The following is a 126,782-nucleotide window of genomic DNA, read 5'->3' on the forward strand; positions in this document are numbered from 1 at the left end:
AGTATGCAATATACGTAAAACACTCCATAAACAGTAAATTTGTACATAATGTGGAACAATGAACCAGGAAAGAGCAAGGTGTAGAGCACGTTTTACTAACAGATGATCCCAATACTGAGGGAGAAACCATAAATATGATATCCCTCCCTGTGCCAAACTCACTGTAAGCCCTCCCCACCTACAACGTCAGTCATTGACCCCAGGACGCAAAGGGGCATTGGAAGGGGTAGACATTAGAAAGTTTACATCACTGACCTGCATATTATTTGACTAAATATCTGGACAAGAAATCTTTGATTAGATTGCTAAAACTTTGGGTGTGAGTTCTTTTTGCTGGTCCAAGAGTCTAACAAATAGGTGGGAAATGAAACAACCTACTCTGACTTGGATGCAACTGATTGGCAAGAGCACATGGCAGGGATACAGATGACATCCTAATTTTGCTGCCATCCTACCACTTCCCCAGTCAGCCATAGTATTTCCCCAACTGGTGGGTTCTGGTTCTCCAGTAGCATCAGGGAAAGCAGAGGCAGAGAGATGTAGGGGAAAGAAAGCCCGTGCAAATTCAAGACCACTGATCACCCACACCACCTCAATAAAACCTTCAAGCTTGGCTCAGAAACAGCATCTACAAAGAGAGACAGAGCAGCTGTGCTGTCACATACAATGCCTGGCATCACATGGCATCTTTTAAGGAAGCCACTATATTGGCATTCAGAGTTGGAAGGTCTGTAGCTCTTCGAATCAAAGCTGCTCTGCAAGGTCTCAAGGCTTCCCCACTCCAGCCTGGGTCAAACGCTCCCATACAGGCCAGGACAAATTCAAAACACGTTTTGTGCGCTAACGCTACAAACGCAAGCTGTTTGCTAAGTTGGGATGCACCAAAAGCACACGAGTCAGAAAGGTGGGCACGTTTGGCACTTCACTGGCCAGCATGTGGTCAGAAGGAATTTTATTTATACTCCCTCTCGAGAAGCCCCTCAAGGTTGAAAGTAAAACTAGGCTTTGCTTGGGTGGGGGGAAGGAAGAGGAAAGCTTGCTGTGGTTGGCACCAAGAATGCAAATCTAAACCATCCCAGACACCTACCCTGGTGTTCAGTGTGTGTGGGGGGTTTGTTTTCTGCGCTCCTTTAGAGCAGGTCAACAGCAGTCCCTCCCAAAGCACAGGGCTGCTTTCCTTGAGCCCCTCAGGAACTTTCCACCATCTTGCTACCGAAAATATATATATATATTTTTAATACAAGATTCATTGTCCTACTCGTATTTATACCCCAATATCAAGCATTTCACTCCTGCTTTCTAACAGCCTCCAACGTCTGTACACATTGCAATACACCATTACTTTTGTTTGGCAGTTGGCTGAGGCTCCCATCCATTCAGGTTCCCTCCTCCATCATCTTCCACCAGCAGCTTCCTGGGGGCAGTTCACTCACTTTGTTGTGTTTTTTTTTTTTGTCAGAGACTTACGGATATGCTGATGCTTGCAACACACTGGTGTTATGCAGATGTTGTGCTCTGGTCACATCTGGGTCCTCCAGGTGTTTAATGCCCTGCTTCCGAGTTATCCCCTAGGCAGCCAGCACTGTGTACACATGCAGAGATTAAGGCTGCATTTTGGGAAGCCCTCAATGGACCAGCCACATCATGGTGCCCAGCCAGCACACAACATGCTCTTATGCGATACAATTAACTCCGTGTGCACACAGCCACGGGCAGCACACAACTGGGCTTACTACACATGTACTGCACAGTGGAAGCATTCCCAGAAATCCCCCAAACATACAATATACAGTAACCAACTGCATATACCCTACGTCTGGCAGGATCACCAGATGCAACACGGGGCTGACGGGGGTGCTCAGGCGCCATCTCGGTGCAGTGTCTGCGGGACGTCCACACGAGCTTACCTCATGCTCGCACTTCAGTGCCAAAAGGTGTACAATATATTCCAAGTGAAATAGGATCTTTTAATATCACATATCCAAACAATAGTTCTCATTTCAAAATGCAAAATAGGTCCTTTGAAGATCAGCTGCTCCCAGGCTGTGTGAGCAGGGTAGGGTACAGCCAACTGGCACAACTGCCGAGGTCAGACCTCGTTTCTTTGGTAAGATACATGCCGGGAACAAACGCGAACGCAGAGTTGTACCAAAAGTGTCCATTGAGAAGACTAACTATTAATCCACGTCCCTTATTAGAGATTTGCATTTTAAAACAGTCATATACATTAAATAACTCTCCGATGTCTTAATAGTGAACATCTGAAGGGAGTGGCGCATATTCTGCTACCCCCACCGCTTTAAAAACAGGCAACAAGTGGGAGAGAAGGGAAACATTAAAAACAGGCTGTCTGTCTCACACAGTTTATTTAACAATAGGTAATAAGAAATCAATTTTTAACAGTCTATACAGTGATCGAAAGTTCATATTTATAAGTAATCAACTTTAATTGCATGATTTACAACATTTGAGGGTTTTTTGCTTTCTATTTTCAAGTTTTACAGAAAGTGGAAGAGGGTGGGAAAGGGGCATGGGAGAGAGAAAGCAAGCATAAAGAAGAAACCCCAGGGACTTTTTCTCAGGTTAAAATCATCCCACTGGATTGTTTCTTACCCTCTGTTTTATTTTTTTTTCCTTTGTTAGATGTAAAAATAACAAAAAAAAATTCTTTCAAGAAAACAGAAACCACAATATATATACTACATCCATTTGGCAGCTGCCCCTGTGTATTTGCAAAAAATGTTGTCTTCTCTCTACATGTACAAATTATTTTAATACTTGAAGTTTTTTTTAAGCTCAGACTCTTGTATAGAAAATTCTTGGAGGACAAAAGTAGACTTCAGGAGGGGACTGAGTTATTTAATATTTTTACATTTTTCAAAGAATTGACATATTTCCAAAGAGGAAAAGATTGGTATTTATTTTTTATATATATATATTTATATATGTAATGTATTTTTAAAGCAACATTAACCCCTTTTGTCCTCCGGTTTTAGGAAAAGTGTGGTTTTTTGTTTTTGTTGTGGTTTTTTTTTTTTTTGCAGTGACATGAAGAAAAACCAGAATAGGGAAAATGTTTACCATCTGCCTCAGTAAATAATAACTATCAATATTACATATTTTCATTAATTTAAAAAAAAAATAAAACCTATTGAAGGCAGGAGTAGAGCATCCTTTGGTGAACCCCCAAAAGATCACCCTCTTCTCCCAACCTCCCCAACACACACAAGGAAAAAAAAAAACAAACAAGAAAAAGGACTGGTTATGATTCCAGCCATAACAAAAATATATTCTTTGTACTCTACTGTCCCTCAGGTTCATTGTTGGTTTGTTTTTAAAACCACAAACTACTGCTGCAGAGTTCAGATGTGTTCCAGGGAAAAATGTTGTTTTAGCTAAGAAAGATTCAAAAAAATTTGTCTTCAGTACAAAAAGTCTTGAGAAAATAAGTTTTTTTTCTTTTCTTTTTTTATTTTTTTTTTTTTTTTGCTCCCAAAATGCTACAATGTGTCTAGTGTATGTCTAGTGTACTCTGTGAAAGGTTTGAATTCAAGTCCGAGTTCTCAGAGCTGAGCCCCAGTTCCGTGGCGCTTGTACCATGGAGGCCTGCCATGCCGGGATTGCTAGCAAGCTGGGAAAGCATTGCACTCTGGTCCGGGCTGGCAAAGTGCCCTTGATCCATGGGGTTAGCCTGGGCAGCTACCAGTCCTGGATGTGGGGAGCTGGTCTGCGGGGAGACGTGGTGTGGAGAAGGCTGAGGTTGCATCCGAGGGGATGGGCTGGAATGGGGGGGCTGGGACTGGGGCCGCGGTGAGGGTACAGGCTGTGGAGAACGCACTTGATTGGTGAGCGATGAAGGGAGCTGCTGGCCCTGTAGGTGCGGGGACTGGGCCTGATTGGGGAGCATGTGCTGTTGGGGGCTCATAGGATTGGGCTGGGCTGGGGACCCCATCTGCTGCTGAAGTAGCCTCTGCTGGAAAGCCTGCTGCAAACTGGCTCCTGTCTCTGCACTCATCGCCTGTGGAAGCTGGCTTATTTGTCCCATGTTTCCTTGCTGCATCTGCTGCATGTGATGCTGCATTCGCTGCTGCTGTTGCTGCTGCTGCTGCTGTTGGGGATACCCAACGCCCTGGGGCTGCTGAAACTGGTTGTGGTTGGCCATCCCTGGCCCCAGTGCTGGTCCTGCTCCCTGCTGCTGCTGTTGCTGCTGGTGGCGTTGCTGCTCAATCATCTGGTGCCGTCTCATCAGGAGATCTCGGAACTGGGGAGCCATCCCCGAGTGATTCATACTCATCTGCTGCGCCTGAGGATTCATCCCAGCCATGGCCTGCTGCGGCTGCTGCTGCGGCTGCTGCTGGGGCATGCTGGGCCTCTGCACTCCTGCTTGCATGGGGTTCATGTTCTGCATGGCTGGGTTGGGGTGCACCCCTCCTTGCTGCCCTTGCATGGCTTGCTGCGGCTGGAGCCCTGGCTGACCCTGGGGGATGCCAGGCTGACCTGTCATCCCCTGGGGGTTCTGGGATCCTGCATATTTGGCAGCCCGCTGCTTGATGAAAGCAGCCAGCAGCTGAGGATTGGAGTGAAGGATGTTAAGCACCTGCTGCTGCTGCATGGGTGAGCTGGGAGACCTGAGAGTCCGCAGTAGGTTTTGTAAGGCCGCCTGGGGCAGAGGTGGTTGCTTGGGCTGAGCAGCACCAGGTACCTGACCCATCCCTGGCTGAGGTGCCATATTCATTGGCTGACCTGGCTGGGCTACTGACATCATGGATGGCCTCTGCATTCCTGGCTGCAGCTGAGCTTGGGGTAAGCCCCCCTGCACCCACGGTGGCTGCTGCTGGATTCCCGCTGGCCCCATTCCTTGATCTATATGACCACCGGGACCTCTGCCTATCTGTGGAGGGTTCATTCCCATAGGTGGCATCTGGGGCATCTGGTGCTGAATTGGCCTTTGGAAGATCTGAACCTGTGCCATCTGACGCTGAGTCTCCGCTGCCCGCTGGATCTGCATGGCCATTTCCACTGCTGCTGGAGGAGGACCCTGAACTGGTGGTTGAGGTGGCTGGGGTGGAGTTGGAGGAGTCACCTGGCCACCTGCCTTGCCCTGGGACACAGCGCTGGGAGGCTGAGTTCTTGGCATGGTGTAGGGTGGCATACTGTTGGGAGGTGCAGGTTGAGGCTGTGAGGCAGGCTGGGGCGGAGGCTGGGGTTGTGGGGTTTGCGGTGTTGGGGGCTGCTGGCCTGTTGGAGTTGTTGGGGTGGCTGGCGTCGGCGAGGGCAATCCTTGCTGCTGGCCTACCACACCAGTGCGCTGCATACTCGCCATCCTCCTTCGGAGCATCTGCGCCTGTTGCAGGCGGTGCTGAAGTTGCTGTTGACGGAGCTTGTGTTTAATGTTGAGACAGAAGGGCACCGGGCACTTGTTCTCCTGGCAGTGCTTTGCATGGTAGCAGCAGAGAGCAATGAGTTGCTTGCAGATGGGACACCCTCCGTTGGTTTTGCGTTTGCAGCCTTTGGTGTGTTGGACAACCCGTTTCATCTTCTGACAGGATGGCAGTGAGCAGTTGGCATTACGACACTGGCAGGCATGGACCAGGGACTGGATACAGCGCTGAATGCTCAGGCGGCGGGAATCACCTGGGCTCTGGGTGGTTGCAGTCTGCTGGTTGTTGCTCTCATCATCTAGACCAAGGCCTAATTTTTCCATCTTGTGGTCATGGTTTTTAGTGTTATAGCAGGTGATGCACAGGTCATAATCCTGGAAAGACAAGAGAGCAAAAGCTATCAGTGTTCCTGAAACTCCACACAATAAATAAATGATGCCATGCCACCTCAACAAATTACTCCCAGTCTGTTCCAGGCAAATTGTTGCTCTAGGGAAAAATTAAATCTTTCACTAGTTGAGGTACTAGAGAAGGAATAAATCCAAATTATCGCCAGGGAAAGTGTGTGGGAGCAAGGGTGCCTAGAATCTACAAAAATACATATAGCTTGAAAAACAAGCTTGCTCTGAGCTAATAAGTCACACGTTGCTCAGCTGGGCCAGAAAAATCCCTTTCTTTTCTGATAGGAAAGGAGAAGGAAAAGGCAAGGAACAAATAGCTGTCCATCTCCTGCTGCCTCAAAAGAAGAGGGCAAGAGCAGCAGGAGAGGTACCAATTTTTCAAAAAAAGGAAAGAGAATGAAAGCTGCATTTTCAGGTTTCAAGTAAGTTAAACACAGCAGACTGTACTGGACAGAAGAACAGAACAGTGTTTACATTCTGTGAAAGCAACAGCACAAGAGCTGGGCTCAATAACTGATCCAAGTCCTCAGGATTTGTCAATCCGTAGGAAATTTAGAATTTATTTTCTGGTACATATGAGGAAATGAGAGCATCAAATTTTAATCAGAGCTTTTCAGAACTGAATCCGAGACAGTCATTTACTTCCAGCAGGCTAAAAAATTAAGTCACCAGCCAGATTCAAGGCTAGTCCAGCTTCTAGAGGGCTCAGCATTGACCCAGACTGCTGAGCTTGACCTTCAAATACACTGGTATTGCAAACAGTTTTGAAGATAAAAACGCTGTTTGCAACTGTCTCTGTTTAGCACGTATCTGGGGCTAAACAATAGCCAGCTGTTCTATTACCCAAAGATCCCTCCCCACTCAAGGATGGGAACTGGGAAACAGAAGGAAGACCCATGGGTTGAGATAAGAACTGGTTAATAATTAAAATAGATAAAATAAAATGGAAGGAAAAATAATAATGACAGCAACATATGCAGACAAATGATGTACGGTGCAACTGCTCACCACCCCTTGACCAATGTCCAGCCCATTCCTGGCTAGCAATCTCAGGGCAGTAAAGTCCCGAAACTGTAATCCCAGAAGACAGAGAGCAGGCCCTGGGAGCAGAATGATGGGTAAGACCCTCCAGGGACAGTGACAATTGAGAAAGAGAGACCATCCCCAACAAACTTTTCCAATCCCAGTGACATCAGGACAGAAGCACGCTACAGACAGCAGGGTAGTAGAAGAGTCACCCAAGTACAGGTGGAATAGTATAGAGGAATCTGACTTCTAGCACAGCAAAACCTCTATGCCAGTAAAGCAATGGAGAGCCCTGTTTACAGAAATACTGCAGCACACCACTTCTGATGCTGGAAGAATGAAGGATGCATCACCCTTCAGAAGAAGCATCTGATCCTACCATTACAGCTGAAGCAATCGCTACACTTCCCAACTGCTTAAGCAGCAGCACCTTAAATGAACTACAGGAAGTACAATTCTGCTTCAGTTCTCCACAGCCTGAAAGACGACGACAAAAATCACACCAAGCAGAGGATTAGTAGAATCACTTATTATGGAAAATATTTCCTCTCCTTTCTTTTCTGAACTGCCAGAGTTTGAGCTGTATAGATCTTTTCCATCAGTTAAAACTGAAAAATTAGTTCAGGTAAAGAACACTCTGGGCACAGAGATACGGGGACACAGGTAGAGGAAACTTCACCAAGCATACCTCACAAACAGTGCAGTGCCATCTGGTCTCCACGTGATGCTTGCACTCGTTACAGGTATAAACAAAGCGGTCTTGGCTCTGGGTATGCAGTTCCACCAGCATGCACATGGTTGACCACTGAGCCCTTCGTAGTGAGGAGAACTCCAAGTGCTTGTCTCTAGCAAGGGTTAGGAAAGCATCACGCCCATCCATCAGGTCGCATGGAATGAGCGGGTCAGGCTCAACAATGGGGGGCAGGGAGTTGGCTGCAGGCCCAGCAATGAGACGGATGACAAAGAAGACCTGAAAAGTAAAAAGACTTAATGCCAGCACTTATCGAGATGTTTTGGTCACCAAACTTCATTACATGGAGCATACAATTCCAGGACCAACTAACACTTGAATGATGTGCTGCCAGGGTGTTGTGCTTCTAAGGACTGGAAAATTTCAAGCCCCTGGGTGCCCTGCAGGTTCGACTTCTTCAGAAGCATTAGGTAAGGAACAATGGACTGAACAGTAACAGTAGAATTGTTGTGACAATCTAAACTGTTAGGGAGTTCTGTATGAGCACAGTTGTACTTATCCCCACTGCCCTCGCAGCAAAGAGCGTCCAGACGTACTGGTATTTGTGCAGTGTGCCACTCAATTCTCCAGCCAAACCTATATAATTTACAGGGCACAACTCTGAGGTATCAGAGGTATAGAAAGATACACCTCTTAAATAAAATACATATTTCTCATTCCATCAGCTCTTACCTCCTTGTGCTTCTCCATAGTGGCATACAGCTTTTGGGAGAGGTCATTGGACACATTGGGCATGCCAGGCTTTTTCTTATTGCCACGACTCAAGCTGCTCTTGTTCTTACTTGTCTTCTTATTGTTCTTCTTTTTGGCATTTTTGCTGTCTCCCTTGCTCACCTATTAATTTTAAAGGTGTTTTATGTCAGGTATCTAAGTTACACCATCAGCATTTTATTACTTTCACATCTTCTGTAACTGCAGGACAAAACACACTTCACAATAATTTACTCTGAGGACACTTACCAGCGTCCTCTGAAACATTAAATTAATTCCATTAGAATCACTCCAGAAGATATCAAGATCAGCAATACATAGTTCTAAAAATATTAAAAGCATAAATGCTCAGGAGGTATAAGGGAAATGTTATTTACTGAATGCTGTTTGTCTGCTATAGTTGAATACTGAAGAACCTCTTGCATAATCACAAAGGGGTTCAGCAGATGGCTTCTCCATGCAATTCAAAACTAAAAATAACAGAAAAGTACAACTGATACTGCACTGACCAGAGATAAGAAAGACTTAATTCACCTAGATTTAGTTTGTTACAGCTCTCTGACAGATTTTTTTTTTTTTTTAACAGACTGCATTAAACTGATTTCGATAGGAAGCTGTTCTGGGTCCAAAAGGTGTTAGTAGTGCAATTTCTAGCACACACCTTCCTCCTGCCATATACTGCAACAGTTGAACAAAGTGAGTCAGCTTAATTCCAATTATAATCAATTAGAAATGAACAGTTTATTTCACTCTGTCCTTCTCAGAGGGCTCTTTGAAACACTACAGCATATGATGATAAAGGATCAAAGCACTTCTTATCCAAATGAGCATTTTTCAGAAGCTTATAACAACTTTGTCAGGATGGAAATTTCCAGTGAACATGAAGGACTATCACCTTATTTGACAGTACAGTTTATTATGGCCTCATTTTCAAGAAGTGAAACATGGGGTCAATAAAGCGTTGAAATTATTTTTCATAATAAAGGTTAAATAGTAATAAGTTGCAAGCTTCCCCCACTGCAAGATTTTGGGGCCAAACTCCTGTGGAAGATCAACAACTAAGCACTGACCAACCTCACACATAGAGGTAGGTCGAATTCTTCACAGCTGGTTTCTGGCATATTAGAGAGATGAACTTGCAGCTACACCAAGTGGAAAACAAACCTTTAAGTAATACCTAAGTAAGATGTTAGTTAATGCAAATTTCATATCAAGTTGCCTAATTCCCAAGTTACTCTTGCACTTATTTTATTCGAAGCCTTTGAAACGAGGTATCGCAGAGAGCAGCACAGAACCACAAATTCTAGTTGTAAGGTTAAACCTAACTTTTTCAATCCAAAGGTCTTTTAGGAAAAAAATTAATTCTAAACCCCAACAAAAGTCTAATATCTAATAAGGTGACAAAGCAGCAGTGTTTAAACAGAGTTAACTAACAAGTATGACCGTGTGAACAAAACTACTAACTTTATCCTGGATTCATCACCTCTTCCATAAAAGCTCAGAAGATCCAAGGATGGGCAGATGCCTAAATTCCACATCTGTTCATTTTCAATTTTATTGTTGAATTAAGAGACATACCCTTTTTTGTTCTTTGTGGAATGTGAAAGCACAGTTGTTGCATGTTCTCAAAAAAATTGCACAAGATAAACTAGAAAAATTTCTTGCTGGTTAAGTAGCCCAACAACAGTTCAGCAGTATTTTGTGCTTAAGATCCTCAATGCCTTAAAGCTTTCTACTAAAACCACCTATACCAAGTAAACTACTAAATCACAGCACTGTTACTTTCTCAGAATGTGCTGCTGAGATTGGTATCGTAACATCTAAGTTCAAAAGAAAAGAGCTAGTCACTGTCCAAAAGCTAAAGCTTAAGGAACAAGCTTCCAGTCAGGCTGATGCTGCAGCATGAACACTGATAATAACTGGATTTCAGTAGCAAAATAGTCAACTAGCAGCTGTTTAAATCTAACTGACTTTGGTAATTATTTTTATAGCCATATGAACAGCTACTGCTCATACAATGTAGGTTAGTAGTATTTTAACAGCTCTAATTTATAAAATGTAAAATTGAAATTTATATTAGAGTGAAGCTAGAAAGGTGAAAAAGCCAGCTAACCAAAGCTCCTAGGCTCTTTTTTTTTTTTTTTAAATTAGCCACAGGTAATCACAACTTTTACATTAGATCATGAAATAGCAAAAGCATTCTTACATCCGTGCTTTCATTACTAGTGTTTTCTTCTCTCTTCCGTTCTTCTTCCTCTTGCTCTAGTTCCTTAATGCTCTCCTCCAGAACATTAGGCCAGAAATCCCCTTCAAAATAAGGTAGCTCTTTTGCACTTGTTAGACGATCTTCTGTTGCCTGCTTAAATATATCCTGAAAGAGGGCAAAACACTTGCTCACCACTATTACAAGTCACAGATTGAAAAGGTGGCCTATACTTAAGTGATAAAAAAGGCACCAGCAGATCAAAGGGGAGCTTAATATTTCAATTAATTTTATGAGGGCACATTCTAAGTGCAGATTTAACGCTGCATCAGTTACAGACAGTTTGTGAAGTACATTTCAAACATTCCCACTCTGAAGAAATAAATCGTTGCCACGTGCTAGACTTCAATATGCATAATTACCAAGTGAGACAATATAATCACTATATTGTCGACACTAGCTGAAGTCCTGATAACTCCAAAGATTTTATATGCTTTCAACTGCATCAGCAGCCTAACCCTGCAATTTTATTTAACACAGGAAGACTAACGTTTCCATATATTTCCTTTGTATTAATGAAATGAGATTTGCTCTCTTCACAGCATTCCTCAAGAATTTAGTTTGTTCTAAGGAATCATTTCAAATCTCTTGCTAGAATGATTTCAGAAGCTACATGCTTTGAAGATGATACGTTTTAACCCCAAACTTTTGGTACTCAATTCACTTAGAACTAATACAATAACCTCCAAGAATCAGGTACGATGCATAAGGCAAGTAAGAAACTAAGTCAAGACTGGTCAACACACCCTCCCCAGTACAAACATACGCTTAACGAACCTTGTAATCGTGGACAATGCGCTCCGACACAGATTTGTCCAGCATCTTTTTGTACCACTCTTGCAGTCGTTTGGGTTTCGGTATCTTTTGGTCAGGAGGATGGCAATGGAAGATGTAGTCATCTCCTTCACTAGGTGGGCATGCCCAGATATGTCCAGTAGTATACCTAGCATCATTATACAAACAAAAAGTGCATGTGGGCTCTGACGGCTAGTACTAGAGCTTGCTTCTCTACGCTGCCACGAGATGGAGCTACCACAAAGTCAGGTGGTGTTACCAGATGGACAATAATTATAGCTCTCCAAGACTTGAACTGTAGTGTTCATTCTGGCTTCATTCATCTGATAGCATTACCATCTTTTCACTAGGTTTTGTTTGTTTGTTTTTTTCTTAATTCAGCACTATACATGGAGTAGTTTATATAAAGTGTGCACCTTTTCCAGTCTAGATTAAAATCAAAGCCTAATATAGACCTGCAATTGCCACCATCCAATTAATTAATAAGAGAAAGATGGAGACTAGGTATTTCAGTATTAAAAGCCAGAATTCTTCACCCTTGAGACACTGCAGTCATTCATTACCTAGGAACATTTTTAAAACCAGATTTAAACACACAACTTGCTTTTCTGTTGTAAAGACTCTGTTTTTTTTTGTTTGGTTCAGGTTTTTTTTTAGCTTTGAGGATCCTTTTAAAAGGTTTCACAATCATATCTGGAACAGTCACTGTCAACCCTTATGCTATTGGGTGTATAATCTAAGTACTATAAAGACAGATGACATCCAAATACTAGCAGATGCAGACGAGAATACCACAAAGATCACTTCTTCATCCTCAGTTCTTTCTTATTAGTTTTCAAAAAGAACTCCAGTAGGAGGAACAATCAGATCTCAAGTTAGAGAAAAATAACCATCCTTGCTGTGTTGAGAAACAGCTCTGAGAACCCTACCCAAAACCTGGGAACTGCAGCCAGTTATCATTCCTTCTGCCTGAGAAGGGAGAGATGATACTGCGTGACCAATATTGTTTTCCCAAAATGAGAACCTGATGTTACACATGAGCACAGAAAACAGCATTAAGTAAAACTGAGGCCTGAGCTCTGTGCAGCAATTTTGTAGACTCACAGGTTAGAAAATACACAATAAAAAAAAGCAGAAGTCTAATGTATGTCTTCAAAGTACTACAGAATATATTGAGGTACTGAAGACAGTACCAGCCACCTCCATTCTGACTCCCCTAATTTTTCTCATGCAACTACTCTAAACAATCACTAAAAATTTTTTCATTAATAACTCTGCCAAGCTACACCAGATACCTTTGACAATAGATCGATGTTTACTTCACTGCCTTTTCTACTTCAGTAATCACGGTAATTTAATTTCCACTTTTCTCATTTCTTCAGTTGTTTTGTGCTGTCCCAAGTATACTCTCCTCTTGCTTTTCTAACTTGTCAGTTTCTCGCAAGTTCAACTACTCCTTTATAAGAGATTTCTTAGTGGCCTTACACAGCTGTTACAGAGTTAATCAGTACAGATAGAATACACTTACCTTTCTCCTTATAAACATGGGTAAGAATGTACTTGACACCTCAAAGGAATGACGCGATTAAAGCAGAGGCGTTACACAAAGACTGCACTATTGACAAGTCCAGAAAAATTTTATGCTCCAGATAAAAAGGCTCACTTTTTCTACTTAGACTTAAGTTTGAAAGCCTAAAAATATCAGAAGCATCATTAGCCTCTACTGAAAAGCCTCCAATCCCTTTTTGTCTTCTCTCCTTTTCAACTATATACAGTTGTTGCCAAGTTATTCTATCACCAGTTGATATTTAGGCACCATATTCTGCACGATCAGATGCAGCAATTTCATTTGCAGTAAGAACTACCTAGCACAAATGCTGCACATTAAAAAACCATAAGACTTACCCTAGTTTCTTGACATATTCTAGATATCCAATTAGTATTTCATGATAGACAGCAGTCCTCAAGCATTTAGGGCGGAAGAAATGAACACTGTCAAGGTAAGATATATACACTCGCCTAAAAAAAACAAAGGCAGCATGATGAGAAACAGGTATTTCAAACTAGTTGTACAAGTTTATTCATGTTATTTTATACATTTGAAGCATCCAATACAACGGCAGTCTTCAAAGCTTCTGATCCTAATTTACCTCTAGAAATTCAGCCTTCTTTTGATATCCTAGTCTCATCTCTCTAAAACTATTCAATCCCTTCCTCGAGAATACTGACAACTGATCCTTAAGGCAACACTGTCTGCCAGCCGGCATTCCCAGTAAGAAGCAATTCTGACATATTCCCTGCAGAAGCTACTTTGCTTCTAGAAGCTAACAGCACCAAGTCTTCACATACGCAACACCAAAGCTCTATATGGAACTTCAGAAGGTGCACCCAACCGAGACAGTACCAAAATAAAATAACTTATCAGGCAGCTCCTCACCTTTGATTGGGTGGAGGACAGTCTGAGCCATACTCCTGTACATGCATCCCAAAGAAGCACAAGTCTACACCATCAATCTCCTCAAAGGCAAAAAGCGCTTTTGTTCGATAAGGGAAAGACTCAGCCATCTCTCCGCTGTCTACAAACCTGCGGATTACAGAGAGTAAAGAGGAATCCCAAATATATTCACGTATCACAGAATACATGTCACTAGGTAAAGGTGACAACGATGAGGGCTACTGTAAGTGTAACTTTAGCGTAATTTTAAAGTTATACGCTTAGACTACTCAAAATAAGAGGCATCCACTTTTTACTACGAAGATGACACTCATCACAACCAATTAATATGCTGCTGTAACATCTGTTTGTCAAGAACTGGTCAGTGATGAGGCTTTGAATACAACAGTATTTTTTCCAAAATAGTTGCATGTAAGTAAATTCAAATAGCTTCCACCTCCCCCAAAAGAAAGCAAAATTAGAAATGGAAAGAACATACCTTGCTTTCATTCCTGGTTTTACTTCAACAGTTTTGTCAGATGCATGTACCACCCTAACTGTAACCTCTCCTGCCTCAGGATGATTCTGTCGTCTTAGGAAATCATTGACTCTGTTCTCTAAGAAGGTACCAAGTCTTGTAGCTGGTAATCCTGCAGGAAAAAAATACAGCTCTAAATACACACAAAACTGAACTGTTCAAATGTGATTTCTCTATTCAGATGCTAAATGAAAAGTGACTTTTAATGCATGCAGTATGTTATCATAAATAAAAGTTTTATCTTTAAACACTAACACTTACTAGATGGAATGAGCTACTCTTCACCTGAAGGCAAGTCGATGGTTTATACATTATTTAAATGAAGAAAGAATCTGTGCTTCGACCTAATTTCTATCTGTCTTAAAAGTCAATCACAATTAAGGCTCCTGCTGAATACAAGCTTTTAATTACTTACACTGGATTACAAAACACTGCTCTCGGCTACAAGAGCAGACGTTGCATTTCGAAGTATATTCTGTCTATAAAGCCACACTAGTCAAGTTATTCTGTCCACTTACTAAAATAACATACTTCAGTAACAGAAAGAACAAGTAAATACAACTGTATCTCCAAGTAACACAGGTAGTTTAGCAGTTTCTCATTTTCAAACAATCATCATACAAAAGAAGTGCAAGCATAATGTTAGCTGACACAAAACCTAAAGTTGAAAGGGTGTTGAAGACTTCTGGTGACAGGATCTGTTTCATTGCTGTCCATTACTTCTGGTACGGTTACATATCTGTCAATCAGCTTTTCATTTTTCCAATTTGACACCTTTCAGTAAAACATCACTACACTACGTTAAGTATGCAATACATATAGGTTGCTAGAAACAAAAGCTGATAAAAAGTGTAAAAGGATCCTTGTATTCTTCCTGTAATCTTGGTGAATCTCGAAAGTTTTGATTTTGGAAAACGACTCAGGTGTTGAAACCATTCATTGAGTGGTTTGCTTTCCATTTCATAAGAACAGTTGAAGATAACACTTTGTGACTGAATTGTAAGCCATCCCCCAAATTTCAAGACAATTTACAGTCTTTGATATCCTCCTTCCTCTTTTTCCAAAGAAGGACCTTAAAAAGTAACTGCTTAACACTAGAGTTAATACTTGTTAGAATCTTGAGGCTATTGGTTGGCTGGGGATTTTATTTATTTACTTTAGCAGAAATGTAAATACTCACTATTTGTAAGTAGTACACCAACCTAAGAAGCTTCTGAAAGACTTATTTTGTCTTTAAAACAGATGGACAATGACTGCACAAATTTCTTCCTACATTGCCTTCAAATCAGCTGCCTTGATCAAGAGGAAATGTCTATAGAGAGTTTTGTCACCAGCTGATGCAACCTTTATCTCCATCAAAGCTTTTAAAAGCAGCAGTTGTCACTGTGACTTGAACATGTTATCATAAATGCAAAGTTAGACTGCAGTCACACAGTAACTATTTCTCAATGCTATTAATACTGCAATTGAGATAAAAGGATGTGTATCTTGCATTGGCAGTGCTCTAAAACAGTATGTTAACCCCCTACAACACACTATTAACCAACAACACCACCTGTGAGTGCAAACATTCTGAACATCACAGAATTAATGTGCAGAACTGACTGAAAGTATCCTCCTTCAACTCAAAAAGTTCAAATACATGCAAAATGAGCATAAAAGCCACCTCTTCCCCATTCTTAAATTATTTCAGATTTGTTGGTGCAAGTGTCAGAATCTTACTTTTAGCAGAGAATTTGTTCTCTTTCCTGGTTCGTCCTGTTTTCTTTAGGCAGCCATCACAGACAAAGCTGAAGCAAAGATAGAAGAAAGTGAAAAAACCATCCCAGGTCAAACCATAAAGTTCCTTAGCACCTTATCATTTGAAGCAAAATCTTTCACCAGATCTTATCTGGTCTGGAAAATACCTTAACTGAAGTTTGAAATAAAAGAAAGCATAAAGAACAGTGCCAGCAGAAACGACCCAACTGTTTCAGAGCGGCAGAGGAGGATCTAAGCTCCAGGGGGTGCATCTCCTGTCAGTCACCCATGTCACCACCTGCAAGCCCACGGACGCAGGGTCTCCACTGGCAGGTCTAACAATATTGGCTTAAAATGTTCTTGGAACAAATGGTCTCAAACTGCTGTCTCTGATGGAAGATGAAATATTGCAAAACATAAAGCTGAAGGCTGATTTTTTTCTAAACTTTCAACTACACTGTAGCATGAAACAATGGGTAGACTCTTCCTCAGTCACAGGATGTCTACCCTCTTCTGCAGCAATGTGGATGGAACAACAGAATGGTAAAAGTCACAGCTTTCTTGTCAAGAAAGGGAACACAAACTCTTACAGAGGTTCATCTATGTATCATTTATGAGCTTTTTAAAAAAGCTTTTAAAGTAAACAGGAAAAACTTAGTATTTTGATCAATAAAGAACTATGCATTATCTAAAGACAACTAGACTTTTTTTTAGATTTAATTTGATCACTGAGGTCAAAGTGAATTCACTTGTTAAATTCTTCAGTGGTTACAAATGTTTTTTGAAGACAACGAAGCATCTTTGTACAGAAATTAGTACAGACTTGTACAAAAAACAGACCAATATGAAATTGTTACCAGAACTAAAAACATCTGTTCATGAAGGACTAGTATCTTTAAACACAAAAGGCTGAAACATAAGGCTGAAAGGCAGGCCCTCTTCCACACACAGGAATGTTAGAAACATTTAAGATTAGAAACAACTTCACACAAAACACAAAGATGTGATGTCTAAATTTGCTGTTACCCTATATATTTAGTAAAACTTTCAGGTGGGAATGCAACTTCTTCCATGAAACACTCTTTAAAATATAACCAATATAAGGAAGTTTATGCACTAACTCTAGTAAATCTGTCATATACTCTCTACTTAAGAAGGAGAAATTCCTCACCCAGAAGGCCAGATTATCTCATTATGAAGAACACAGATCTGGTGCATTTTTCTTCCACACTCTATACATTCAACAAATCTGTAGAAGGAAAAAAGGGGGAAGAGAAGCAAGGTTACTAGTATCATTACTTGCTTATATATTTTGTAACATTTTATTAGAGGAGTTCTAACATTTAGGCTCTTGAGCCTATTTAACGCAGAGGGCACATCTATGCTGAGAACAGCCTCCAGAACAAATTAAGAACCTGTCAGCTCAAATCAGGTAGACTGTGCAGGGACACATTATTATTACCATTTGCTTGCCTTACTACCATCCACTTCACTCTTTTTTTTTTTTTTGAAGTGAAGCCCTTCTAAGGACAAAATCTGTAAACTGCTTGTTGCTATAATGAAGAGAGGAAAATGGATTCACAGGTCTCAGAAGCAAAGAAATCACAAGAAATAGTTGGCTCTTAGTTGCCCCACTATGCTTGAAGTCTGGGGTACATTGCAAATATACTGCAGAAAGCTAGGAAGGAAGAAAATGGAAGCAATGTCAAAGTCACTTTCAGAAGACCAGCAAGAGATTTAAGGACATCTGAGGTAAGTGATATGGTCTACTTCACAGATGTTGGTGAACATGTTTCTCCAAAATACCTAAGGTTGCTTCATGTATCAGAACAATCTGACTCCTTTTGAACATGTCTATTTATAAGAGTCTGAGACTTTGATGAATAGCTGTCACTCATGCAGGGCATATGGTATCGTGCTGTAAGTTAGGCTTGTATTCTAGCGTTAGGCTGCATCTTCACTATAACAAAGGGAAAGAAAAGTTATGAATTGAGTTACTATTCTCTCCTTCCCACAGCCCTTGTGAAACAGAAGAACTGGCTGACCCTTATGCCCTTAGAAGGATGGTGTGGGAAAAATACATATCCTCTTTGCTCATTCATTTGAGAACGAAGGTAATGTTTGCAGAGTAGCAGCACAGGTGTATAATGCAGGAATGTGTGAAGTGGCTTCAAAAAACCCATCAGGAATATAAAGAGCAGCTGAGTCACCATCATCTTAACTTTACTGAATGTCTACAGTTCTGCTACCACAGCAGTGTAGAACCACCAGCTGGTTCGAATCCAACAACTTTTCCTTCTATTACAGCTGCCCGTAAAATATGACAACTAGAAAAGCCAACAGCACCAAAACAGCTACTGCCAAATGACCAAAATCAGTTCTGAGACTTGAGCATTTGTCACAACAGGGTTTCAAAGCAGAGTTATCTGCATTCATCCTTCTGGTGAATCCACATTCTAGACAACAAAAAACAGTAATTTTGGCCCATGCATACAGTGTTACATATTTTTCAAGTACAGCTGTGGTGGTCTGGGTTCTCAGGACAGAACGCCCGATATGCTACTTACTGAGTAGCCCCTGCCAGCTAACAGAGCTACATGAAATTTGGAAAATAAATTTGAAAAACAAAGCTGATGGTGAACAAGTAACACGTATTTTACAAAAGTTATAATGAAATGAGGATAATTCAAAAGCGTGACAGGATTACTTACAGTTCAGGGTCCAGTGTATCATTTTTCCTTTTTGAAAACTGTTCTTTGTTTATCGTGCTACGGAGAAACAGGTGAAACTCAGTTTTAACACAAGAACACATACGTTCATGCAGTACCACACACATCCACACACCAAGACAAAACTCGCAAGCACGTTTTTTTAAACGCTTGTTGGCACTACACAGAAAGGAGTTGTATTTCACAAAGTGACAGACAACTAAAGTATATGCCACCCTTGACTCTGCCTGTGGAAAGCATTCTTTTCTACAGAACAATAGCTTGTCGAGAACCACATTGCTCCCTTATTCAGTTTTACTGAAGGATAAATGGTAGAAATTGCTGGCATTCAACTTTTGGACCAGTCTGATCAGTATTTCATAGTGAAAGTACTATTTGATATGCCTCTCTGATATTCTGAAGGCAGATAATTCCAGTTATCTTTAACTACTGAGAAAGGTACGTTATCGTATTTCAGATTCCTCTAGCCCTCCTCCTAAATTAACTACAATGGATAAATTTCAGCTTCCAAGTGTTGCAACCCCAGCCCAGACATTACTCTACGCTATCTTTACCTTTCCTACAGCATTTGCAAGGCTAGAAATTCCATCTTTTTGACAGTGAGATCCCAGGTATCTTTTACACCAATCTGGTTTAAAATAGTCAAGAACAATTACACAAGAACACCCAAATTTCTGAGAATTTACCCTGAAGAGGGTGCTGTAAAATGTGAGATGATCAGTATGTGCCTTTCTGAGAAGCAATGACAGGAACTCAATCCAACTTGCATGAAGTGCATTAACCTTCCTATCCTTTTATTTCAGTGTTTTTTTTCTGAATAGTGCCACCTGCAGAACACTTAAAGCTCCTTATCAGATTAATGAGGAAGGTTCAATCTCCCAATTACCTGAAACTATTATTATAATATGGTGAGCAGAACTGTAAACAGAACCTAATATATCCATCACTAATCTTTTTTGCTTTTGTTCATTTTAACTATAGGTTGTGGGAAGAGAGGAAGGGATGAGGATCACTACGCCCCAGTAAAATGAGTTCCTAAGAGAAAGCCTGCAGGCAGGTGAGAGAACATTCAAAAGCGTACTCGCTCCTCACGTGTAGTGAAAATGGAGACTATAGGCTGCACAACAACCAAGCACTTAAATCAGCTACAAAAAATAATACCAGGATCTGGAAGCACATTCTTACCATTGCTTGTGTTCAAAGAGCTTTTGATTGTTTTCATTAGTGAAAAAATATTTGTATCCAGCATCTATGTTTTCAAATCTAGTGTAAAAATCGAAAGCACTCTATGCTGCCTTCTCCCCTGACTCAAAGGTTTGTAGCAAACCATTCCAACTTATGTGTATGAGAAAGATCAAACTCTCTCAGCAGCTAAACAAAAATTTATATATAGACATTAATACATTTGATGTTTGCTTGTATGTAGATTTATGTGTATATATATATGCCAAGAAGCAAGTATCTAAGTACTTCATATCCCACACCTCATATTAACGAAACTGGACAATATTGATTAAACTTTGGGTCTTTGCTTCTATCAGAGCAGCAATCCATACTATTTACATGGACATGGTCCCCTGTACTGATGAGCATACAAACATTTTTTCTTTCTTTTTCCTTCCAGAAAGACTGATGTACTCTTACATCTTCCCAAGCCCCAGTGGATTCTTTCACTACTGTTCTAGATGCATCTACCAGTGTGACCAGAATTTGGTAACATGCTAAAGACAACTTCTACTTTCAGTGGAAGTTAACTTAGTTTGTCCAGTTACCAACCTCGACAACTCTCCCCCGGCTTCAGACTTTCCCAAGTTCCCCACTTGCTTTTATCCGCAGTGTTCTTGCAAGTCTCGTTCCCCAAAGAGCTTTCTTCAACTGTTCAGAGAGTAACTACTTGACACTCATCTGTCCCTCAGGGATTTCCTTAGTCTCCTAAAACTCTGTTTGAAAATTTTTTTGGGGGAGGTGTGAGGAAGGTACAGCAGAATGAAAGACTGTCCCGACAGTTTGCCACCAGGACGGAAAAGGCAGCTAAATCCACACATTGCCTTTTACCGTGATGTCCCCAACAACTGCGAGGTATTTCTCATAAGCAGATGGCACTCCAAAGTAAAATATTTGTATGGCAAAAGATTGCCTGCTTCTGATTTGGATGAAAAACAACTTGTAGCTGAATATAGGTTTAATAGCATAGCCAGTCTATAAGCAGACTGGCACGTTGACTATTTCAAACTACGCCTGTCACTTACCTGCCTGCAGGCATGGTTATTTTTCTGCAGTAGAATACTTGCACATTTTTCAGAAAAAGCCATTCTCTTCTTTCTCCTCTATTGGTACAGTTGCAATTTTAAGCATAAGTGCTTACTTCTCACTACAGTTCAGTCAGTCCAGGTTTTAAAGAAATAGTAAAAAAAAAAACTACAGTGCAAATCTAGGATTTTGCAAAGAATTTCTGGTCCACCCTCTACCAGCCTACAAACAGCAAGGGTTACCTAAAACTAAACTTCTTCCCTTTGAGAAAGCACTATAGACCGTGATACAGCTTATGAACGCGCAGCCCTAGCAAACACAAGTAACTCACGTTTGGGGTTGTGATGGGTCATCTCCCAGAGAAACGCTCTCCCCTTGGATTTCGTTGAAGCACTTCTCACAGAAATGATACCTGTCAGCAAGAAGGCCATATTTGGGTGAACTGCTCCGTCCACACAACACAGCCCAAGCCAAGCAACGGAGCCACCAATCACAGCAGGCCAAGGAAGGGACAGGAGCAGAGAGCAGGTCATCAACGGCGACAAGGATATTCAATGATGCAGATTTATGGGCCCCACATTGTGTTTGGTTGGTTTGGTTTTTTGGTTTGTGTTTGGTTTTGGGTTTTTTTGCGCAATCAAAGCCAAGTGCAGACAATGACAAGCATGAAGGAGAAATAAAAAAAAATAACACACACACACGAACAAACAAAGAAATGAGGGATTGCAGGACAAAAACAAAAACATAGAAGCAGGACAAGACAACACAAAGCAGAAAGCCAAGGCAAAGCACAGATTAGCATTAAATCTCTCAAATGGGTTCACAAGCAGCAAATGATTAAAGCAAATTAAACAAGAGTATTCCATTTTAGCATATCCATACCCTCTTCATTTTAATAATCCATGCCATGTACAGCAAAGAATTAAAATGAGAAAGGGGAAAGAGTAGAAGGAAGGAAGAACTGCTACTCTGACTCGTATATCAGCACAGCAGTTCTGTTGGCAGAAGGATCTGCAGGAGAACAATGGAAGAGAGACAGTCTTCCATCTTAAATGTATAAAAGCTGAAAGGCCATAGGATTCTCTCCCAGTTGAAAGGGAAAGCTAAAGATCAGAAGCTTAAAGAACAATAAATTCTGTCCTCAAAGTCTTACAGACATTCATTACAGAACTGTCAAACTGTATGTTAACTAAATACCTGACATTAACTACACACACAATGCTCTACATTGATATGATTCTGCCACAGCCCAGTTTGAGTGTAGAACAGACCAGGTATCAATACAACAAGCATTACAGAGAAAGATTTAATTTACGCTTGAATAGAACAGTAATTAATTCCAGATTCTATCCCGGCCCTCAAAAGTGTTCTAAAACTGTGGCCTCTCCATTAATAAGGCATGTTAATTGAGTGCACAAGACATCTGAAAATAAAAGAAAACCCAAACAAGTTTATAATAAAGCCACACAAACCAACACTGCAGCAGTCATTAAGGCAAAAACCAGGTGTCTCAACCCTCTCTCCCAATTTTCATCTGAGATAATGCAGAGAATAGTTACTTCTGGAATTGTACATTTCAGTCTATAGATACATACGCATATGCGTATATAATGTAATTTACAAGTCACATGTGCATGTGTTATAGTGCAAACATTCCTTTCTAATGTTTGAAAACATGTACAGCATGTCGGATTTTTGACTAACAGTCTTTTGGTCCATCTAGGGCTTGCCCACAGATAAACGTAAGCAGAAGATACTGACTTATGATATGAAAAGCTCTACACTATATAAGTCTAACACTACAATAGTTATTACAGGATACTATAAGCTTATTTTCTATTTCTTCACTCCTAAAAACTTCCATTCACTCCTATGAACCTTTATGAAGCTGAAGAAGGTTAAGATATAACTCCTGTAGCTCTTTGGTTGCTTTCAGCTGACCAGGTGCTTAGGAAAGCTAGAATTCTTGCAAAATCTTGGATTTCAAGTAAAAAGCCTCAGTGTTCTTGTTGTTTTGGGGTTGGTTTGTTTGTTTAAGGTGTTAGAAAGAATGGCAAGCAAGGACTAAACTGATGCAGGTGACATAGTTTGGAGGTAATCAGCCCTCTGCTCTAACAGATACATCCTGGTGACAGGCCAGGGGATACAGGAGTGTTGCAGCATGTATTTCCCTGCTTCTTGCTGCCTCGCTTGCTCTATTGGCAGAGACATGCCTAGCAAGAAACCTTCTTTCAGAAGTCAAATAGGTTTAAATCCTGTAATAAACCCCAAGACAAAAAAAAAATATTCAAAAGAGCTGTAGAAGTGACAGCACTTTACACAGCTGCTGACAGCTACTGCAAGACAATTCCCTTAAGGAAACTTGGGGAGGAAAAGCAAGCATCAATCTACTGAAGATCTGAATACACAAATCTACCGTTGAAGACTTGCACCACAAAAATAAATTTGCTCTTCACATCATGAGAAAAAACAAAGACTTGCCAAGTATAATACGTATTACGAGCTTTAATATACTTGCTGCATAGCTTACTCAGTGTTCTGTGTGAAAAACATTGCTACATAGTAGGAAGCAAAAGACAACAGACTTGCATATATGATTTGTAGATAAGTGAAGATTTAACTAATTGCAGGATAAAAATTTAGTAAAACATCATGTTTCTGCAAATAAAAGAGGAAGAGCAAAGAGTGCATTGAACTTCTGCAGAAAGAAATCACTAACACACAAGGTAAACTATTCGAGGGCAATTCCAGCAAATTTTTATCTTTAAACACAAAAAGTGTACACACATGAAGAGGGTGTATATGTAAATACATGCATGCCTTTTAACAGATTGATTGCAGCATGCACAAAATCGCACCAAATAAGTTTTCCTTACCTGTTCTGGTAACTGTAGTAAGTGGCATCTCGAGGGATTGTGCATAGCTGTTTGCCATAGCAACACAAAGTCTGTGGTGAGAACTCCAACTGCAAAAAGGAATAGGTTGTCTTAGTACTCATACGTGTTTTCACTTGCTCTTCATGGGAAGCAAGTGTGACATAGACAACGATCATTTCCACCTTATTCTGTGTACAGGTCTCACAGTACAGGAAGTGTATGAAGTGCCAGAGTCATAAAAAATGTTCAGCGGTCTGTTATTCTCAAGTTAGTTCTTTCCCAAAGATGGGCAGCATATCAAAACAAGACAATGGAAATACACAGTCTCAATACACACTGTAATAGAGAGCGCTTCTTCTGCGGTAACAAAACCACATCTGTTTAATTTACAATAGCAAATGAGTTCGCCCTGATCAAAATAAGCCTTCTGTTACTGACTTTTTTCCCCTTAAGGGCTTATACACAAATAGATGATTTAAGCACTAGATAGAATTAGAAGATCCATAAAACCCTCAAAATCAGATTACTCAGGACTGCTAAATCCTGGTAAACTTTCAAAATTTTTGACACACCATAACTGCTAACAACTGCAACTGCTGTATTTTCCCCCACTTTGATACCAGGAAGCAAGCAACAGACCAAAAATACTTATTTTCTTACCTTTCTTCCACAGCAATAACCAAGGCTCTGCATAACTGGGTCAATTTCTTGCTCAAACACCTCTGCCAGTTTGGAACAGTACTTATATACCCGTGATGTCTTGCGGTTATACAGCCAGGCATTATTGAACATGAGCCAGATGTCATCTACATATTGCCACGGTTCCTGATACTGTCCTGTGTCTAGCTTTCTCTTGATAGTAGAAAGGTCCATGGGGTTCTTCACTATGTCAAAATAATCCTGCAAGAATACACAGCATATCAAAACAATACCACAGAACTACGTTGTGACATGACAGCATGTGCATTCTCGGCATATAAATTCTTCTGCAGTACATCAAGAAAAACAGGTTCCTCCCTGACTTGATTGTCAAACTTGTGACATACAATGAAATCTCTAGGCAACACCGTATCACTCTCCAGCGCTTCCTTTTCATTATTCTATATTTCTCAGGCTCTATTGCTCTTTCACTCCTGATGAAATAAAGCCACTCTAATTTTAGTCAGCAAAACAAATACTATAAAAAGTAGGAAATCGCAATGTTTTCGCAGTCACTGTGATCTGAGAACATACACAAGAGCATTAATAGAAAGCAACTGTTATAAGTAGACCAGGCAACCTAATAAATAAAAAGGAATAACTTTATTAGATAAAAGATACCATGTTTCCTCTAAAGAATGCCTTCTTCCAGTCCCCCCCAGCAGCTACAGAATCACTTCTCTTACAAAAGTCCTCAGAATATGACAGCCAATTGAGAGCTTGTTAAAAGAATATTAGCAACATTTATACCTGCTTATAATACAGCAGGCTTTGAATTTTTGCAGCATCTATCCTAAAAAACCCACACCAAAACCAAACAAAAATCTTCCATGCAAAACATGTTGCCCAAAGCACCTAAGTAGGACTTCTGTGTATACGTATTTGTGTATAAATAATAAACCTGTGTGGTCAATCCAGAAAGATTAAGACAGATCCTTGAAGAATAGTAATGTCTTCTGAAGTCAATTCTAAAACAAGCAGAAAATTTGACCTAAACAAAACCTAGAAGTTGGATAGTCGTCGTCTTGCTTTTAACAGATTAATAATCACTGATAGATTTGGTTGTTTTTTTAAAAGTGTCTTGATCTCCTTAGCTTCCCATGTATTCAATCAAGTTTTATATATGACGAGAAACACCTATGGAATTCAGCAATGGAAGCATCACAACATGAAGCAACATCCATAAAAAGCCCCCACAGCAATGGGGATCTACTGGTAATCACTTCAATGTATGATACACCTGCTTATTTATCAAAAAGAACATAGAACTGAACCAGCTTTTGAAAAGACAAACCTTCCTATGTCAGACATTGCATGTTCCACTGCCTAAGCTAAACCTCTTCAAATGCATCAATATAAAAACGTTAACAAGACAGACTTGGGCCTTTCTCAAATAGGTGTGTCCTAATATAGTAGTTTTGAATTAAAGCCAGGAAAATGTCTTGCTAAGACACTCACAGGAATTCCAAGTAGTTGGGGATCCACAGGCTGTCGAAATGGAAGAGACTCTGGATCCTGACGGTAAAGTGCCTCCAGTGTTGGCATAAGCGCCTGCCGCAGCTCTTCTGGCTTGAAAACTTTTGAAAAACAATCAACATTAGAAAGATAGCAGAAACAGCTGTAAGGAAGAAACCTGCTGGAAAATGTGAGGTCTATGGAAAAAGGCTACAGACAATGGGTTTAGAGTTACTTAGCATGGCTTGTTTATCCTCTGCAACACTGAGTTCTGAAGAGGATATTAAAATCATCACCTGGGCACAAGAAAATGACCAAAATACTAAAGAGAATCTTGTTTTTATCATAGGAAGACATTGCTAAGTTTAAGCCCCCCTCTCTGAGGTGCCAAGAAAAAACTTGTCCAGAAAATCTGTAACTGAGGAGTCTTTCAAATCTCTATTGTACTGACAATTTTACTAAGGCTTAACGCCTAATACTAAAGCCTTAAGGAACTTGCCTAAAGCCAGTTACAAGCATATGTATTAAGACATTTTTGTCCAAAAGCCACAAAGAACAATCCATATAAGCCTACAGAGTACCAATGAAGAAAGCTCAGTTTTTTCCCCTAAGGAGATGCAGAGAATTTCATTCCAAACAGTGTTTTTGCTTACTTTTTTTCTTAGACTGCCCAGCTGCTGGAGAAGACTGAGTAGCTGGAGTAGTAGGTCGGTCTTCTCCCTCTGGTATTTCAGTCTTCACTTCAGGTTTCTTCTCTTCTTGTTCCATTGGCTCTGGTTTACATTCCTCCACAGCTGGTTCTACTTTAACCTGGAAAGTAGTTTGGGGTCTATCAGTCTCCTGTGAAGTCATTGATCCATGTTTCTGTCCTTTAAACCTATCTGCCATCCTGTCCCACCACTCTTCCCTGGGACTACGGGTATCTACCTTGCATTCAAAACTTGCCTAAAACTTGAGCAGATATGCTGGAATGTATCCTTAAACAGCTAACCAGTTCGGAGCTGCAAAGAGACACACAGGTACTCACACCCAATTCTTCAGGCAGGTCTGACAGTCTCTCCTGCACCAGGGCTGCCAGGGTGGCACTGCTGGCAGCCACACTCCCAGCTGTCCTCGGTGACACGTTGTCAGAGCCCAGTAAAGCACCCCATCATGTACCTATCTGCTATTCTAACATTTCACAGCTGCCAATAACATCGAGCACCCTCTTACACTGGCATTTAGCAAAGCACCTCACAGCTGCAACCACGTTATCATGGTCCTTCCTGTGGCCAGTGGCTTCTACCACCATTTCACCACAAAACAGAGACCCTTATTTAGGAAGAAGTAGAGGAAGACAACAATCAAAATAGCAGCAGGTAGCACCTATCAGCTCTCACTGAACTCTGAAAGGAATGGCTTGCATGCAGACAGAAAGCATATAGCAACACTAGAGAAAGATATTCTACCCAACAGCTGGCTGACAATCTCACCTCCGGTTTCTCCTCCATTTGCAGCTCTGTTTGTTCTGGTTCCCCTTCATCTGTTTTAATATCCATTTTCACTTCCTGCAAAGGTGGCTGCTGCTGCTCTGGAACAGTCTGCTGAGAGTTCACCTCTGTGCTGCTGGTGGATGGGGGGTTGGATACCTGTCCATCAATGCTTACAGCTGGCTGCGAAAGCTGAGGGAGCAAAACACACATTACGAACAGGCTTCCAATTAACTTTTTCTTTCTCTACTCTACCTTTTAGCTATACTATGTTTCCACAAAGTTTAAATGCACTCTAGTCCTTTTACTTGTTTCACCTGAAGAACATACTGCCACGCAACTCCAATTACAGAAAAAACATGCAACAGAAACATGCACTGGAAGGCCTAGTATACAGAAAATTACGTACTGTTTCCCTGTTGTACACTACCACTATTCATATGTAGACATGACTAAAAGACCTCATCCATGCTTCACAGTGAATTTCAAAACATGCACTAGAATTCTGAAAAATATTCCCTTCTCTGGAAACACCGCATGATCTATAGGCTTGTCTTGATGCAAAAAAGTTACTTCTCAAACACAATAAAACCTATTTTCATATTTAATATGCCAGGAGCTACCTCCATCATCACAGACTTGTATAAAAATAAAGATCAACTGAAAATTAAACTTAAGTAATTGCAGGGAAAGCACAACTAAAGTATTTCCTTACAGGTGTTGTGGGATGCTGAGGCTGCAGTGGGGCTGTTGGTGTGGGAACAGATGCAGTCGTGCTCTGCTGTGACAAGGGTTGCTGCTGTTGCTCTGCAGAAGGGGTAACTGGAACTGGAGGCTGGACTTGTGGAGGCAGCTGTGCCTGAGGAGGCGTTGGAGTCTGCCTTTGAGGGGGGTGCATAGTTTGAGACTGTGGTCCAGGTGGCATTGCCTGAGGAGTAGGTGTGGGGGCAGTGGTGGCAGCTGCTGCTGCTGCCTGCTGTTGCTGTGAACCCAAGCCTGGAGGCGTGTGGTGAGGCGTTGGGGTTCGACTAGGTACCGGAGAAGGAGAATTTCGGTGCATGGGAGGCTGTGGAAGAGGTGGGCAGTGAATATGGCTCCCTTGAGAACCTGGAGCCATTGCAGGAGAATTCACAGGACAGGAAGCGCTAGTCATTTGTGCCTATGGGAAAACAAGTACACGTTTGCAATGACTTGAAATAAAAAAGGAGAGAGAGATTACTGTCAAATGGCTGCTTTCCCACAGTTACTGGCATACTTTTCAAAACATGACAAATTATCTATTGGTTTTGTGCGTTTTTTAAAAAAATTAAAATATTAAAAGGAGAAACTGTCTATTCAATTTATTTTGCTCCACAGGAACATAAAGCTGTTTTAAAGTTTATTCAGCTCTAAAAGAGATGTTTCAATAGAATAACTCATACTTGATATGTTTAAAGAATGGCACATCTACACTCCCAGCTTGCAAAACATTTCTTTCTAAAACTGCAGATTTGTACATCTTGAATATGGCACAATGCACCACAGTGGAAAATTGCATTCAAATACACTTAGTGTGCCCATTCCCCCACCCCCAAGACTAGAAACTGAATTTATTATCAGAAGTAAGTACAGTTGTAACTGTACCATCACAAGATTACAAAAAAATTGTATTGAGTCAAGGAAAAAAAGCTGTCACTCCACAATAATCTTGCCTGCAAACTAGGAAGAAGCATCAACGAGAAGCAAACTGACGTTCCCTACTTCTTCCTGGCCTGAAAGGTTCTTGCTGAAAAGGGAGAGGGAAAGGACAGAAAGGAAACTGCTAGGCTAAGTTCAGATCTTTAGTAATGACAACCCTCCTATCCCCCAAAGCCAGCAACACATATTGGTCCTGGATAGACATGCCTTTTTATGACTTATTCTTCCATGATCTCTTAATTTCTGAGGCTCTGCTGCCTCATTGTTAAGCAAGAAATTCTCAACTACTGCACACTGAGTAACAATTTCTTCTTTGCACCATAAAACCAAGCTTAAAAAAATTTCTGTCACACTTAAACTTCAGCCTGAGAATAAGCTAACAAATGTTTCATCCTTGCCATTCCCAGTGCTACATGTGGAAAACGCAGAGTCTCAATAAAAGAATTCAGCTAACTAATTTCAAAAGCATCTTGAGAAAACAAGTTCTTCTCCATTACTACTAAATGAACAACAAAACCAATATATGACAGAGACCACTGACACCACTTCCAGAAATCAGAAACTTACTTGAGAAACTGGTGTCTGATTGCCAGGCTGAGTCATAGGCATGTTTGCTGTGTTCATTCCCGGGGAAGAAGCAGGGAACTGAGTCTGTTGTAGAAACTGATTCTGACCAGAAGGCTGGCCAACTCCCGGCTGCTGCATACGTGAAGGAAATCCCATCTGTTGGAAAAGGAAAGAACTCATTTCACACAATGCATGTACACTTCCATAACATCGTACAAAAAACATTTATCTTGTTGCAGAAATTGATGCTTGCCACCTATCTGTAGGATACGACACGGAAAGTCTGCTATAGCTCCTCTCAAAAAAAAAAAAAACAACCCACACTAGAAATCACAATGATAAGCTAAAGAAAAGGATATTGATTTCAGATTTGGACTCTTGACTCAACATTTTTGGGACTCTGATTCAACATTTACCTTTTTTCCTTCTTTTAAGGACACAACAGCACAAAAAGCCACTTAAACTTAATTTTTAGGCAATTTTTACCACCAAGACCTAAAGGCTTACCATAGACCAGACAAATCTTTCAGTGGGGATGCAAAAGAGGAACCAAAGGGTCAACAGATTGAAGAAATAATGCTTGATTTCTTTAATTTCTTTCTTCTATTTATTTTAAGGAAGTCACAGCCAACAGAAGCAAACCAGCAAGCTCAACATCTGGACAAAGCTCACACTGACCTGGTTCATGGCCCCGGCCTGGCTTAGCTGTCCAGGGTGCTGAAGAGGAGGAGTTTGCCGGGGTCCCATCGGTGACAGCTGCATGTTCATCTGGCCAAACTGATTCATTCCTGTGCGTTTGTGCCAAAAAACACTTTATAAGCAAAGGTCTGAATTCTCCTTTGGGCACCATTCAACATTTGGAGAAGAAACGCTGTCAGTTTCTTCCTAATTTAATTTTCTAGCAACCAGTTTTCAAGCATGCAATACTAGAAAGCAAGTATTTCTTTCTATCAGCCAGGTACATGGAACAATTTTAAATATAAAGTGTCCAAGCTACCATACTCCTTTGGAATGCAGACTAGTATTTCTACCCCAAAAGACTTGTTTCTACTAACTGTCATCAAAGCTCTGAAGTTTGAGAACTACTGGAGTACATGATAAATAACCAGAAGTGTCACATCTACTGCTGAAGATCAACTTTAAGATAATGCAACTTTCTGTTGCATATTGGAAATTCACTTATTGAATCCCTAACTGTATCTTCGCTTCCTTAAGTACTTTGCAGGTTGGCTACAATACTTCTTGAATGTGTAACAAAGGTTTTGCCCCTTCCTTCTGAGCAATACTTCTCACCATCTTCCCTCTGCCACCAACATGTCCTCATCTAAACTGGCTAGGTCCACCATGTTTGATTGACCCCACCACCCTATGTTCACACGATCATAAATTCCAAAAGCACCAAGTTCTTTATTTAACAAAGCAAGTAGCTAACATGCAGCCCTCAAATTCAAAACATCACAAAATGCTATTAGAGATATACATGTTTATATAAATACATAACTATATTGTATATAGTTGTGTAAGCATTATACAACATAGATAGCTATTTTCTTAAGCAATGGGAAAACTGCAGGTGAAACAAGAGCTATGACACTTCAGCAAGAGCAGCCCAATTCCAAGACTCCTTCAAAATCACAGTAGCGAATTCTCTTCAAATATTTACCTGTCTGTGCCTGCATGCGATTCATCATCTGGTTTGGCACATTAGCACGTATCAGGGTTGGGTCAGGAAGAGGACCATCTGGAAAAAAGATATTGGAATAAGATGACGGCATTTAGAAGACCACCAAGTTTTAGCCATCAAGCATTTCAGTGAGAATTATGCACTAAAACTCATGTGTAAAAGGAAAACAAACATGTACGGACACAGTCTAATAACTCTATAAACATTCTTGAAGAGTCCTGAAAGCGTGAGGGAAAATCAGAAACTTCCTTCAAAATATGAGTATGTCCCATTGACAGAATATCCTCAGACTTAAGAGTCAGCTTTCAGAAATTGAGGACAAATTTGAAGTACATTATTGATGCACGACAAGCTCAGTAGCTCACGAACATTTCAGACCACAAGAACTTCTACAGACTGCTCTACAGTGTTACTGCATCTCTAGATTTAAAACGCTATGAAAACTATATGGTTCAACAGGTATTTATCAAAGCTCTGAAGTGTGAGAATTACTGGAGTACACGATAAACAACCGAAACTGTCACATCTACTGCTGAAGATCAACTATACAAAAGTTATAGCAAATGAAGTCATAGCATCAACTTTTAAGAATCTTTCTTGGATCCTGCTAATGCATCTCAGTAAATCCTGTTCTGATTTCAAGCATATAAAGACCTAGAACTGGATTTACCAAGATACATTCAAATTTAAGCAGGAGAAAAAGAACAAAAGAACTCTGATTAAGATTCTTGTAGTATATGCCTGGAGCTACTGGATCTTTCTGCAGTGCTAGGAAAAAAAAACAACAAAGTTTTTCATCTCCTCAGTTGACTAACTCAAATTTTGACCCTATCTTCTTACACAATTTATTGGAGCACCATTGACAGCTATACATCTGTTCCCATGAAGTGCCTTTAAGAACTCAATTCTTAACTGTGAAGCATCTAAGAACATGCAGGACTGAACAAACGAAGGGGAAAATCCTTCTCTTCTGAGAGGGAAGCTCTAAGGAGAGAGACACAGGTGGTGTGGTGATTGCTCTAGAAAGTACACTTGCAGAGCTATTGCACTTCGTTTTAAGAAAAACTCCAGAGCTGTCAGTCCAGAATCACAGACCAAAAAAATCTTAAAGCAGATTTTGGCTCAAACAGTTAAAAAAATATTAGTTCTTTTTTACACTTAAATCAATAAGGGATGCAATTCTATTTAGAAAAGTCCAGTTTAAAATACTGTATTTCAATTATTTACAGGACTTGCCAAGAAATACAAGATTACAATGTCAGCAGAAGCCTTTCTCCACTTTCTAACTAAAAATATCATCCACAATAACTAGCATTACCTGTTTGTACCTGTTACCCAAATAAAAATACACTAGATACCTGACAGTCTACAGCATCTCATCCCTTCCTAATGTTGTAAAGAGACATTACACACTTCAGCAGTATGATAGTTTTGATAACTAACTTCTCTCCAATTTTATTCCAATATACAAATGCATGGTTAGCCAGGAATCTAATAGTAATACTAATCTGTTTAGCAAGACAGCTGCATGGGGAAAACATGAAATCTGGTTTTCATCGCACGCTGGAAAGGCCATTTGTCTGAAAAAACCCCATGTGGCATAGAACAAGCACTATCTAAACTTTCAAAGGCATAAACACCTAAGCACTCCAATCATCATACTCTCTGTTTAGCAACAATAGTAATACTGATGATCATTTTGAACACAACTAAATACTACGAAAATACTTCTCTTATAGTAACTGAAGTTACCTTTAAATAAATTCTACAAGTGATTCTAATGAGACTGAAGTTCTACAACGTTAAGAATGCAACTTAATCTTCACTCTATCCACCTTCAAAGTAAGCGTAAAGGTTTACAATATTGCAGTTTGTTCAGAAGACTAAATGCTTTTAGATAATCTACCATCATTAATTAACACATAAGGTAAGGCAAAGATTTTGCAAGTACTTCTGAACAAAAAGGAGAAAGTTGCTTAACTTTAAGCCAGCAAGGTACCTGTGAAACGAGAAGGGCAAAATGGTCACAAGCCTACCAAAATGACAGTACGAGATTCCCCTGCACTCAGTAGTCAGTAACCCAACTGTTCTTACTTGCAGACATCCCTGGCTGGGGCTGTCCCATGTTGGGGCCTTGATTCATGGGAGCCTGTGGCATGCCTGGAGCACTTGGGATCATGTTTTGCTTCTGTAGCCGGGTTCTTCGTTTCTCCTCCAACTCTTTCTGAATCTTATAGATCTTCTCCGCTAGCAGGTGATAGTACTCTGCCTGTTGGGGAGCAATACAAGTCAGGAAAGATCATGACACACACATGAAGGAAAGGCAACAGGTCCTAGTGATCCAAGCTTGGAAAACACATTCCACACACACATTTCTGCTTGGGTGGGGGTGGCTCTCCCTTTGCAGAGGCTGCCAGGCAGATAGGAGGGTAAAAAGGGGCACTGCTCAGGGCACTGCTGGCAATCCTTAGGCTAACACTGTAAGTTTTTCATCTCGTGTCCAACACTTCCTTTGGGAGAAACACACTGAAGAGCTCCATGCTGCCTTCAGGGAACCCCAAGAAGTCTTAGGCATAGCACACCCTGGCAGGCACCACCCTAACTGCCAGCACACCCAGGCACAACCCTGCAGCTGGCTGGTTCCTAGGCCTCATCCAGCAGCCCCTGAACATCTACTTCCTCAGCCTGGTACTCTCATCTGCGCTTTCACTCCTCTTCCTCCTTTATCACTACATGATCAAGGCAGACACACACACAACTGGACAACAGAGGATGGCATCTCACCCTGCTGTTTGCCGATTCATACATATCCCCTTCCACTTTCCGAGCATACGCCACCAGATTCTCCATTCGCCGATCCTTCAGTGCTGCTGGGTCAGGAGTAGGAAATATGGCTTGGACTCTGCAGGGAGCGAGGAAAAAAAAACCAAACATGTGAGTGATTAGAATAACCCCAGACGAGGACATCAGCACTAACCCCAGTGATCTAGACACAAAGCAGCATGCAAATCTTCCAACAGACTAAGGCACTGCTACTGCTCCTCAGAGATACTGTCCCTGTGTTGATGGCTTGAGTACAGAGTGGGACACTTTCAATACAACAGCTCCAAACTAGCAGATGCAGCTCCATCTTTCAGGCTTCTGCTTTCCCTTCTCACAGACCCTGACAAAACTCACTCCCTGTCTCCCTTGTTTTGGAAGCTGGGCTTCCTCCTGCCCTACACATACACCTCAGAGGCAACAACTCACCCAATAGTAGATTGTTTTGATATTAGCTACTCACAATTTATGAACAAGATGGTTTCGGAGGTCCTGAGTAATGTCTTCATGCCACTGCTTTCGAATTCCAGTATTGGATGGTTGAGCTGTTGGCATGGCTCCCAAACTGGCAACGCTGGCACTTTCACTCATCATGGGGCTTCAAAAACAGAGCAAGAATTGAGGGCATAAGTCTAGCCCAAGCTTAGTCATCTTACAGTCACGGCCTCTTTTAGAATAATGTTAGGACAAAGTGCTAGTTCAGCCATTCCCTAATCAATGGACAAACTCTGCAGGAATAGCTGCACAGACACCAAAACAACGCCATGAAAGAGTACATGCTGTTCTACCCAAGGATTTGGAAAACTGCAACAAAAGCTACAAAATCCAAAGGGAGAGAGAGGCATCAATGGCATTTACACCACTGTTTATGCAAGAAGTGCCATGAGATCAAAACAAAATCACTGGGGTGCAAAGAATAATTCAACTTACTTTTGAGAATTCATGGTTGAATGTAACATTGAGTCAGGCAGCAGATTAGGGGTTTGAACCCCTACTCCTCCATTCACTCCCATTGGATTTGCACCTAGAAAACAGATGAGTAAATATTCTTAAACAAACAGCCCATTTACTGTGCAAAATCAGTAACTGCTCGCAATAACAAGGGTCTAGACTTTCAAGTACTTTGACTTTTGTGAAGAGAGTTTAATTACTTATTGCTCTTTACCCTCTTCGTTTTACAAACTCAGAAAAAGTCTCAGGCACAATACTGGTGACCTCCAATCACACCTCATTACTCCTCTGCATATCTTTCTGAACGTCTCAACAAGCCATTTCAATTTGCTACAAACATTATGTACCAGAGTCCTTTTCTGTGACTCCCTATCTAAAGATTCAGCATTACCAATAATTTCTGGGTTTTTTTTGTTGTTCATAAGTGGTCAGGTTTTTTTTGTCATTCAAGGACTTAGGATTATATTCACAAAGGCTTCAAAAACTTAAAACATCAGCTACCACCTACATCTGACAAAGTCCCCTCTCACCCACTCCATACTTAACGATCTTACAACTAACTCCAATGTTTGTACTACAAAGGAAAATCTGACAATCCTTTGCAGGAAAAACCTCTAGTAATTTGTCACGTACCAAAATCTGCTTTTCTGAATCACAGCAGATCTCAAATCACCATTAAAAAAATGCCTATTTTCTTCACACATTACAGTTAAGACTCAAGTAGCAAAAAAGAGCGCAGCATTTTTCTGTCTGGAGTTTCTGAACAGATCACTTTGTGAAGTTGAGAGCAGCATGAAAACCATTACCAAGCTTCACATATATTTAGGACATCTGAATCCTACAGAATCTTTATTTTGAGCAAAATAGACACTGTGTACAAGAGAAATCCACTGAAATTAAGTATATCAAGCCTAATACATACCTCTAACATCACAATCAAGTGTTTAACAGTCTTTTCATAAAGCTGCCTCCAGCTTCCCCTCCCTTAGTGACTTTCTTCTCCTTCCCAAATTCACTTTGCCATCTGAGAGCAAGCTGGTATAGAAGACAACTGTCAAACTTTGCCTTAACTCCCTGTTTCCAACTGCCGAAACCAACCATTTGTTTGATCTACTCAGGACTGCATCTCTTCACATCACAGTCCTCTCCAAATCCTGATGTTTCTTCTAAACTAGACCTGCTGTCACATAGGCCATGACCTATTAATTCCTATCTCACCTGTTCTAACTCCTTCCTTAGTCACCCATCTGTTTCTAATAATGAAACAAGAGTCAAAACTCTACAATCTCTGTGCTTGTCCTTTTTACATTAAGCTTCAGTTCTTCACTCTCCAAATGCTTGTCAATCCCATCTCATTGGATTTTATTATCAGTGCTACAGGAAGTGTCCAATAAGAATGCACAGGCCAAACTCTGAGTCTATAAATAAATAAAAAAAAACCCACAACCAAACAAAAAACCCCAAGAAAACCCAAAACAAAACAAAACACCCCACAGAGAATCATTTTGCTTCGGAAAAATGAGTGACATTCCTTTCAAGGCCCTCACTATAATATTTTGGAGCTTCTAGAAATTCATCTATTTGCAAAATACTCTAACACACAGTAGAAAACCATATTGTCTTAACCTAATTGTTTTAAGACTAAGCTCTCAGGACCTCTCCTCTCCTTTTTTAAAAAACACTTTACACACTGGAAGGCAAAGTTTTAGCAGTATACAAGCTATATGCAACCTATGAGGACCAGTCGTCTCGTTAACAAGTCTACTCTATCCAACAGACTTTTCCTAAGTCAGGAGTAGCATTTCCTTTGGTGCAGAAACACCGCATCAAGCTGCAGCCAACAACCAACTGCTACTTTCCTCTGCAATCTCTCAAGTTCTTCCCCATGGCACTCCTGTGCATACACAGCACTCGTTTCGTATGCAAGCTTGCCATGAGGCATATATAGGCAGGATCACTGCAATCCCATACAAGCCTGTGATAAATCTCTACAAGCTCATCTTTCCTCTTTTCTATTAAAAAAAAAACCACAATACAACACCTCTACTTAAGCAACTCAAGCAAAGAATCATAGAATGATTTGGGTTGGAAGGGACCTAAAAGATCACCTAGACCCAACCCCTATGCCATGGACAGGGACACCTTCCACTAGATCAGGGTGCTCAAAGCCTCATCCAGAGAGGGATGAGAAAAATTCCTGTGATATAATCTCAAACTACCAAAGTCAGATTTGATGGTTAAAGGTTACTTCATTTGACACCAGCGATAGCCAGGTTAGAATTAACTGCACTTCAAATTAAAATCCTTATGTAGTCTTCTGTGATTTCACAATAAGCCACTCGGACAATTCACAGTTACGTGAGTCCACGTGACAAGATTCAGAGAGAAAGTCTGTTATTTGCTACTTTTTATTTTTAAAACAAACATTACATATCTGAGATATAACTGTAAAATGCTACAGGATGAGCGACAAGGAAGTACACTTGAATACAGGCATGTCAATGCATGCACTTCCAATTAAAGACTCCCAAAAAGCCCAAAACTTGCATTAAAGTACAATTATAAAGCTAAAAAACAACATTAAATAAATTGCTTTGGAAAATTGGTTCTCAAAAAAAAATTTCCAAAGAAAATACTTTTCCCAGAGAACTTTGTTTCCAAGAGAAAGCATCTGGGCCCTCTAATGTTCCTGTTACGCTGAGTAGCTTGCTACCTCAAGCCTAAAATATTGCAAAGCCATACTTTTTCCAAGTTAATTAGCAGTATTAAGCTACCTGGTTAAGAAAATTTGCATTAGATGTAGCATGGGAAAGTTACCTGTAGTTTGTATTTTAACACTAACAGACAAACTTACTCATAGGATTCATAGGCCGCAGACCCTGGGGTGACTGTCCTTGTTGATTCTTCACTTGAGCCTGGGGCTGCGTCTGCATCTGGTTCCCTTGATAGGTCAGTCCAAGGGCTGCGTAGGCTCTCTCAATGGAGCTGGGGTCTATCTGACTGGTAGTGTTTATGCTGGGTGTTGCCTGCTGCCCCACACCCACGGAGCCAGTATTTGTAAGTCCTACTGCAGCTCCGCCCAGCAGCGCTGGAAGAGACATACCATAAGTTCATAAAGACAGCAGGAGGTAACCAAAGCGGTCCACGAAAACAGAGAAAGAACATAAAGAGTGCACTGGCTGTTTGGAACTAAAATATCTCCTTCTAGGAGCATACAGAGAAGAGGTCAGGTCTGGAAAATCTGCCATGAAACGGAGACAAGTTTTGACTCAACCAGCCATTTCAACAACATGCTGTTTTCCCCTTGAACTGTGAGAGGAAATCCCACTCAAAGTATTTAAGAAACATCTGTTTGCTTCAAACTTAAAACCAAGGCACACCATGTCATGGAGGCTAAAGGCAGAAGGGTACATACAGCTCTTTAGCAGTCATAGTAACGCTTTTTTTTAAAAAAACAAAATTTCTTAAAACAAGCAGTATCTCAGCTCACCTTAGTCACAAGAAGAGCCAAAGTAACATTAAGAAAGGAGAAAAAAAACATACAGGTAACACAATGACAAAAAACTTGCCAAAGATTTTGGCATGAAGACCAAGAGGATCCAAAGAGAAAGGAAGCGACACTCAACGCAAACAAAAGATGAAGACAGAACCAGGTATCATTAGGGCTGAAATGACACAACCCTCTGTGTATGTACACATCTGCCTCCAGAACCTGGCGAGCTGGAAGAGGTGGTAGTGAAAAGCCAACCATTTGGTTGAGAGAGCTTTGACTTTTTCACCCTTACCACTCTCCTGCTAGAAAAATCCAATAAAGTTAGGAAGCTTCCACAAACACTAGCTATCAGAGACAGAAAAATACTGTGCAACTCTAAAGCAAGAGGAAAATCATATTAAATGTTCCCAGGTTCAAGAGCATCACGACTATCACCTGGATGCAAGAAAGTTTAACTCCCAACATGCATTTTATGGTTTATCCAATACACAGAATTTCTCAGTAGACTTACATTGTTGATTTCTTTTGTCCCCAGCATTTTTGAGAGGCAAACATACAGGACAGTCATGTCTCGTACAATTCTTCCAGTGTGAGATGATTTGTCGGGAAGACGCGCAATGTGCCACTGAGAAAGGGAGGGGAATGAAAAACTTTTACAAACTACTGCCAGTATCTCCACATGGCCAACACAAACTGGGCAGGGAGCAACTAATTCCCTCAGAGCACACATCTATTATCAACATAGGTCAGTAAAGAATTACTTGAAATAATTCAGCACTAACTAGCCGTGAAAACGCAGCTAGATTTCTTCAAGTAGTTTTGGCTCAACTAAAGCTTACTTAAAAGCTCCATGTTATAAACCCAAGCCTATGTCTCCCCAGCTTGAAGGCTAACACCATATACATCAGGCAGACTGTACCAAGCAATTGACATGCTAGCAATTGGCATGACCCATAAGAGCCTAGGCTAACAAGAAGGTAGCATACGTTTTCCTTGGCTACTAGGATAGACTACGAGTTCACCAGTGTCAGTAGCAGCTTCACTCCTGGCTAACTATTGCTTGAGATTTGTCTCTTCCATTTAAGGGAGACAGGGGGACTCCTACTTGCAGATTCCTGTTTTGTGTCTACCCTTATCAGAAGGCAGCATCCAAAAGATCTTACAGTGAGTTACAAAGCTAAGTGAAAGGTCTTAACTCATCTCTTTGCGCTATCTTGTCCCGTCTAACTTGCCTAAACTTTAAAGGCTCAGACGTTGTTTATGATTTCCATTCTTACATGGACAGAGGTTAAAAAAAATTCTACTTCCCAAGCCACCTACTAGTTCTCCACCTCTTTCTAGGAGCCCTTCTCGTCCTGCAAATGTTGACTGACTATGTAAACACTCCTCTACTTACCCTGGCAAGATTTGCCAGCCTGACAATGTGTCATGTGGTTCAGGACATTCTTCATGGTTCGGCAATGAGGGAGGTTGCATTGTCGCACCTCCCCGTTGGCTTGTTCTCGACGCTGACACTTGTGAGCGTGTAAGAGGAGAACTAGTTGCTGCTGAATGAGTTTGCGTTTTTCTGGATCTGCTGTTGGTGCTCCAGACCCCATTCCTTGAGAAGTCGCTGGCCCTATCCCAGCTTGCTGAACTTGAGGAGCCTGCTGCTGGCCCTGGAGAAGGTGGAAAGGAAATTCCCAGAAATAAATCTATTTTTGAGAATAATCCATGTAGCAAGTAAACAATGACAACAACAACAATCAAAGAGAAACAACCACTGCGTTCTGTGATTAAGGGAATAGTCCACATATCTGTAGCTCTGGATGACTCATTAAAAATACCCCTTAGCAACTGTCCTGGCAATAATTCTCTTGCCAGCCACAATTTCTTCCCCATATCATTGTCCTAGTCCTAGCTCTTGTCTTATCAAAGACCAGCAGAACTTTGCACATGCTCACAGGTTAATTTGCAGCGCCAGACCAACCAGAAAACATTAATAGCACTTATCGACTTCAAATATCCTCCTCATTTTGGAGGCTAGAAAGTTGCATCTGCTATTTTTGCATTAACAGAAGAAAGCACCTTTTAGAGTGAACAGAGTTTTTCCTCTATTTCCGTACAAGGTGCTTCAATTTGTTCCTAGAAAAGGAGAACAAAGGGGGGAGTTCTGGGAACCTTTTTCCATCTGGAAACTTGCTCACAAGCATTCAAAACAAGCATCTCCTATGCTAGAGATGAAGCACAACTTCAGGATAATACATGCCACAGAACTAATGTCAAGTATGGCAACATCTACTACTTCTGTACTTCTATTTATTTCTTCAGATTTTTTCGTATTTCTTCCAGGTGACATTCGAGGAGTACTCAGCAAAGAAGAGAGGCTCAGGGACTCTATGTAGTTTAAATCACTTCAGTTCAACAGCCTTCAGTTTCACAGATCATTTTAGAGGACATGTCTGGAGATATCCAGATTTTTAGAGCTCAGCCATCTACGTTCCTACATCCCAGTTCTCCTGTAGCTCTTCAATACCATCATTAACCTTTCATTCTACGAGACTTCATCAAATACCCAGTCTCCTCAGAGTTTGTGTATGTTCCAATATGACCATAACTGCCTCGTTTGCAGCCTGTCATTCTAAACAACTGAGATAGCAGCCACTTTTCATTCCTATGTTCAGCTGGGTAGCAGTTCAAAAGAGTTATATACTCTGCACTGAACACAGCTTGACAGCTGAGGTTCCAAACAGCAAGTTTAGGCTGCTTCCTTTTTGCTTCATAGGACCAACTGGTTTGCTAGACTTAAAATGTTTCCTGCTCAACTTAAAAAACATGAAATAAAACTTACAGGATTGAGCTCTTTTTAATTCAAAGATACAAAATTTACCTCCAAATGTGGTGTGTTTTTTTTTTTTCCAGCAACAGTTAGTAAGATCAAGAGACTGACCTTCCCAGGGGTGGAGAGGGTAGAATTTGAAGCAGGGAGAAACACAAGCTATATTCAGAAATGTGAATTTGTTTTCCAAATTAAAAAAAACACAACACGTGTACGGGGAAAAAAAGGCAGGACATGTTGCATGTCATACCCCTAACCAATTCAAGCTTCTAATATAATAAGGCAAACACATTCAGTCACCAGTGTTAGGTTCTCTAGCTTGAACTTAATGTTACGGCTTGTCATTTATAAGTTCCACTTTTCCCACCACTCTTACTTGCTGTTTCCTTAAGTCCCGCAGCAATAACAGTTGGGGGAGAGAAAGGGGGAGGCAACAGGGCTACTACAGCAACAACTGCCAGGGAACCTCCAGCGTCAGAACTGTTGCATGCGTTCACGTAATTCAGAACAGGAACAGACACATGACTGCAGCTGCTAAGCCCTATCATAGGTAATACCTGTTTTGGAAGGGATAATTCTGTCTCCCAAAAGCATCGGTGACTACGAGCAGGGAAACAATCCTCAAGACAAAGCTATGCTGAGGAGATGGGGCCCAACACACCAACCACAAGAGAAAGGATGGGAGAGGAGAGCAGAAATGTCCAAACAGACAGCAAAGCTCACTTCAGTTAAGGAGTTCCATTTAATTTTCTCTGCTAACAGAGTTTGAAGGGCAAAGAGTGGAGGTGCAGCTTATCAACAGAGAAAGCACGACTCAGCCCTCTCCTTCGTATCAGCCTATTTAAGAGTTGAAGCAAGTGCATTATGTGTGGATTCAGAGCACGCATTCACACTGGGTATGACAGCTGCAAAAACTTATAGTACAGCCATACCAGGGCATATTGCTCCATTTTGGTCTACTGTAACATTTTCTGGAGATACCTTTCACTCTACTTACCATGTTAGGCATTCCTGCCCCAGGAACTGGCTTCTTGTCCATTGGAAACTGTGGTAAACTATTCTGCAGTCCAGCTTTATTCTGCATCTGAGGCCCAAGTCCACTGGCTCCAATCTGCTGCCCGGTATTCTGACTATATGGCTGGCCGTAAGGGCTGGGATTGCTCATCATTCCCATCTAGGAATTAAAATAGTAAGATGTTCAAGTAAGATAGCTTAAGTTCACAATGTAAAAGGCAAATACTTCAGAGAAGCAAAAATGATCACAGCCATGAACCAGCTGCAATGCAATACTGATCCAAATGCTTTACCGGCTCCTTTATGTGCATGTATTTACCCATCACGACATTAACTCCTCAACCAGACAGTTCCTATAAACACAGCGAAACCAACTTACTAACCTCTGAGGTCAACCTGGTCAGAATCGGCCTGATTATTTCTTTATAAAAGTTTTTGTTCCACAGATTTCTCATTTCAGCTTTCCCAATCACAAATTTGTACCATGAACTATATAACTCACAAGTCTGGAAGAAGTTTTGTGCTCTATGTATCTGTGCAGACTCCAAACGGAGACAAATACCACCTTCATTCATATCAGCAGGCTTTATTCCAAAAATCTCCTACCGAATTGTCAGCATTCCCACAGCTCCTTTCCAGACAGCCATAACAATGCACATCTGCATTTTCAGTACATGATTGTTTTCAATTTAAGAATACAGCATAGGCATAGGTAACACACCACACAGTCACAGTAACTTGTTTGCAGTGAGTGGTAGTAGAGGTCAAAGGAGATGGCAGGAAGGAACTCTGCAAACAAACCTATTGAACCATTCATCCACAGGAGAATTATATTCATATTTCATACAAGCTATATGCATATTCAACAGTTTTAGCATACCAGAATATAATATTTGTTGCCTTAAAATGCCCCAGAACCTAAAGAACAGTTAGGAACAATCTTGCCAATAAAGTTGTTTGTCCTCTGACATTTTTTTCCCCCATTCCTTGCATTCCCATCTATTTTTCAAGGGAAATCTGGCCTTCTAGGACCAAAACAACTAGCCACAGAGGATCAGGAAAACCGGAGAGCTTTGTTAAGATTACCAAGTTCACACCATTACTCAGGCAGAATCCTCAAAGAGCCATAACTCATAATAATAAAGGCAAAAAATACTTCAAAGACCTGTATTGTTTCAACTCACATTAGCATTTGACTAGACAATGTTCAGTCTCCTTGATGCTTTTTGGTTCAAGTCTGGGCATTTTTGTGCATCCAAAAAAGTTCATACAAGCTCCTCTGGTAGGTTTGTTTCCAATCACTCCTATATACATTCTCAAAGCATTCTCCCCTAGTAGAAACACCTTGTTTCTGCTCCTTACCAAGCTTCTCCAACCTGCACAGAGAAGTAATCTATGTATCTGGAGATTACCTGCAATTAGTCAAACGTTTTCCTTTTTCAGGTAGTAACATCTGCCAATCTATTATAATAGCCTTCAGTCTGCATTTACAAAATAAAGCAGGATCAAACCCAAGCTACAGGAAAAGGAACACAAAATTCATTAAAGAACCTCCCACTTTAGACGCCTGATATGTACAAGTGAATTCCCTTGAGGACAGCTCTCCTCCTCCACACACAAGCAATAATCACGATCATACAGCAGCTCATTAGAGAGCAAAGAAAGGAATCTCTACACATGGCAGATAAACAAACTATGCAATGATCAGGCAGAACTAAAAAAGGTTCTTTTCCTCTCTCTCCTTTGGCACCACCCCTGCTGTGCCTTGTCATGAACACACATAATGGTGACCGATGAGGCAGCTGCTGCTAAAAGCAGAACAGGTAAGACTCAAAGCCTTCCTGCCTCTCCCTCAGAAGACTAATAAGGTCTTATGTGCATCTTGAACAGAAAGGAAAGGGAGAAAAAAAATGCAAGGAGTTGGCAAACACACTTTCAGGACTCTTCTCCATCACCATTGCTGCCTCAAATTGACCAACAGGCTCAAGACTCACTGAAGGACTGATAGTGGGAACAATTTCCTTAAGAAAACAAGATGTGTTTTCCTGTAAGACAGCTTGATCCTTTTGGCTCCAGAAAGGGTCTGAAAGTGGATACATCCTCAAAACCAGAAACTTCTAAGCAAAGTTTTCATTAACAATCATAGCTCCCAAAGTTAGCCAACACCTGAGAGTACACTAAAGCAGACTACAGTGGCCATCACTAACATTGCCCCCATATGACTTCTGCAACTTAGGCTGCTCAGAGCCTTAAAAAAACTAACGAAACAGTTCAGAATTGAAGGCTGAAGGCACATTTTCACACTCTGATGTCACAGAGAGAAATCAAGATGCCCAGCTCAGACAAGTGGGGACTTCACACATTGATACCAAAGGATTCAGAATAACTGTGGCCTGATGAGCCAGCTCTGTCCTGACTGCAGAGGAGAAATCCAAATCTAGACTTTAAAAAGCACCTTTGCTACATGACTCAAAACAGAAGCTTCCTAATGAAAGTCAGGGATGAGGTTTGACCATGCCAATCAATCTTTGTGTCTGCAACATAGCTGGACACAAACCTTTACGTGAAGCATCTGGCTTTTTCAAATGTATTGATCAAGCTGGCCCAGTACAAAGATCTCTGATGTTTTCTCAGGCATAAGCCATTGGCATTGTTTGGGGTGCCAAACCAGTCCCCTCAAACAAGACTGGCTCCATGGCAAAACCACAGGGCTCCACTCTCCCTAGGGCTGAGAACCATCATCCACCCCACTGAGGGGACTTCCTCCACCCTGGTCTACCCAGGGACCTGGCAGGAGACTACATGCCCAGCTCAGCCCAGCTGCTCCCGACAGGGGTAATCCTCAGTTCCTCATCTCAGCCTACAGGAGAGGCAAAGGAGGAGACCAGAGAAGCACAGGCCAGGTTGGAGGGCAAGTATGCCAAACAAACTCTGAAAGCCACACACTCAAGCAAGACCTAAGAAGGATGCTAAAAAACACATGCTCAACACAAGAAGGACATGGAGCTGCTGGACCAAGTCCAGAGGAGGGCCACAAAGATGATCCGAGGGCTGGAGCACCTCTGCTATGAAGACAGGCTGAGAGTTGGGGCTGCTCAGCCAGGAGAAGAGAAGCCTCCGGGGTGATCTTATAGCAGCCTTCCAGTACCTAAAGGAGCCTATAAGAAAGCTGGAGAGGGACCTTTTACAAGGGTATATAGTCATAATACAAGGGACAATGGCTTTAAACTGAAAGAGGATACATTTAGATTAAATATAAGGAAGAAATTTTTTACATTGAGGGTGGTAAGGCACTGGAACAGGTTGCCCAGAGAAGTTGTGGATGCCCCATCCCTGTAAGTGTTCAAGGCCAGGTTGGATGAGGCTTTGAGCAGCCTGGTGTAGTGGAGAGTTTCCCTGTCCATAGCAGGGAGGTTGGAACTAGAGGATCTTTGAGGTCCCTTCCAGCCCTAACCATGCTAGATTCTATGCCTCAAGGTCTGCTGGAACAAATCAGTAGCCATCACTTGGTCCAGGAGAGACTGACACCTACCAGATCCACAGCTCAACCTCACAGCAACGCCTCCTGGTCCCACTGTCACATGTCCACTAACCTGACACCAACAACCCACATGCAACTCTAGACTGAGTCAAGAGCAGGGTCATTTGGGAGATTCTTCACCTGGTGCAAAGTGGCCTTGTGAACCTGCGACCCTGGCACAAGTAGCCGGAGCACGCTCACGTCATTTGCCATGACATGTTGAGAAACATGAACAAAAAAACCCCACATTAAACAGGAAGAAATAGATGACCTCATGACTACAGAAGGAAGATAAAATTACACAGGATTACTTTTACCAGCAGGAAGCAACCAGAAAGACTGACATACATTTCATCGTCATATTAAGGATCTACTGGGAGTGAGGGGCAGATACACAATCGAGTGCAGAAGAACCAGCCAAAGAAAGGCGGTGTTTGTACCACTGCATGAGACAAGTACAAGGTTTCATCTGCAATACCATGCAAAAACATACATGGCTGAATCATAACTACAAGTCAGCGAGTGCAACCTCTAATCACTCCTTCCTGGCCACCACCTTCTTCCACTGCTCTTCCCGTTTCTCTTCTTATCCACTCATCTGTTGTTTTTCTTCCTCTACTCACCTCACAGCCTCAACTTACTTTCATCACATATGCAAGAACTTGCACAGAAGGAAGAGCAAACAGAAACACGCATCGCTGTAAAGGAGAAGAGGAGGAGGAGGAAACACAGAAAATAGCAAAAGATGATGATGCATGGCTAATAGACAGCAAAGGTAAAATCAAATGGTTATGCCTTCTACATACACAGTGGAAAACAACTTGACTTTCCTGCCTCCAATGAGAGGGGGCTGTCATTACCAGAATGGTGGAAGATGTGAACCTCTCACCATGTAAAGGGCATGGATGACAGGAGTTCAGGAAACATCCCAGTTCACATGTACAAGCATCATCATTATCAGATAGGGCTGTTCACACACTCCCCCATCTAAGAACTAATACAAAAGTGAAGGAAATTCTCCAAAGTTTTGTTCTAATGCCATGAAACACAAGCATCTTCACTTCAGAAGAAGGTCCAGTAACTAACTCTACTTCAAGTTTTACTGTCGATATCAGAGAGTACAAATTGAGGAGGAATATCTGTTATAGTTATGCACACAGACAATACAAATATTCTACTGTTTCTCTACAAAAACAACTGCTTCACCAACAGTCTAATATTTGAAAGACAACTAGATCAGCAATACTATTGAACAATGACTGGTTTTAAGATTTGCAAACATAAGCATGGAGGAGTAAAAAAAAAAAAATAATTACATTTTAATAACTTTCTTCCAAATAATCCAACGCTTGCAGTATCAACTATGTATCTCTATCAGGGTTATTGCAGTGCATGCACTAGCTTAAGACCATACTGGTGGTATCTAGTATCTTTCCATATCCACATGTTCACAAGTGTAAGTTAATTAACTTTCCAGAAAGAGGAAAGTTAGTTTTTGTAAATTCCTGCTGACTCTTTAAAAACAAGAGTTTATTGTACATCACTTTCTAGTGCCATTCTACTGACTGGTCAAGCATTACTGGACCCAGGCATAATCTCACAATAAAATTTTGCAAGTAGTATCCACTACATTCTTTCCAAGGACTGTTATCGATCATTATTCTTTGCACTTGACTGCATAATGTTTTAAGATACCTATTGCAAGACACTAGCATTATCTCACTGTCATCTGTGCAAGAAACTCTCCTATCCACCCCAGAAACTTAAGACTCTAAGACTGCTTCATTTCTCCCTCACAAACAAACATTTCTCCCTTACACTGGGATAAAGCGAGTAATCATCCATTTTTTCACCTGGGTTCCCCAAAGGGCCACAACACACAACTACACTTTTAATGGATTACTGTACTTGATTGTATGGTATGCTTGGTCACAGAGTCAAAGCAGTATGGATACATTTACTTGTTGAATCAAACAGCTAGTGAAAACAATAAGGCAACCAAGAACCTTCTACCTAAAACCTTCTACCTAAAATGTGACACTGAATATGCCAACACTACGGAACATAAGGTGCTTTTACTTTCTTCATCTAATTTCACAATTTGAGGGTGGCATCTTCAATCTCTTTGCAACTTTGAACAGAACTTTATTATTACCAAATTTCTTATTGTTTTACTTAAAGGAAGTTACTGAGATTCTGAAGAATTACATTTGTCTTTGTAAAATATTGCCATCTATTCCTCTTAACAGAGGTTAAACTGATAAAATCAAATGTATCCATTATAAAACAGGAGATAACCCTGTATATACTCAGACAGCAAGCCAAATGACAAAGAATTACTATTGGAACTCTAAACATTTCAAGCAATTTCACATGCAAGTGAAATACTCACATAGCACAGGTAGTAGTAATGCTCTTACTAATCTGAACTGCCTTCACATCCATTTCATTATTGAGTAACAGAACATTTCTTGAATCAGTGGGAGATGAAATCTAAATGACCGAAAGGCCAGGTGAGCTTGGTCACTTTGTGGTAAAAGCACTGCTATCACAAACACACACACCAGCTTACACACATCATACCCTCCTCTCCAGTAAGAGGCTGGACAGTAAGACTGTAACTGGGCTCTCTCAACAAAACCCAGTGGAACCACAAACCAAAGGTTTTAACTAGTTATAATTCCAAATGAAGAAGGATTCAAAACAGGAAACATAAATTTGTTCTTAACTTATTATAGAGCTTGAATTTGCTATCTGTTTACTTTTAAATTAATCAAAGCTGTAAGACTATCTAGTGAAACAAAAAACTTGAAATATGCTTCAACACTGAAAGAATCAAAGCATTACAAACAATTTCCAAAACTCTATTTTAAGAGTAAGAGGCACGTCTGTCATCCTCCTAACTTGCACACAAGCAAGCACATAGAAAACAAAAAGGTATTCAAGAGAGCAAAACTTGTTACAATTCCTTTCCCCTCCAAACTTTTAACAGTTCCTTTCAGGCTAGACTTTCACAGGCAGTTTTAAGCTGGTAATGTCACCAAAAAGCAAGGTCCACACCCTCCTCTGACTGGCAGTATCAACTCCTTTAGTACGTCCCCTCCCTAATTATCAGCACTAGCTTTCCAACTGATGAGTATAAACTAGACCAGAAAACCAATTAAAATTAAAATTACTTCCCCCCCCCCAAATGACCATACGAGTTTCAAGCATGGATTAGTTCCTCAACACAGCCTGTCATGCCACTGGCACAGAGATGACGTGCAGACAGAATTGCTTCTTTGTATGTCAGTGACTGCTTACATCATACATAAACCTACAGCATTAGACCATAGGATGTAAGTGGCAGATTACGACAGTACAAGTTTATGTATGCCAGGTGACCCCAAATCAATCATTTACATTGACATTTGGGATTTCAAGTCCTAAAAAGTAACATGCACATCTAGAAAAGCTGGGAAGTACACGGCTAAGGTGTAAAGCAGCAAGCGTTCCACTCTATTGCTAGCCAGTGTTTCAGGAGGAGAGGAAGAAAGCGCTTCAGTAACCTCACAGCACAACAGAACAAACCTGAAACGTAACCAATATTGCCTTCCAAACTGTCTAGCCACTTGGAGCTCATCTTTACTGTTACAAGAGCATAACATCCTCCCTCCCAACTAGTTAACATCACAGGAAGCCTAAGCTATTCCTCCATACAAGCCATTGCAGACAACACATCTCTCTGTGTTACTGAGAGAGAACTCACAGACGCAACCCTCCCATCACCTAGAAGGGCAGACTTTGGCAAGCTAACATGATGAAGCTGAACACAACCAAAGTGTCTGGTCTATTTTTTTTCCCTCCTACTGAAGGACAGCTCCTGGATAACGCACATTTTCTGCAGCGACGAAGGAAACCTACGGAAGTTATTACACAAACTCCCACATAAACAGCAACGCGGTACTAAATTTACCAATTAAAAAAACTGGCTTTTAAAAACAACTGCTTAGGGTCCTCTGTTTTCATCTACTTTTTGAAGATTTGCAGGTGGGAATAACAAAAGCAGATGGGTGGAGAGATAAAACAGTCAGACATTACTGTTGTCAGATTTTGCTAACTCCACTGCACGAAGTGAAACACAGGCTCCCTGCCAACAACCAAACCAATTGAAGACATTCTGGAATTTCAGCCTCCATTTCAGACTGTTCTTTCTCATCCAGCAGTTTCAACTCCTTTATGATGGCTATACCCACTGTACTTACAATAGAAGTCTCAAGGTTTTTTTATCAGCAATTAAAGAACTCTGAGTATTTTTTAACCAGTCTGGGACTACGAACTAAAACCTATAAGTTATCATGTATTTAGACGTAATATTTCCAAAAGCACAAAATGTTCTTATGTTAGATGTATAGCACATTTTGGAATTTAAGCAAAGGAGGAAGACAATTTAATTTTGGACTACATCAGCCAAAAGGTTCATTTTGTGTCCTTTCTTTACTTCTCCTAGATAATTGAGCTTATTATAGTGCACAACCCTACTTGAGCTCTGGTAAGTAAGGATTAAGAGGTTGCATTTCACCCAGATACCCAAACCATCAATTTTTGACCTCTGAACACAACTTTCTAAAGATCAATTATTTTTTTTTTTTTTTACAGCCAAAGAACAACAAATGAGACATTATATAATTCTAGAACAAGAATATTTCTAAGTAGTTACGTATTTCTTTCCACTGTAAACTGCATACAATTTTTCTACTGTAGCAATCAAGCTTTGCAACAACTTTCCTATCAGGCAAAAATATCTGAAGTGACCAGACCACAAAATCAAGTCATTACTCTCTCTCTCTCTAAAATATTAATTTTTTTTTACATATATATATGTTAGCAGCACACAGACCTTAAGCAAACGGCTATGATCAAAAAACTTCAGATTTAGTAACATTCACAAGACACTAAAATAATTTTACTTAATACATTAAAGTTTAGTAAAATCATTAATGCACGGCATAATTTTAATTTATGTTTCAAATACATTTATAGACTATGTTACTTCTCATGCCAAGCCCTCCAAGTGAATTGACTTTAGGCATTCCAAGATAGATCTATTCAGGAATTGCAAAGCACCTTGGAAAAAAACTTTCCCCTCATTAGCCAAGAAACACAAAATACCCACCTAAAGTGAACTGAAACATTTAAATATTTTCTAGGCTTTTGATCAAAACACTGAAAACTTGAAAAGAAACACTCAAGTGGCTCCATACTCTAAAAAAAGCTAATTGTGCATAACAAATTAAATTTAGACATCATCTTGTCATTTAAACCACTAGGTCTTTTCTCATCTCTGCAGTGACTCATGACAACAATTTTCTTCCAATCTCCTAAATTACAAAAGCACATAAATTTCTCTCTCCAGCATAAAAAAAAGATTCTTTTCAGTTTTCTGGTTTACTCCCCTATAGACAAAGCTTTTGTAAATTTTAAAACTAGAACTGAGTTGGGTTAATAAGTCTTTTAAGAACCCAATATCTGTATTCAGGTGTTTATGCAAGCATTCATTCTCCACCAGTAACTCAAATACCTGTTTCTTAACAAGGTCAATGAACGTCTTAGCACATACAGTGTACCAGTCCATTCAAACCTGTATGTCTCTTATCTGCTACAGCATAAACACTCCACTGATCTCAGACAACAAACACTCTTGTTAAGCATCACACAGAAAAAAGCACCACAGCATCTAAAAGGTCCTGATGGATTCCCATCACACTCCTGACACCAGCATCACATTAGATGGGAAAATACATAAAATAGAGTAAAACACAATCAAGTTACTTTTCAGTGTTGTTGATAATCTATTTTGCCACAGATTTCTAAAATAGGCTTTTTAATCTAGCAATAGTCTTGCTTGTTGTACAAGACTCAATTTTTGCCTCCCATGACAGCCACAAATTCCACTTGAGCAGCATAGAAAGTATTTATCACACAATCCAGGACTCCTAAAAGAAAAAAAAAACTATTCTACAGAACCCATAGCACAGAGGAATAAATCTTACAAAACAAAATCAACAAGAAGGAAGGTAATAGAGTCAAGCTTAGCTTGTCTTACCTTGTTCATGGCTCCAGGCTGTGGCCCTCTCAGTCCAGCCTGTCCTCCCATCTGCGGAGAGCCTTGTTGCAGTGTCTCAGCCAGCAAGTTACCAGCACTACCCATTCCTGGGTTTGGGTACGGCATATTAGGTCGCCCTCTGCCTGCTCCAATTGAACCGTTCATGACTTGCCCCTGCATCATCCCTTGTCCGTTGCCTGCTGCCAACATCCCAGGATTCATGCCAGCATTCATCCCTGTGTTCATTCCCATGCCAGGCTGATTAACTGGACTGTTTACTGTTGGCATCATTCCTGCTGTGGATTGGGCTGAAGGACCCTGGTTTGGTCCACCTGCACCCATTGCCATATTGGGAGAAGTCAACCCAGCCGCCTGTGCCATGGGGCTTTTCACCATGCTGTTCAACATTCCCATTCCAGGACTATTTTGTTGGGTTTGACTGGCCATGCCCTGGCCAGGGCCACCAACTCCCATATTGAGATTTGGGGAGCTACCAGCCCGTAAAAGTTCAGACAGCTGCTTGTGTTTAGAGGCAGCATCTTGTGCCAGGCCAAGGCTGGTCTGCAGCTGATTAATGTCACCACCATTGGTAAGTCCCAGTTCTGTGGAGCTGATCAGTTCATCTGGCAAGTCATGTTCCAGATCAAAGAGCGATCCAAAATCTGAAAAACAAAACAAATTTCATATGATGTCAGTCAGAGCAATCAGTAGTATCTTGAAGAAGTTTTTTTTACTTCAATTAATTAGCAAAACTTCACTTTCTATGTTCCAGCAAAATTTCTGTATCAGTCATTCCTGAAAACTGTCCAATTTGTCATTACGAAAGCAATTTCTAAACTTTACAGAGTCTAAACTAGAGAAGACCATTCTACTGCACACTCCTACAACAGTTTGTGTTGAAAGATCACTGGATATCTCAGACTATGATCTCTCAACTTCAGAAATTTGACAAAAAAAAATTGTATTAAAAACCCACAGAAAGCCAATGGAATTAGACGACTATTACAAAAAATTAAAATGTTGATGGGAAAGAACTGTCTTTAATAGTTAACTTTCACTGAACTCAGTCACATTTGGAACAGATATAGTATAGTAACAGTTTCAAAAAAAAATGTTTACTATTTATAAAATAATGGAGGTTTGGTTGTTGGTGGGTTTTGTTTGGTTTGTTTTTTTGGTTGTTTGTTTTATTTTGTTTTGTTTTTTAATCTTCCACATCCAGTCATTCCAAGTACAGAATTGCAAAATTCCATTGAACTTCACTGGACAGTCAGTATCTTCTCACAACAAACATTGTCAGAAAACAATCAAAGTAACCCTCCTGGCCACAAAGCTAGGAAAAAACACTAGGATGAAAAAGATCAAATTCACATTTCAAGAGCCCATGCAAAGCAATCCCCAAAGTAACCAAGTGGAGAAAGATCACTGTTTGGGATTTATAGACACAAGAATATTACACAGTACCCAGAATCAATTTGCTCAACAAGAAGTTCTTATGTCTGTGGAAGCAGACATAAGATCTGTACGTTTAATCTATGGCAGCTAAACCAAAAACATCCTATAAAGTTTACAGCTAAAAGCTACTGTGTGACGTAGCTATGCACAACTGGGCTGTAAAGCTTAATATTTGGAATCTGAGAATAGCTAGCAAAGGAGACGTTTTTCTAATCTTAACTATTGGAACACTTCAGCACCACTTCTTCCAGAAAGGTCATTTCATGGATGTTCTGTAGGAGGTATTGCACTGCATTTTCAAAAACTTCAGATCTGCACAACAGCCTAGAATACTACTCATTATCTCAGCAACTGCATCTAAAAGGAAACGTCAGTTACACTGAATTCTGAAGAGGCTGGCAAGATGACTTGGTCTGTATATTAATGGAAAAAGACTACAGTTAAACAGCACGTAAGTCAGAAAAGCTCATCAGCATTAGAAATCTGTTCAAAACGTTTCACACGATACCATACCCAAACTGCCAAACTCCAGTACTAACAGAGTTTCTACAACTTTGCCACTGTTATCACAGATAAGATCATGACTTAAGAATTCTGAAAATATGGTATGAGGTTGGCAAGAATGCAGGTATACCACAACAGAAGAGATTCTATAACTCTATTTATATATTCTTCATCAGTGCAAAGCACCAGAGACAGAATGAAAATTTCCACTAAAGAACTACGTTTTAAACTATTAAAATCAGTTAGTCCATTCTTCACTACTGTAAATCTCATGCTAGAAGTTATGCTTAGCAACACAGACTAAGGACTGATCTTTCATTTGTATCACTGGTATTCTTCAGCATGACTGGTATTTTTGAAGACTCAGAAGTGAAGGAAAATCAGAAGAATAAAGCTTTGTCCAAGTACTCCTCCATTTAAAATGATTAATTTATAGTTTTGTGTCAGTAGACTTACCTCAAAACACATACTCCCTCAAAGAAAAAACCAAACCAAAACACTCACACCTTGCAATGCTCACTAGTTAGCTTAAGAATTTAATATTGATGAACATGGGAAGAGTTACAGTGGAAGAGACCCTCAAATTAGAGAGGAGATCAAGAAAATGGAGAAAGCAATAAAAAAAATATACATGGCAGTTTAAAATAGCTTCAATAGACATCTTAAGCAGCCCATTAGGATGCCTTGAACAAACAAACATTGAAGCAATACATCCAGAAAACACTCTGGTTAATAACCTGACAAACAGCCCATGAATGAGGAAGGAGTAAAAAATTCAATCAGTAATTCACAAGTTAGTTTGCTGTCCAGAAAAAAATTCTCCTTAATGATGCACAAACAAAACTGAAAACGAAAGTTAAGTGTCTGAGGCGAACATGGGCCAGCACAAACCCTGTACATACAACATAACCATAACAGCAGCACACATCCACCTCCCATCTGCAAACTGTGAAACAGCTGTTGGGGCAAAGAAGCCCACACAGCTCAAAGGCCAGTTTTGTAACTGATTGTAGCTGGGGAAAGAACTTCTGCTCTTGAACAGACACAGCTTCCAGGACAGGGCGAGTCACAAAACAAGTCTCCACCTTTCTTGAGGTCAGACCATTGTATATGAAGCCCTTCACAAAACCACCTGGAAGGTGATCAGTAAACATCTAAATATTAAAAACTAATTTGTTTTTCAAACTACCACAGAGTATTTTGTAAGACAGACCTATCCCGGTGATTTCAGGCATAACACTGTAAAGGGGCAGTGCAATTCTTGTTTTGAGACAAAGATTTACTCATCTATGTTCACACGAAAATATTCATCTGCTTCTCTGGAGATCTCATGCTTTTTCAAATTCCCTCTACATAAATGAGAAGATAATTCCAGTTTTAAGGTCTACTAGCTCATATCCAACTAGAGTATCCGGCTACAAGCTACCTGAGCTCCTTGGTCTGGTCATTCTATGCCAACCACGAACAGGAAGAAAAGTGTCAAAAACCTAAAGTGTATCTAATTCTTTTTATTAATGTCTAAAAAACCAACAAATCAACAGCTACATTTAAAAAAAAAAACACCAAAAAAAACCCTCCCCCCCAAAAAAAACCTAAATGGCTGTGAGATCATTCCCATTGGATTAGTTCTTTGCATCAAAAAATATAAACTGTTCTTTCCATATAAAACTAATTAATTAGAATTTTTAATCCTAGAGAATATAAAACAGAAGATTCATCACAAAAGAATACTATAGCTACACGCCAAAATTGTAAGTAGAAAATACCAACTACGCAATATTCTGGTGCTATTTTGCTCTTTTTGTAGGTCTTTTCCAAAAGCAAAACTTCAAAGTCTTATTCAGCCAATAGATAAACAACAAAACCAGGAAAAATTTCAGTTGTCTGGTCAACTATGAAAATTACACTTCAGTCAACTGCTGAGAGGCAGAAGTTTTCAGATACAGGTCTGAAACGCCAACAGTCTCAAAAGACTATAAAGATAAATAAGACTTTGTATCTATCTAAATACAGTTGCAATCCATTTCAGAGACTTTTACACATAATATGCATCCTAAAGCCCACTGCAGAGAGTTCTACCTATGACCAATCCAAAAATTGATGAGACTAGGCCAGACAGCTCATAGACTACATGAAAGTAATGCCACATACACTCGCACAAGAGCCAAAGGCATAGCGGAAGACAATAGTGATAAATATCCACAGAACAGATTGACTTTCCAGTACAGAGTCCACTGCCAGCCTTGCAATCTGCTTCATTAAGGACACACATGAAGATTTCTTACTAACAAAATAAAGCTTGTGGAAAAGCCAAGATGGTAGATTAGTCCTGCAAAGTTTTGTCTATTTGATTCATAATCTCTAGAGATCTTAGGATATAATCAGACACAGAAAAATTGGGATGTAATGGAACAGACAGTATCTGGCCTAAGAGCTTGAAAACATCCAGTAATATGCAGGTGTGAAGTGGTAGAGCTAAATCTTGATCTCAATAGAGTGACACAGAGTGATTCCACATCATGTTATTTACAGTATTGTTAGTGTATTTCTTTCCATATATAACAAGAAGATACAGAACAGACTGCTACTGCCACCTAATTAGATTCAAAGGAGAGAGAAGGAAAGTACCCTTCACAAAACAACATCTAAGCAGGTAATCTGAAAGTCTTAACCTGAGGTAGTCTCCACATACAAAAGCATACGATAATTCCTTTTAGGAACTATACCACTACTAACACTTAAGCAAGTCTTTTTTTCATAGAGTCAAGAAACTGGCCTGACTTGCCCTGCCTACATCGGCTCTGTAGTGAGAAAGCAGGTCAGAAAAGACAGTAGACAGAGAAAGTCCATTTCTTTCAGTGGCAGTCCAGTTAGACTGGATTAATATGAACTGCACCTTCAACTGTGAGAAAATAACTTCAAAAATCCATGTGATAACTTGTGTTGCATATTATGGATTATTTTCTTAGTTTTGCACTCTGCTTCTAAGAAGTCTGCCTTTGACAGCATCTGATCTGCAAGATGCAAGGAAACTGCTGGCCTGGGTTAGAAACCCACCTGGCACCAAAATGGACTTTAAACTAGTGCAGATTCAGTGCGCAATCAAAATCCTTAAGTCAGTAAGACACTGGTGCCTTATCAAGCGCTCAGTTTTCAAACAAGTTCCAAAGTATTTATTTCAAGCTAGCTTTACTGCAAGAACACCTGGCAGCATCAGCAATGTAATGGCTCTCGAAACATGCAAGGCAAGGTAGACACTTCTGGCAATGCTTACAATGCAAGGAAAATACATCCACGCTAACTACTTAGCAAAGAAATCAATGTGTCGGTTCAAGTGGCACACGCTAGCTTGTGTGCTCTCTAGCCTACAGTCACAATTCAGTCATTTTCTCGTTTCTGGATTAAGACAACAGACTTCTATTCACCTTTCAAAATAAATCAGGCATTTCTATCAATATAGAGATTATCTAGTTCTAGCAAATGGGCTGCAGTGAATAACAGTAGTTTTCTAAGAACTTGCCCACATGCTACAAAACAGCAAGAACGCTTTACTCTTGTGCATACGGTACCCTCAGACTTAAAGACGTTCAAGCATTCAGCCTCAAAGAAGAGTTGTTATATCTTAAGAAACAGCAACGTGTGAACAGTGATGCCTGAAGAACTCTGCATGCCAGACGTGTAAGACAACTTAGTCCAGTGCTTACCTCGTTGTTGATCTTACAGGGGTAAGAGACTTTACCGCTCCTGCCCCTGGATCTCATTTATCATATTCTGAACACAGACATATCAAATTAGAAAGCTGCTGAACAGTCACCTTTTTGCACAAATCTTTCTGGGCCCCAGAAACCTATCAGTAGATCAAATTATATCACAGTTATTAAGTTCACAATGAAACAAGTGGACAAGGCTTAACACAGGACACTGAATACAAAGCATGCATGTGACAGGATTGACAGGAGCCACAGATGACACTGGACTACACAGAAAACATGATACCTCTGCTGCGCTTTCAGACAAAGAATAACAATAAGCTGCTGAGGTCAGTATCTTCCCTGCATGGTGACATGAAAGCTATCCAGGAATCGAACAGGGCCTAGATGTAACACGGAAAGCGCCCAGAGGATACAACCAATGTCCCAGAGAAACCATCCATTCAAGCTTGCAGTCAATCACCAGTAATACGGGCCCTAAAAAGTACTGTCTGAAACGCCCCTAAAAAAGCCAGAACTCTAAACATAGAAATAAAAAAGGCAGAACAAGATAAGGAGACACATTCTCAAAAGACAGTCCTCAGTTATCCATGAAAATATAGAAGCAAAGGTGAAGCACAGACTTGAAACAAAGTATTAATAAAGTCATCAATTCCCAAAGCCTCTGTAATGGCAGAAAATTAAGTTAGACATGTTCAGACAGTTTTATCAGAAAAAAAAAACCACAACACACATGTCTAAGAAAGAGGCAACAACTCTAAGATCCCTACCAGGTGGGTGTGAGAGAACTCTGCTACACAGCATTTTGGAGATCAGATTTATTCTTCCCATTAAAGCCCATTAAGGAGAAGGCTTTTCATGTTAGATCCTCTATGAAGCCACAGTTACCCAATGGTGACACAAACTCTGCCAAACCATTTTTCCTAACTTAAAATGTAGAGTTAATTTAAATTAATGTTGCAATTTGATGCAAAACAAAGGGGAAAAAATTCAGCATCAGCCTAAAACATTAAGGTCTGGATTCATCATTGCAAATACTGCTCCCAAAATCCTAGGACATCAGTCCCTACATCACCCTAAGCATCACCCACCTCCAAAGTGAAAGTGTGATACAGAGGTTTTCACTATCACTTATGCAACAGCAACTGAGAATTCTTATTCTGCATTATGCTATTTGGGCAACAGAGCCTTCAGCATTAGACTTCGATATTAATTCAGTTCCCTGCAAAAAACTGGAGAAGCACTGCCTCCTTCCTTTCCTGCTAATCCAGGAAAGACCTGAATTTGTTCACTACATCAAGAAACTCGATAATTTGTAGTAAGACTGAAAACGATACAGGCAGAAAACACATCTAAAAAAAGACATGCTCAAAACCCCTAGAAGACAAATGAAAAGGCACAAAACATGTTAGCACATCATGGTAGCACACAACTTCAGGCACAGATTTTTTAAAAACAGCCAACAAAAGTTTGGTAGAAGTCTAATTCACCAGGTATAAAAATAAGTATTTTACAAGTGTCAACAACAGAAAAAAAATCATTATAAAGAAGCAACAACTTATTGCTCAACATCTACTGAAGTCCTAAAATTAGGACCTTGCTCTCTCCTTTTTTTTTTTAAGCTGTTCTAATTCCTATTAAAACACTGGTGTCAAACACATCAACTCTTGCTTAAGGAAAAAAAAAAAAAAGTCAATTTTGCAGTCTAAACAATCTGCAAGTTTAAGTCATACTTGTCCCAAACTAATATCAATGGAAATGCCAATTTTAGTAGACTTTGGTTCGGTCAATTGATTGACTAGTGTTTGCATCTTTAGAATAAAATTTTATTTATAACAAACTGTTCTCATTTTCATATTCGAAATTCTTTAAAAAAAAATTTAGAGATACAGATGACAGCAGGTGTTTACCATTGAAAACCACAGTGAAAATTCAATGGTTTTGATTCTAGAATATGGAATTGTAGCTGTTCTAAGGAAACAGAAGTGGTGTAATCATATGGAAAAGACTGGGTGCAAGAATCAAAACAGGCTACGTTTAATGTTTCAACATTACTTAAGGGGGAATTTCGAAGACACTCTTATTTGTGTACCTGCCTATTCACACTGTTACCTAACACATTAAAAAGCTACTACTCTTGCCATCACTGATGACCCAAACAAGATGAAGTTTTGACATTTTAATTCCAAAACGCTGAAGTCACACAGCTAATTTTCCTGGGAACATGTTGCTATTTGCATAAATTTCATTGGGCTACCTTTAACTTTAGTGAAAGGTCTCTAAATTAATATTCTTATTTCCAAGACTATCGTGTGCATGCCACTGAAATTCTCACAAGACCACCTTGAATTACCTTCTGTTGGTCTGTGGTATCATTAAATAGTAAGAACGGCATTTCAGTTCGGAGTCTGATAAATTGTGGACCACAGCACACAGGTCTTGAAAGTCAGAGATGTCTTGCTGGTCTGCTATACTGGTGGGTAAAATAATGGGTACATGCAGAATACCCATATGCGCACAAACACACTGAATTAGTTTCATTTTAGCATGGTTACAAATCAGTTTCAAGAAAAGAGTAAGGATCACTTCATTGTCAAGTTAACACCAACTTTGAAATGATGCAATCTGCCTACACAATTACCAAAAAAGTCAAGCCAGTTTTCTGAGTATTTCTAACTTGAGTTCATTCAACATTACTCCTGAGTAAAACCAAAAAGCAATGCTGAATTTATGTACAAAAAAAAAAAATTATACAAGTAAATAAAAAACAGAAGTCAGCACATCAGACTTCTTTATAACTCCCTTGTTCCTTTGTAACTACCCAGAGCTCCTGAAATTGTATTCAGGAATACGTAACAGGCAGTTTAGCTTCAGCAGAATTTGTACTGAGCCAGCCATGTACCAGCATTTTGGTTTTTATTAGAATTCTGAAAAAGAAGAAAAAAAATACATTCTTTTAGTTCATTAACACCGTAAGAGTATGTTGTAAGACAGATTACCTATTCACTTCTATTTGGGAGTTCTACAAAGCAAGAAACAGTAAATCATTACTCTGCAAGCAAACGGGTATGGTTCAAATCTCTACTTGCATGTCTTTCTTAACGGAGATGCAACAAAAGGTGCAGTACAGAGGTCTTTCACACTGTCTAACGAAAAAAGCAAAATCTTTCTCTGCTCCATCTCGCAACCATCAGTAACAGAAAATACCCTGTGCTGTTTTTGAAGGTCCTGTACTTAACTTGCACTTTTTAATGAAAATCCTAGTTTGGACCATGATTTCGTCTCCTTGCTGTTCCTGTAAACACATCTGACATCGTCAACTAAACCGCAAGTTACTATGATTTGACTTCATCAGAATTCAACACTCCTTTTTCTGATTTTCTTCGAAGAGTTTCAGAAGAAATGTGCGCTTGAAGAAGAACACAGCAATACAGTTTTTAAGAGGACTTTAAATACATTCATATACCAATCCATTTTAAGGAAACTTGTCGCTATTTAGGAAGAGAACAAAGTCATGTTGTCAGATATGGCACCTACGGCTCAGGAAGAGGATTTCTGTGAATTGCCTCGCTCAAGTTGTACTTGAAGTTCTACAAATTCTGTGTAACCATGGAAGTTCTTTGTCAGTGCATACAACCATATGCAGAGACAGATGTATTTTACTTCAGTCTGCTGCTACAGTTTAAGTAAAGACAGAAAAGCCAAATCCTTGGAGACAGGTGTGCATTGTTTATCTGCCAGTGAAATCTACACAGTAAAATTACTCCATTTGTCAAATAATAAATCTAAGTGACTTCTGGCCAAGCCCTCTCAGAGGGGCCACTAGTTCAGGTGATGAGAAAGGTTAAAAGTAGTATCATTACACTGTTAGAATAAGCACTGAAAGGCTGCTCCTGCTAAAGCAGCTAAGCAAGACACTAAGGCAACAGACACACTGGAGATAATCAAGTAGCCTACAGAAGAGGCAAGTAATACACACTAACTCATACAAAACTAAAATCTAACAATATATTTGTATTCTCCAAGTTGTAAAGGTACAAGAAACCAGAATCCCTACAGAAGTTTATCCCCAGTACCTTAGGAAACTCACATGCCCTAAAAACACACACTAAACCCTAGAGTCTGCTAGACCCTTCCAAGATAAACTTTGGTTTTCTGCAAATACACAACTGAGCAATAATCTGAGCTAGGGACCCACTAGACTAAAACCAAATCCTGCTCTAGGACTGTAAGGGACAAGATGGAAAAACTAGTTGTTTGGTGAGTTTTTTTAATCTAGAATTTAAATTCCCAAGCTCAGAAGCAAAGGTTTTCCCTGCAATATCAAACTTGTGAATCTGTATTCTGAAAATGCATTTGTAAACAGGTTTTCTAGTCTCAAAGTTTTTTTAGTTGTAAATGCTCAACATTCACTTTTATATCATGATAGGTATGCTCCTGTGCATTGTAGTGGAATATTTTTTTTTTTTAAATTAGGTACCTTTCTAACACTGCTCAGAAAGAGTACATACCTATGTCAGAGACACACACACAATCCACTTGGTGAAAGGGGCAAAAAAAACAGAGATATGGCAGTCTGGAAACCTATCAGGTTCAAAAGTCTGCACGATTTTCTTTAAAAAGTTACTAAGCACCATATGAATGACTGGTTTACTTTTTAAAGAAAATCTTGCGTACTTAAATTATCTTAATTTAAATTTATTCCTAATGCAGTTACTTCAAGAATCTACTTAACTACAAGGCAAAGATGTCCATTTTTGCCACACAAGCATCCACCACTGCAATAGTCCATTTACAGTATATGCCATCCATCAAACCATATTTTAAGGCATCTCCCATCTCATAACAACTAATATTTGGGGGGGAAAAAAAGGCAAAGAAAATGTGACTCTCAACAAGAAAGGATACAAATGTTTAACTGACGGCTGCAAGTTAAACGTGGCTTAGTCTTAAACCTTAGCCAGAAGACAGATTTGTGAAAAGCATTTGATTTTAAAAGTAGTACATACAAACACTAGGAAAAACCCATAGCTGTCCAAAAACAGAATAGAAAACTGTGTGTGTGCCCCTGGAAAAGGCAGTAAGAGAATCATTAATATGATTCATTTCAAGCAAAGAAACATCCTGATACATTTGGAACAAATTAAAGATGAGTATCAGTCAAAATTGCAGCAGGCTAGGCAAGAAGTTTCACTACACGTCTCAGACCTTTGATGTAAGGGAGAGTAAACTTTTAAAGGTCAGAAGAAGTTCCTGAAAAAAAGGAACATACAGACTTTACAAAAGATGGGTACTGAAAGCGAGACTGAAGACGTGTTGTTACTCAGAAAAACATGACGTCTGGATATAGTAAACTGAAGGATGTTACAGCACATACCACAAATACATACACTGATCTCTGATATAACACGTGTCCAACTAATTGTAGAAAACTGACTTCCAATGTTACAGACAGACAGAAACACTAAGCACTTAAAACCCTATTTTCAGATCTAGTAACCCAAAGACATGATACCATACGACCACGCCGCAGCAGAAAGTATACTGCATTTTTACTCCTTGACGAAACACAGCAGTTCTGAACCCAGAAAATCCTAGTTCACAGAAAACAGGTTATTTCTAAGGAGGGGACTGTGAAACATGATTAAACTCTCCCTTCCTGAGTGTACTACGTAGAAATCTGTATGTGGCAATTTCAGTGCACCTGCATCACTGAAGGAAAAATTGAAGAGTTCACAAATAAAAAGACCAAATTAAAAAAAAAAAATGGTTTAAGGCATCCAGTCAAAAAAAAAAATCTATCTTTATGAAACACTTCAATGCACTTACTCAAGGAGAGAACTCATCAGGATGCACTCAACTTATTCTGTAACAGGGATGTGGAGGGGTGGGTGGAATCCAGCCCTGTACAGCAGTTTGCTCATACAATGTTTAAGAAATCTTATTAGACATATTATAACAATGTTTCCACCAGTAAGGAAAGATCAGCAAAATGAGCTGCACCTGCAAAGTACTTCTCTCAATGTAACCATGCTGGCACACAAGAGCTGTTCCAGCACCCAGTGTCACAAACCACATCCCATACTAAAGATACTGGACCAAGCAAAGGTGACCCATTGCAGAGCTGTAATGACCCTAGACAACATGGTCTGGACAACATATATGTATAATTACCATTCTTCTTTGCAACAAATTTAACATTTAAATACAAAAAAAAGTTGTAGAAAAACCTCTAGCAGGTTAAGGGAATCCACACAGCCCTGCTTCTGAAGCTATTCTAGAATCACACAACATTCAAGAAAAAATTAGACCATTTAAAAATTCTAATATACTACACAATACTAACACCACCAAGACTTGCTAAATTATTTCAAAATGCTTATTACAAAACGTGCTACAAATACTTCAGTTTCCCTGTAAGCTTATGTTATTCTTACCTCCTAAAGAAGGAATTGGGATTAATAAAGCAACTCAAAACTACACTAATACAGTATGTTCTACAGCAAAGCAAATTCTGAGCAGAGAAAATACAAACCATTCAAGACTTAAGACAGAAGGAGATGCAGCACGGCAACAACAGCGGGAAATGCAGCTGTATTTGGCTGCTGCCAATAAATCAAACATATTAGGACAATCTTTGCCGACTTTTTTTTAGAAGAAAAGCACCACCACTTGAGTTCAGTACATTCCAAGACGAGAACAGCAGTATCATCCAGGTCTACAGTGAAAACACGAGTGAATTAGAGACAATCTAGTCTCCAACATGAATATGCTCAACATCCGCAAGTTTGGGAATAAGTTAGAGTCAGTCCTTGTTTTTAGGTATCTAACAAGCTGAGACACTATTTCAGGTTAAGAAATGAGTCAAGAAGTTAACAGCAAAAGAAACACTGAAAGATCCACTCTGCACCTGTGCTGGAAAAACTTCATCAACCGTGCAAGTTTCTTACCTTTCTCCTTCCCTCTCTCTAATGATGCTGCGAATCTAACAGTTTTAAAAGGAGTGCCTGAGTAAGTACATAAGCACCATGTTATTTATTTTCTATAATTAACTAAGGAGTGGGGACAATACAACAGATTCTATAAGTGGAATTTACTTTATGAAAGCTGCTTGCGCTATTTCAAAGCAAATTTAAGGTGCAGATAGGTTAAAAAAATGTAAACTTCAAAGCAGTTTCCCACAACAACAAAAGTGGGACAAAAAAGAATTGCAGTCTCTCAAGCAGCAAATACAAAAATATAACCCTCAAAACATGCCGATTGGTTAAGAGGTTTGATTTTACTTGATTAGAGAAACAGATATAATGTTTAAAAACACATAGAAAGTGGACCTGTCCCAAATTCAGGTAATAAACTGTCAAAAAATCCAGAAGAGTAAGAATCCTTTAACAGTTTTTATGTAGCACATATAAAGTGTTTGCACCTCTACAAACCTCAGCATGGCTATTAGTTGATGACACTCTCAATCACTTTGAGAAAAGTTACCCCATTTGTGCACTACTGAAACTGCCCAACAATCCCTGGTGTTTCACCATAACTGTAAAAAGTTCATTTATTAAGCTGCCCAGTAAGCTAACAATTAAAACAGACCAAGCATTCCGTGAAAATCTGCAACTGTAAACTGAAATACATTCGCAAATTATCCGAACCTTATTTGATCACAAACATCTTGGCTTGTAGAGATATGTGTGTTCATCTGAATCAAAGCATGCCTTTCATATTTTCCAAGCATCAGGACTTCTCTCACAACATAGATTTTTATTTCACCTCTCTAAACAAAGCAAGAAAACCACTGTCAAGACAAATCATAAATGGTTACTACTGAATTAAATAAGGTTTTTTCCAAGTCTAGCACCAAAGACGCAACAACTAACCCTAGCTAAAGAGCAGCTTCTCCAAGACTCTTACTCTCTCACTAGAGACCTGTTGATATCAGGAATAGTCATGTCCTCCAGTTACAACATAACATTGCCTGTATCTAACATGCTCCGAAAGTTACACACAAACTTTTCAAAACTAATACATCATTCACCAAGAATAGAGAAGGCGAAAATTAATATTTTGAAGATGATTCCAAGTAGAATCACACTCACTGCTCAACCGAAAACCAGCTACTGAAACCTTCTGTTTACTGTCAAATGAGAAGCTTTATTAAAAAAAAAAAAACCAACAACAACCAAACCCAAACCTACAAGCCAAACAACTCTTCTTTTTTCTTGCCAGCTGTTAACTGCATTGAACAAGACCACCACTGGCTTCAGAAATGCCACCGTTCACCAGACTGGCAGGTGGAGGCGTCCTCCACATCCCATAGGTTGAGAAGATCTAAAGTGAGTTCAAAGAAACTCCTGTGGGACAGGTAACCAAGTATTCTCATAGCAAAATGATACCAAATACTCATCTGCTTCACAAGAAGCATTAAAAAGCTGAACAGCCCTTTGTTACTCCCTCCCCATTCCCAGTACAACCAGTTCGTATTTGCCAGGGATTGGGACACCTAAGACTTCCAACCTCTAGCTTGCCTTCGCAGCATCACTGAAGACCTTTGCTGGACTGCAGAGAAGCCCCTTTATCTTCAAAGCCCTGAAGTCTGCAGGGGAATTTCAGACATTTTGGTCTCGCAGCAAAGAAACAGGAGATGCAAGATGAACTACACTCCATATTGATTCTTAAAGCAAATAAGGTGAAACAACATTTCATTTCTAAGAGAAGAGTCTCGATAAACCTTATGCACCAAGCTTGGAATCTGGATTTTGGTTTTAGCAGTTTTTTTCTAAAGTCGATGGTCTATTTGAATCAGAAAAGCAGTTTTTAGATACCATTCTGCAAGGAAAGAGTAAGAAGGATTGTAAAAAGTAAATCAAGTAAGCAGACTGCATGTAAGAAGAAAAAAGAAAAACAGCAGAGAAATAAATCTCGTTTCTAAACGAGCTGTAAAGAAACCCTTGTATATCCAAAATAAAGTGAGAAACAGGATACGCATTTGTGTGTCCGAACGTACACACATAATCCAACAATAAAGTGTACAAAAGCATCATGTTTAGCACTGTTTCATATTTCTGCAACTGGAATTCAAGGCATATGCTTAGCACGGAGCTTACTAATAACTACTATTGTGAAAGACACGAAAATGACAAACTGTTAAGCCTTATCTGCAGTCGATCAAAAGCACAATAAACCGAACAGCTTTGCTTTCAATCACTTCCAAAAAAACGCGAAGGGCAGAAACATCCGAACACCCTCCCTATACCATAAACGCCGATAGGTTCAGACGGAGCGAAAATGGGAGAAACAGACAGACAGAAAGCACGGAGGCAGGCGCGAGTTAACAGCAGCAAGAGGGCGGAGGAGATTTAGGCAGAAGAGGGGAGAAAAGGGCAGTAATTGCGGCACGGAGAGGTGGGGAGGGCCTGGGCCCCCGAGACTGACCTGTGCCGTCGCTGGCGGACACGGAGAGCGCCGGTGAGGAGAGTTTAGGCCGCTTGGCTGAAGGCGGGCCCGGCTCCACCACATTCTCGGCCATTTTTAATTCTTTTTCAGACAATCGCTCAGAGCAGAGAGACGGTGGGGGGTGAACCCCAAAACCTTCACCTTCTTCTCGGGCCCCGAGTCGGCTGAAGAACAACAATAACGCTGAGAGCGAGCGAGGAAGGTTTGGCGGAGGAGAGGGGCCAAGTTCCCCTTTTCCTGCCCCTCGGGCTCCGGGAGGGCGGCAGCGGAGAAGCGGGGAGAAGGTGGGAGCCGGGGCGGCGGGGTGAAGAGGCCTCTTCCCCCAGGCGAAAGGGCTGAGCGAAGATAGGAAAAGCAGGTAAAGCCCCCGCCAAAAAAAAAAAAAAAAAAAAAAAAAAAGAGGCTGGTAGGGTTGGGTTGTGGGTTTTTTTTCAGTAAAATTAATCCCGGCTGTTGTGCTGCTGGTGCTTCCTCGCCGCCACCACCATCATCATCTTCATCCTTCGGGGGGTCTCCTCCTCCTGCTGCCTCCTCACCGCCGCCATCAGCCTCTTCCTCCTCAGCGCCGTCCTCCTCCTCCTCATCGCCACAAGGAGGCGGGCGAAGGAGGGGAGAGGAGGAGGAAAAAAGAAAAAAAGATCACCGTCCTCTAGCAGCAGCTCCTTCCCCCTCCAACACCACCCTGCAAAAAAATACCCACCGCCAGCTGCAGGGCTGGGGGGGAGGTGGCGCGGAGAGAGGCAAAGCGTGCGCAGGGTCCCCAGCTCCACTCGCTTCTTCTTCGCCCGTCGCTAATGGCTGCAGAAAGGGGAGCTGTAAGGATGAGGAGGGTAAGTCCCAGGAGTCTCCGCTTCACATCTTGTTGTGCAGGGAAGGAGGAGGGGTTCTTGTCCTGATGGAGGCAGCACTGATCGCGGGATGGGAAGGTGGGGGGCGGGTTTCAATACCCTCTCTGCCTCCCCTCCCTTCTTTCCCCTTCCTCTTTCTCTCTCTCTCTCAGGCTGTCCCCCCCACTCCGGCGCAGGCAGAGGGGCCGATCCCACAGCAGCGGCAGGAGGAGGAGGAGGAGGAAGAAGCCGGCCCCTCCCCCCCCTGCCTACCTTCCCCCCTCCCAGGCGGCTGAGGATGGTTGCGAGCGCTGGCGGCGGGCAAGGAGGGGGCTGCCCGTCTCCGCTCCCGCGGACCCAGGGGCTATGCGGGGCGCGGAAAGCGAGGGAGAAAAACCTCGGGCGCGGCGGGGACTCCCTCTTCGCCTCTGCGAGGGTGGGGAAGGAAGCGAAGAGGTTGGTAGTCGAGGGAGAGGGGGAGGCCGGTCAGCGACCCCTCCGAGAAGAGGACGAGGGGTTAAAATTAAAATGGTAAAACAGAAGAAAAATTACGCCGGGCGAAGTCGGAGGACTCGCCCCGGGGTGGGTTAAATGGCCGGGAGGGGGAGGGGGTCCTCGGCGCTCCCCGGCGGGGGGGGTGGGGCGGGACGGCGCAGGCAGCGCGGGGGCCGAGCGCAGGCTCCCTACTGCCCCTGCCTGGCGCCCGGCAGCGGCCGCTGCTGCAGCGTGTGTGACGGAGCGGGCAGAAGCAGGGCCGGAGGAGAGCGGGGGAGAGAAAGAAGTTGGGGAAAAGGAGAAGAGAGGATAGAGAGGAGAGAGAGGGGACGGGCAGGCTGGCGCGGGGGGGGGGGGGGATGCGTCTCGGCTCCTCGCTTCTCTCCCCGTCCCCTGGCCAGGCCCCTGGGTCTCTCTGCGCTGCCCTCCCCCTGGCTCGCCCCGTCCGGCTCGGCCTCTCGCTCCCTCCCTCAGTCGCTCACACATAAACAAAATGGCGGCTGTTGTTTCTTCACTCTCCCGAGTCCTCGGAGGGAAGCGAGCGGCGGCGGCGGCGGCCGGAAATGAGCCAAGAGAGAAAGGGGCGGGGCCAGACCTGTGGGCGGGGCCCGGCGGCGCTGGCGCACACAATGGAACGCGGGGGGCTGGCGTGCCCCGGGGCGGGGCTAAGGGAGTGGAAGCGCCCAGCTGCTGTGACGACACCGCGACCGTCCAATCAGCGCCCGGCTCTTGCCGGGCTCTTCCGCAAACTCCTCTGGCTCCGCCCCTTAAAGGCGAAAGGGTTTTTATTAAAAAAAAAAAAAAAAAAAAAAGGCCTCCTTCTTCCTCCTCCCTTTACGCTCTTTTCTGTCGGCCGAGAAGCGCACGGCAGCGGCCCGGGGGAGGCCGGCGGTAACCGGCGGCCTAAGGCAGGCGGGGAGGCGGCTCCGCCCCGCCGCACGCCTCGGTACCCGCGGCCTGGCCCGGGAGGCTGGGGAGTCGGCGGGCGGAGCGGGTTTCTTCCGCAGCGGCCCTCCCTCACGGGCATCGGCGCCCGGCCGGTTCCTTGCGGTGCCGGCGGGCGGGGCGCTCCTCCCGCCGGTCCTGGGCTTTGCTGCGCCACAGACATGGCAGCCCGGGCCGGCGGGCAGGCCCCGGGGCGGCTCGGCGCCCGGAAAGGGGTACGGGCTCCGCCGGAACGACACAAGCGCGGATGGAGAGCACCGTCCCCCGTCTCCGTCTGCTGCTTCGCCGGGCAGCGGCCGCAGCCCCCGGCCAAGGCCCGGCGGGCGGCGAATGTACGAAATCTAGAGACGCTTTCTACCTACAGCTTAACCCGGAGATGCGAGAGCTGCCACAGCTTTCCATCGACGTTACAGAAAAAAATAATAATAAAAAACCCCCACAAAAAAACCCACTTCATGCCAAAGAATAAACAAACCCACAAAACATACACAATTTATGCGCAAAATCCCTGCGTATGCTGGAGAAGGAGGCGTTACGTGGTACAGCAGCGTCCCGAAAACATACCGGCTCTTCCGAGGCCAGGCAGGAGCTGACTCCCGGGCTGTAGGCAGGGACAGGTGATACTTAGGAGGGCCTTCCTGAGCCTTCGCAGCCCTCGAGCAGTTTCAGAGTTTAGTGAGGATTATTGACCTGCCAAGAGTTTTCCTCAAATCTTTAGAGGGCTCATCAGCCATCATTAGCAAGGAAATACCCCATCCCAGCTTTTCCCTTTGGTCTGTTTGGGCTCTTTCGGGCTGCACACCGTTACGGGATAGGAGTGGAAGGGAAACGCAGGCCAGCGTATGTTTTTAATGGAAAAAGCAGTTTCCTTTGATCCAAGCGGGGCGTTTGCAAGGATTTCTCTCGCCACCCACCCTCAGGGCTGAGCTCTCTGGAATCCTTCGTGTAAGAACCAAAGCAGGTATTTGGGAAGAGCCTAGCCTAAACACCAGAATAAATACCACAGGCGATGAGAGAAAGCACGAGCGGAGATTCACAGCCCTGTAACAGTTATCCACCGGCTCCCTCACATACTCCCACACTTAAGCTTCCCTTGTTCGGGCTTTATTTCCAGCAAGATTGTTGTTGTCTCCAACGAACAAACACAAAAAAGGGAAAACGCAAATAGGGTTATGTTCAAACTGCTGCTGAAGTGCTTAAAGATCGTACCTGTATTAGCTTTCCTGAAAAGTCTTGGAGCCGTAGGCAGTGCACAAATCTATGCGTTTTAAAAGAGAGGTGGAGGGAGCCTTGCAAGGACAATAAGTGATAGAAAACAGTCTGGAGAGCAGAAAGTCTCAGAACTAAAGCTGTCAGGGTAAACAGGATCAAACCTAACAGCATCACCTTAGAAATAATGTTATGGTTCTCACAGGTTTTTTGACTCTTATTGCTACTAAATTCCCCAAAATATTCCAATTACAGAAGTATTGTATTACCTCTATTTATTTATTTTGTCAGATTGACTGTTCCCCTTGCTTGTGAAGCACTTTTTTTAACACAGCTGAGACTAATTTTAACTTTTTTTTTTAAGTCTCCTTAGAATTAAAAATTGACTGAAATGAGTCTATATAGTTTTGCAGACTCTCTAGAGGCCTTTAAGCCATACTTCAATAAGGAATTAGTGCCAGCTTTATGAAGACACCAAGGTGCACATAAACACCTAAATGCTTTTAAAAGTCAGGCCCTTTACTAAACAACAAGTTTGGAGCAGAGCAGATGTTTCAAATAAGAGTTTCGTGACACTAGTTCCTATCTAGAGACTTGATCCTACCAATAGTTGCATGCGTGCTCAGTTTTATATAGCACATAGTTCCACTGAAATCACGCTGTACTACTCGCCATAGTAAAACTAAGAACATGTGTGCTTGCTGGAGCACAGCCTGAGAGATAAAAGTTAAAGAACTTGGTAGTTATTTGCTACTCCAGAGAGTATCATATGGATCGGTAAGTTTTGTTAAGTACCAGAAAACTCTGACAAACAAAATAAAGTCCTTTTTTTTTTTTTTTGGTACAACTTCCCCTCTGCTCTGGCTACTTGTTTATCTACCCTTCGAATGAGTTCAGGGTAAGCGTACCTGAACCATGGGAAACATATACCCTTTGGTGAATGCTACTGAACTAGCACGTATCTTTGGAATATGAATTACAGACATAAGTAAGTAACCAATATATGAGTAAAACCATCCCTCTGCCTTACAAGCTTCACAACCAGTGGAATATCTTAGTTCTTTACATATTAGAAAGTCATATTCAGTTAGCTTTCCGTATTAAAGACTTAACTGCAAGCTGAATTATATGAAAAATAGAAAATAATGCTACTTGTGTTTTTTTTCTGAAAAAGAAGGTCATCTAAAACAACAGAAGGAGGAAGAAAAAGGAAAATCCAAGAAAATAGAGTTGAGATAAATCCAATATATATATAAACCAAAAAAACCTCTGCAGCATCTATTAATTTTTCTAAAAACACTGCAGTTTTCTTAAATGAACCTTAGTACACACACACACAACTGTTGCTAAATGCTATCTGCCAAAACAATAACCTATAAAATTACTGGAAAGAAATAATAGAACACAAAGCATACTAAGAAGCAAATACATCAACCTGTACAAATAAAACCAGGAAAGGATTATACTATCAAAAGTAAAATAAACCTATTTACTCAACAACTGCTCCTTCTTGCCTCAGTTTCCCCATTCTTACAGCAAGTATAGTAGTATTTATCCCTTGAAAATAATACCCAGAAGAATTAATTAGCTCGTTATTGCCAGTAATTACAGCAGTCATTATGTACTTTGAGATAACTGGATGAAAGTACCCTAAGTCCAATTAAAACGAGAATCCGCTCAGGAAAGCAATAAGAAGAGGAATGCACAGCCTTGAATTTTTATTGTGGGATCTTGTTTGGCCTTAGCTGGTAGTTACTCAAATTTGTAAGCATGCCCAGTTGTTTTGAGGGCTACTAGGAACGAGATAAGATGCCCTCATATTGCAAGGGTCCATGTGATGCCCAGAGCTCAGCATCCCAGTGTCAGGCAGAGGGATAATCATCTCCCTTGGCTCAGAGGGAACCAGGGCTGTGGCCTTCCCATTCCAGCTGCTGGACGGAGAAGCAGCGTGTGATCTCAAAGTCATCTGACCAACCTCCTCCCCTCCCTAAAGCCATTCAGAAAATCACTTGTACTAAATAAAACTTCCCTGTTCCCCTTTGGCAGGATTTGCCCTGCAGCCCTGGGGCCACACAAGCGTCTCTGAAAGAGGGGGGCTGGTGGGACAGGAGGCAGGAGCTGGGAATGCAGCACTCTCACCTTCTCAGCCCTGTTTCTGCCTGCAGTTTCCAGCTGTGTTATCTTTTTTCCTGAGCTTTTCAGGGCTGCTGCCCGTGTCTATCAGGTAATTTCTCCTGTTCCCCAGCTACCTCCTGCCGCCGCAGCTCTCTGCTCACAAAGCGCCACTCCCGGGGAGCAAAGGAGGAATGACCCCCTTCTCCATACCAGTGGGGAGATCTGCATGTGGAGGGTCCTTTCCAGCACAGGTCAGAGGGGCGAGGAAATGATTTAAGGCTGCAATTTTTGCAAGTAATGCCAGGGTGTAGCTATATTTCTGGAAAGCAAGAGCCAGCTGTGCCGGAGCAGAGAACATCGCTCAGTGTGGCGTCAACATTAAAACACAGCAGCGTTTTGATACGAGACAAATTTTATTAAAACCATAAGAAGGAACCATCCAATAGCTGGTTCTTGCATCTAGTGTATACGTAAAAGAAAGGGCTGGCTTTCTGACAGCAAGAAAAATGCTTTCAGTCCTCGGCCCCAGAAACGCAGGCTTCCTCGGTCCCACAGTTTTCAATAGCTGCAAACACAGTTATGTTGCTACATGTTAAGGGACTCAGCTGTTTACCAGAAGAACGTTTCCTGCCTGGAACACATGGTTTTGCTTAAAAAGTTCTCAAAAAAACCCACTTTATTTCATTAGTGAGTGCAACATTATAGTCCTAACAAACATGCCGTGCAGTCTCCCCTTGAAAGAACAAAATAGAAAAAGAAGACAAAAATCGACTGCTCAGTTTAAGAGAGGGGCAGAGGTACGCTCTGCCTAGGAAATATCGCAGCTTTGAGGTCTGGTGATCTAGAGCCAAATCTCATGCTCTGAAATGTATATATCTACATATGTTGTTTCACATTGCGGTTCACGTTCAAAGCACAAATGTGGAGAAAGAGCGAGAGGCTCGTGTGCTCCCTCAGCTTTACCAAGGGCTGGCCTTTCACTTCCCAGGCTCAGCACTCCCCTCTGTAACAGGCAGTTGATGTCACAGAAAGCACATCTGAATCATTAAACAAAAATGTAATACTCTCAGATCTTCTAAATAAAATTATGCTGAAATTAGTATGTTTACATCAGCAGTTGATTTATCCCACAGTATTACGGGGTCACAAGCAAGAGGTTCTGCAGTGAAAGTGTAATATTTTTAATTAAGAGCCCTTGAACTTACCACGTGCTTTGAGCTTGTGGAAGGTGAAAGGATGGCAAATTTCTGAACAACTCGGTCAGCTCAGCACTATATTTACAATGATCTGCTAAAATGATCATTGTGCGATGGAGCTCAAGCTAACATGGGAAATCTGGGCTGAAAGAATTACAGTTATTGTAATGACCCAGAGGAAGCGCGCTGTTCACATTCCTCTTACTTCTTTTGATTCTGGTTTCCAATGGGAAAGTTCTTGATAAGCTTTACTGCACTGCAGAAGGTATAAACAATGTGCTTCGAAATCTGCTGAGCTTAAACCCAAAACTTATCTTTTCATTTTTTTCCTGAGTTGTCCCACACATACAAATCCACTGTCCGCACACTCTTATAAAGAGTAAAATATGATTATCTGTTATACTTCTCCTTCTTTTGCTGTTTTTTCGCTTAGTGTTCTTTAATTCAGATTACTTTTTTTACGTGCTACAACATTCTTCTGTATGCTGAACTGCAACGTGTTGTTTGATGTCTGCAATCAAAATGCAAAGAGGGAAAATGTAATTTTTTCTGGTTGATTAGTTTTCATGCTTCATGATAAAAAGTGATTCCTTTGATGGCGTCAGGCAGGAATTTAGTCTACAGCAGAGAACTGTACTGAATCGAGAAGTTTTCAGTAGAGGGTATTGGCCTTCTGACAGAGCTAATGGGACACTGTTGTTCATGGGATAATACACTTAGTTAATTAACACAATCTGAGCTGGTTTTACAGTTGCCGTGGAAGAAAAATTTTCCACAGGAAATATAGGTCCAGGTTTGTTGGTTTGTTTTTTTTTTTTCTGCTTTTCTTTGAAAAGATCTTGTACTTTCTTGGCTTTTTGGCATGCTAGAAAAGGCAGTGTCTTTTTGAGTGCTTTCCTTCTACACGCAGATAAAAGTCAATAATTAACCGCAAACACCAAACCCAACTGATTATAAAGCAACGACTCTGTGTAAAACAATAGGGTTAATCCTCAGTTCCTTACCTTCCTAATTTATATGGGCTTATCACTTCTCTTTCCAGAAGTTCCCTTGTGAACCCTCACGTTTCAACTCCCGTGAAGTTTTTTTTCTCTTGGTCTCAGAATCATAGAATCATGGAATGGTTTGCGTTGGCAAGGACCTTAAAGATATTTGGTTCCAGCCCTGCTGCCATGGGCAGGGTCACCTTCCACTAGGTCAGGTTGCTCGAAGCCTCATCCAACCTGGCCTTGAACAGTTCCAGGGATGGAGCATCCATAACTTCTCTGGGCAACCTGTTCCAGTGCCTCACCACCCTCAGAGTGAAGAATTTCTTCCTTCTATCTAATCTAAATCTACCCTCTTTCTATTTAAAGCCATTGCCCCTTATCCTATCACTACACGCCCTTGTCAAAAGTCCCTCTCCAGATTTCTAGTAGGTCCCCTTTAGTTACCGGAAGGTCTCCTCAGAGCCTTCTCTTCTCCAGGCTGAACAACCCCAACTCTCTCAGCCTGTCTTCATAGCAGAGGTGCTCCAGCCCTCGGACCGTCTTCGTGGACCTCTTCTAGCAAGGGATGCCAACATCAGGCAGCCTGAGACTTTCTTTTCGCATCCTCTGACTGCCCCATACTGAGACCTGCGAACCTCAGAGAAGGGAGCATCCGCCCCTGATGGTGCTACGCTATTAAAAGCCACCAAGAGAGCAGCAAGAAAGCAGAAGCTGACACGGCCCCCGACAGCACGCTTTTCCTCCTGGTGCTCTCACGTTGCCTGAAGCCCTGGCAAGATCATTTCTGCAGGGCTGGTTTATGAGCTGATTTGTGATATTTACTCAAACTTCTTTTGCCGTTTAATATGCCTTCCCCTTGATCTTAGGACAGGCACGGGAGAGGGATGCCACAGTGCACCCCGAATTAAATGCACAGAAGTGGACACAAACAGCCCGTTGGTGGGATGCCAGGGGAGGGCTGGTTGCCCAGTCCAGCGCAGGCACCGCAATAAGGATGGAGCCACCTGGGAGTAAAGCTGAAAACTTTTGAGAGGGCTGGACTGTCCGTAAAAAAAGCCTTAATTCACCAGCAGTTCCTGATGAGAGGTGAAAGTCATGGTTGGCTTGATACTTCGGCAGCAAGGACACAATATCGTTTGACTGCCTGAGAATAAAGCTGATGTCTGTGGCTTGGAGAAGGATAGCGCTGCCCAACAGGTCGCAGAGGGAGGTCTCTGTCATGCCCGCTTGTGACAAAGTGCATTAAATACAGAGGTCTCACAGAGCTGCAGGCGCAAGAAGGTATGGCGAGCACTGAAGATAGATAGGAATTTTTAGTGCTTTTGAGAGAAGAAAAACTGTGCTGAATCCTGTCAGGCAGCAAGTCTCAGCTAATTTTTAATGTGGCTTTCAACGTTCAAAGATAAAACGCTTTGTTTATCTTTCGTTCCAGCTGAAGAAACATTTAGGTAACTTTTAGGGGAACATAGAGGGCTTTTCCAGTGATCAGAAAAATAACAGTTTCAAGGTTGATGTTACTTCTCTTTCATCAATATTTATATGACTGTAAATTTGTTGCTTTTTGTGAATCAACTTCAAGAAGACAAAATGTGAAGTGTGAGATGCTCAACTGGCATCACAAAATGACAGAAAGTTTGGTTCAGTCTTTCAGCATCATATATGTGATGAGTAAATGTTTTGTGCAGGTGTTTGGGCCCCGTGTGAAGGGGCTTGGCTGTGGCCTTCTGCATGGTGCTGCAAGGCCAAGCACCAAGTCCCAGGAGAAGCTTTTCTGGGCAACCAGGGCACTGAGCTCCCCTGGGCACAGAAAAATTGTCTCAGCGAGATAAAAAAGACTTGAACCATCGACCTCACAAGAAATCCTTGCAAAGTCAACAACCCCCCTCTTAGGTTGCTGCCACCCTGTAAAGGGAGTGTTGGCCCCGTGTTTGGGAACGGACAGAGGGGACTGTGCCTGGCCATGCTGGATGTGCTCCTGGTGTGCCTGCTGCCTGCCTCCTTAGGGACATCTTGGTGGTGATGTCCTGAACAGCTGCTCCAGCAAAAAAGACAGTGCTGCTGGGTCTGTGGAGATAGAAAACTTGAAACACCGGAGTGAGTAGCGTAGTGAAAAGTCTGGCAGCTGGATGTGCTGGTTGTCTTGGCAGCTGTGTGGGTTTTTTTTCTCGTTTGCTCTGCTAGATGTAGGCATCTAAATTCCTGCTAAAAAGAAACAGAGGTGCACAAGGCCTCTTGTGATTCTGCAGTTTGCTGGTTCGTGTGTCTTTCTGTCTGTAGCACTGCCACAGATACACATATAAAAATATATATATGTATATTTATATACCTCAGGGCTATAGAAATTAAATGCATTTTGCTTAGAATATTCAAGCCATCCTGGCATATTTAGCCCCTGCAAGAAAAACCTTTAAATATTATTTGGACTGAACTGAGGTGAGCATCTCTCTATTCACAGAGGAGAGCATCAGCAGCCTGAAGGTGAGTCACATGTGGAAGATTCCCTGTTCCTGTGTGAAGGAGCCGAGCCAAGGGCTAACGATGGTGGCCTGACACTATGACATGAAGGGCAAGCACGTCTGTGCTCACAGATCAGCATCCCGCATCGGTGCAAATCGGGCCCGTGGATTCCTCCGTCCCTCCTGGGTATTTCAATTAAAAGCTGGGAAGGAAGTCCAAGAAAATGCCTAAAATGGCTTGAGTCCTTCCTCACGATCTGGAAATGGAAGTCGGCGGTGACTAACTCCAGCCCAGCCACCAAACCTCTCCCTCCCCGACTCTGCATTGCTCCGTTCTTTCCCAGCTCCTCTGCTGCGTTTGCAAACAGTTGGCAGTGGAAACCGGGAAGCAGCCTGGCTTCGGACACCAAGAACACACGAGCAGTATGTGGCTGCAGCAGTGACTGTCACCCACCCGTCCCAGTGTCTAACCTAGGAAGAAGTGATTAAAATCTGATGGGGACAAGTCTTGATTATAAGCAGAGGAATGATTTTAAAAGAGGCTGCCGCCAAGCCTGGAAACAAAGCCCAATTAAATCCTGCCATTGACTTAAATTGGCTTCAAACCAGGCCTCTAACATCTTCGCCAGTAAAAAAAAATGAAAATGCTTGTTTATAATTTTTTAAGCCAGTTCAGGCGATGTCTTCTGACCTCCTCACAAAGCTGACAGATCGCAATATCCGTAAAGAACAAGATTAACTAACTGAGCGGTCAGGAAAGCCGCATCTCATGCTCACTCATAGTGTGATGGCCTCTGCGGTGGGTGGTATTTTTGCTGCTGATTCAGTTTTGGTTATGCAGTTGACCTGGATTTGAAAGCATCCACCCCAAAAGAAGAGTCATCTGGATGTTGGGAGCCACAGAAGTGCGTGCTCTGTTGGTGGGTGACTCCATAGGCACCAGCCCAGTTCCTTCTCTCTCCATTCGCTCCCATCCAGCACCATGCATATAACCTCAGCCCTTCTGCTCAAAATTTCTAACCATCCAGGTGCAAATACCAAATGGAGAGCCTTTTTATGGGATTTCAGTTGCCACTTTCCTTCCACCACCCATCCATCTCACATAAAAGTCCATGGAGACTTGCTCTTCATGTGGTACCTACCCCACGACAGGTGTCATTTCTCCTGGTATCCAAGAACTATGATAATGCAAAAAATAAAGTACTGAATGGGGTGCTTATTATCCCAGTAATGTGTTATTCAGAATCTTACAGTTCAAAATCTCATCTTCTCTTTCAGTTTACTTTGGTCGCAGCTCTTTCCCTGAGGACTTTAAGAGTTAGAGCTTTGTGTGCTCACAAGTGAAGGCTGAGGGAGGACAAATTATCCAGTGTGGGGCCCAGGACGCCCTGTTCTCTCCTCCTTGGTGGTGCGGCATGGAGAACGAAGTCCTCAAAAAGTTTGACAGCTTCTGAGATTGAGCCCTCTGTGCCTCTCGTTCAGCAGCGCAACAGGGTGTCTTTGGGAGATGCTGGAGATGGAACATGCTTGGAGATGACTTTATTCACAGGGTGTGTGAGGTGTTGGCTGGAGAGCTGCAGAGCTGAGCTGCCTGCATGTGCCTTACTCAAATTTACCGCTGCCCTCAGGTTTGTGACCTCAGTGACTACTTGACAGGTTAAATCTACCTTGTATATTCCCTGCAGGGGTGATTAAAAAGGATGAGCAGATGAAGACACACCTGAGCAAAGATATCACTAAACTAATTCATTATTTTTACCAAGCTAATTAAAGGCAGACCAATGAAGTGATCACACTGAGATCGTGATTAAGATAAAATCAGTAAATCAATAGATTCAAATGATCAGTCATCAGATTATATATCCATATGTCAAGGTGATTTGTGAAGTTGCCACTGAAGGAATTACTTAGATTTAATCTTGTCTAGGGATTTCAAGGAGGAGGTAGAGTCTTTTTAGGCTAAAGCCCCAGTAAGCTTCCCAGTGGATGCAGTGACTCTCCTGGTGAAGGACGTAGGTCTTCAAAGGATGTAACGATATATATCCCCCCTTTGAAAGATGTATCTCTTCCCCTTCGAAGGGGGATGTCCAGTCTTCTTTACATTTTTTGCCAAGCTATATGACTCAGATCATGCGGTAATCTTGTCTTAGCTCTGTCTAGGGACGGAACATGATAGGTATCTCCACAGTAACTTTCCTTTAACACATCTGCCTTAAACCTTAAGCTTATTTTTAAACATTTTAACATTTATGTCTCTATATTCCCCATTTCACAAATGGCCCAGTTTTCCTCCACTGCTAAAGCAGAGGGGCTGGTTAGGGTAAACTTAGCTACTTCTGAATAATCTTGTTTTCAACTCCGAAGACTGCTACCCTAATTTATTTACAGTTTAATTTTAGTAGTCCTCCAAGGGTATTTTTCCCACCAACACGCCCATTCACTCATTCATACCAACAGAAAATCAGAAAAACAAGAAGTAAGGGAATCCATTCATTAAAACGAAAGTGAAAATAAACAATGTAATTTCATCTGCATCCTTCCTTGGGGTTTTTAATTCTTGTCTGAGTTTCTTCGTTATGCCAAGCACAGCACTGAAGGCTTCCTCCAGGCGCACAACCTGGAGCCTGACGTGGTCCCAGAGCAGGCTGCAGCCTGCCCAGACTGGTGAGAGCCTTCACTCAAGTCCAGTTCGTCTTCCTCTTCATGGGTTATCCAGTGCAAGGCAGAAATGTGACGTTGGTGTTTTTCTTTTGGGGAGCAGATGATACAAACGAACCACGTTTCTTGCATCGTTATTATTGGTATAGGTGTAACTTCTGTTTAGATCAGGTTTGGGTTTGGGCTATATGGCTGGTGGGCCAGTTGTGAACCCTGGTGTTTTGGATGGTATCTGTCATCCAGGTCCCTCACAAGTTCTGGTGGAAAGTCCTATGAACAAGTGACCCTTCATTTTACCTGATCATACCTTCACCAGTAATATAAAATACAGGCATGTGTGGGAGGAAGCCTTGTCAGTAAGGCAGATGCCAGTCTCACAGGGGAGGGAATGGAAGTGAAACATGTTGTCAGCAAAAATAAACTTTCAGAAAGCATATCCACATGCTTTCTCCTGAGCACATTTTCCTCATGCCAGTTTCTCCTCCTGTGTTCTCAGCAGTTTTTAAAAAACTGTGAACTTTTTAATGGAAAAGAGTTGGCTAACTAACTTTGGGTAAGATTTTACTTACTCTTATGACTCATGACCTAAAACTACAAAACGCTATTATATTAATCAGTATTTGACCATTAAACTTTTCTCAGTATTGACTCTAATTTGGGACTATTTTCATTCCACAATCTATAGCCCAAGCAAGGGTCAAAATGTATTTGAATTCCCAATTCATGGAGGCTCCGGGCTTGCTGGTAATGTGGTGAAGGCTTTCCACATTGCCCTTGTGAATTATATTGCGCTCGAGGTGAAATGGGGGCCTTAAAAATAAAAAATGAAAATGTAAAATAAAAGATGCTCTGGTTCCCCTTTTGCAGAGACAGCACAAATCAGGAGGTGAGCTCTGCACAGTGCTCTGGTAGAAAGCAATTTCCTGATTTAGGGTGATATGTAGCTAAGGATTTTGACTGATCTCATCTATATGTATATTCGGTCTTTCCAAGATGCTATTAGTAAGCATACCCGAAATTTGAACGTCTTATTTTATTTTATAAAGCCCCTTTTATATTATTTTTAGGGAGAGTTATCTGTATTACTTGCAGCCTGACACAGCTTGGGGTCATCTGCGGGTTTAGCAAACCTAATCCTTCTTCTTTCAAGCAGATAATTTATATGAAAGCCGTGTGTGGGCCTGTACCTGGGCCAGATCCTGCCTCACCCTCACTCTGTACAGCCTTTCATTTTGAAAATGAATCACTGCTAAGGACCAGAATAGCACAAGGTTTTGCCACTTGGCCTCTACTGGTTTCATCCAGCAAGTTTCACTGCCTGGTTTAGGAGAGCATTGCCTGAGGCTGTGCCAAAGCCTGGCTAGAACCAAGCTGTGGCACATCTGGAGCTTCTCTTTTCACCCCAGAGCCCACTGCTGGTCTGCTTTTGGAGGAAGGTGGGTTGGTTTGGTATGGCTTGCTCTGGACAAATCCAAGTTGGCTGCTTCTCATCTCGTTGCCATCTCCTGGATGTTTACAAATAAATTGATTATTTGTTCCAGAGAGTTGAAATTAAGCTGACTGGTCTGTAATTCCCTTGGCTCCTCTCATCTTCTCTTTTCTGTTGGTAGGATCTCCTTTCCTCTTTTTTAATCTTGGGGTGCCCTGATGTGTCCGTCACAAATTCCCCAAATTAACCACCTACTGTTCTGAGGTAATGTCAGTGAGTGCTGGGTGAAATTCCTCCCCAAAACAGTGAGAATGAAAACATTTACCTCATCCAGGTGCTCTCTAACCAATTCTTTCTTCCAGGCTGGCATCTCATTCCCTTTCTTGGCTGCCTGCTCAGCACCAATATATTCACTGAAGATCTATAATAAAAAAAGTATTATGTGCTTTGACTTTATGGTTCTTATTTATCAATAGTATTTGCTATATATTGAGTAACAGAGCAACACTTTTCCTTACTCATCTCCTTATTACAGTGTGAGATGAAGTCCTCTGTGAACTGTGCCCCGTGCTGGAGTCAGGGGCATCCAATGCTCTTTTTATCGGTTCACGATAGGGAAGATCGTGTGGAGCCAAGCTGGTTCGTTCTGGCCTCTGTCGGGTTTTTAATATATTTTTTTAAAGTTTTTCTGGGCTCAGTCTCAAAGAGAAATCTGGGCTGGTGAAGACACTCAGGTCACCTCCCTTCCCCAGGGCTCGCGTCAAGCCTGGACAACTCAGTGGCTGTCCTAAGGCCACGTTTCTGAAAGTCCCCTGCCAAGATTCAGAATCCTCACATCTGCTCAACGACTTCTTTGGCGAGGGGGCCAGCAGGGAGGACCCTGTCTGCAAAACCTCCCACCCGCCCTTTAACCGTCTCCCCGCAAAGGACGACCCCGACCCCTCTTTTGGGATGCTCGTGCTTCTCCTGGTGCTGTGGATGCTGGTGATGCTCTCAGAGACTGAGGCTCCCCTGCATCCTTTTGGAAGCCCCGTCGCTATGGTGACTGTGTGCAGCTTTTCAATCTGTTTGTTGTCCACCTATTTCAATCAGAAACGCTTCTGGAGCTTTTATATTTTGAGGGATTTTAATTCAAATCGCTAGTGGGTGGTTTTGAATTCAAGAGGGAAAAGATACATTGAGAGGAAAAACTTTCAGTAACCTTTGTGTTCCACTGTTGCATTTATTTATTTTTTTAATGATTAAAAAAGACTTTTTGTCTATTTTGTATCTGTTTTGTGTCATTGTCACAGTGCTCTGAGAACATTAGAAAGAGAAAAGTCTTTACTTCACCCCCCAGTTTGGGTACAAAACCCACCAAATCACTTGTTATGACCCAGCCAGGGTGGCCTGTGTTAGCGAGAGGAGCGGCAGGGCTGCCCAGGTGCTCCTCTGCCCCATTTCCCGAGGGACTGGCAGAAGCCCGGCAAGATACACCGGGAGCCCTTCAGGTCTGCATCCTAAAGGCAATTTTGGCCTGGAGCAGACCTGCGAGTAGCCCCAGGAGATCTCCCTGTTGGTGCTCCCAGCTCAACTAGGGGACAGATGGAAAGGAGAAGCGATGAAGGTGAAGCCTCAGAGTGTGCACATGGCAACTTCACCCACCTCTGCTCACCTGCGGATGCTCGTTTGTCACGGAGGGATATTTCAGACCCCGGCTACGACTCCTCCTGGCCAAAAAGTTAATGCTTTTACCTGCCAGATTGTAGCACTTCCGATCTGATGACTGTTTTAACAAAGGATAACAACTTACGTCTGCATCCTTCTTGGCCCCCACCAGGGTTTCTGCCTCTGTTAGGCTGAGAGAGTTTTTATTCTTTGCCTTCTCCGTGTTCCTCCAGCTGCTCCAACTCCCTGGCCACAGCATTCCTCTGGCATCCCCCCAAGTACCTCCTTTTCAGCACTAGTTTTACCATCAGTGTTAGGAGGTAAAGAGCAGTTCAGCTTTGACAAATGGTAGTACCTCTGCATTTAATAGCAATATTTGAGGGAGGTGTTTGCTTCCAAAGGCATTGAAATATCTCTCTCTACCTTTATTGCGTTTCGAACTTTCGCATCCAGGTGCTGACGTGGGAAGAGCTGTTTGGTTGGAAACTTGTGGTTTGCTCTGTAGGTTTGAGATTATCAGCGAGGAAATCTTCTTTCTCAACACGCAGTTTAATAAGAGCTACCAATTGACTAATAACAAAAATGTACAGATGTGAAATCAAGAGATTATTGGGGAGAAAAACTGAACTCTGCTCAGAACACTTTCAAATAAAGAAAATAAGGACTATGTTTTTAGCTGTGTTTTCACTTGTACGGTTACTAGCGTTCATCTGTTTTGCATAGTCAAAATAAATTACTTTCTTTTTAGATTTCCTAACATTTTTACTTATAGAGCATGGCATGATGCCCTTGGATCTAGTCTTCTAAAACAGCAGCAATCTTTAATAAAGCTGTTTAAATGACAAAGGGCTTCCCAGGTACTTCAACAGCAGGTTTTGATAAACCTTTCAGTTTTACGGACAGAACCAAAATGTTGAGAAGCTTTTTGCAGGAGTTCCTGTGGAAAGGACCTTTTTTTTTTCATCTAGTCCTCGGTGTGGTGCTGGGAAGAAGTCTGGGACAAGGCATGAAAGGCATGTTTGCACCCAGCACCCCAGGAGCCAGGGACCTCACCAGGGTGCTCCTCTCCTCCCTGGGTAAGGGGCAGAGCCATGACAGGGGCAGAGGGTCACAGCAGCTTACGCTACAGAGTAGCTTTTTCTGAAGCATAGGCTGGGGACAAAAAAAGGGTTCTACGTCATTCACCATTTTTGGTCACAGCCAACACTTTGCAGGCAGCTTTGCTCCATGCTGCTGAGCTTGCTGGCAATCGCAGCCCACCCCAAGCCCAACTTACCCTCCGAGCACCAACTGCGATCCCGTAGGGTGATGTTCAACCACAGGGCAGTGGCTGCCAGGACCGGCTCCTTGAAGGAAATCCCTTCCCTATTTACACCAGCAAATACGTGGCAGAAGCTGGTCCTGATGGCTGTGCCCCTCCTCAGGATAGCCCCCACCTGCAAATGGGAATACGGAAAAATGTCAGTCTTCTCTCCTTGCCACACATTTGAGACCAAGACCAAGCACTGCCCCTGAGAGAAAAAAGAAACAAAATACTGAGACGGCGCAGAAACACTCAAACAAAGAGAAAACATCACCTTAAGTTACTAGACAGCACAAACAAAAATGTGGAAAACCTGGCTGGACGTCCAGGATAGCTAGGACTGGTCCAAGGTGTTTTGGCTGATCACCGCCCACACGTCAGGGGCCCTGACGTGCATCAGCAAGTCGAAGGGTAATGGTAGGTGCTTTGAAAACCTGTAAATGAGCTCCGGCCCTTGGCCTGAGATTTTCTGGGATCAATGTGCGGTATTTGCCCTCTCTGAAGAAGGTGGTGATGAAAAGTCATCTCCCTGTTCTGGTGGCACTGTGCTGACTTTCAGGAGACTGTTCCTACCAGTGACGAGTACACTCAAGTTGGCCCAGATGTTATTAAAAAGCTATTCCAAGCCTCTGGCTGGCTGTACGCATTAGTGACAAGATCATTAGCATCAGAGGAAATGCCAACTTTTGTTAGAAAGAATGTAAACAAGTGCTGTTCACAAAAGAGCTGCTTCATTCAGCATCCAGGAAAGAAAAAAAAAAAAAAAGAGAAAAAAAAAAAACCCTCTCAGGCTGTTGCTGCATGGCTGTCTTCCGCTCCACACTGTCCTGCTCTGAAGCAAAGGGCCTGAAGGCTGTTTAGGGACTAACAACAGGGGAAAAGCATAAGCTTAAATGCAGCATTTCACATTAAAAATGCCTGCATACAGTTTTAGACGTCACCCCAAAGCCCCATCACTTGAGCTCAGAGCATCGTTTCCATATGTCCGTACACTTGTAACAAAAGTTACAAGTGGACATGGCATTTCATAAGCTCCCAAAGATTTGGGATATCTGAAGTACGGTAAATATGAGAAGCGTTGAACTCGTTGCAGTCTGGGGTCACATACTGGAATTACCTCCCCACTCATGAGCTTGTGGCAGAGCTCAGTACATTGGGTCAGCATTGTCCTTATCCCATACTGTAAAGAAAAGGACTCAGTTTGAAAAAATCTCTATTTTACTGCATTTTCATCTTAGGGAGTCAAAAGAGCAGCAACTGAATTCAGGACAGAACAATGAATTATCCCATCGTTGAAGTTTTTTTCTTTGTTCTTCTAAGTAGCTTGTTTCCAACTATAAAAGCAACCATCTTCTGGTCACTAATCTTTGCTGAAGGACCCAGTTTCAAACTATTACCAGCCCAACCCCAAATGACCATTTGAGTAAGCTGAGACATCAGCTTACCCTGCAGCAGCCCCTCAGATGTTTGTTTTCTGGAGCTACAAGTTGGTTCCAGAGTGGTGTGAGTGGGATGTCCAGGAGCTGATGACAATGCTCTGGATAGGGCAGGCTTCATAGCTGTTACTAATCCCAGCTTTCATGGCACGGTGGAGTACGAAACAGTCCTGGGGATCCGGGGGTGCTGTGCAGAGCAGAGAAGGACACCTCTCCCATCCACACTGTTTAGCAGTGCACGTGCCAAGCAGGGGAATCATTTGCAGAATGCTGCCAATGGGAGACCTCAATGAGGAGTGTGTTCAGTCCCTTACTGCCTGGAGAGACGTGTGTTGTTTTGGGGTCATTTATGTGATCAGAACAAAGCAGGGATGGATTGAGATGTTGCAGTCTTGTCCCTGAGCAAATGTCTAGGCTCAGCTCCTCCGAAACACTCCATGGACATTTTAAACCCAAAAACCGGCTGGCAGCCAGTGATGTGGGCAGTATGTGAATGAATACATTGCAGAACTTGCCGGGATTTTCAGTCGCCTCTCAAGCTCACCCGTATCCTGTGAGCCCTGTTTCGGTGCTTTTCTGAGTGAGGCTGACCCCTTGGCCCTTTTTACTCCAGTTGGGAGTTTATTGCTTTTAGGGTCACCGAATCCCTCTGCCTCTCTAAAGAACGGCAGTATCCAACAGCGGCAGGTACTGCTGTCACAAAATTGCAGGGGCTTAGGACGACCTGGAGCTAGTCTAGGGGTTCCCCCAGAAGACCTCCCAGCTAGAGATTCTCCCTCGTATTTTTCTGATGCCATCTAATAAGTCCATGACAATGTCCCACCATGCCAGACAGGCTCCAGGCAGCACACTGGAGCCGAGGGGAGAGTAGAGCACTTGCAGTTCTGCAGTACCCAGGCTGCTGCTGCTGGATCAAACATCACCAGGAGATGGGAAAGGCCATGGCAAAGGTGGTGGGAGGGCTCCGGTAGCGGCAGAGCAGCCTGCTCCCTGCTCTGCTGCAGCTGCCTGAGGTTGTGGCAGCTCCAGGGTGATTCATCCCAGACTGAGAGTAATTGGTGTTGGCTGCTGAAATGCCGAGCCCTGAAACTCGTTTCATCATATTTAGTATTTCCCGCTATGTGACAAACAACTTTGTGAACTGCTCTGCTTGGTGTTTGCGCTGAAGCAAAGCTCTTAGTCACCTCACAGTCCCAGCAGCAGTGTGTCAGTCCTGGGGAAGGAGTAGGCAAAACAGATCTTGCCAGATCAGGCAAATTACTTTCGCTTGGTCAAGGAAAAAGGAAAAAAAAAAAAGAGGAAGAGGAAGCAAGAGGAAGCGAATCATTTAAAGCAGCAGGATCCAAAGTGAGTTCCTTTGTTATAGAAAAGCCTGAAGCATCTACCGGTGTGGTATGGGGTTGCAAGTGCTCGAGTGACAGCAGGGAAATCTTTCTGTACAAGAAGGTGCATATACCGAAGGCAAAACAAGTAATCAAAAACAAGTAATCAGGACTGTGCTAACTGCTTACTGGGGTTTTATCTGACAGGCCTCCTTGCTCAGAGCTGAGATCGTGACTGCCCTGGGGCTGCCTTGCCACAGTGAACCTGGATGGGGCCCAGAGGACTGACGAGTCCAGGCTCTGACATGCTCTAAGAGGAAGATAATCCCATAGAGAAGATCTTCTGCTGAGAATATTTAGCATTATGTGTTTTAAGATGTTTGGTTGCCTAGAATGTTGGTGGATTCATTTTCCAAGCCAGACATTTTGCCCACTGGCAGCTGGAAAGCTTTATCAAAGCGTTTTGTTCCCTGCACCGCCACCTCATCCACTGGTCCTGAAAAATTCACCCCAGAAATGAGCAGGTAGAGGTTGCAGTGATCGTAGCACTCCTGATGGGAGGCACGAAGCAGGTGGTCTTGAAGATTGACAAGCCTTTCTATAAAGGACTTCGTATACTGTAACCAGCCCCCGAAAGAGGCTGCAGCATGAGCCCCCCCGAGCACGGTACAGTGCGTTTACAGGGCTTGCTCTCCCATGCTGGCAGCCAGCTGCACTGCAATTCGCTGTAGCCTCCAGATCATCTCCAAAGGTGATCCCAGATATCCTCATTGGCAATTCAGAGGTGTGGAGTCCACCATCCTTAGTAGGATGTCAAATCCCACATCAGGCTGTGAGGCTCCCACACCTCTAGCAGTAACAGAAACCTCTGCCGAAACTCCCACCCCAGCACTCAGATGCATGGGCTGGCAAAAGGCTGAGCCTGCCACCCTTTTCTCCAACCATAAACGAGGCCACCCTTGTAGAAGTAAGCCTCGTCATTAAGTTGCAGTTGAGATGCACAGTGCAGCGCATCTCTTGTTTGAGCTACAACTGCAGCATCTCCATAGATTCCAGATGACATTTTCTAGGTGATGTTTTCAAATTTCCTCTCAATATGATGAAAGATTGGAAGTTGAATTTATTAAAAGAAATAATCTCAGCTCCTGGAGATGAGATTTCAATTTCATCACCTTGTTCCGGGACCCAGGATCTTGGCACAGATGAATAGTGCCAGTCTGTTAATCCAGCACCAGAGAGAAGAAAGGAAAAGAACCCTCAACTTTTTGTAGTAAACCAAAGAAAGAAATCATTTTGGGGCCCTGTTCCTACCTGAGACTCAAAGAGCATCGATGCGTCGAGGCCTTAGAGTGTTTTTTTCACAAAGGTCAAGCGCACGTCCCTGGTACGGAATGAGCTGAATAAAAATTGGCCTTAAGTTCTGTGTGACTAAAACCTTGATGTAGAGTCACTGTGAGTGAAAACCCCAGAGAACATGAAATGCTGTTACAGTTGTACTACAAGGCTTTCTATTTTTTTTTCCCTCTACCCCTCTGGTGCCTGATGTTCCTACAATTAGTCTGTGTTTCTAACAGTGTGTGAGCAGAAGGAGGGGTAGCAAATTGATTTTCAGTTTTGCTTGTATATCCAAACAGTAGAACTTGTCACAGAAAGAGCTTACATTTTAGCCCCAGCATAAATCTTCCCTACATTTGGGTTAATCCGTGAAAAATACCCCAGAGAGTATATTTTGGGGAAGGAAAAAAAATGCAGACACAGAGGCACGCAGAGGGACCGGTGCACTGAGACCCACAGAAGACAGGTGAGGACCAGGGCCTTGCGTGGGGATGCTGGATGCTGCCAGGGGTGGTGGGTGGCTGCCTGGAGACCACCCAGAGGGACAGAAAACGGCTGCTCAGGACAGACAACCGAGGACGGAAAGTCACTGATAAATTACTTCTGATCTCGCCGTGACTCACTAGAGAAACTTCCCTGCTCTAGCTCATCTCTTTGAGACATCTTTACTGATGGCTGATTCGTGGTGCTGTGTTTTTTTCAAACTGAACTTAGAAAGCAACCCAACCCCACGAGCACTGAATAATTACCTTGCGTTTAGCACCTAAATAATAAAAGTGCTCGCGTTGCACTTTTCCAATCCGGAGCGCTGTAGACTCTGAGTAATCAGTTCTAACCCTGTGCTACCAAAGTTCACGCCACTTTCCCAGGCCCACCGATGAGAAGACCGAGACGGAGGGTGAGCCCGTCGTCCTGGAAAGGCCGCAGAGTCAGACTGAGAGAGCGCGGGTGTTGCTGAGATTTTCAGCTCTCCCAGCTGCACGCAGCCTTTTCAAAACGGCAGAGCCAGGACACGTTGCCTGTATTTCTCTTCCTGCTGTCTGTCCCTTTGAACACTGTTCTGCACGCAAAAATGCTCACAGACTAAATATCTCAAAGCTCATCCTTTCCAGGGAACGGACATCACCTTGTCTTCTTCAAGCCTCTGTAGGTCTTATGCTGCAGCTGAACCCAAAGCAGTGGTGTGGGGGGAAAGTGGTGATGGAAATAATTTGAGGGAAGAAGGAAGCCAGAGTAGCTCTGCCAGCTTTTCTATCTCCTCCTAAAGTTGGCACGAACATACATGGCTTAGAGGAAGCACATGCAACCACGTTTCTCACTCATGGCAGTTTTGAATGAGGGTCGGAGGACCTGTCGCTCAAAGAATGGGCAATTTTCCCAGGCTCACTGTGTCAGAGGGTTGGCAGCCCAGCCTGGCACACCGTAGTGCCTGTTGGGATGCTCTCCGCACCAGTCCGTGAAGCTGTTGGAGATCTTTGGTGCTCACCTCCCATAGCTACCTCCCCGCTCACCAGGGCAGGTGGGTACAGGGGCTCCTCCAGTAGTTCCTGCAAGTGCACAGGAAGCAAATGGAGGCACAGCCAGGGAAATGGGGAGGTGCGGAGCAGAGCAGATGGACTGAGTGTGAAGCACATGGAGAGAAAATTGAAATCCCACAAAGGGTTGGGTTCCTCGCTTGGAAGGCTGTTTCAAAGGCTGTTTTAAAAGATTTCTCCTGTGGACCGATGAGGAAGAAGACGACATATAGATGCACATGTTACTTTCAGGTATGTTCATGGGGGATTTAGGGACAGCTTGGTCCACTTTAGATGCAAAAGATAGTCCAAGACAGACTGAAAATTTGAAACAAAATCAAAGGACATTATGTTGTTACAACCAGATAAACACTCTGTTCCTCTTTCAAAGATAAGCAGATTTTACTGCAAATCTTTCTACTTATTATCCTCATGTTCTGTACTTCTGGTGAACTGTTCTCTCAAGAGAAGGCAACCCCTCCATGTCCACATTGCTGGGGGCAGCTGCTTCAGGTCTGTCTGGGGAATGAAATCTCCTCCTTGAAAGACGTAATCCATAATCAGTGAAAAGGCTTCTTGGAATTGTATGGAGAGCCTGTTAATAAAAAAACCCCAAACAAACAAACACCAAAACAAACCAGAAAACAACCTGGTTATGTTAGTCTCATGATAAGGAATTCAGCCTACTCTTACTTTACTCCACCTGCAGTTCTTCAGCTTTGCTTTTGCAATGGCTGGGAATGAAAACACAAATTTGATGCCGGTCCTGGTTCCAGAACTGTCGTCAGTCCAAGATATAAAACCTCTTTGGTTAATAGTTTTAGCACTGTCCTTCTTTAGTCTCCAGCCTTTAAACATTCACTCCTCAGCGAAGTGTTGGTGTTCAGCCTCTGGCTCTCGTCTGAAGGCATCTCCTCAGAATGTCAGAGGTTTGCACAGTCAGATGTTGGATAAAACCCTGCTTTTCAAGGAGCCTCTCACAAGCTGTTGGAGTTTTCTGAGCCTACTTTGTCCAAGAAAAATTATTTTAGATCCATAATAAGGAGTATATTCCAGGTCTTTTTCTATTTTGTGTGCAATATTTTAGTTCTGGCTTTACCCTTGCTAGCACCATGGGCTGTTATTTTGTTGTCATTCCTGTTAATGAAGTAAATAGCTTTGCGTTCCAGCTCATGATAGTAACACAGTTATATTCCTAGTTGGCCTTGGCCAAGACAAGCTATTAAAATGGGTTTCGTTTTGTCACATTTCATTTTCTGAATCATCTTCAGGAGGCATGGAGTTGGTGGAACGGCACAGAAAAGACTGAGAGTCAAAGGCAGGAAAAACATATGAGACGAACCCACTGCTCCGGGCTCCGCTGGGACAACAGCAATAACGTTGTTTGTCTCCTAATGCCATGCAAAGACACGTGGGAGAAAATGCTCATTTTTTTGATAATCTGCCAGTTGCAACTCATGGTGAAATGCCTGTGCAGACTGTCTGCTGGCTTTTCCTGCAGGGAGGTGGCAGTGGAAAACGCAGCGCTGGACTTCACCGGGTGTCTCCCTGTTACTGGAGTCATTTTGCTCAGCGGCATCGGTTCTGATAAGAGAGGGAAAAAAGGGAAAAAAAAGGGCCATTAGATTATTTCACATGACTTGAACTGTGCAGCCTGATACGATCTGTAGAAAGCTTTGACTGTGTTATAAATAACTTTTGATGCTAGCACAGCTTTGTGCAGGCTCCTCTCTGAAGCTCCTACCTCGGCAGCTGCCATCAGCAGCCTCGCCGAATGCAGAGGCATCCATGATCACAGTCCCTGGTGGGGATGGTGGGCTGAAGAGATCATGTTTGCTTTCACCGCTTGAAGATGCCACTTTCTGCTTTTCTAGGGATGAGGAAGGCTTGAGCTCTTTTCTCTCCCACATCCAGCACCCCACACACTCCTTGACACAGGCTCGTTTCTTTAGCTGCATAGGGTTGCATCCATGCTTGGATCCCATAGGAACTTGGTACGGGTACAGCATCACTCACTGCATGGGCAAACCTTTTTTGAAAGAGAGCAGCGAATTTCAGGGTAGTCATGAAAAAAGCCTTCTCCTCAGCAAAATAAGCCTCTGAGCAGTTGCCAATTAACTGCTGCAACAGCTCATGATGTCAGGTAGTGTTTGAAAGCCGGAGATTTATAATTCAGGGTCACATAAAGTCTATGGCAAATCAAATCTGTGATGGAAAAAAAGGCTGTAATAAAAAGATTCAACACAGGAAGTCTGATAAACTGTTAATTTTACTTGGGGTAATTACAGTATTTACATCTAGGTAGTGCTGACAGTTCAGGGCTTTGATATTCTCTAATGTGATTTATGGGCAGCAGAAAGGAGCTGGGTTGAGGTCATCATCTTCGCCCCAGGAGCATCTGCTCTCCGTGCAAAGCTCTGATGAGTGCGTGCCGTCCCAGCAGATACAACCAGTCACAGGTGCCTCTCGTCTGAAGCAGACCAGTCATATACATCATCCACAATTTGACATCTTCGTGGGCTGCTGCTCAGAGATGACCCTACATCATGTTGACTAAATGCTAATGAAGATACTACATTTACAGACAACTTAAAGAGCTCGACAAAGAGCCCAACAGAATAAGCCAAAAATGGTGTACTGATTCCAGAAGAGACAAGTGGGAAAAGGGAAAGCAAATGAGGCCACCTCATCTTCCAGGAACTGCTTTTGTTGCTTCAATAGACCAACATCTTTCGGTGCTTCATCAATAGCGGCCACAGCCCCAGGTATAAAAAAGGCCACTGTCATCACCCATAGCTCCATTCTGCCAACGCAACCTACAGCACCAGGTTGAAGAAACAGCCACAAAATGAGCAACGGCCATGGCTCTAACATCGATTTTCAGCTGCTGCTGCCTATATTTTTGAGGACCAGCTGTGTCCCTCTCTCACAGACGCCATCCTGCTGCTTGGAAGTCTCCAGCTGTAAGCGGAACAAGCTGTAGGTGAGGTGGTCACAACCCGTGACAGAAATGTTGCATGAGCACAGTGGTTGTAGAAACAGTAAAAGCAATTTTTGAGAGAGATGTTGTACATAATATGGGAAGGGAATAAGGATGGGCTTGATTTCTCCATCAGCAGAAGGAGCACCGCTAGGTGCTAGACTCAGGTTTTAAAGATGGATAGCATCTGGACCAAAAAAAGGAGGTTGTTGTTTGGGTTTATCAATAGCTGGTGACTGTCTGAAAATAGGTTGATGCTCATGGGTGACACCAGGGGAGACGCGAAAAAGGTCTGGGAAATAGGTAAAAATCTTCTGAAGCAAATCTAGCACAGGCCTTTCTGAATTTTACCCTCTTGGTAGTGATGTCCAGTAGGACTGGACGGATACAATGAAACCTGTGCTAGAATACCTGAAAAAAGATGGGCTATCTCATTCTTACTACCTCTCTGCCACCTCGCCACCCTGCAGGAAAGGTACACAGTGGCACCAAGAGACACCCAAAATATCTGCCTGGGAGGACAAGTCTGGGTTGTTCCTCCCACTGATCCCTTTAGGGAGAGGTTTATCTTGTTGGAATGGTTCTAGAAAAACCAGAGGCTCAGGGAAGATCCTCACAGAGCTGCCGTCTTTCTTTGTAGGCTTTCACCTCTGAATAGTTCAGAGATCAGTGAATTATGAGTATTTTACATGTTTGGTCTCTGCTTAGCTGAGCAGGGAGATGGATGGCCACTTGCTCTGTGTGGAGCAGTGGGATGTGAGAGCCTCGGCATCTGGAGCTAGCTCTCACCTCCAAAACCAAACAGGAGTGAAAGGGTTTTGTGACAAGTGTAATAACTTACACGCTGAAACCATACAGAACTGAACTTGTCTCTTACAGAAAAGACTGCAGCTCGGCGATGAATTTTGGCACACGTCTTTAAAAAAATTCGTAATACTGATATTTGGGGGGAGGAAGTGCACAAAACATCCAAGCCTGTGTTTTGCATTAAAAAATCATAATGTTTCCTGTCTAAAACGTCAAAATGAATAATTTCAAGGCATCCAATACAACTGGGATGAAGAGACTGCTCCAACAGCAGGCCACCTCTCTCAGTGAGTGAACAGGAGATGAATGTCCCTTTTGATTTGTGTTGTAGGTGATGTCTTCTAGGACATGCAAGAGGAAGGGAGATGAAAAGGATACTAAGCAGGCTGTGCCTCCAAAGAAGAAAAATTCCTTTAGTCTCCTTCCCCAGCACATAAGTATCCACTTGAAACCCAGTACAGGAAGATGAAAGGACATGAGAATGACCAAGGAAGAACAGCACAACCAGGAGAAGAAGACGTGTTCTCAAAGGCACCACCAGCATGCTGCCATTTAGGATCATCTGCCTGTGACAGCAGATCAACTAAAAATATCTACCCGATGCCCCATGGACAGGAAATCCTAATGCACCAAGGTCATACTGCTTTCCAGTCCCATCTTGAGTTTGACACCTGCCACACTGGTACATCTGGCACCTTTCCAGAGGCAACTGCCATGCCCTCCTCCTGGCGTACACACTGGAGCGGTGAGGCCAGGACTCAGCTTTCCTGCAAGGACCAAGAAATCAGGTGACTGAGCCATGTTCACAGTCATATGGAAAGTAAAGGCAGCAAACAGGCAAACTAGAGGCTGTTGTGGTGGAGCAGTTAAATTCAGCTAGGTGGCAGGCAGTGGTGCGTCCCCACCCCCAGATCTGGCCTTTCCACAATCAGTTGCTGCTAATTTTCAATAGATTTTAAAATTGAAATCTCAAATGCTTTTCTTTGTTTCTTTTGCACCTGGGACCGTTGCTGGCAACGGCACGATGTGAAGACCCGATGAACTGCGCCGTCAGAGGGCTGAGCTTTCGGCAGCATCCCCTTCTGTTTCCCATGGGGAGAGGCTGGAAAGCAGCTGGAAAAAAGTGAAACAACAGGCCAATGACCTACTGTTGCAAAGGAGTTAAGTGACAGAGAAACAAAACAGACCTTCCAGCAACTTGTCACTTGACTTCTGAAATTGGATGCAACTTCAGCTCAGGTGAGCCAAAAATCATCCCACTGACCTCCTCCCTCAAGCTGCGGAGGGAAGAAAGGCACTGTTGACGCCTCGGGATCTCCATGGGAACTGGATCAGAGAGGGGGAAAGTGGAAGATGGGAGTGGACTGGAGCAAGCAGCGAGGAATGGGGAGGGGACAGTGGTGGGGCGAGCAGCATGTGGAAGCTGTCCGTGTGGCTGAGATGCCCTGCCATGAGCAGTAGCATGCTTACTACAAAATCTGCTGTGTTGGGAGAGAAAAGAAAGCCGGCAGCAATATATCAGCAGAGCGAGGTTGTGGGGAAAAGCAAAAGCAGGCAAGAAGAGCTCGCTCTTCCCACAGGTTTTGTGGAGAGGAGAAGAACAGGGTGAGCAAAGCAGGGAGACAAGAGATGCTTCTCTACATCCATCCCCTTCCTCCCCTCCAGCCTCCTGGGGAACGTGTGATAGGAAAATACCCTCAGCAGCGTCATCTCCTCTCCCTTTGTTCCAGCTGTGGCCTGGGGGTCTCTGAGCAGTGGTAGCTTTCACCCAGGCTGGGATGAGCAACCTGGGGCACCAGTGCCCATTGAGCTCACCCAAAGCCTAACCGTTCACTGCCGAGGGGCTCATCCATTCACTGGGTGGCAAAGCAACTGCCACAGGGCAGAAGTACAGGATTTCATGTCAGACCAGGGAAAGGACCAGCAGCAGGCTGGCCGAGTGCTGCTCATGGGCACCAGCTCTGCACCTTAAGAGTGCCTCTCTGCTGTCCCATGACTGCACCACGTTCCTGTTGCCCAAGAACAACGTGGAAGCATTCCCACGCTGCTGAGGGGAAAAGCTTGTGCTATCCACCAACGCCTGCGCTGGTAGCCCCCACTCGCTGGGATGTCTCCTCACCTGCCTCCTGATGGGAGCAGTGCCTTGGGCAAGCACAGGCAGCAACTTAGTCTTGATCTCTGCCTCTGCCCATCTCTTCTTCATGTTATCTTCCCACCCGTCCTTCTCCGCTGCTCCTTTCTAGCTGAGGGAATGAAACCCACAGTGGTGTCAGGAAAGCGCTGTTGCTGCCATCCTCTGCCCTGATGCCTTTGGAGGCAGGAGTTTTCCAGAAACAGTGCAGATCTCCCCACGTGGGTGCTCCCCTCCTGGAAGCTCAGCTCTGCCTGCACTGGCTCACACACCACCGGCGCTGCTTGGGTCATCTTCACATCACTTTTGCCAAGCATTTTGTGGCCCCAGACTACTTTGAGATGCCATTAGCTTTTCACAAGGAGATAGTGGGAGAGGACTGATGGATGCTGGTGTCTTCACTTGCCTGTACACACAGAGACAGATGGCTACTCCTGCCTCCCCTCCTGAAGCTGTATTTTCACACGAGTTGGGTTTCACCATGGTGCCTGACTGCACTGTGGTGGGAGCAGCTCCCAGGGCTCCCTCATGAGGGATAAGGGCACAAGGCCACCCAAAGCAGTTGCAAATCTTCCTCGCCCCAAACCAAACATCTGCATCTCCCCACAGATACTCCTTCCCCATTCAACATAGGCAGGAGAACACAATGGTTAAGTTAACTCCATGGTATGTTGCTAGAAGCCTGGCAAACTGGTTGAGACTTCAGCCGTTCCTTTCAGACAATATACACCTTTCAACCAGCAGAATCCTGATGGCCTGCTATTATTTTAATGTATGGCCCAGGTGATTTTGAGGGGGGAACTCAACACCCTGAATTTCCCCCTCAAACTGCTGCTGTTTGGTTGCTGTCTATTTTCTCCTAGTTCCTCACAGCCCAGCGTGCTCTGTCTCCGCGCCACATTGTCCCGATTTGGGCATTTTAATGCAAGAGCAGCAAGGGATTTGGCACATGAGGAACACTCGATGCCGCACAGCACCTAGAGCTCATTGTCTCCTTTCCAAAAGCAGGAGAAGGAAGCTGCTGTCTGGTTGTTTTTGCCTGCCCGGAGTGCTCTCCGCCATGGACTGCTCAGCAATGCAACTCGCTTCGGCTGACAAACCTGTGGAAAGCATCAGAAAGGTCAAAATCGCCTTCTGCTCCGCAGCAGGTCTATCAGTGATTTGTTTTTCTCTAAGCCAGGGAGCTGCAGGATAAGCTACTTTCTGCAGTTTTAACCCTCATCTGCTCCTGATTTTATTTTTGGGTCCACAACTCAGACACATCCTCCATTTATTTCTAGGATGGGCAAACAGCACTGATGTGGTCACTGTTTCTCCCCTGCACACCTGCCTTTCCCCTGGGACGCGTAGAAATGTGTCCACTTACTCCTTCCACCTCAAAAAGCTGTCTGTACTTTACAAGAAGGGGAAGACGTAGTCGAAAATGGTTGCTGCTTCAGGAAAAAAGAAAAAGGTGGCAGGAAGGAACAGGCCTTCCCCCTCCCACCGCTGCATCCAGCAGGGATAGGGGAGGGCCAACCTTAGTTCAGGACAGACAGATGCCAGCCTGAGTGAGCAACCATGCCCCGGGGAAGTGGGGCGCTTTGTGCCTTTGGGTAAAATAGATCCTTCTTACCTTCACTTCACACTCCCTGTGCCGCTGAGCTTCTCTCTCAGGTCGCTTGCTGAAGCTTTTCCTCCTCCTCCAAAACACAACCCTTAACGTGCTACAAAAATGGGGCTGCGGGTGGCCCTGTGCTGGAGCTGCCACGGGTCGTCGTAGAGCTTCGGCCCTTCGTAGCAGGGGAAGCGGCAGCAGGGCCGTTTCAACGGGCAGCAGCTGAGAAAGGATTTTCTTTCCCGGGTCTGTAAGCAATTGCTGCTTTACAGTCCGTATTTTTCCATTTGGGAGAACCAGGTTTGGGACAGAGGCTACAACAGCAGTCTGAAATCAAATTTAACAGCTAGGGCTTCATGTGCTGCAGCAGAACAGATGTTCAAAGAGTAGGGGGGGGAGAGTGCCTGTGGCCTGCCGTTTGGAGGGATCCATTAAAATAAAAGCTATAAAAAATACAAAAAGAAACCGTCTTCTTGCAGGCAGAGCCTCAAGCAAATGCACATGAAGATACAAAGAGAGGGAAATGCCTGCACTGATGTGTCCGTCCCCAGCCAAAAACATACGCTCAGGGCAAAGTGCACAGACTGAAGGGAGACGAACCAGAATGAAACAGCTGGACCCAAAACAAAGTTCTCAAGGAAATAAATTCCACGATCAGTGAGCATCTGGGTTCCAGGTCCTGAATCAAACACTGTAAACAAAAAGGACTATCATAAACAGGGACATCTGACATTTTACTTGGCAGGACAGGACATTAAATGGGGAGCTCAAATCCCCGAGAATGGCATTTAACCTGGATATGCCACTGTCTGGATGGACGCTTTGACCACTGTTGAGAAGATCACCCTTCCGTGCTCTTCTGTTCCATTCCTGCCCCCATCACCAAAACTACCTTGCAAATTCAGGATGAGCTTTCTACCAACTAAACCTGGTAAATAAACTGTTCAGCTATAAACTCTCCTGATTCTAGTTGTTCCTTCTCTCTTTTTCAGGGTGGAAAACAGCAAACTGTATCATTTCAGAGCACTGACAGCAGCTGATAAAATAATCCTGACATTTGCTTGCTGCAGATTAATGGAAGTCTCAGCAATTACTGAAAAACCTGCAGGTTTCAGGTCTGTCAATGACCATTGTTATTCCCTATCACTACAGTACACTAATGTTTAACATCAGCTATCAAATTTCCCATCCTCAATAACCAGCAAAAAAGTGTTGATCCAAAGGTGGCACCATGAACAACCAGTGAAAGAAATTTACGGCATCTACCACTGCGGACATGAATGGACACAGCCTCTTGTAGCAGGAGGAATTCCTTTGACCTTGTTTGAGCTCCTGGCATCTGCTGAGGCTGTCAACGTAGGGGCCAAAATTTGATGCGCTGAGTAGGATACTAGAAGATACCAAACAAAACAATATGTAGTTTTCAGAGTATCGATTTTTGGCTGATGAGAACTACAGCTTGGCTGGAACTGGGAAAATACCAGTAGAAAGCCAACCAAGAATTAGTTTGTTGATACACTGCTTACTTTTAGCTTTCCCGCCAATCTAGCACATGAATTTCCTGAGTTTACTTTCACCTGACACATGAAAGCACATCATGAGTACTGATAAAAACTAACCTTCAGTCAATGTCCCCCAAGCTAAACAGATGGAACTGAGAACAGTTAAGTGAAATTTGCCTCTGTAGGGCAGCTGGTCTAGTCAAACTCAAGAGCCAGAGCAAGACAGAGTAGTTTCTAACAATGACACAAGCCCTAATTGCATACATCATCATTTCAACTCAGCTGGAAGAAAGTACGTCCACATGAAATGCTATTTGCATAAATTACATTTAGCCAGGCCAAGTCCTGCATCCATTCTACTACAGGATGGAGCTTAGTACCGACCTCAGTGAGAGGTGTGGTTCTCAGTTGCGTGGGAGTAATACCAAACTCACAGTCAAAAACCAGGCATAGCAAGAAGAGGAGGTGCCCAGCTTAAGAGCTGCCTCGCTTAAGTCCCCATTCTGCAGTCCTCCCTCATTCACTGACTGCCCACTCCTGAACACAAGACAAGAAACTTATATGGGAAGCTCCAGCAAGATTTTATTCAATGGTATACAACAGGGAGAAATTAAGATTAAAGAAGAATTGTATACATTACTGATTTTTCAAGTTGCTAAAACAAACCCATAGTGACCAGAACGACTGAGGTTGATGACATAACAAGAAGCACGGTGATCATCTCTCTAGTGTCCATACCTGCAAATACATAATATGTTAATTATTTTTTTTTTAAATATGCTTCATACTAGCGCTGATTTGGGCAGATTTATTCTCATTCTACCATGATGTAATTAACATGTAAACCAGATGAAGGTGAAATGCTATGATATGGAAACCTCAGAAGTTCTTCATATTCCACTTCCCTCAAAAGTCTATCCAGATACTAGTTAGGAGTGAGACTGAGCAATCCACAATATCATACGCAAGAGATCCTCAGTATAATCGTCTTTTGCCCTGAATCCCACTTCAAATATACCCTGTGTGAAAGCCAGGCCAAAGGCTGTCAGAGCCCCAGACGTACTACTGAGCACCGTAAGAAGACAGTCACGTCTCCATTTCTGATGACGCTGCCCATGCAACACTAGTCACTAGACAGGCGACATGGGCTCAGTTCTCATCAAGTGTTCATTAAAACACTCCAATAGCAAAACAACGGTACTTAATTTGTCATGTCAACGACAATTTACAGCACTGATTGTGAATGAGATCTCAAAGACAATCCTGAACAGTTACAGTATCTGTTTTGCTTTGTTTTAATCTGGACTTTGGTTAGAATTAATGTGTGGGTTGTTTTGTGTTTAGGTTTTGGGGTTTTTTTTTCAAAAAGGAGGGGAGAAATCTACAGTCAAGATTAATATATAAACAGCATAGAATGAAGCAAGTGACAGGCAAACTTCCTAACTACTCTCAACGTACAATTACCTCTCAAAACCCCATCCATATATCTCCTACTATTACTCCAACAACATATCTTCGAAGAACACAAAACAAAACAAAGAACACAGAAATTATGAATAAGTGGGCCAAGGCTGTAGCAATGGCTACATGGACGTTTGATTTCCATATGCTAGGAAATCAGCTGTATTAATCTCTGAGCATATTAAGAGTTATGAAACAAATCACCAAAATACTGAGGGACCCAGTAAGACATCTGACATCTCAACAGAAATGCCTCGGAACAGAAGAAGCTAAATTCAGGTCATTTGCTAAACCTAAATTGCTCATGCGGCAGTAAAGTATTCACCTGAGGCTCCACTTTCAATGAATTCCATTTCTCTTCTGCTTGCCATTCTTTAGAAAGAATGTCAACAGAAATCACTACTTTTTAACAACTACTTACCCCACAGCTATTTGGGCTCCCCTCAGAGCTCGTTTACCACCAAGTGACTAAGCAAAAGTCCCTATACAGCAAGGTGGAGAAAACACCTTTCCCAACAGCAGCTATGCCCTCAGACTCACAAATGAGAGAGATTACCCACACATCTGACATGAATTATTTCTATTAGCAGAAGAAAAATTGCATTTTTCATCTTGAAATCCGTGCAGGATACCTACTTTTGGAACTCCCATTCCCTGTTATCCAGCGGACATACTTGGCGAGTTTTGAGCCAGCGAGAGATGCAGTGGAAGTGGAAAGCATGCTGGAAGAGAAAGTTCAGATCACATTATTTCAGAACGCATGAACGTATCTCAGTGTAAAAACTGCCATTGAAAGCATCACAGCAAGAAGAGAGCGGCAAGTGTTTGCAGACAAGGGCGGGGAGGACTAATCAGCCAGCTCACTGGTAAGCACCAAGGAATTGATCCACGTTTTCAGCGAGAAAGGGAACGTTAGTGAAATGGCAGCAGGGAGCCTGTTCCACAGTGCATGCAGTGGCAAGCGACTGACTTCTGATGAAGGAGAGAACGCAGAGTTTAGCAGCTGGTAAAATTGGCAAAGCAGATGCTGATAAGAAGCATAACCAGAAAGACAAGAAAGAGGATTTCACAGTCAGTAGCAGGGATGATATGTATGTACACATGCTGAAGCTTTCTGCCAGTCTTCTGGACAAATCAAAGCCTGAATAAAAAGGAACTTGCAAAATTAGAAAGAAAAAAAAAAATCTCAGTTATGTGTTTAATAAGGACACCCTTCTCCATACCCCATACAGCTACTTAAAAACAAGGTTTCACTTGTGGTAACTCTTGCACACAAAATCGTAATTTTGATGTTAGAATATTCTAACATGGTTTAAAAAATTGCTTGTCCTCTACAAACAGAACTGCAACATTTAAAATCCTGTTCCAGCATTATCATGCTGTAGATTGATCCCACACCACAGTGAAGACGGGACCGAGGAACAGATAGTTACTCCATTATGGAAAATTGTATCTTCCAGCTCAGGCCCAGGCTAGCTAAGAGGTACGCAAGTCTGAGTTCCCATGCTAGTGGGACCATGTATAAAGGAGTGCACAGGGCAACAAACTGAAGAGCTGGAGATTACACACTAGAACTGATTTGATCTTCCTCCAAAAAGGGGAAGCAAATCATGTAGTTACCCCATACCGACTCCTTGAATCAGACTGCACAAAGACAAATCAAGCATTTTGACATCCAAGTAATCTTATTACCAGGAAAAAAAAGGCATAGCTCCTAGGCAGAACCTTGATCAAGAAAATCATGCTCAGAATGAAAGATCTATTATTCTTAAAACAAAAAATAATAATAAAAAAAGGAGAAAAGGCTTATCTTCCTTCTCTTCTGTCTCTTTCCTATTACACCTCTCCAACTTTCACTCTTTTTTTTTCCTTCTCCTTTCTACACTCTACTAAACACAGTGTTTAAAATTCTTTTTTTCTGGTGGATTATCTGAAACTTGTTTTGTCCTGAGTCATGAAAAAAGGAGATGGCATCACCACACACAAGCTCCGCAATGAAACAGATTTCCTTACATTGCAGACGCCCCATGCAACTGTGCACTCTTCAGAGGTAGCTGATGCTTGGTTTGCTTGACACTCTATGCCTGTGAAAACAAAGATGAAGCACGTATATACAGGAGCAGATGATGTACATGCAACACCAACCGGCAGATTTCTTCACAACAGCAAGGCGGGGAGGGAGAAGAGCTCTTTGTTTTGTTGTGTTTATTACATCAGGAAGTGTCAAGAGCTGTTTGGTTTAATGTGTACTGTTTTCCCAAAAGCATCGGATCAAAACATACTTCATCCTGCTTTCTTCCTTCCTCTACACTTTCAGTATTCCAAATTTCCAGAGGGCAAGAGCACATAGTTCATCTACCAGTAACACGTGTCTGCTTTCCAAATTTTAAGGATAAACATTTTTAATTTGTTCTCTTGTGCTTTAATAGACGTCTTTTGGTGGCCAGTTGCAGTAGCAGAGCCGTGAAAGAAAGCTTACTTAAATTTCTTACCTAGGTTTCTCTAAAGGTAAATTCACTCTCTTGTCAGACATTTTGTACTATCAGTTACATTTACAAATTAATTTGCTCATGTAATGCTGGAGTTTGCCCGTCTTCTTCTATAGTCTTGAACAGGTAAGCACAGCCCAAAAATACACAATAGAAAACACAATTTAAAATGCATTTTTTGAACTTTTTACACCCTAGAGCTGAGTACCTAGGATGATGCCCAAAAAGATAAATACTATTTATGGGTTTGGGTTATGTTTTACTTTTTGTGTCAGATAGCATGGATGAAGCAGCTAAGAGAGAGAGAAAAGAAGGAAGATCAGCACTGAGAAATTAAATCCAGCAACTTAGTTCTCCATCCTAGACCCTGAAAAATTCACTTCTGCTGCAGCTCAAGAAGAAACTTCAGGCGAAAAAAAAGGTATTTCCAACTCCTCCACAGCCAGCAACACAAACCTATGAGACCAACATTTCACTTCCTGCAAAAGGATGCTTTCTTTAAAAGTCAAGCCCAAATGGTTTAAAAAAACATGCTGATAGATGCTCAGCTTAGAACTTGATACAGGGGCTTGTTGCTTGCTTGTTTTGCACATGTTTTTCATGGCAAATAAAATGTCTGAACGAGCTCCAGTTCTCTGTTCACTTTTAGTGTGCCCAAATAAACTCAGAGGAAAAATCTGATTCACCAATTAAAGATTCAAAAACTTTCAAACCTCACAGGTTTGTCTGAAAAATGTGATCTTTATTTGCTCTGTCCTATTCAACCCTTTCTCCATTTTTCACTCTCACACAGGTGTGGAGATGAAGAGAATAAGAGAAAGGTCCATTTTTCTGAGATGTGAGAGAGATTAGTTAACCTGGGTCACAAGGCACTAATCAAAACAAGACTGAGGTCTGAAGAAACAGAGTAGTAACAATGGTTCTGCAAGATTTGAATGAACCTGTGTTTATTATATGGTTTACATCAAGATATGATATACCACGGCAGGAAGTCCAAAGCTCAATGTCTTGGTTTTGACTGGGACAGTTAGTTTTTCTCTTTAGCAGCTAGAAGAGCTCTGTGTTTTGGGTTTAGTCTGGGATTCGTTATGAGAAAAATGCTGATAGCGCACTGATGTTTACAGTTGGTGCTCAGACATCAAGGACTTTTCGGCTTCCCACGCTTTTGCCAGTGTGCAGGAGCACAACAGGCTGGGAGGGAGCACAGCTGGGACAAAGGGCCCACAACTTCACTTATGATTTAAACTTAAATTTAGGATTGAGGGCTAAATTGGCCAATGAAGTATTCCATATCATGCAACGCCATGCCCAGTATATAGATGAGGGTTGACTGGGAAGAAGGGCTCTTGCTCTTCCAGGGGCTCTCTCTCTCAGACACTTGGTGTGCTATCTCTTTTGCCCTCTTTTCGGGCCTCTCACTCATCCAGGATTGCGGTGTCAGGACTTAACTGTTTTGGGATCATTTGCTAGGAAGGGACAGGTGTTGGTCACTGGGTGGTGAGCAATTACACTGTGCACCATCATGCATATATTATTATCATTATACACACATATATATTAATATATTATCATTATCACTTGTGATTTTATATTATTATTATTAAATTTTTCTTATCATCTCAACCCACGAGTCTCCTTCCCTTTTCCCCTTTAATTCTCTTCTCCATTCCCCAGGCGTGGGGGAGGGTGAGCGAGCGGCTGTGTAGCATTTAGTTGCCAGCTGGGCTAAACTACGACACTCAATCCCTTGCCTGCCTATAGAAGAGAATAAAATCCAGTGCACCTGAAATATCTGAGGTCTTAATTCCTCAAGCCCTCGATATATACAGCAATAAAACTAAATCTGATTAACAAAACAAAAGGGAAGATGCTCAAGAAACTTGAAGAGCTTCAATTACAGCTGCTGACCCAAAAGAAGCAATTAGAGTCAGACAGTAACAGGTACTGGAGGAATACTGGAAGGCTCTTCTTTTGCCTTGTTTTTGACAAGAGTATCTGGAGGTGAGGGCAGAAAGATACAGCTAAAACCTGAAATACCTGTAAATAATTATGAAAGATGCAATGGAAGCGTTCAAACTCAGGGAGTTACAGAAAGGCTTATTGTATAATGGTAACTTCTGAATCTTGGCATCTGTTAAGGACCATCCACCTTCCTATGCATTTTCTATTGCAGAAATCTTCTGTATATTTACCTAACAAGAAAAGTAGTCCAAGATTTAAGCAGCCATAATGGCAGGTAACAGAAGTAAAGTACATGTCTTTTGTTCACAATAACAGAAACAGCCCATGCACTGGTAAATTTGATGATAAGAGCTCTTCAAAGCAGCTTCTGCTTGAGCAAGTGTAACCACTGTATGGGTTCCCCTTTCTCTTTATGTGTTGCATTCTAAAATTATGTCACGATGGGATCGACTTATTGGGAAGAGGAGAAATAAATACATATAGCTTGGCTAACACAATGCATCATGCGCTCACTCAGAAAACAGGGACAGAAAAAACAAGTAACCAGGCTAACAAACTTGAAGTACATTTGTTATTCCTAAAACGTAGAATGAGCTCGCCAATTTAGCTTTTCAAATTTCAGAGGGATTTCAGAATTTTCCCCGTGCAACCCTCTCCAGTTTCTTAGGAATTATCTGCAGATCACCCTAAGTTCCCTCCCTATTATATCATCATATGCTTCCTTCTACTTACGACCCCCTTCCATGACACTCAATATTTCCTGTTAGTATCACACTCTCAAAAATATTTGTACACAGCTTCCACCTTCCACTCCTACTTATGACTTAGCAAACTATATATACTTAGTTCTGTTCTTTTATTCTTCTCATAAATCCAAAATCATTCAAACTGTTAAGCATCCTGAGATTCTTCTTTGGATTCTTTTCCAATTTATCTGTCTTTGTAAGGCTGGAACATCAAATGTCGTACTCTGCATCTTACTATCGAAGAAAGGGAACAGTATTTTGACAGCACGTTTTACACAGATCAAAACTATACTGGTTACCTTACTATAATGTTACATGCCTCGTTTTAGACCAAAAGGTAATCCACTGTACTAAACGTCGTGTTTAGTTAACACTCTCCAACTTACCATGTTGCAATGGCAGCACCAGAGAGCAAGTCTTGGAAGAAATCAAGAACACTGCTCAAGTAAAACAGGAACAGAACCCAGGTCTTTACAGAAAAGTATGAAAACAAAACACTGAAAAACTACTCCTTCCTTCTGTACACTGAATACAAACCACACTGAGGATGGGGGGAATTCTTTGACCGTATTATTACTGAGTCATAATGTACAAGCATGAGAAGAACTGCATGACACCTTAACATTGTTATATCCTACTTTTGGATGCCTGACTTTATAATGATAGCAACCTCCCATTAGCACGGCTAGTGTTACTTATCACTCTTTTAATGTTTTCCCTTTCAAGGTTTCTCTTCATCACTAGGAGAGCGAGACGTTTGTATCCTGCGTTTTATCAAATTGAATCTTGTGTTGTTCTTCCCTGCATATTCTATTAATTTTTACTCAATTTCCCATCACTTCACATCTTATGTTTGAAAATTTAATTAAAGTGTTGTTTAACAACATTAATGAGCTGTAACAAGGAAGTAAGTAAATCCAGAGCCAACACTGATCTCGGAACACCAATTTAGATACCCCTTCTACTCTGTATACTGTCAATTTTGGTCTGTCATTTGCAGTCCAGGCTTTTCATAATATTGCTCATACCCAAACTAATAAGGTGTTATGCTTGAGCAACTCAAAAAAGAAAAAAAAAAGAAAGAAAATAAAAAGTTACCTATGCCCTCTTCCTTTACTGTTTTTCCTAATGTACTTATATACTCTTAACCCTATCCCCATTTTGGTAGGACTTTTATTTTTTTTTAAAGAACTGACACACAAAATTCACTACAGGAAAACAGTATCTGTCCATTCTTCTTCCAGCTCCTCCACATCTCTCCTTCATCCCCATATGTCCTATTTGCTATTTATAAAAAACAGCAAATATATGAAACTGTATTTGGCCTCTCCTGGGAGGCACTATTAATTTTGAAGCAGATTAGTAATTAGTAGAATGAAATTCACTAGCATCCATTATCTTACAACATATCTCACTTATTGTATATAATTATCTTGAATTACAGGATTTTATCTATTTATTCTATACATTTGTAAATTCTATAAACGTAACTTATGTTCTAACAAATCTGTAAAATTCCATTTGCCTGTCAGTGACATGCTTTCCTCTCTAAAATGTCATAAATCTGAGAGACTAAGTAGTAGCCCAGTGTCCACCTCAACTACTTTTCAAGATAGTAAAGATCAGAGGTACTTAAAAAGGAAATCTTTACATCAAAAGACCTCAGCATGTTTCATAACTCCCATCCTCACTTGCTTCTCTTTAGTGTCATCATTCTCTTTCTAATAACCAAGAATAAACCGACGCATGGATAGGCAGCAGCTGGCTCAAAACACAAACATATCTGTCCCAAAGCAAAGAAGTGAGCTTGCTTAACCCATATCCAGCCCTGTGTGTTACAGTGTTTTCTCTCTATTAAAAAAAAAAAAAATCTGAAAGTAGTTTTGTAATTATTATTTAAATACGATGTAAAATCAGGTGTATCTCTCACTAATTGTTACTATAAACTTGAGGTCTCATTTTTCTGAAATGTTTTATTTTCAGATAGGCTTATTGATAGTAAATTACCATTACCATTAGTTCCAAGGGCAACTGCGTAAAACCAAAGTACAACAAAACTATGACAATGGGATCATGGCAGGCCAATCCCAGGCACTGCAGCTGCACCTGCTCTTGTTTTAGGGAGTTCTGCAATCCTCATGTTTTAGTAAGATGGGCAAATAAGGCAAATTTCTATTGAGGTATATTAAAAGGTCTTCTATCCCTCATGACTGAAACAAGACAGAGAGTTACAGTGCAAACAGTGTCTTGTCAGTTTTGAGGGGAAAAAAAAAAAAAAGGTTTTGTACTCATTACCACTCCTTTAAGGGACTACCACCAGTGACTTAATGCATGCACACCTATTTCACGATAGAAGCTTGTACACTTAATTCCATTATCACTTTATTTTCCTACATAGCAAGCGTATTTGTTAATTGAACCATCAAGATCATACAGGAAAAAAAAAAATCAAACCAACACTAGCAATACATTGTTTCTGATTTAGGCATTTGATTACTCTCCTTTGTAAATGAAGAATGAATTTGCTAGGTGGCTATAAAATTCTCTATACTATAACATTAACTAACTTATGCAAGGTATTTTTTGTAGAATGAGGAGTCAAATGAAGTCACTGGTCCAAGCCTTTCCTGGCCAGACACAGAAAGCATTACAAGATTTCATCCTAATGAGTGTAATGAAAAAGTTGATATCCATAGCAACATCCCCAACTTTAAAATCTAATACTTCTCTTTGTCAGCAATACCTGTCAACTCTGAATAATTTCAGTTCCTGCTGGCTCTTTATTATTATTTCTTTTCCTCCTTGTTGCATCCAAAATACATTCAGCAACACCATCGTATCTGTAGAGTGGTACCAAGTGATTCTTCTCTTTTCAAGAAAAGGGTGAGGGAAAAGCAGTATAGTGACAGAGGTCACAAAAACGGATTATAGGACTTCGGCATTACATAAAAGAGAGCTTAATATTTGCACTGTGAAGACTTAGTTCCTATGTGAAAACTGCATTTGCTGAATCACACCCGCAACAGGAGAAATTTCAGCTGTGCATCATGTACAAGTCAAAACCTCCAACTGTCTTCCCCACCATTTACTTACATAGATCCATAATATGGTTTCTGCAAATGGCACAGTTATCAACCACAATGTCCCATGCCCACAGAGCTACTGCGTTCCACTAGAGAGGGAAAAAAGAAAAAGAAAAACAGTTTTGACTCAATTTACAGCACACAGAAATCCTTGTTATTCCTCAAGATCCCATGTATTTTTGAAATGGAAAAGCTGGGATATTTTAAAAAAAATCATCTTAGAAATCAAGAGTAATTCTGTATCATGAGTTTGGAAGCTTTACTGGATAGCAGTGATATATTCCTATCGCATACCTCCCAGACCCAATGTCTCCTTCCAGTTTCAGAAACAAGATAATTCCCTTAGTCCTCTTTTTTTTTTTTTTGTGAAACAAATGCAAAAATCTGCATTTCTATTCAAGATCCAGAGGCAAGGACGCAGCTCATGCCACATCCTCAATTCTGATGGAAAGGACAGTGCCTTGGAGAAAGGCCAATCCAGATGCCATTTTGTTAAGAGGAATTTCCATTATTCCCAGCAGTTCTTCTAGTAAACACCCCCTAGAGGAGGTGGGGCCAAGAACTAAAATCATATGTAATGCTACCCTTCGCTGATTCCTGAACAATCTCCTCTGCAAAAAGGTTACTAGGCAATGACCTACCAGCAAGGTTGAATACAAAAATTTGAAAGTACTATCAAACTAACCTTTCAAAGACTTTGTTTATAAAAGTAAAAAAAAAAAAAAATTTAGAAAGCTGATTCAGAACGAGGACTTTAAGACAAGCTATGCAGAAAAGCATAACACCTTTTTATTCCTCCCCACAAAAAATATAATCAGGTCTCTTGTAAATTCATGAAACAGATGGGCTTGCCTTCAATATTCAAAGCAATCCTAAATCATACTGGTAGCAAGGATAATCTTCATTTACTACTTAAGTAGTCCAGATATTTTGTTTCCTTTTTTTTTTTTTCAGTGTATGATTGTATTGACTACACTACAGTAAATCTTCTCTACCTTGTTCCATTTATGCCTCAATATTTCCATTGCTTCCCCTCTGTTCAGGGTTCTGAAGGAGGAATACAAGCTGCCAAGTATTTTTATTACAAGTAGTTATCAATTTTGATAGGCACTTCAATTTTTCATTAGTACCTATATAAAAAGTCATCACAATACTACTAGATCTTTTAGGAAATGGGTCGGTGGTGATCTCATTTTTTCTCCTCATCTTCCAACTTCACGTCTAGCCAGCCTTCTGGCCAAGGTACTCATCTCTTGAAGACTTCATTCACATTTTAAGACAGCTAGGATAAAAATTCCCAGCACCCTTATCTCTCTCACACTCTCAGGTACTTAATCTCTTGTCCCGTCATAAGCTACTCCTGTGACCCACAGACCTGTACTGAGCCAGACATGCAACAAATGTGCCTTGGTACCTTGTTAGGAAGAAGGAATGCTACTGACACATAAATGGCACTGCTTCCTGCTCCTCTCATGTGCTATTATATCTGACCCTATTTCAAAATCACATCATCCAAATACCTCCTTCTGCATAGACCTGCAGCCCTTACAGAGCTAGAGGTTTCCATCATCACTAACCACAGCTGCATTTCAAACAAACTATGCCTGGAGACCATCCTTCAAGCAAGAATCACTGTTTGGAAATGTTTGCCGACATCCAGTCCAGGGATCATTTTTCCTCAAATTCTACCTTAATGCAAGCTCACACAGCCTCTCTGCACCCTTGTGCAACAAGTTTGGACTATTACCAGGATCCAGCTGACAAACTGGTGGCACTGAGCAGAAGAGCGGTACTATGGCTGTTCTGGGGATGAAAACAGAGTCAGGGTGACGGGAGAGCATTTGCTGACCACACACACGTTGTTATGGCTTGATTTAAACAAGAAGGGGGGAGGAAAAAAAAAAAAAAAGGCCATGCAGATTTGTGCAACGCGTCTTACGCAGCACATCAGATAGCTTGGGTGACTGGGCCAGAGCGGCGGCTGAGGAGGCGGCAGCATTCACGCCTGCTCCCCAGCCTGAGCTGCCCGGAGGCTCCGCGTAACGCGGCCCGGCCGGAGGGGCCACGGGGCGGCCGAGGCCCGGCAGGGCAGCAGCGCCCGCCCCGGGCGGGCTGCGGAGCCCCCTGACAGGGGCAGCCCCCTCACAGCCTCTTCCTCCCGCCCGCGCGGCCCACGCCAGCCGCGCACGCTGATTGGCCAGGCTCCGCGCCACGTGCCGGTGCGCGCCTCAGCCATTGGCCCGGAGGCCGCGCCAGGACGCCGCGCCCGCACCACGCCGCCCCTCCCGCCGCGCCGGTGCGGAACCGGGCGCCCGGCTCCGAGAGGGGAGCGTGAAGTCACGTCACCCTCTCCCCGCTCGCCGCCACCGGACGGGGCCGGCCCCGGCCTCTCCCTCCCTCTCGGGCCAGCTAGAGGAGCGCGCCGGCGGGCCTCACTTTCTTCACTTCGAAGCGCTTCTTGCCGGCGCCGCTGTTGGTGCCACTGGGGGTGTCCACATCCATCGCGGCCGCCATTTTGGATGCGTGAATCGCCCGTCCCGCTCGGCGCGCATGCGCGGCGGGGAGGGGCGCGGGGGCGGTGAGCGGAAGGGGCGGGCGGTTCCCTCCGGGTCCCGCCCCGGCGCCGACAGGTGCGGGGAGGCCGGGAGCGCGGTCACGTGAGGCGGGCTCGTAAAGGGGCCGGCCAGGGCGGGGCCGCGCGCTCCTCGCCGTTACCTCATCGTCGTTCTTCCGCGGGGTTGCACAACCGGAGGGGAGGGAGCACGGGCATGCGGGGGGAGGTGCGTTTAAAGGGATACGCACCCGAAGCGCTGGGGCGGGTGCGGTTCTGGTTCCGCCGTGTGCGGCGCTGCCGGGCGGGGCCCTGTCGCGGGTCATGCGAAGCCGGGGCTGAGGGGGAACCGAGATGGGCGCCGGCCTCGGGCCTCCGCTCCTCCCTCCCTCCCTCCCTCCCTCCCTCCCTCCCTCCCTCCCTCCCTCCCTCCCTCCCTCCCGCAGCCCGCCAGCGCCGCTCTCGCCTCCCCACGGCCAGGGAGCAGGTTCCCTGGGCACTGTAACCGCCCGGGAGGGCTCGCAGCCCGGCCGTGTCCGAGGCAGCGCCAGGGCCATCCCCGGCTGGCCCGGGCGGGCGGTCCCGGCCTCCGCAAGGGCCGAGCGAGGCGGGAGAAGGATGGGGAGCGGTGCCCGGGAGCCGGAGCCGGAGCTGGAGCGGGGCGCGGCTCAGGGCGGGGCGTGTGGCGGGTGACAGGCGCTTGTGCGGGCTTCGCTGTCGTTACTGCAGCGCCGGTCCCCGTGTGTCGCAGGGCTGAATCGCGGGCAAGGCTGACTCCTGCGCGGCAGGCAGGGGAGGGGAGGTGCCTGACGGGGAGCTGGGCTCCCCGGTGAAGGATCGCTTTTCCAGTACAGCCCCGGACCCCACACAAGCTGCTGTGCATACTCGGGCCCTTGATTCTCGTATAGCGCTAAAATAAAATCACTTGGGATTTGTCTCTGCCCTGGTGTGAAGGGCTTCAGCCCTTAATAAACATTTTGCTCGTTTTTTTGTGTCCTAATTGAACTACTGCAAGTGCAGAATGAGGTGGAGTGGTTCGTGTTGCTACTGTAGCCCTTTAGTTCACTAGCAGTCCAGGTTCTTTTAAAATGGAACACCGAATTGCCAGAGACAGTTCACGTTATCCAGGCTGCTCTCTTAGCACAGAAATTATAATCGACATGGGTTTTACTCGTGGTGCTAGAGCTGCCCAAGCCCTGCCTGTTCTGTTACAAAGATGGAGACAACAAGTGCAGGAGTTAGTACTGGGAACTTCTTCTCTCCTCCGTCAGTACAGCTCAAAGTACTTCTCTGAGAAAGTCAGTAGTAGTATTCCCCAAGATGTGGGAACCGAGGGGAAGATCCTATCCAGCAGGACAACAGCAGGTCTTGAAATGTCACCCAGCTTGGCAGATCCTTGTAGACATGCTCTCTCTCTACAGAATCAACCCTTTTAAATCAATTTTTACACCATGTTGCTGCATAGATGCAGGAAGGAGGAGGTAGTAGAAGCATAGAAGGGGCATATGTACAGGCAAGCAATAGCTGTACTGTATTTATCATAAGCATTTGGGCCAAACAGCACAGTTCCAGTCTGGCTCCATCATATCCATCTTGCTGTATGCATATAGCTTTTACCTGAGATCCAGTGCCCACTGGGATGTGATGTCTGGAAGTCTCCAAATAAACTTGAAACTAAAGTAGGGGCCTGTGGTAAGAACAAGATGATGCTGCCATTTGATTTGTTGGAATAATTTTCAATGGATTCATGTTTGAAAAGCATGTAACATTTGTGCCTTGAGTTAAGCACATACCTATTTATGTTTGCAGAGTCAGGTTGAGCCTGAAAGTTGCATACACAGAGTAAAACTAAGTTTGGAGATGAAAAATGCCCTCTCTCGTTTATATACCCTTCAACACCTTTAGTTATCTACACAGAAACTTTCCATTTCAGTTAACTGCCCCTTTCCTCGGATGCTCCTCAGTTCTGGTGCATCTCTTACTGGTAACAATAAAATGAAGCTGCACTGATTCAGCTTTTCATCTTATTCAGGCAGTGCAAAGGCCATTGCAAAGGAGTATTTTGAAAATGGGAGGTGACTGCTTGAGAAAACAGATTTTTCGCCTTTAAGAAAATAGCTCTTTTCAAAGCAGAATTTGCAAGATACTTTCTTTTTAATAGAAATATGAATTTTAACCTTAAATGTGTAATGGTAATGTCCCCAGTAGGACGTTATTCAGCAGGAATCCAGGACATTCCACAGACACCTACAGCAGGGCATATGCATACCAGAGAAATGTTAACGTTCATTTTCACTTTAAATGACTAGAGCAATATAAAATTATAGTCTTCCCACCTCAGCTGATGTCACCACAGGGAAGTGGTTGCCAATGGGTAAAAGCCATTCAGCCAGCAATCATACGGTCTGGATTTATCTTTCTGTATCTGGCAGCAAAAAGAATATAGCACTGCAGATCTTGAGTTAAGTCCTACTAAAAAAGTGGTGATGTTTTCAGGGAAGAAGATAACAAATATGGTGCAGAACAGAACATATATCTGCATGTTTATTTAATTAAAATTTACTGATACGTGTGTGCACTTCCCCAGCAATGGGAAGTGCATTAAGAGATCTCCAGTGTGCTTCGCAAGTGAAATTAGTGATGGTATTCCCTAATAGTCCTGCACTTCATAAAAAGGTCTGAGCTACCTTCTTTACCATATGTGAAGTAATGTTTTCTGTTGATTTTAGTGCCATCTCTAATTTCTTTCCTCCTAGGAAAAGTGCAGCCCCTCAGACCTGTTTTTCCCCTTTAAAGGCTATATGTTATAGAGAGGTGTCAGTAGCTGCTGCAGAAAGGCAGATGGCAGCTTTGAAAAGCATCAGCCTCAAAAAAAATACAACACTGTGGTCCAAATTACCAGGGATGCTTTGAAGAATGGATCATTTTTCAAAACACCAGCACATGCACGGGAAAAAGAGGAGTCTGCCAAGCTGAAAAGGCAGGGAGACAGACAGACTAAGTGACACATAACAACTGCTCTGAATATGGCTAGTCCCAATTAAAATGAGACAAACTCCCTCTCCCAGCTGTCAAAATCTGTTCCAAAAGGTAAGGCACCAACAACCTCATGACTCTAGTGCAAATACCTTTCAAAACCAGTGTCTTTCACTTTGGTTGTCGTCTTTCTCCTTTACAGTCCTTCTGTCGGTGCGTTGTTTTTTTTTTTTTCTGTAGCCACCAATGTTTTCCAACGTGGGATTTATCCCCTAAATTATTCCCCACCCCATACATGGACCCTTTGAAAGTGTGTGCTGTGGAGCTGCTAGTGGAGGGGCAGCGAGCTGCTTGGAGCCCTGGCTCTCCGCAACTGCACCCACACAGGGTCCGGACAAAAGGCCTGGTGGTGGTATTGACTTGTCCCTCCAAAGCACCAGAACAGGGTGATCCACATGGCAAGGGGAGGATTCCGCAGAACGGAGTTAGAAGGAAAACGCACACAGGAAAGGTTGCTTTGCTTTCCAGTCCTCACCGCCTGAGCCTTTTGCGTTCCACTTCCCAGCCCTGCAGATAAGATGAGCGGTGCATCCTCTGTTACCAGAACTCATCCTCAGTGCACGCACCAATGCCACAGGATCTCTCTGGGGCACTTGGGTCACTCTCAGGGATGAAACTGTTCTGAATGACAGGAGAGAATTGCAATGCTTTCAAACACTCTTTAGAGCAACACCTTTCCTTTACCGTACAGTTACGAGCGTAGAGATGGGCCTTCCAAGACTGCCAGCAGCAAAGAGTGGGGGAAAAGGGAGGTGGCCCTTTTTTAAGTGCTTACACATGTCAAGTTTTCCTGCCGCCGTTCTGTGCTTCACCCTCTCAGTGCTGCCTGCTGAAGGTGTGACTTCAGTGGTGCCCTAAGCAGCGTCAAGCAGAGATTACCTGGTATATGAGCCTAGTTTCCTTCCGGTAGTTGCAAAACAAGGAGTAAAAATCAAGTGCATTTTATTATTTTTTAAAGAACTGTAGGGCTGGCTGGCTGCCCCCTAGCTACTGATGCTACTAAAAACATTTGAATTAACTAATCTGGAATTTCTAGCGCACTTTGCTTTCGGATGCCCAGACCCACAGATAGCATTCACAAATGCCTGTCATTGGGACAAAACTGAATTTACCATCTTTCTGTGTTGCCACAAAACTTCTCAAAGTTTGTGAAGTAAGCAAACAACCTCCCACCAAGACTCTGTAGCATCCCCAGCTGATTCAGTGGGCTTGGCATAGGAAAGATGAATTCAAAGAACAGAGCTGGAGGGGTAGATTAAGCAATATATCCCATAGATTTTTGGACCAGACTGTGCTTGGTTTCTGCAGAAACCCAAACCCCCTGCCTCTGTGCATGCTTTCCAGATGATGGTCAAATTATGTCCGATATAGTACCCCTGGTTTTCCAGTCTGCTACTAAAACCTCAGGAAAGAGATGGAGCCTCCAGCCCCCAATGATCTAGCTATGAAGAACAGATGAGATTCTGAGAGCGGAGCAGGTTGTACTATTTCATGTGACTGTGACTAATTGTTGCTCCTCCTTTCTCATGGCATTTTACCTAAAGTTGCTTGACAACTTGCAGATAAAATAACGTACAACCATCAGGACTCAAAATCAGCTTGCAGGTAAGTAGGTGCTTGCAAAAACTCCATGGTACTTAATGACTGAGCCCAATCTCCTGCAAATAGCCTTTCCCAACACAAGAAAAAGAGCAGCTGGGAGCATGGCTCTGAGCTCAACAAATGACACTGTCCCCACAGTGGGCATCCCAGCCCCACATCATACCTGACAAATCAGCTGCAACTGATACAGAGAAATGTGATGGAGACAGAAGGACCCCAGTGCATTACTGGTGAGAATACTGGGCTGATTCCACTCCGAAGCCATTCCTCCTATGCATCAACACCCTTATGCTCCCCATCCTAATCCTTGCCCCCAACTAAGGAGCTCCACCTCAGAAAGGATCCAACACCAACCTCACCTCCTCCTTGCCACCCCTTTTGCAGTTCTGGGCGCCAAGCTGCAGATGCTGATCGCATCTGCTGTGCTGCCACCTCCCGAGAGAAACCAGCATCCCAGCTTCCGCTCAGAGGAGAGGACATGTTCTTCAGCCAGGCTCGCAGCCTGCGTGGAGGTCCCCGGGGGAGCCAGGGCTCTCCATCTGCCCATAGCCCGGGGAGAAAAGACATGGGCCCAAGAGTCACCATACTTCTAGGTCAGCTGCAGCCTAGCCTACTCTTTTGTTCACAAGGCTGAAGAAGAGGTAGGACGGTGAGACTGCTTAAAGCAACCAAGACAAAACATGCACATGTGGGAAAGAGTGAGGGATTGAGAGAGAGAGAGAGTCCTGCTTTAACCTGAGCTGGAATTCTGAAGAGATGCCAGAGACAGAGGCTGAGATTGTAATTCAGAGGGAGGGCAAGTCTTTCAGAGGGTAACAGGAAAGCAGTAGCCCGGAAGTGACTGCTTTTAACCTGAACATCCCAGGAGAACTGCATGAGGTGACAATAGGCTATGGGATAGTCCAAGTGCAGGAGACAGCACCACAAACCACACTAGAGACATCATTTGAGTACCACGTCACAGTCTGAATCTCCATCGTTGCTTAGACAGGAGTTTTCAAAGTGCCTTTTATCTTTTTAAGGAGGATGAAAAAAAGGAGAATGTTACGATAGCTCAATATAAGTTATATTCATCTGCTACTGCAGACGAATAGCCAGGAAAACAGTAGCCAGGATTAACAGTAGCCAGGAAAAGCCACGAGAGTAACCAAAGTAGTAACACAAGCTTGCCGGCTTTTAAATCAATGAACTCCTACTGATTTGGGAAATCCATGAACCTTCAGTAATGCGAGGAGAGGCAGTTCCAGACTGCTGCGTGGGAGACACTAAGACACTGTTTACAGATATTCTTATCCACAACTTCTCCTCGACAGTCTTGGATGTGGGGAGAGAGTCACAGAGAGGGAATAAGCACTAAAATCAGAAAAAAAAAACATTATCAGCAAAGAGAGGTCTGGGAGCTACCTGCACTGAGTGAAAGGTTTTGATGCTGTTTGAAAGGAGGTGAGAACCATCGAGCTACAGCTTTGCATTTGTCTTCCCCCATGAATTCTTTGTCCTTTTTTTCAAAAAATACAATGTCCCAAAATTGCTCCAAAGATCCATTCTAACTGAATCAAATTGTAACTCCAGGCCCTGCTCGACAAGACACAATTCATCAGCCTTTGCCATCCTTCTTTGTCACAATAGGAGAGATGTTGCTGTCAGTAAAAGCATTTTGTTGAAGCTCCTGGTAGTCATAGCAAAGGCAACATTTGGTAACTGAAAACTGTAAAAATCCAAATCTGAGCTTTTTTTTTTTTTTTTTTAATAACTAATTTTATACCCCTTTTTGGAAAGACACAAAGGAATGAGAAAAACAAATTAGGTGGCTCACAGACATGGCAATTACTGGTGCAAAAACTATATGGATATTACAAAAGAAGCAAAGAGTGAGGGAGCCAGCAGTCCTCTACCTCCCATACCAGCATAAGCAGGAACAAAAAAGTATGGTACCTAACTCAGTTCTCGGAAAGGAGGATTTCACGTATTTCTGGCATTTAACTGCCTCTCTCTCATTAATGCCTCGATAAAGACAATATACTGGGTTAGCCTTGCTTTGGACTCCACTGTAAAGTTCATTATGGCCTCTAGGTTAGCAAATCTCCCAAGAGATCGTCTGCCTGCCAGTTCTATACTGAACAATAAAATAAATTGACAAACTGTCATACTTTGCAGGTTCATACACTCTGAATGTATCTTGCTGTGTCAAATATCCTTTCCTTTAATTTCAAAGCTCAGAACAACTGGATCTCCAGAACCCCAGTGGAAAGGAAGGCCATTTGAGCAGCAAGCTTTCACTGAACGGAAAGCACAAGCTCCCCAATCCTGGCAGCTTCAGGAAACGCAGAAAATAGGAGCGAACAGAGAAACAAGTGTAAGGTGCAGGGCCTAGAGCTTTGGTAATTTTTGCTTTTGGCAATTTACCACTGCAAAGTGAGGTAGTCTCTTCTTCTCCCCCCTCCGGTCACTGTGGGGTTTTTGTTATTTTTCTTTCTCCCTCTGCTCACAACATTCATAAATTCTATTTCTCAACCCAGTTTAAGGATTCACTGATTCCTATCTATGATACGAGGAAGGGGAACGAGCCATATCCAGCACTAGGAATACTCTCCTACCCACCCACAGTATCAACAAGACTTAAAAAAAAAAAGAACAGGACAAGATGCAACAGCTTCAGGGAGGTTTTAGCAAGACACATAGAAAGTACTATATTGGGTGAGAGTTTACTACAACCACCAAGATATCAGCTCCTTTACCTCAATATATAGAAATATTCATGAGTTTATCACGGAAGATCCTTGTGTTCACGTTCACTCACATCCCATAACCCTCTTTTGTGAGTCTGCAATCATTCACGACAACTGGTTGCACAGGCCTGAATGACAATAAGTAAATTTGAGGAACCAGGAAAGCTGGAAAAAGAAAGAGGCCAGAGATCTGGCAATACCACATACATACAAACCACCAACAGTTACCAGACTCTTTTCATTCCCCAGGGGAGAAAAAAACAAAGCTCCATTCTCTTACCTTCCTTCGTTCATACAAGGAGTGACAAAGTACCTACCTTTGCATTTAGATACATTTCTCCTGCTAAGGGTTGGACTGGCAAAGACAACTTCTGCAAACACCCATCAAACAGCAGCCTTTGCTTAGAAAGGGGCCTGAAGCTGAGGAAGAGCCTTTAAAACTCTTCTTTCATACAGCAAAATTGTCAATTAAACCATTTTGGAGAGAATAAGGAAAACTCTTCATTTTCTCTTTCTTCAGTTCTAGGGCAGGGGAAAATGAAGCAGATGACAATTTGTCATCTGGGATGACATCTAGGGATCCATAGCCTAGCCCCCAGAAGCCCACATGAATGTACTCACATTCCTATGTTATCTGATTAATAATTAAGGTAGTTGCTTATGCTAAACCAGTTTTCCTCCAATTTCATAGAATCATAGAATGGTTAGAGTTGGAAGGGACCTCGAAGATCATCTAGTTCCAATTTCCTCCTATTTACTGCTTTCACCCCTGCTTTCACTCACAGTGTATTTTATTGTATTCCATGATTGTATGTTCATATTTCACTCTATTTTTAAACTCAATCATTAAAACCCCGGTTGCAGGTTTGTTGGTGTGTAGAAATTATCAGGTAATCTTTTCCTTCTACAAACATCCGTTTAATTTCATCTTATTTGCATTACGAATCAATATGGAGTGCGGTTCATTTTACATCTCCCATTTCTTTGCTGCGAGAGTAAAATATCTGAAATTCCCCTGTAGACTTATGGGTTGGGAAAATAAAGGGGTTTCTCTGCAGTCTTGCAAAGGTCCTTGGGGAGGTTTCAGGAGAGACCCATAACCTACTCTGTGAAAACACCAGAGCTGCTGTGAAGGCAAGGTAAAGGTTGGAAACCTCAGGTGTCCCACTCCCTAGCAAGCACAAACTAGAGATTTCCTCTAAAGATCACTTCGGATCTTTTTAGCCTGTGGGACATGGAGGAGGCCTCCTCCTGCTGGAGTCTAGTGAGCGGTGCTATTCCTGCTGCCACCCGTCCTGTTCGCTGCAGTTACAGCTGCCAAGAGAGAAGAATAAAAAATGTCCGTCATTTGACAACAAACAAGTTTACAAACGCAACTTTCAGATGAACATTAGACGTTTATTTGGAAGCCTCTTACTGCGGTTTATAGTCACCCCACCTTTCCTGACGGGGATGAGCAGATTTCTTTCCATTAACTGTATCTCTCTCGGGTTCTCTGTTCGAGTTGAAAATAAAGTTCTCAAAGAACTTGCAGGGCACATTTGGGATTCGCATACAACACAACAGTGGTTTGTTTGCAGTGGCTTAATTTAAATTGGATTTCACATCAATTCATTGAACAGCTGAGGAACCCCGTGTGGACACACTTATTTGCCTTAAGAGTTGGCTTAAAATCAGTTCCTAATCGATTTAAGCTCCACTGATCAGATTTAAATATATATTTAAAAGGTCAACACAACCTTCTGCATTGATTTAATGAAATGATATTGAAAGCAACGCTTGAGTAAACTGGTGCAGCTCTGTGAAAAAGCTATCCGAATTAGTGTAATATGGATTGTCAAAAGATGGAGAAACATTTCCCCTCCTCGAAGCTTGCAAATTCAATTTCTTGATTGAATGCTAGCAAGATAGAGGCTTATGGATCTCTTCTCTGATGGACCCACATATTGATTTTATCATTAGATATACAAAACAAATGCCTAATTCAGTAGTAGGCACATTTTATGCCCTCCCTTGATGGTGTTGATCTTAGCCCTACATATGTATATTTTAGCTCAAAATAACATATATTCCCTCTCCAATATGAAAGTTCAAAATTCAGGCCTGGGAATGTTTTTGAAATTATGATCTTTAATAGATTATAATTCAAAAATATAGGACCTTTTAAAAAACTTAGATAAATAACAGCATGAAAGGATCACTTATGTCAGGAGCCTATTTCACTGTTTAACAGGTGCAAATATTCACCATAAATTAAATCTCAATTGTGCTGAGTGGTTGAATTGCTGAGGAATCACTTTATTGGTATGTGAAATATTTACTATGTATAGCTGGGCAGCTTCCCAGGATTCTGATGAAACACATTAATGCACAAGAAAGAACATTCTTTCTTCATAAGACTTGAGAAAACATAAGCTTTGCTCCTCTCAGCATCTTACACAGAGTTTTTTAAAACTATCTCAATTGTCTGTACAAATTTATCTAGTGTAACTATTAAGAAAGATCTTTTTGGTAGAAAATTCTCTCTCTCTGTTGAGTAAAGCTGCTGTTATAAACATGAATATCCAAAATAAAATATACTTTTATTTAAATTTTGTTTTTCTTCACCCTATTTAGAAATTGCCTTTTTCTCATAGAAGAGTGAGAAACCACATGTTGCTTTAAACACTTTCAGATGCCCAAAAGAGTGATATTGGGATCACTTCAAAAAGCACATGAACTTAGAAGCCAATAGCTAACATTTGGCTGGGAATTATTTGCATGTGTCCTTTGAATAAGAGGCATTATTTGCTAAGAATGATTTATTTAGACAATTCAGCTACGGAGTTCGATATCTGTGGAACAACCAAAATATGGTACAAAGGTAGGAGAGGCTTCCAGTTACCATCTAAAACTTCTGAGTTGCCACCTGTAATACCAGATCTGTGTTTGCTATGTAGAGTAATTGATCTGCATGACAAATACAGGCAAGCTTAGCTCTTAGAGAGTGTTACAATATGCAAGAAAAAAAGGACGTCCGTAGCAGGTTTACACAGACAAGAAAAGTTTCAAACAAGCGTAGGCCGCATTCCTTGCAGCTGAGGAGCCACATAAAAAACCCAACCTAAATTAAACAGCAATAAAAGCCAGTATGAACTGTTATGTGAAAAAGCTAATACTGAGAGCCATGAAAGCTCAAGAGTTTACAGGAGCAGCCTATAAAATGCTAATGTAACTAACACCAAGGAACTCTGTAGAAACCATCCCTCAGCAAATCCAAAGCTATATATGTGTGTGTGTGTGTGTAAAAATCAAACGATTTCCAGGACCAGGAATAACAGTATAATAAATGTATATACACATTTGCAAGGTTAAAATTTGTTCTCTGTTCCTGGTTCACAGGCATATGTCACCAAAGGATACACAGAATTTTCAAGGATATGTTTCTCTGAGATGAAAGTGAGTTCTCCATCTCACCTGGTATAAACTGCCTCTGAGAGTAAGTTCAGAGAACCTGAACATGAGTAGTACAATTGCTTTTCCATCCTCTAAACATTGTGACTACACAGTGGACTGCTCACAGTAGTCTGAACAACTCCTTTAGACTGGCTGTTAACAACAGTATTTATATTCTTTTTGCACAGATGCTTGCAACTGTATTTTGAATACTCATGCCTTATTCAAATTACATGGAAAAGACTAGTTGCACAAGGCAGCATGTGTATGTGTGTGTTCGCTTTGACTCTAGAGTGAGGACATTTCATTTGCTGAACAGTCAGGGAAAGAGTGTGAAAAAGAGCCAAGATTTTTTAATTTATTTACTATGATGCACAGAAAACTTCTGGAAAGCAGTCAAGGGTCAAATCTTTCAAGTCTTTACTCTGCAGTAGGTACAAACTGCCCAAGTAATGAGCAGATGAAGTGTTTCTCCATGAACACTGCATACATTAGGCTAAAACCATTGCTCTAGCTTATTTTGACTCTAAAATTGCAGAATAAGTGAAGAAAGCATCTTTTTATTATAACATTGGGCATTTTAATTAAAAGGGCAATTGTGGCTTCTGCCATTAGTGCTAGCATATTCACACAGATTTGCAAAAAAGAACTCACTTTCTCACAGAATGAAAGTTTCTTTCTGGCCCCGTATGCAAAAGCTCTCACAGAGCTTGTAGTCTGGTATATTCAACTAACGCAGCAGCAGTCACATGGAGAACGGTCCTTTGAGTAAAGCAGTAGCCACATCAGTTGGGAGACATTTTTTCCATAATTTGAATGCATCGTTAATATTTAGTGTTTCAAATACTCATTAGAGTACGACAGAGAACATCAGTCACTTCCAACAAGACTGGAATTCATGGGAGCAAAAGTCCTATCCTAACATCTACAACATTGCTGGGATAACATTGGAAGCACTTGTTCCTGTTTCCATAGGCTCAGCAATACTTCAGCTGGCCTTTTTACGAAGATCAGCTGAGGGTATGATATGCAACAGCAGACTGTACAGAAATGATCTTCCCAGTCAGAGACCGGAACATGCCAGTTAACTTCAAGACCAGTCTAATCTTAACTACTTACTTAGACATTTTTATACCTGGGAGCAGTGAAAAGGATACTTTAAAACTTTTATATATTAAACAGTTATAAAATAAATTACAATTCATATAGTTAATTTTTCTAAATCGGTTCATCTCCTACTTAAAATTTTACTCTTTTTATAAATATGATTCTTGAATAAAAAAGCTGGAAATAAGGAATCAACTTCCATTTTGCTCAGATCTTTATAATCCAAAAATGTTTGAAATCTTCTAATTTATGTAACAATTTTGTATTGGGTTTGAGTGGCAAGGTTTTGGTAGTGGGGGGCTACAGAGGTGGCTTCTGTGAGAAGCTTCCCCTACATCTGACAGAGACAATGCCAGCCAGCTCCAAGACGGACCCACTGCTGTCCGAGGCTGAACCCATCAGCAATGGTGGTAGCACCTCTGGGATAACATATCTAAGAAGGGGAAAAAAAAAAACAACTATGCAATAACAGCAGCAGTCAGAAGAGAGGAGTGAGAATATGCAAGAGAAACACCTCTGCAGACACCAAGGTCAGTGAAGAAGTGGGAGGAGGAGGTGCTCCAGGTGCCAGAGCAGCAATTCCCCTGCAGCCTGTGGGAAGACTATGGTGAGGCAGGCTGTCCTCCTGCAGTCCATGGAGGTTAGCGGTGGAGCAGATACCTACCTGCAGCCTGTGGAAGACCCACATCAGAGCAGGTGCCTGCACCCAAAGAAGGCCATGACTTTATGGGAAGCCTGTGCTGGACCAGGCTCCTGGCAGGACCTGTGGACCCATAGAGAGAGGAGCCCACACTGGAGCAGGTTTTCTGGCAGGACTTGTGACCCTGTGGGGGACCCACGCTGGAACAGTCTGTTCCTGAAGGACTGCACCCTGTGGAAGGGACCCATGCTGGAGCAGTTTGTGAAAAATGGTAGCCTGTGGAAAGGACTTATGTTGGAGAAATTCATGGAGAACTGTCTCCCATGGGAGGGACCCCATACTGGGGCAGGCAAGATGTGAGGAGTCCTCCCCCAAAGCAGGAAGGAGAGGCAGAGACAACATATGATGAATTGACTGAAACCCCCATTCCCCATCCCCCTGTGCCACTGAGGGGGAGGAGGTAGAGAAAATCAGGAGTATTAAGCCTGGGAAGAAAGGAGGGGGTGAAGGAAGGTGTTTTAAGATTTAGTTTTATTTTTCATTTCTCTACTCTGATTTGATTTGCAACAAATTAAACTAATTTTTCCCAAGTTGAGTCTGTTTTGCCTAGGACTGTAATTGGTGAATGATCTCTCCCTGTCCTTATCTCGACCCACAAGCCTTTCGTTATATTTTCTCTCCCCTGCCCAGCTGAGGAGGGAGAGTGATAGAATGGCTTTGGTGGGTCCCTGGTGTCCAGCCAGGGTCAAGCCGCCACAAATTTCAAAGTTGGAGAAAGAGGATATTCCATCTGCAACAAGCATAAATTTCAAGAATGTTCCTATTTGCCGTGTGGCAGTTAAATCATAGAATCATAGAATGGCATAGGCTGGAAGGGACCTCAGAGATCATCTAATTCAACCTCCCTGTCATGGGCAGGGACGCCTCTCATCTAGATCAGGCTACTCAAGGCTCTGTCCAACTTATCCTTGAACACCTCCAGGGAGGGGGCATCCACAACTTCTCTGGGCAATTTATTCCAAAGTCTCACCACCCTCGTACTGAAGAATTTCTTCCTAAGATCTAATCTAAATCTGTTCTCCTTCAACTTAAACCCATTTCCCCTTGTCCTATCAGTGGACACTCTTGTAAAAAGTCCCTCCCCAGCCTTCCTGTAGGTTTCCTTCAGGTATTGGAAGGCAGCTAATTAGGTCCCCCCAAAGTCTTCTCTTTTCAAGTTCTCTTTTCAAGCCCAGCTCCCGCAACCTGTTCTCATAGCAGAGGTGCTCCACCCCCTGGATCATCTTTGTGGCCCTCCTCTGAACATGCTCCAACAGATCTATGTCTCTCTTATGGTGGGGACACCAGAACTGGACGCAGTATTCGAGGTGGGGTCTCACAAGAGCAGTGTAAAGGGGGAGAATCACCTCTCTCGACCTGCTGACCACACTTCTCTTGATACATCCCAGGATGTGGTTGGCCTTCTGGGCCGCATGAGCACACTGCCGGCTCGTGTTGAGCTTCTCATCTATAAACATCCCCAAACCCTTCTTTTCAGGGCTACTCTCAACCCACTCTGTGCCCAGTTTGTATTTGTGCCTAGGATTGGCCTGACCCAGGTGAAGGACCTTGCATTTTGACTTGTTGAAGCTCATGCACTTAGCACTGGCCCATTTCTCAAGCGTATCAAGGTCCCTCTGGATGGCATCTCTTCTCTCAAGTGAGTCCATGGCACCACACAGCTTGGTGTCGTCAGCAAGCTTACTGAGGGTGCACTCAATGACGTCATCCATGTCGCTGACAAAGATGTTGAACAGCACTGGACCCAGAACAGACCCCTGAGGAATACCGTTTGACACTGGTCTCCATGTAGATATTGCACCATTGACCACAACTCTTTGAGTGCGACCATCTTTATCCACCGAGTGGTCCATCTGTCAAATCTGTGTCTCACCATTTTAGAGACAAGGATGTCATGTGGGACAGTGTCAAACGCCTTGCACAAGTCCAGGAAAATGACATCCATTGCTTTACCCATATCAACCAGAGCTGTAGCTTTGTCGTAGAAGGCCACTAAATTAGTCAGGCACGACTTGCCCCTAATGAAGCCATGTTGGCTGTCACCAACCACTTGGTTATTTTTTATGTGCCTTAGTACAGCTACAAGGAGAATCTGTTCCATGATTTTACCTGGCACAGAGGTAAGGCTGACTGGTCTGTAGTTTCCCGGGTTGTCCTTTGTCCCTTTTTTAAAGATGGGGGTTATGTTCGCCCTTTTCCAATCTGTAGGAACCTCACCTGACTGCCAGGACCTCTCAAATATGATAATATTCTTTTGAAGAAGTAATACACATAATAATCAGAGATAATGCAAATTGTTGTTCCTTGACACTGGTGACCTCTAAAAACTTCCTGAAACATTAAATATTACCGTCAGTCCAGCCACCTCCAGATAACACAAAATAATACTTAGTGACACAAGCAGGTTACAAGAGACTGTATGGAAAAGCCTGAGCAGAGCAAAATCACAATGGAGCAAGGCACACTGAGAACAGAATAACGGTGTGAATGACTTGAAAAGACAGAGGAAATCATGAATTCAAAATAAGCGATAGAGACTGCCCCTCGCTGTGTGCTCAGTTTGCAACTGCTGCGCCGTATGGTCACTTCTCTTGGATTAATTAGTGAAAAGAGGAACGTAGGTGTGTGTCTACTTCTCCCTATTTGAACTGAAAAGGAAGCAGGCAGAAAAGCACGCAGTGCCATGTACAGCTGTGCGTATGCAGGCTCACACCCCTTCTCC

At 42.7% G+C, this 126,782-nt stretch overlaps 2 protein-coding genes across 5 annotated transcripts; both read right to left on the minus strand.

The window, feature by feature from the left end:
- Positions 1–3,021: 3,021 nt before the first annotated feature.
- Positions 3,022–68,260, minus strand: EP300 (EP300 lysine acetyltransferase). Of its 4 annotated transcripts, none has more exons than XM_086611032.1 (31): positions 67,246–68,260; positions 52,148–52,809; positions 42,526–42,702; positions 40,107–40,368; positions 39,222–39,335; positions 38,072–38,305; positions 35,197–35,290; positions 34,730–34,864; positions 34,231–34,348; positions 33,541–33,715; positions 31,426–31,503; positions 30,441–30,550; positions 29,763–29,918; positions 28,234–28,677; positions 27,522–27,710; positions 26,703–26,859; positions 26,053–26,171; positions 24,556–24,795; positions 23,896–23,984; positions 21,351–21,431; positions 18,752–18,808; positions 17,212–17,289; positions 16,023–16,090; positions 14,262–14,412; positions 13,766–13,912; positions 13,234–13,347; positions 11,311–11,476; positions 10,477–10,641; positions 8,232–8,393; positions 7,497–7,778; positions 3,022–5,755 (listed from the first exon to the last, which is right to left on the minus strand). In XM_086611032.1, the coding sequence occupies exons 1-31, from the start codon at positions 67,337–67,339 to the stop codon at positions 3,512–3,514; spliced, it is 7,362 nt and encodes a 2,453-aa protein (XP_086467158.1). In that variant the 5' UTR covers positions 67,340–68,260; the 3' UTR covers positions 3,022–3,511. The 4 variants fall into 4 exon arrangements, with proteins under 4 accessions (XP_086467158.1, XP_086467160.1, XP_086467159.1 ...); XM_086611034.1 differs by having other exon boundaries at positions 26,703–26,843; positions 27,503–27,710; XM_086611033.1 differs by having other exon boundaries at positions 30,435–30,550.
- Positions 68,261–99,716: 31,456 nt separating this feature from the next.
- Positions 99,717–111,427, minus strand: RBX1 (ring-box 1). The gene is made up of 5 exons (XM_086610165.1): positions 111,337–111,427; positions 108,911–108,989; positions 102,634–102,704; positions 101,257–101,342; positions 99,717–99,897 (listed from the first exon to the last, which is right to left on the minus strand). Exons 1-5 carry the CDS (start codon positions 111,412–111,414, stop codon positions 99,885–99,887), a joined length of 327 nt encoding a protein of 108 aa, XP_086466291.1. The 5' UTR covers positions 111,415–111,427; the 3' UTR covers positions 99,717–99,884.
- Between the last annotated feature and the right edge of the window lie 15,355 nt (positions 111,428–126,782).

This window comes from Tauraco erythrolophus, chromosome 4, assembly GCF_009769465.1.
Source record: "Tauraco erythrolophus isolate bTauEry1 chromosome 4, bTauEry1.pri, whole genome shotgun sequence".
NCBI lineage: Eukaryota > Metazoa > Chordata > Aves > Musophagiformes > Musophagidae > Tauraco > Tauraco erythrolophus.

Excerpts from the sequence above, each read along its gene's own strand:
- EP300 (XM_086611033.1), bottom strand. The coding sequence starts at position 67,339 with ATGGCCGAGAATGTGGTGGAGCCGGGCCCGCCTTCAGCCAAGCGGCCT. Across the intron at positions 52,810-67,245 it reads GTCCGCCAGCGACGGCACAG|ATTTTGGATCGCTCTTTGAT; the intron begins GTCAGTCTCGGG and ends TTTGTTTTTCAG. Across the intron at positions 28,678-29,762 it reads ATCAGACACCAGTTTCTCAA|GCACAAATGACTAGCGCTTC; the intron begins GTAAGTTTCTGA and ends GTTTTCCCATAG.
- RBX1 (XM_086610165.1), bottom strand. The coding sequence starts at position 111,414 with ATGGCGGCCGCGATGGATGTGGACACCCCCAGTGGCACCAACAGCGGC. Across the intron at positions 108,990-111,336 it reads AGCGCTTCGAAGTGAAGAAA|TGGAACGCAGTAGCTCTGTG; the intron begins GTGAGGCCCGCC and ends TTCCCTCTCTAG. Across the intron at positions 101,343-102,633 it reads TTGCATGGGGCGTCTGCAAT|CATGCTTTCCACTTCCACTG; the intron begins GTAAGGAAATCT and ends TTTCTCTTCCAG.